Source organism: Erinaceus europaeus, chromosome 4, assembly GCF_950295315.1.
Source record: "Erinaceus europaeus chromosome 4, mEriEur2.1, whole genome shotgun sequence".
In the NCBI taxonomy this organism is placed as follows: domain Eukaryota; kingdom Metazoa; phylum Chordata; class Mammalia; order Eulipotyphla; family Erinaceidae; genus Erinaceus; species Erinaceus europaeus.
The window spans coordinates 104,358,239-104,489,377 of record NC_080165.1 but is presented as its reverse complement, the minus strand read 5'-3'; the positions used below and the strand labels follow the sequence as shown (position 1 = coordinate 104,489,377).

The 131,139-nt window shown below is 48.9% G+C and overlaps 2 protein-coding genes across 8 annotated transcripts in view; both read left to right on the top strand.

Moving 5' to 3' along the window:
- The first annotated feature begins 10,532 nt into the window (after positions 1-10,532).
- TEAD4 (TEA domain transcription factor 4) lies at positions 10,533-71,920 on the top strand. Of its 3 annotated transcripts, XM_060190290.1 has the most exons (12): positions 10,533-10,681; positions 28,395-28,585; positions 43,344-43,408; positions 43,751-43,813; positions 53,703-53,831; positions 54,542-54,585; positions 54,923-54,978; positions 55,923-56,053; positions 58,737-58,910; positions 66,597-66,737; positions 68,538-68,690; positions 68,884-71,920. In XM_060190290.1, the coding sequence occupies exons 5-12, from the start codon at positions 53,736-53,738 to the stop codon at positions 68,995-68,997; spliced, it is 909 nt and encodes a 302-aa protein (XP_060046273.1). In that variant the 5' UTR covers positions 10,533-10,681; positions 28,395-28,585; positions 43,344-43,408; positions 43,751-43,813; positions 53,703-53,735; the 3' UTR covers positions 68,998-71,920. The 3 variants fall into 3 exon arrangements, with proteins under 3 accessions (XP_060046273.1, XP_060046275.1, XP_060046274.1); XM_060190292.1 differs by lacking the exons at positions 10,533-10,681; positions 28,395-28,585; positions 43,344-43,408; positions 43,751-43,813; positions 53,703-53,831 and adding an exon at positions 53,902-54,005 and having other exon boundaries at positions 55,941-56,053; XM_060190291.1 differs by lacking the exons at positions 10,533-10,681; positions 28,395-28,585; positions 43,344-43,408; positions 43,751-43,813; positions 53,703-53,831 and adding an exon at positions 53,902-54,005.
- A 31,511-nt stretch (positions 71,921-103,431) lies between these two features.
- TSPAN9 (tetraspanin 9) overlaps positions 103,432-131,139 on the top strand; it is a 187,786-nt gene continuing 160,078 nt past the window's right edge. For 2 of the 5 annotated variants that reach the window (XM_060190276.1, XM_060190274.1), the window contains exons 1-2: positions 103,452-103,499; positions 108,840-108,906. The gene's annotated coding sequence lies outside the window, so the exon portion shown is untranslated. Of the gene's footprint in view, positions 103,500-108,839; positions 108,907-131,139 lie in introns of all 5 variants that reach the window. The other 3 variants (XM_060190271.1, XM_060190275.1, XM_060190272.1) reach the window with 3 other exon arrangements.

The window sequence follows — 131,139 nt, the reverse complement described above, 5'->3', positions numbered from 1 at the left end:
TTCTCTCTCTCCTATCATTTCTCATGAATCAATAAATAAAATTTTTTAAAAATCTAAAAAAAAAAATCCTGTGGATAACAACTGCAAAGGACCCCATGATACATATGTGGCTGTTTCTGCTCTCATATAACACCATGTGGCTCACCTATATAACCATGTGGTTTGGAAAGTCAGTAAAGGAATGTAGATAGCATAATGGTTATGCAAAGAGACTATCATGCCTTCATGCCTGAGGCTTCAAAGTCTCAGGTTCAACCCCTTGCACCACCATAAACCAGAGCAGTGCTCTAGTAAAAAAAAAAAAAAAAAAAAAAAAAAAAAGAACATGATGATAATGATGCCAAACTAGGTAACAGTGATCAGGAGGCTTGGCCATGGTGCTCCCAGTAGAACACACACATTACCAGGCTCAAGGCCATGGGGCCAGGCTCAAATCTGGGTCATGCATGTGGCAAAGTGGGCCGCTCCCCAGTGAGCTATCTTGTTGGCCTCTCACCATCCAGTGGCCCCCTGCCCCCCCCCCCTTTTTTTCTTTTTTTGCTACCAGGGCTTCACAGGGTTATGCACTTGTGTGATACCACCACTGCCAGGGGCCTCTTCAATTTCTTTCTCCTCCTTCCTCCTCCCCTCTCCCCTCCCTGCTTTTAACAGAACACCAGCTTCCTGACAATCCCCAGCACTGCACTTTCCAGAGAAATGCTCTGCCTCATCTCTCCCCTCATCTTTGCTTTACTTTTACTCTTTGTCACGTATGTAATAAATACAATAAATTAATAAATTTAAAAGAAAAAGAGACACCTGCGACACTGCTCCACTCCCTATGGAGCTCCCCCCATGCCGAGGTGGGGGCTGAGGGCTTGAACTCGAGTCCTCACACATGGTGATGTGTGTGCTCAACCAGGTGTGCCATTGCCCGGCCCTGACGCTTCCCCTTGTGTGTGGTGCTTCTTTGTGGTTCTGTAGGCTTGAATCCCAGTCCTCACATTTGATCAAGTATGCACTCTCCCATTGAGCTTTCTTGCCCCATGAGTTGTCTTTCTTTGGTGGAGGGGATGGGGATTGCAGTTGGGTCCTTGCTCATGCCCAGCCACACCAGAAGAGAGACATGGCTGCGTCATAGCTTCCTCCACTCCAGTGCACATTCCCCACCCCAACACACACACTAGGCACCAGGACTCGAACCCTGGCCACATGCTCAACAGATATGGTGTACCCTACCAGGTGAGTCATCTCTTAGCCTAGTCCTCCATGCCCAGGGCCTTTCCCTCCTCCAGAGGGACCTTAGCAGTCTGAGAGTGCGGCTCCTGAGAAGCCTAGAAACTTCCAGAAGCCAAAGCTAACAGGCTGTGAGGCCAGGGGGGCTTGCACAGCCCAAGAAACAACCAGCCGGCTCAGTTGGCCGGAGGGAGTGAGGGCTCAGGTTGCTGAGGCTCTGCAGTGTCAGCCCCAGGTGTTCCCTCAGCCCCATATCCCACACTCAAGGGTCACTTCCCGTTAGCCTGGGATACTGCCTGCCTCCCTCATCCCTGAGAGAGAGAGAGAGAGAGAGAGAGAGAGAGGAGAAGGAGAGGTGGTGCACCTGGTTGAGCACACACATGCACGTTATAATGTGCAAGGACCAGGGTTCAAGCCCCTGGGCCCTACCTGGAAGGGGAAAGCTTTGCAAGTGGTGAAACAGTGTTGCAAGTGTCTCTCTCCTTCTCAACCACCCCCTTCCCTCTCCATTCTGGCTTTCTCTGTCCAATAAATAAATAGTGATAATAAAAGATTACCAAAAAAGAGAGAGACATCACAGCACTGGAGTTTTCTTCAATATGTTGGGGGCTGGGTTCAAACCTAAGACACATGGCTAAGCAGCAACAATCCAGGAGTGAGCTATTTCCATCCCAGTTCCTGTTGTCCTCTGGGCAAAATTCCAGACCTTTCCCTCCCTACTCAGCCTTGGGGTCTATGTCTGAGCTTAGGGTTCCCTGGTCTCCAGGCCAGGCCCACACTGTGGCAGTTTTTTGTTGATGGAGACACCTCTGTTAAGTCACATCTGTGCCTTCAGGGTCTCTTGTTTATATTATTATTATTGTTTTAATTGCCACCAAAGTTATTGCTGGGGTTTGGGGCCAGCACTATGAATCCACGGCTCCTGGGGGTCTTTTTTTTTCATGCTATTTTATTGGATAAAACAGAGAAATTGAGAGAGGAAGGGGAGGCAGAGGGAAAAAGAAAGACACTGGCAGACCCATTTCACTGCATGTGAAATGACCCCTGCAGATGGGGAGTGGGGGCTCAAACCTAGGTCCTTGTGCATGGTAACATGTGGGCTCAATGGGGTGTACTACCACCCAGTCCCTTATTATTTTTTGACCAGAGCATTGCTAAGCTAATGCTGGGGATTGAACCTGGGGTCTCTGAACCTCAGGCATGAGAATCTTTTGTGTCATTATTGTGCTGTCTCCCAGCTCCCTGCTGCCCCTTCTCCCACCACACAGAGCTTTGAAGGCATACTCTTCAGCATGGCTCAATAGGCACTGCCTGGCACTCTGGGCTTCATTCCTCTCCCTTTCTCTGCCCTGCTTGGAGGAGGGTAGCCATGCCTCTCTGTTGGGCTCTCATCTACCCTTCTAGAACAAGAGTAAGAATGACTTGATTTCACTGCTGCTTCCTTCAAATTCCCACAGGGCCCGGTGACTGCCACCTTGCTCACCATGGTTGTGAATCTCTTTCTCTCTCTCTTTCTTCATTTTTTTGATATCTTTATTGAGGGATTAATGTTTTACAGTTGATAGTAAATACAATAGCTTGTACATGCATAACATTTATCAGTTTTCTACACAACAATACAACCCCCTCTAGGTCCTCTGCCATCCTGTTCCAGGACCTAAACTCTCCTTCCCCACCCACCAACCCACCCCAGAGTCTTTTACTTTGGTGCAATACACCAACTCCAGTCCAAGCTCTGCTTAGTGTTTTATCTTCTGGTCTTGTGTTTCACTTAATGTGATTTCTTTAAGCTCCATCAAAGATGGGCTGAAAACAGTGAAATCACTATTTTTACTCTGAAAATGTCCAATAGTTCTAGTTTATCTATCTTTTCACTTAGCTGCCTTGTTTCTTTATTGATTTTCTGCCTGGATGATCTGTCAAGTTGAGAGAGTGGGGTGTTTAAGTCTCATACTATTACTGTGTTTCTGTTAATATATTGCTGTAGCTCTTTCAGTAAATGCTTGATGTATTTAGATGGCTTTTCATTGGGTGCATAGATGTTAATAATCGTTAAGACCTCTTGATTGATCCTCTGAGCACTAAGTAATGCCCATCCCTATCTTTTCAAATTTTATTTCTTGTGGTCTGGGAGGTGGCGCAGTGGATAAAGCGTTAGATTCTCAAGCATGAGGTCCTGAGTTCAATCCCTGGCAGCACATGTACCAGAGTGATGTCTGGTTCTTTCTCTCTCTCTCCTTCTATCTTCATGAATAAATAAAATCTTTAAAAATTTTTTTATTTCTTTAGGGTCTGTAGTGTCAGATATAAGCATATCTCTTCCTGCCCCCCCTTTTTTTTTGTGGTCCATGGGCTTGTATGGCACTTTTCCATCCTTTCAGTTTGAGTCTGTGTTTTTGAGTTAGGTGGGATTCCTGAAGAGAACATATGGTTGGGTTTTCTTTTTTTAATATATATATATATATTTTTAAAAATATTTATTTTCCCGCAAACCATAACAAAGGGACTTTTCAAAGTTAACCCAATTAACAAATAATGTGATGATAATATTAACTATTGAGTGTCTTTTTGAACCCTAAGACAGCAGGAACCTCACATCTTCACTATAGAGCCCCTACTTCCCCCAGTCCTGGAACCCTTGGATAGGGCCCACTTTCCCGTATGCATCTCCCAATCCAAACCAAATAACATTGCATCTGCCGATCACAACCTAACCAAGGCAACGATTGCTACCTCAACATGCTTCACCTCAGAATGTATCCAGAGACTTCACGTGTGGAATGACAACCCTTCAGCTTCATTACTCAGGTGAGACCTTTCCTTTAATAGTACACTCTAATTTCATCTCAGGTAGCTCACTTTCCAACAAAGTCCCATAACCTAGATATACACCAGTTTCTGTGAGAGAGAGCTTATGTGCACACGTATCCATAAACTACTGCAAAATATATACCTGAAAGCAGGACTACACTAGAGTTTGCAGTGAGTACCTCCCTAACACTTCCTCTCCACTATTCCAAGCTTGGGATCCATGATTGCTCAACAAATTGTTTGGCTTCATATGTTAACTCTGTTTTCAATCACCAGGTTCCAGATGCCACCAGGATGCTGGCTAGGCTTCCCTGGATTGAAGACTCCACCAATGTGTCCTGGAGCTCAGCTTCCCCAGAGTCACACCCTACTAGGGAAAGAGAGAGGCAGACTGGGGGTATGGACCGACCAGTCAACGTCCATGTTCAGCGGGGAAGCAATTACAGAAGCCAGACCTTCTACCTTCTGCATCCCTCAACGACCCTGGGTCCATGCTCCCAGAGGGATAGAGAATGGGAAAGCTATCAGGGGAGGGGGTGGGTTATAGGGATTGGGTGTTGGGAATTGTGTGGAGTTGTACCCCTCCTACCTTATGCTTTTGTTCACTAATCCTTTCTTAAATAAAAAATTAAAAAAATATATTTATTTTCCCTTTTGTTGCCCTTTTTATTGTTGTTGTAATTATTATTGTTGTTGTAATTGATGTCGTCGCTGTTAGATAGGACAGAGAGAAATGGAGAGAAGAAAGGGAAGACAGAGAGGGGGAGAGAAAGATAGACACCTGCAGACCTGCTTCACCACCTGTGAAGCGACTTCTGTGCAGGTGGGGAGCCGGGGGCTCGAACCGGGATCCTTATGCTGGTCCTTGTACTTCGCCACATGCGCTTAACCCACTGCGCTACCACCTGACTCCTGGGTTGTATTTTCTAATCCATCTTCCTACTCTGTGCCTTTTAAAATGTGTTTCAGGCCATTGATATTTATTGATATTATAGATTTAAGATATTTTAATGCCATTATTGTAGATTTTTAAAGTGTCCTGATATATGGCATGTTTATATTGATCTGATTATTTACAGGAGATCTTTCATAACTTCTTTCAGGGCAGGCTTGGTGATAGTTGATTCTTTTAACTGTTGCTTGTCTGAGAAGGTTCTTATGCCTCCATCTAGTCTGAATGACAGTCTAGCAGGATAAGTAGTCTTGGTTGAAAGCCTTTCTCATTGAGCACTTGATAGATATCTTTCCATTCTTTTCTGGCCTGTAGTGTTTGTGTGGAGAAGTCTGCTGCTAATCTTATGGGTTTTCCTCTTAGTTTTTCTCTTGCAGCCTTTCAGGATCCTTTCTTTATCCTTGAAATCTCTTACTTCTTTCTTAGTTTTCTCTAACTCATCCTCAATCTTGCTAATTCTCTTTTCTGCCTCATTTGTTCTATTCTCTCTCCCTTCTGTTGTTTTCTGTAGCTCGGCTCTTTTGTTACCCTGTTCTGATACTGTATTAGCTTGTTCAGCTAGTTGTGCTCTTAGCTATTTCATCTTTCAGCTCTCTAATTACCTCGAGATAATGCTTTCTTTTTTTTTTTAAATATTTATTTTATTTATTCCCTTTTGTTGCCCTTGTTGTTTTATTGTTGTAGTTATTATTGTTGTTGTCGTTGTTGGATAGGACAGAGAGAAATGGAGAGAGGAGGGGAAGACAGAGAGGAGGAGAGAAAGATAGACGCCTGCAGACCTGCTTCACCGCCTGTGAAGCGACTCTCCTGCAAGTGGGGAGCCGGGGCTCGAACCGGGATCCTTATGCCGGTCCTTGTGCTTTGTGCCACCTGCGCTTAACCCGCTGCGCTACAGCCCGACTCCCAATGCTTTCTTTTTTTAAAATTTTCTTTTTATTTTATTCATTTTCCCTTTTGTTGCCTTTGTTGTTGTCATAGTTATTATTGTTGTCATCATTGTTAGACAGGACAGAGAGAAATGGAGAGAGGAGGGGAAGACAGAGAGGGGGAGAGAAAGATAAACACCTACAGACCTGCTTCACCACCTGTGAAGTGACTCCCCTGCAGGTGGGGACCCGGGGGCTCGAACTGGGATTCTTATGCCAGTCCTTGTGCTTCACGCCACGTGCACTCAATCCGCTGTGCCACCGCCCAGAGATAGTGCTTTCTTTCAGAGACTCATTTATTGTTTCTGCATTTCTGATGACAATTCTTTCAAACTCTTTCCTCACTCCTGTGACTAATTCCTTAGGTAGTGTTTGGATGTTGATCTCATCCTTTTTCTCTTTTTAACCAGAGCACTAATCAGCTGTGGCTGGTGGTGGTGCTGGGGACTGAACCTAGGACTTCAGAGCCTCAAGTATAAAGGCTTTTTGCAGAACCATTATTCTGTCTCTTCTGTCATGACTGTGAACTTCTTGAGAGCAGAGACCTGCCCCTGTGCTTAGCTTGAGACTCAGTGACAACACAATCCACACATGACTATTCCCTGACCTGGGATGTGACTAGAACATTGTTTAGAACACTGGACTTAACGGTATGAGGTCCTGAGTTCAAATCCAGCACTGCATATGCCAGACTGGAGTTCTCATTCTCTCTCTCTCTCTCTTTTTACCACCAGGGTTATTGCTGGTGCTTGGTGCCTGCTCCCCTTCTCCATTTTTTTCCTTTTTCTTTTTTTTCTTTCTAGTTTTATTTGACAGGACAGAGAGAAATTGAGAGGGGAGACAGAGAGGAGGAGAGAAAGATAGAAACCTGCAGATCTGGTGGTCCGGGAGGTGGTGCAGTGGATAAAGCATTGGATTCTCAAGCATGATATTTTTAGTTCAATCCCCAACAGCACATGTACCAGAGTGATGTCTGGTTTTTTATCTCTCCCCTCCTACCTTTTTATTTATTTATTTATTTATTTATTTTTATTTTACCATAACACTGTTCTGCTATGGCTTATGGTAGTGTGGGGGCTTGAACCTGGGACTTTGGAGCCTCAGGCATGAGAGTCTGTTTGCATAACCATTATGCTACTTACCCTCTGCCCCTACCTTTCTCATTAATAAATAAATTAAATTAAATCTTAAAAAAAAAGAAACCTGCAGATCTGCATCACTGCTCATGAATCATTCCCCCTGCAAGTGGGGAGCGGGGGCTCAAACCCATGTGTTTGGATATGCTGATATGTACGCTTAACTGGGTGCACCACTGTCCACCCCCTCTATTTTTAATAAATTAATAAACCTAACTAGATTTTAAAAATTCAGAACACTGCTGGGGGCTAGGCATCTGGTAGAGTGCACGTCACACTCAGTAAAGATCTAGGTTCAAGCCACCAGTCTCCACTTGAAGGGGGGAAGCTTTGCAGGTGCCTCTCCATTTTCTTTTTTTTTTTTTGCCTCTCCATTTTCTTCTTCTTTCTCAATTTCTTTGTCTCTATCCAACACAACACACACACACACACACACACACACACACACACACACACACACACACACATTTAAAGAACACTGTTCAACTCTGATGACTTATGATGGAGCTGGGGTGGAACTGGGGACATCAGAGTCTTAGGCATGACAGTCTTGTGCTTCACTATTATGCTGTCTCCCTAGCCTTAATAAAGAAACCTAAAAAATTCTGTCATAACATTGAGGGAGCTGGTAGATAACTCACTTGGTAGAACACACAACTTAGCATATGCGAAGACAGAGGTTTGAGTCATCCCATGGGAGCACCAGACAAGGGGGAATCTTTGATCTTTCTCTCTAACCTTCTATCTGGAAGAATAAATAAGTAGTAAAGTGTCTTCTGGGAGCTGGAATTAAGCAGACACTAAGCCCCAATGATGCCCTGGTGTCAATTTTTCAAAGTCATATAGTCCCTACTTGGTGCCCGTGCCGTGCTCTGCATGTAGCCTTCTCAGGTAACTGGTGTGACCCAGCCTTGGTGTGACTCACACTTCCACTCACCGGCCAGAACTTACACATGCACAAGGAGAGCTGCTTCCTGCGGTCTGTCCCAGTGAGCCCGGGCCTGGTCCAGTGATTGCCTAAATGCTTTTAGAGCAGCTCTCTTGGAGATATCTTTGGCATCTACAGCATTTTACTTTCTTTCTTTTTTCTTAATAAGAACTTATTTATTTAAATTTTTTATTATTTTCATTTATTTATTGGATAGAGACAGCCAGAGATCGAGAGGGAAAGGGGCGATAGAGAGGGAGAGAGAGATACCTGCAACACTGCTTCACCTCTCAGAAAGCTTTTCCCTTGTAAGTGGGGACTGGGGCTCGAACCTGGCTCCTTGTGCATTGTAACATGTGTGCTCAGCCAGGTGTGCCACCACCCGGTCCCAATAAGAATAATTATTAATTAATGGTGTGTGAGGGAACAGAGTGTTACTCTGCTGGGCCTTGTGCCTGAGGGTTTATCCATAGTCACCAGCATTTTCTGCTTAATATTCTTGGTGGTGATGGCTTCTTCTCATTTAACATTTACCACTGGGTGCAAGATAAACTCAAGTAGGTGTTTCTTCACCTCCAAGGAAGTTTCTGTTGGGAGGAGAGATTAAGAGTGGACTGGATATCTGGGACACAAAGGTTAAGTGACAGTCTCTCAACAGAAGTCCAGCCCTGAGGCTCCAGCCTCCCAGGGGCCTCCAGTCCCCACCCCAGCAGAGCTGTGACAGAGCCCAGATCTAAATCTTCTGTTCAGTGCCCCTACCCCCAGCTGGCCTGAGCTCATTGGACATGTTGGTAACACCCACTTTTTTTCTTTTTTTTTTATATTTTATTTATTTATTAATGAGATAGGAGGAGAAAGAACCAGACATCACTCTGGCACATGTGCTGCTGGGGATCAAACTTGGGACCTCATGCTTGAGAGTCCAAAACTTTACCACTGCGCCACCTCCCGGACCACAACACCCACTTTTGATGTGTTATTCTCTTCTTCTTCTCCTAATATTTTATTCATTTTATTTATTTATTACTAGAGCCTTATTCAACTCTGGCTGATGGTGGTACTGGGGATTGATCCTAGGACTTGGGAGCCTCAGGCATGGCAGTCTTTTATAGAACCATTCCCAGCCCTATTAATAATAATAATAACTATTATTATTATTATTACTATATTTGCCTCCACGGTTATCGCTGGGGCTCTGTGCCTGCACTAAGAATCCACTGCTCCTGTTGGCTTTTTTTTTTTTTTTCGTTTTACTGAATAGAAAAGAGAGACATTGAGAGGGGTGAGGAGATGGAATGGGGAAGAGAAAGACACCTGCAGACCTGCTTCACCGCTGGTTAGGGACCCCCCTGCAGGTGCAGGTGGGGAGCTGGGGGCTCCAACCGGGATGCTTGAGCGGGTCTTTGCTCTTAACGGGATGCGCTACCGCCCCGGCATCCCATTCATTTTATTATAATGAGAGAGAGGGAGAGGAGGAGGACAAGGGGAGGAGGAGGTGGAGGAGGAGGGAGAGGGAGAGAGGGAGAATTACAGAGCGATCAGACTCAAGTTTGTGAGTCAAACACTTTATCCACTGTTGTCACCTCCCTCCTTGTCCGTCAGTCCTTCCTTCCTTCAGAGATTTACTTAGAGAGGGTGGGGGACCCTAGACCATCATTCTGGGATTCGAAGTCAAGGGTCACGCTCAGGACTCTGTCCCCACAACTGACCCTCTGCACCTCTTTCCAGGACGCCTGCCCCCTCAGCCCTCCTTATTTTATTTTACTTGTCGGGGGGTCGCCCTTCCCCTTCTCTCCTGGAGCTGGGGTCCCGCTTCCCGCCCGCATGACCCGCGCTCCTGGGAGTGGGGAGGACCACTGGAAAGAGCGGAGCGAATCAAAGGGCGGGGGGGAGTCAGCCCCGCCCGCAGGCCCCGCCCCGCCCCGCCCCCGCGCTCAGCTGCACGCCCGCCCAGCCTACCGCGCATTCCCTCCGGCCGGGTCGCCACGCTGCTGCGTCCCAGGTGAGCGCCCCCCCCCACTTCGGGCTCCCCAAGACCGGGAGCTGCCTGCCGGGCTCTCAGCGCTCCAGGCGCCCCAGGCTCCCAGCTCGTGGTCCTGGCACTCCGGACTCCCTGCGCTGGTGCTCTCTGCGCCCCTGTCCTCCCCGCGCCTCCTAGTCCCCGGGCTGTGCGTGCTCCCCGCGCCCCTCGTGCCCCACCTCGCGCTCCCAGTTCTACTCCTCGAGCCGGTTCGTGCTCCTAGTGCTCCCCAGCGCCGTGCTCCCGGTGTCCCCAGCTTCAGTGCTCGTGGAGTCCATGTCCCGAAACACGTCCCGAGCTTGGCGCTTACCTCGCGCCCTCCTCCCCTCACGCCCTCCGAGGCCAGTGCTCCGCTGTCCGGAATACCCCGCTGTGGCCCTGCGAACCCGTGGCTTGGAGTCGGTGCTCCTGGCCGCGCCCTCTGCTCTCCGCAGCCCCATGCTCCCGCCGCAACCCCTCCTCCGGCCCGCCCGCCCCCCGCGGCTCCCTTCCTCCGGCGTTGACTCACCTGCCAGGAATAGGGACCTGGCTTCCCGGCAGCCCCGCCCGGGGCCCTGAGTCTGTGGCCTGGGTCTGCAGGGACCCCGCAGCACTGGGGGGATCCCCCACTGGGAGGCGGCGTAGAGCGCTGGGCTGGGTGACCAAGGGCCAGCACCTCCTTGTGTACCCTACTACCGGGAGCAGGGGTGCGGCGTAAGACTCTTGGGGGTGGGGGATGCCTCTGTGAGGCACATGCACCCCACGATGGGAAGTTGAAGTCCTCAGCCCAGAGCTTCCCCAGGTGGCTCGGGACCTCCTCGCCTGCGCCTGGGTGCCTGTCACTGCAGCCGGATCTGCGGCTTTGGGTTAGATGAGGTGATAGGGAGACTTGTTGGAGGGGACTTGTCCCCATCCGGCAAGAGTGTGGTTAGGAAGCATGTGGAGCTCCTGTGCTTCCAGCAGGCTGGGGGATGGGGGTGGAGGGCGGCCCTGGAGCCTGGGCCCAAGACCCGCAGCTGTCCATACCCAACCCTGATGCAGCTGCCTTTGAGAGCATGGACCCTGCTGCCTGAAGCAGTGCAGGAAATGGGTAGAGATCTTCAGCGGCTATTGAGAGTTGGGGGTGTTTGTGGGGGTGAGGACCTCCACCCCCAAAGAGAACACCATTTTAAATCTTGAACACTTTATTGTATTTATTATTTTTTTTTTTTGCCTGAATCTAGGCTCACACACAATTCCAGGCTCCGGGCTGTGTTTTTCTTTTCTTTTTTAAAAAAAAATATTTTTATTTATTTATTTACCCTTTTGTTGCCCTTGTTTTTTATTGATGTTGTCATTGTTAGATAGGACAGGGAGAAATGGAGAGAGGAGGGGAAGACATAGAGGGGGAGAGAAAGACAGACACCTGCAGACCTGCTTTACCACCTATGAAGGGACTCCCCTGCAGGTGGGGAGCCGGGGGGCTTGAATCGGGAGTCATATGCCGGTCCTTGCACTTTGCGCTATGTGCGCTTAACCCGCTGTGCTACTGCTAGACTTACCCTTGTTGGTTTTTATTGTTTTTTTATTTTTATTTTTTTAGTTATTATTGTTGTTGTTGTCATTGTTAGATAGGACAGAGAGAAATGGAGAGAGGAAAGGAAAACGGTGGGCGGGGGAGAGAAAGACAGACATCTGCAAACTTGCTTCACGGCCTGTGAAGGGACTCTCCCCTGTAGGTGGGGAGCCGGGGGCTCGAACTGGGATTCTTACCTGTCCTTGCGCTTTGGGCCATGTGCACTTAACCCGCTGCGCTACCGCCCGACACCCTTCTTTCTTCTTTTTTAAAAAAGATTTTATTTACTTTATTAATGAGAAAGATAGGAGGAGAGAGAGAAAGAGCCAGACAGCGGGCGGATCCCGGTTTGAGCCCTCCCCCCCACCTGCAGGGGAGTAGCTTCACAAGCGGTGAAGCAGGTCTGTAGGTGTCTGCCTTTCTCCCTCTCTGTCTTCCCCTCCTCTCCATTTCTCTCTCTCCTATCCGACAACAACAATAACTACAATAATAAAACAACAAGGGAAACAAAAGGAAATAAATAAATAAATAATCAAAAATCTTTAAAGAAAAAAAAAAAAAGAAAGAGCCAGACATCACTCTGGTACATGTACTGCCAGGGATTGAACTCAGGACCTCATGCTTGAGAGTCTAGTTCTTTAGCTACTGCGCCACCTCCCAGACCACTGTGTTTTTCATTAAGAGAGACACCACAACACCAGAGCTTCCTCTGTTGCCATGGCACCTCAGTGTGGTGCCAGGGTTGGAACCTAGGTCCAGACATGGCAGTTCAAGGGTCCTACCTGGTGACCTAGCTCTCCCTCCCTGTGGGGTCTCCACTGACTGGTGATTGAGGGCACATGAAGACCTGGCACCAGAGCTCCACAAGGAGATGGTGATGTGAGCTTAGTGTTTGGAACTTTCTGAAAGGAGGGGCAAGGGACTTGTCTGTGAGGAGTAGGGACTCTTGTCCCTGCTCCTCCATCCACCCTGAGAATGTGCACGTTCTGGTGGAAGTCCCTTTCCACTGCTCAAACCAGGTGTGCTATGGGGTTGGCAACCAGGGTGATAAGAGACAGGAAAGCTTAACTCACTTCCTCTCTCTCTCATCTCTCTCTCTCTCTCTCATGTGCAGCACATGTAATGTGAAAAAAACAGCCAGCACATTTATGACATTTATGGATTTTTTTTTGGGGGGTCGCTACAAGAACATCAGACTTTTTCAGATAGAAGCAAAGTGATACTACAGCACTGAAACTTCCTCCTGTGTGGTGGGGGCCTGGCTCAAGTGTGCGTGGTGTACATGGCAAAGCAGCGCACTATCCAAGTGAGCTGTCTCTCTGGCCCCATTTATGACATTCTGATTATTGTATTTTCTTTTGCTTTTGTGTGGTGCAAGGGGACAAACACAGGACTTTACACATACGGGGTGCGCACTCTACCACAGAAATATGCTCACGTTGTTGACTGCCTCCCGCCACCAAGGGCATTCATGGAGTGGAAACAGTGTAGGTTTGGAGTGAGGCATCTTGTGGTACAAGATTTTTAAATATATTTATCTCAGTGAAAGAGAGGTACACTTAGAGAAATCAGAGCACTGCTCAACTCTGGCTTATATTGGTGCTGGGGATTGAACCCGGGACCTTAGAGCCTCAGGCATAAAGTCTTACAGAACCATTATGCTATCTCCCCTGCCCCCTGTACTAGTTCTAACAGCCAATGCTTAGTATTTTTAATGCTCTTGGGCTTAGTTTCCTAATGAGGTAGGTGTGTGTGTGTATTCATCCAGGAAACTTGGTGTGAGAATTCAGTGCAGTGTGGGGCAGACCTGGACTCTTTCCTGTGGCTTTTGCCCCAGCACTGATGTGTGGAACACTGCTTTATGCTCAAACTTGTGTCTCAGGGGACCAGCTGGAGGTGGGGCTTTGCCACCAGTCAGCACTGGGTCTCTACTGTGTTCTTTTTCCCCCCTGTTTATTTGTTTGCTTTACCAGAGCACTGTTCAGGTCTGGTTTATGGTGATTCTGGGACTTTGGAGCCTCAGGCCTGAGACTCTGCTTCCATAAACATTATGCTATCTCCCTGCCCTCCTTTTCCTGTTTTCTTTGCCTTCCCTTTCCTTCTTCCTCCCCGCCCCCCAGCTTTTTTTTTTTTTTCTCCACCAGGTTGTATTGGGGGACTGAACCTGGGACTTTGGAGTCTCAGGGCAGGAAAGTCATTTTCAGAACCATTATGCTGTCTTTCAGCCCTATTTTACTTTTTTTTTTTTTTTAAATTCTTTATTAAGAAGAGAGAGAAAGAGCCTGAGCATCACTCTGGTACAAGGGAATAGAACTCTGGGCCTCATACTTTCAAGTCTGAGACTAGCCACTGTACCACCACCCGGGCTCAATACTGTCTTTTTTTTTTTGTTCAATACTGTCTTTATTATTATTATTATTTTATATTTATTTATTACCTTTTGTTGCCCTTGTTGTTTTATTGTTGTTGTTATTGATGTCATTGCTGGATAGGACAGAGAGAAATGGAGAGAGGAGGGGAATACAAAGAGGGGAGAGAAAGATAGACACCTGCACACCTACTTCACTGCTTGTGAAGTGACTCCCCTGCAGGTGGGGAGCCAGGGGCTGGAACCGGGATCCTTCTGCTGGTCCTTGTGCTTCGTGCCACCTACGCTTAACCTGCTGCACTATCGCCCGACTCCCATTATTATTATTTTTTAATTGTCACTAGGGTTATTGCTGGGGCTTGGTGCCTATATTATGAATCCATTGTTCCTGGTGGCTGTTCCCTTCCCTGCCCTCCCTTCCCCTTGAGTTAAAATAGTGGCTAATTGAGAGGGGAGGGGAAGATAGAGACAGACACCTGCAGACCTGATTCACTGCTCAAGATGCCTTCTCCCGGCAGTTGTGGAGCATGGGCTTGAACCCAGATCCGCTCACTCAGCCGAGTGTGCCACCAGCTGCCCTGGTGTAGTTATGTTTATGACACTCACAGGACACAGACCAGGGCTCCACGGCTTGTGTGTTGCTGGGGATGGAATCCAGGCCTCATGCGTGCCAGGCCTGTGCACTCCTGCTGAGTCCCCAAACCAGGCTTGCTGCACTGTAATGGACACTCTCATGGAGTGCCAGATGCCCTCATGTTAACAGTGGGGAAACTGAGGCCCCAGAGGGACAGTGAGCTGTTGGCATGGCCGAACTGAAACTGAGTCTCCTGTTGCTCTGTACCCCACTCATCGTGCTGCCCAGGCCCCACCTCCTCTCTGGTGGTGGCATTTAGGTAGCCAGGAGCCAAAGATGCACTCCTTTCCAGCGGGCAGGCAGCACAGAGTTTGGATTCTAAGAGTGGGGTTTGGGGGGCAGTGGCTTGGGAGAGCACCAGCTTGTTTGTCTGAGGCCCCAGAGACAGTGACTCCAGCCCTTGCACCACCTTATGGCAGAGCAGTGAGCACTGAACAGTCCTCTCCCTCTCCCTCTCTCTCTCTCTCTCTCTCTCTCTCTCTCTTTCCCATCTTCTTTCTTTTTGGTCAGAGACAGAGAAACTGAGAGGGAAGGAGGAGATAGACAGATACCTGCAGCACTGCTTCACAGCTTGTCAGGCTTCCTTCCTGTAGCTGAGGACCAGGGGCTTGAACTCAGGTCCTTATGCATAGTGACGTGTGTTCTCCACGCTGGGTTTTTTGTTGCCCAGCTGCTGGGAGGGCTCTGCTCACCACCTCGGCTCCTTTGAGCTTGGCTATGGGGGAGGAGAGGGTGACATGGGCAGTATGGGCTGGGCTGGGTGCTGTGCCTGGCCTGTGCTCATCTGCCCCATCTGACCCTTTGCTGGCAGAGTGGGGACAAGGCTCTGAAACCTGAGCTGAGCAGCTGCTCTCCAGCCCCTCCTCCATGGGGGCTTTAACCATTGAGGCCCAGGTGGAGCTGGGGGCAGACTTCCTGGCTGGGAGCCTTCAGATGTCTGTGTTCCAGTGCCACTATTGTATTTATTTATTTACATATGTATTTATTTATAAACAGAGGCAGAGAGGGACTACACATTGAGCTTCCTCCAATGCACTGGAGGCTGGGATTGAATCTGGGTGGTGCACATGGCAAAGCAGCGCTCTACCCAGTTGAGCTATTTCATTCTTCTAATATGGCAATTCTGCCCATGGCTTTTTGATTTTTCCACTTAGATACTGGGAGAGATTCTTTCTTAAATTTTATTTTTTTAATTAATTATTTTTCCCCTTTTTGTTGACCTTGTAGTTTGTCGTTGTTGTTGTTATTATTGTTGTTATTGCTGTCATTTTTGTTGGATAGGGCAGAGAGAAATCAAGAGAGGAGGGGAAGACAGAGAGGGGGAAAGAAAGATAGACACCTGCAGACCTGCTTCACCGCAGGTAGGGAGCTGGGGGCTTGAACCAGGATCCTGCCGCTGGTCTCTGCGCTTTGCGCCACCTTGCACCTAACCTGCTACGCTACCGCCCTTAGATTTTATTTTTAAGATTTTATTTTATTTTTTACCAGAGCACTGCTTGGCTTATGATGGTGCAGGGGACTGAACCTGGGACGTTAGATTCTCAGGCATGAGAGTCTTTGCTTAACCATTATGTTATCTACCCCTGCCTTTTAAAGATTTTGTTTATTAATGAGAGAGGGAGAGAAAACCATAGTGTCACTCTGGCACATGTGATACATGCCTGAGAGTCCCACCTTCTGGGCCACTAAGATTTATTTATTTATTTGGGGTGTGTGTGTGTGTGTGTGTGTGTGTGTGTGTATGTATGGGTGTGTTTTGCCAGAGCCCTCCTCAGCTCTGGTTTATGGTGGTGCTAGAGATTGAACTTGGAGCTCCAGAGCTTGATGCATGAGAGTGTTTGCATAACCATTATGCTATCTTTCCCATGCTAGGATTTATTTATCACCATGAAACAGAGAGAAACAAGAGAGAGAGGGAGATGGAGATGGAGAGGGAGAGGGAGAGGGAGAGGGAGAGGGAGAGAGAGAGAGGACCAGAGCATTACTCTGGCACAGGAGGGATCCAGCTGGAGAGTCAGACGCTCCAGCCCCTGTGCCACCTCCCAGGCCACAGCTGCGGTATAACATGGTCTGCTGGTGGCCACAGGATGGTGGGGGGAGTTTCCAGCAGGACTACAGCCCCTTAGCCCATGCCTAACTCCCTAGTGGCGGGCAGGCAGGCAGACAGCGGTTCACGGGGAAGCTGGAAGATGGGCTCCCTGGCAGCAGGAGTGGGCGGGCCTCCATGGGTGGGGACTCACTTCCTCTGACCCAAACTTCAGGGAACAATGGACTTCAGAGGAGTCACCAGGGGCAGGAAATGGGAGCTGAGCAGAGCTGAGCAGAGGCAGGGGTGACCCTCCTGGGGGCTGGGCTGCACATCCGGCAGGGAGTTGGGGATATCGCAGAGGGCACTAGGGAGGGGTTGAGGATACTGGAAGGAGCAGGAAAAGCTCTCCCCATGGAACTGGTGTCTAGGGGACCCCAGCTGCAGGGAGCCCTTAGGTGGCTGCCCTCCTGGCCGAGGCCCTTTGGCGTGCCAGCCTCCACTGTCAAGTCAGGCCTGCCCCTTACCTAAGGGCCCTGAGATGTCTTGGCTGGTCCCCACCCTGGTGGTAAGCCTCAAGCAATAGTTGGTAGGGAGGTGACGTGTGCCTGGCTCTGGGTGGGGACATACTGGAATGGGGGAAGCTGGGCAGACAGAGATGACATGAAGGGGTCCTTCTGTCTTTAAGCTACAGCCTGTGCGAGAAGACTCCCTTCTCCAAGCAGGTAGTGGAATGTTCTAGGAGGCAGGCTTTTCTCTCTCAGGCCTTTATCTGTGTAGGGCAGACTCTGAGCTGCAGGCATGTGCTTGGAAGCAAGAGCCAGAAAACTGATCCAGCTTTCTTGAGTTCAGGTGCTATCTTTTTCTAACCATATATATATATATATGGTTTTAATGAGAGAGAGAGATACAGAGAGAAATACACAGAGAAAAAAGAGACCAGGTCACTACCCAGATCTGACTTATAGTGGTGCTAGGGATTGAACCTGGCACCTTGGAGTCTCAGGCATGAAAGTTTTTTTGCATCACCATTAAATGCTGTCTCCCTAGCCTGACACTTTCTTTTTAAAGATGATTTGTGGACAGGGGAGATAGCATAATGGCTCTGCAAGACTTTTTTAAAAAAATATTTTTATTTATTTATTAATGAGAAAGATAGGAAGAGAGAGAGAGAGAGAGAGAGAGAGAGAAAGAACCAGACATCACTCTGGTACGTTTGCTGGGGATTGAACTCAAGACCTCATGTTTTATCCACTGCACCATCTCACTGACCCAAAAGACTTTCATTTAATTAAAAAAATTTTTTTAATTATCTTTTTTTTTAAAAGATTTTATTTATTGTTTCATGAAAACTGATAGGATAGAGAGAAAGAACCAGACTTCACTCTGGTACATGTGCTGCTGGGGATTGAATTTAGAACCTCATGCTTGAGAGTCCAATGCCTTATCCACTGCACCACTTCCTGGACCACTTAATTATCTTTTTAAAAATATTTTTATTTACTTATTTTTATTATTGGAGAGAGACAGAGAAATTGAGATAGGAGGGGAGATGGACAAGGAAAGAGAGAGACACCTGCAGCCTTGCTTCACCACTGGTGAAGCTTTCCTCCTACAGGTGGGGGGTAGGGGCTTGAACCTAGGTCATTGTGCACTACAGTGCGTGCACCTAACCAGGTATGCCACCATCTGGCCCCCCTTTTTAATTATATTTATTTATTTATTGGATAGAGACAGCCAGAATCGAGAGGGAATTGGGTGATAGAGAGGGAGAGAGACAGAGAGACACCTACAGCCCTGCTTCACCACTTGCAAAGCTTTCCCCCTGCAGGTGGGGACTGGGGGCTCGAATGCAAAAGACTTTCATATCTGAGCCTCAGGTTCCAGGTTCACTCCCTCAGATTGAACTGAGTAGTCCTCTAGTCTCTCTCTGTCTCATTCAAATACAATTTTTTAAGTTATCTTTATTTATTTATTTGGATAGATAGCCAGAAATCGAGAGGGAAGGGGATGATGGAGAGGGAGAGAGACAAAGAGACATTTACAGCACTGCTTCACCACTTGTGAAGCTTTCCCCCTGCAGGTGGGGCTTGAACTCATGTCCTTGTGCACTGTAACATGTGTGCTCAACCAGGTGAGCTACCACCTGGCCCCTCAATTACAATATTTTAAAATAAAATAAATACACTATTTATTATGGAGAGGGAGAAGCAAAGCATCACTCTGATACATGTGATTTCAGGTTTCAAACTCAGGACCTTATGCTTGTAAGTCTCTCTCTCTCTCATTGATATACTACCTCCTGAGCCATGAGATTGTCATGTTCTTAGAGATCTGGTTTTGGGATCCTGTGAGAAGCTGCAGGAGTGACCTCAGAACCTCTCTAGGGTCTGGGAGGAGTGCTAGCAAGTAGGAGGAGGTACAGGTAGAGAGCCTTGAGTTCTGTCCTGACCTGTTTCTTCCACAGGGCCAGCAGGGTTGGGGTATGGAAATGGTAGGCCAACAAGCTCCTCCCGGACCCCTTGTCAGAGCACAAGCCTGACTTTTGTCATTTGTTTGTTTGTTTTACCAGAGCACTCACTGCTTAGCTCTGGCTGATGGTGGTAAGGAGGAACCTGAGACTTCAAAGCCTCAGGCACCAGTCTTTTGTGGAACCATTATACTGTCTCCTCTCACTCTTTTTTTTTCTTTTCTTTTCTTTTATGCTTGTCATTGGGGTCACAATGCTCCAGGCCTGCATTTTCAGATAGAAAGACAAAGAGAAAGAGACCGTAGCACCAAATCTTCCTCTACTGGGGATTGAGCTTGTACCTGGCAGGGCTCATGGCAAAAAACAGCTCACTATCAAGGTGAGCTATCCTCTGATCACCTCCAGTGTGACATAGCCCTGGAATCTTCCACTGGTGGCCACTGACTGAGAGAATTTGCACTAGGACCCCAGACCCTGGCCCCTAGGCCCACATCCTCTGTCTTTGGAGACACTGAGCAGAGTTGAGCGGAGAAGGTAACCAGCAAAGGCTCACTCTACCAGGTCTTGGAAAGATAACCTAGCTCATGTGGAAGAATGTTCAGTAATGACTGTCTGCATGCAGTGGTTTCCTTGGGTCCTGGAGAAATGAATACAATCTGTTGCCCTTGTTTTTTTTTTATTGTTGTTGTAGTTATTGTAGTTATTGATGTCGTCATTGTTGGATAGGACAGAGAGAAATGGAGAGAGGAGGGGAAGACAGAGAGAGGGAAAGATAAGACACCTGCAAACCTGCTTCACCACCTGTGAAGCGACTCCCCTGCAGGTGGGGAGCCAGGGGCTCGAACTGGGATCCTTAAGCCGGTCCTTGCGCTTTGTGCCACATGCCCTTAACCCACTGCGCTACTGCCCAATTCCCCGAAATGAATACAGTCTGGTCAATATGACAACAAAGTGAATCTATTGCTGTTGAAAGTCTATGTATCTTCTTTACCTCATCTCAGATGGAGCTTGAAGCAATCATGTTAAGTGAGATAAGTCAGAAACAGAAGGATGAATATGGGATGATCTCACTCGTGGACAGAAGTTGAAAAACAAGAACAGAAGGGAAAACAAAGGAGAAGTTGGACTAGAGTTGGTGTATTGCACCAAAGTAAAAGACTGGGGTTGGGGGGAGGGTTCAGGTCCTGCAGCATGATGGCTGAGGAGGACCTAGTGGGGGTTGAATTGTTATGTGGAAAACTGGGAAATGGGGCAGGGGTAGATAGCCTAATGGTTGTGTAAACAAACTTTCATGCCTGAGGCTCCAAAGTCCCAGTTCAGTCCCCCGTACCACCATACACCAGAGCTGAGCAGTGCTCTGGTAAAAGAAAAAAAAAAAGAAAGAAAGAAAACTGGGGAAAAGTTACACATGTACAAACTATTATATTTTACTGTCAACTGTAAACCATTAATCCCCCCCAATTAAAAAAAAATCAATACATGCTTGGGGGGGCAGGCAGTACACCTGGTAGAGTGCATGTGTTACCATGCACAGAGATCTGGGTTCAAGACCCTGCTCCCCACCTGCAGGAGGGGGCAGTTTTATGAGCAATGAAACAATGCTGCAGGTGTCTCTTCCTTTCTATCTCCCTATCTCTTCTTTAATTTCTCTTTTTCCTACCGAAAATCAATCAATCAACCAACCAACCAAATCAACTCATGCTCATTATAGAAAAGCTTTATTTTTTAAAGAATATTCTTTAAATTTTGTAATTGTATTATTTGTTTATTGGATAAAAAACAGCCATAAATTGAGAGGAAAGGAAAGATGGAGAGGGAGGGAGACAGAGAGACACCTGCTTCGTGAAGCTTCTCCCCTTACAGGAGGGGACCAGGGGCTTGGGCCTGGGTCCTTGCACACTGTAATGTGTGTGATTAACCAGGTGCGCAACTCCCTGCCCCAATAAATACATCTTTAAATAAAAGAAGTGGGGGCTGGTGAGATAGTTCGCTCGGACAGTGCGCTGCTTTGACATGTGATCCAAATTCAAGCCTGGCTCCATCACATTGGAGGAATCTTCAGTACTGAGGTCTCTTTCATTCTATCTGCATTTTATTTTATTTTATGTATTATTATTGCTTTTTACCAGAACACTGTTCAGCTCTGGTTTATGGTGGTGCCGGGGATTGAACCTGGGACTTTGGAGCCTCAGACATGAGAGTCTCTTTGCATAATCACTATGCTATCTGCCCTGCCCCTTTTATTTAATTTTTTCTATTTTATTATTATTATTGTTTATTATTTTATTTTATTGTTGTTGTTATTATTGTTATTACTTACCAGAGTCCTGCTCAGCTCTGGCTTGTGTTGGAAGCAGCCTCTGCTGGAGAAGGCCCTCTTTATTGCTTTGGCAGATCTGCATGCTGCCTGGGGGTGTCTTCACTGTACAGACCTGCCTAGGGGCTTGAGGCTCTGAGTGGGTCTCTGCGGGGATGGAGATTGAGCTGAGTGCCCCCTGGACCTCGACTTCCTCCCTATGCCCAAGAGCCTCAGTCTTAATCACATAGAGAAGATGGGGTCCCAGTGGGAGCCCAGAGATATCTTTTCTATTGGGACAGCCTGGGGTTTCTGTAGGAGCTGTTCCTGGACTGGACTGGACTGGGCTGGGAAGGAGAGCATTCATCAGCCAGGGAGGCGGGGGTGGGGGGTGGGGGGGATGGGAGGATGGAGGTGGGGGTGGTTGGGAGGGGTGTCTGGCTTTCCTCATCTCTGCCTGAGCATGGAGGTGGGGATAGGTTGTCCCTTGTTTGTTTGTATGTTTATTTTCTCCCTGAATTACTTTAAAAAAAAAAAAAGATTTACTTGTTTTATTTCATGAGCTACAGAGGGAGAGAGAGAGAGATTGATTTGGAATACCAGAGTATCATTGGCACATGAGATGCCAGGGATCAAACTCAGGACCTCATGTTTGAGAGACAGACCAGTGCTTTATGTACTGCACCACCTCCTCAGTAAGATATTTTTGCCATCAGGGTTCTTGTTGGGGCTCAGTGGCTTAAAGACTCCACTGCTCCTGGTGAACCCCCTTCCCTGCCCCTCCCTCCCCCCTTCCTCCCTTCTGTCTCTCCTCTCCCCTCCCCTCCTTCCCCCAGCAGGTGGTGTTGTGTCTAGTGTTGACCTGTTGAATAGGAGGCTCATCGCTGGCATCACATGTACCAGAGTGATGCTCTGGTTCTCTTTTTCTCTGTTCACTTCTCTCCCATGTTAACAAGTAAATTTAGAAGCAGAAAATAAAAACAAACTAGTGAAATGAATTTTAAAATGTAAATTCTTTAATTTTTTTTTTTAATTTGACAGGGCAAAGAGAAATTGAGAGGGATGGGGATATATATATATAGAGAGAGAGAGAGAGAGGGAGAGGAGATATATATATATAATATATATAGAGAGAATATATATATATATATATAGAGAGAGAGAGAGAGAGAGAGAGGGAAAGGGAGAGGTAGAGGGAGAGAGAGAGGGGGGCAGGTGGGTACTAGGGGCTTGAACCTGGGTCCTTGTACTCAATGAGGTATGCATTCAACTGATGCCTCACTTCCCAGCTCCTTAATAATAATATAAGTCACCAAGCTACTGTTCCTAAAATATTATTGTTTAAGCATGTAACAAATAGAAGAAAAATTAATGAGATAATTAGCTTTCTTTTTCATATTTTTCAAAAATATTATTGTTTAAGCATGTAACAAATAGAAGAAAAATTAATGAGATAATTAGCTTTCTTTTTCTTTCTTTTTCGTATTGTATCTTGAGGGTCTAGATATGGTGCATCTGGTTAAGTGGACATACTAGCATGCACAGGACCTAGGTTTGAGCCCTGGCTCCCCACCTGCAGGGGGAAGCTTCATGAGCTATAAAGCAGGTCTGCAGGTATCTCTCTCCCTCTCCCTCTCCCCCTTCCCTCTCTCACTTTTTCTCTGACGTGTCAAGTAAAACAAGAAAGGAAACATACACACACACACACACACACACACACACACACACACACACTCACTCACACTGGAAGAAACAGCTACTGGAAGGGTAGATTTGTCCCAGCAATAACCTTGGTGGCAATGAAACAACAACAAAAAACCCAAAGTATTGGAACTCCAGCATTATTTATAGATTTATGTATTTATGAAAGAGAGAGAGAAAGGCAGACCATCACTCTCGCACATGTGATGCTGGAGATTGAACTTAAGACCTCATGTTGGAGAGTCCAACACTTTATTCTATGCACCACCTCTCAGGCTGTGCATTCTTTACACTTAACAGAGCATTTCAGTTTGAATTAGCCACTGGTTAGGTGTTGGGTGGTCACACAGCAAATGTCTGCATTAGCTCTAAACAGAGCCAGCCTGCCTGGGTTTGAATCTCTGTCCTGCCACACTGAGCAGTGTGTTTCCCCGCCAGGGCTCTTAGCTCCCCTTGAGGACTGGAGACATGGTAATGCCTTGCAGTGCTCACTCTTCACATGACACATGATAAGCGGGAGAGGCTGGGGTGAGCTTGGGGTAACTCGGGGGTAGAGTGGCCCTCTGCTGCTGCTGGAAGGTTCTACCTGCACCAAGAGCTTCTGCTTCCTTATGTTGTCTTTAGCTCAGATGCTGCAAAGTATACCTGCCTCCTGGAAGTGAGAAACAATCTGCTCTGCCCGATGACAGAACTGTTCCAGTCCTGTGACAGGTGTGCTCTGGCTTTCTGGCCGGTCTGCCTGGACTTGGAAGTATGCTGGCCAGTGTGGGGGAAGCACAGGCTGCTCAGATCTGCTCCAGCGAGAACCATGAATCTTCATGTGGAGACAGGAGGGGAAGCCACTCCCGGCCTGTGGGCTTTAAGCAGCAGTTATGCTGCCTGTGTGAGAGAAATGGTGACGCTGTGTCTGAGCTCTGGCAGCTTGGGGTCCCAGCACCTGTGTGCTGCAGGAAGTGTGGCGTGGATGTGGGGTGGCTTCTGTGCTCAGGGAGTTTGCACAGCCCAGGGGTGACACAGTAGATAAAGTGTTGGAGTCTCAAGCATGAGGTCCTAAGTTCCATCTCTGGCAGAATGATGCTCTCATTCTTCACTCTCATTAGTAAATAATTTTGTAAAAGATTTCATTTATTAATGAGAAAGGAGAGAGAGAACCAGACATCACTGTGGTATATGTGCTGCTGGGGATTGAACTCGGGACCTCATGTTTGAGAATCCAATGCTTTATCAGCTGCACCACCTCCCGGACCACAATAAATAATAATTTTTGTTAAAGTTAAGTCTTTTTATTTATTTATTCCTTTATGTTGCCCTTGTTTTATTGTTGTAGTTATTATTGATGTTGTTGTTGTTGGATAGGACGGAGAGAAATGGAGAGAGAAGGGGAAGACATAGAAGGGGAGAGAAAGATAGGCACCTGCAAACCTGCTTCACTGCCTGTGAAGTGACTTCCCTGCAGGTGGGGAGCCAGGGCTTGAACCGCGATCCTTAAACCGGTTGTTGCTCTTTGCGCCACGTGTGCTTAACCCGCTGTGCTACTGCCCGACTCCCCCAATAAATAATTTTTTTTAGGGAGTTTGTTTTCCTGTCGGGGAGAAGCCAATGAATGGCCTATAAGAGGTAAGAAGGAGTACAGACAAGCATGGGTGGGTTGGTCTAGAGGGGGTTCATACTGATTGGGAGGGGCTGGGACAACTTCACAGAGGAGGAGGCTTCCAGCTGTCTTTGAAGGGTGGTGTGTGTGTAAGAGAGGGACAGATGGAGGGGAGTGGGAGGCAACAAGAAAGGGAGAAATATTTTTTAATGTTTTATTTATTATTTTTCAGTGAAGGACAGATATAGAGAGAAGGAGCATGGGAGAATATGTACCACAGCCCTGCTCAACTCTGGCTTCTGATGGTGCTGGGGGTTGAACCTGCCACCTCAGAGCCTCAGGCAGGAGAGTGTTGTATAAATTATTCTAGCTCCCTGGTCTGCCATTTTGTTTCTTCCAACATAGAGGTCCCAGCATCTTCGTCCATGCTTGGGATTGTTTTTGCCATTCTGATTAGGGGTATTTCACCTGCCTTTCCGAGTAACCGTGGTATGGAGGAGGGTCTTTGCATGGGTTTATTTGCCCAGGAAGAGCTCCTTTGTGAGGTGCCTGTCCTCATCTTCTGCCTGTGATTTCCTGATTATTTAGTTAAGAGAGTTCTTTAGGGGAGCTGGGCAGTAGTGTAGTGATTTAAGTGCACATGGTGCAAAGTGCAAGAACTGGCAAAGCACAAGAACCGGTGTAAGGATCCTGGTTCAAGCCCCCAGCTCCCCACCTGCAGGTGGGGGGGTGGGGGTCACTTTGTAATCGGTGAAGCAGGTCTGCAGGTGTCTATCTTTTTCTTCTCCATTTTCCCCATCTCTCTCGATTTCTTTCTGTCCTATCCAACAACAATAGCTATGACAACAATAACAACTACAACAAAGGCAACAAAATGGGAAAAATGGCCTCCAGGAGCAGTGGAATCGTAGTGCAGGCACTGAGCCCCAATGATAACCCTGGAGGCAAAAAAAAAAAAAGTTCTTTAGATTTCTAGCTTCCAGCTGTGTGGTTCATTTGGGGGTGGGGGGAGAAAAATCAGATTGGAAAACTCCCTGTGAAAGAACTTGGAAGCAGGCTGGGAGGTGGCACACCTGGTCAAGCGCATAGAATACTACGCAAAAGGATACGCATAAGGACCCAGGCTCCAGCCCTCACTCCCCACCCGCGGGGCCACATTTCATGAGTGGAGAAGCAGGCCTGCAGGAATCTATCTTTCTCTTTTTTAATTTTATTTTAATGAGAGAGAGATATATAGAGAAACACAGATACCAGAGCACTGCTCAGCTCTGGCTTACGGTGGTAGTGGGGACTGAACCTTGGAGCCTCAGGCATAAAAGTCTTGCTGAGCCATTATGCTGTCTCCTTAGCCTTGAGTCTTTCTTTCTCTTTCCCTCTCTATCTCCCCTGCCTCTCTCAATCTCTCTGTCCTATCAAATGGAAAAACAACAACAACAAAGGCCAGCAGAAGTGGTGGATTTGTAGTGCCAGCACCAAGCCCCAGTGACTGGAGAGAAAAAGAAAAAGGAGTTGGTAATTATGAGGACATTGAGTGCTAGGCTAGAGCCTGCTGTCTGAACCTTGTCCTTTATCTTCAGGCAAGTGGGAGGAGTGGGGGCAGGCCCCTGCACAAAGTTCTGACCAGGTGTATGGCCTAGCACCTGCTACAGAGAGGGCTTCAGAATGGGGGCATCGGGCTGCTCAGGCCTGGCTGACTGCTCCCAGCCGCCCAGGCCTGGCCAGTCCCTTCCAGAACAACAGATGTTCCTTCCTGCCCGACCTGGCTTCCCACCTCCACCTCCTTGGCCTGGTTTCTAAACCTTATGATGGTGTACTCTGGAATGGGGGGTGGGTGGGTGGGGCCACTGGCAGGTGTGGGGGCAGGTGCTGTGGGTGTAGGGCTGGGGCACAAGGGCTAGCTTTCTGGGTCAGGGTGGGTCCATTGTGTTAGGAACCTCCCCCAGCCTGGGGTCTGGGGTTTGAGGCCATCACTAGGCTTCCTTTTTAAAGTTTCACTAGAGCACTGCTTACCTCTGGCTGGTGATGGTGCTGGGGATTGAACTTGAGACCTCAGAGCCTCAGGTAGGAGGGTCTCTTTGCATGACTCCAGAATGCTGTCTCCCCAAACCCATCCATTAGACTTTCTAGAGTATCCTCATCTGTGTCTCTGTTCCTATCCTGTTAGACTGGCTCTGAGGCAGATGGGTCTCTCTCCCTCTCCCTCCCTCCCTCTCTTTCACTCTCTCAACCAGAGAGAGAACCAAAGCACTTCTCTGGCACATGCAATACTGGATTGAGCTTGGGACCTCCTGCTTGAGAGTCCAGCACTTTATTCACTGTGCCCTCTCCTGGGCCTCGGTAGCTAGTTTTCTTTTGTCACTGCCTTGTATCCACTTTTCCTCTCTTTTATTTATTATTTTATTTATTTATTATTATTATTATTTGCCTCCAGGATTAATGCTGGGGCTTGATGCTGGCATTACGAATCCACTGCTTCTGGTGGCCATTTTTCCCCGTTTTATTGGGAAGGACAGAGAATTGAGAGAGTAAGGGAAGATAGAGAGGGGAGAGGCCTGCTTCACTGCTTGTGAAGTGACCCCCCTGCAGGTGGGGAGCCAGGGGTTCAAACCAGAATCCTTGCACGGGTCCTTGCATTTCGTTCTATGTGCCCTTAACTCAGAGAAACACTGCCCGGACCCACTGCCTTTTATTTTTGTAGGAGACACAGACCTGTGGCTGCCCTCCCCTCATCTCAGGCCCCTCATACCGGGGTCCCAGTTTCCTGCCCTCCTTGCTCAGAGGCACTGCAGTGCTGGACTGCTTCCTCACAGCTTCTTGGGCCCATGGTTCTGAAGCCCATGTGGGCTGGGGTGGGAGCCTGTGGTGACCCACTTTCTGGATGTGTCAGGGCCTGGCCCACATTCCCATACACCAGGCTGCTAGGGAGACTGTCCCATCTCCCAAGGGGGTGAGGGGCCGGGGGAGGGCTTGGAATAGCTCATTAACCTCATTGCCCCTAAGGCTGAGGCCTGGGGGCTAGGTGGGGCCCTACTAGCTTGTCCAGCCCTGGGTCCTAAATCACTTTAGAATTTTATCTCCCACCTGCTGCCCCTCCCTGCTGGCCCTCCTCTCTCCTACTGGCCTGCTTCCTGCCTCTTTGGTCTCTTCCTTGTTCCTCCATCTTGACTTCTTCCTCATCTTTCAGTGGAACTCTCTCTCCATCCTCCCTCTCCTTTATTCCTCCTGTCTTCCATCCAACAACTGTTGTAGTCTAGGAGATGAGAGACAGAGAGGGGCGGGAGGGGGAGAGGGAGAGGGGGAGAGAAAGAGGGAGAGGGAGAGGGAGAGGGGGAGAAAGAGGGAGAGGGAGAGAGAAGGAGAGGGGAGGGGAGGGGAGGGGAGGGAGAGGCTGATACCAGAGCACCATTCTGGCACATGTGATACTGGGGACGGAACTCAAGACCTCATGCTTAAGACTCCAACGCTTTTCCCACTGTACTCCCTCTCAGGTCTTTCATGTTATCCTCATCTCTTTGCAAAGCACCTCACCTTTCCCTGTCTGAGACTGAGGAAGTAAATGCTTTAGGGAAAGTAACAGAATGTCTCATCAGCCCCATATCTGATAAGGAGGCAGATTTTACTTATCAACTAATTTTTGCAGAGTTGGGTCTGCTTTTTCATTCCACTAGAAAGACAGAGGAGGAGCTCCCACAGCTACAATGATGCTTTCCATGTGCTGCCAGGGCTTAAACCTGCGCCATGTGTGAGCTACCTCTCCAAACTCAGATTTTTTTTTTTTTCCAACAGGGAATTTAGGCCCCAGACTCTGAGCTGGGCCTCTGCGCAGTATCCACCCAGCCCCCTGGCTGCAGCCCCAGGGGACAGTGAGCTAAGTGAAGAAAAGGTTTCCCCTCCTGCAGCTGCCTTACCTCCTCCCACCCCCCAGAAGTTGGGGCTTGAACCCAGGGCTTCATACAGCAAGGGATATTCTCTACCAGGTGAGCTATCTCCCATCCTAGAGACAGACGTTTGTCCCAGTCACAGTGGAGTGAGCTTCATGGTCTGCCCCACCTGGGGGTGGGGTGGTGGTGGTGGTGGTCCTGGCCTGTGAGGCTGGTCTGGTAGTTTCTGAGGCCCAGGTCTGGCTTCACCCCACCCCAGGGCCTGGTTTTTCCTGCTGGGTGCTGGTCCAAACCAGCCCAATCCAGTTCTCAACTCTGCTGGGTTGTTTTCTTCTCCATTCCTTTCATCCCACCCGGCCTGGGGCCCAGGGAAGGCTCGTTGCCATTGTGCTTCACCACACAGCACTGAAGCTGCCCCCATGTGGTGGGGGCCAGGTTTGAACCTGAGTCACCCGCATGGCAGAGCAGGCACACTATCCAGGTGAGCTATCTTGCCTGCCCTCTCTCCATTTCTTTCTTTCTCTCACCCTTTCATTCCTTTATTTTTACTAGCACCCTGCTCAGCTCTGGCTGATGGTGCTATTGGGGATTGAAGCAGGGACCTTAGAGCTTCAGGCATGAGAGTCTTTTTGCATAACCATTATGCTGTCTCCCCACCCTCTATCTTATATTTCTACTGAATTAGTAAGCCTTCCCTTTATCTCCTCAATCTTCTTACCCCTCTCTCCCCTTTCTCAGTGCACATCTTTCCCCCTTAGTTTTTAGTTGAGGAAAAATAAAATATTTATTTAAAGTGGGGAGAGAGAGAGGGAAAAAAAACCCCACCAGCGTCACTCAGGCACATGCAATGCTGGTAATAAATTCAGGCCAATGCTTTATCCACTGCACTACCTCCTGGGATGTGGTAATTTTTTAAAATATATATTTTATTTATTTTGTGAGATTTAGAGAAGGGAGGGCTGGGAATTGAACTCAGGACCTTATGCTTACATATCCAGTGGTCTGCCCACTGTGCCTCCTCTGCCTGCTGAGGAAATGTCTTTACAAGACTGTGGTTGTCACAGGGGTGTAGTGTCACCCTCCACCAGAGGATACTGGAACCTAGTCCCTTTCCATATTCCGCTTCTCCTCCTCCTCTTGAGTCTTTGCATTTCCCCCTTCTGTTTCCCTGTGTTCTTCTTATATATTTGGTAAAATACAGATAACAAAATTTAGGGGGCCAGGCGGTGATACGCCTGGTTAAGTGCGCACACTACAGTGCACAAAGACCCAGGTTCAAGCCCCTGGTCCCCACATGCAGGGGGAAGGCTTCATGAGTGGTGAAGCAGGGCTGCAGGTGTCTCTCTGTCTCTCTCCATCTCCATCCTCCCTCCCCTCTCAAATTCTGTCTCTAATAATAAATAAAATTTAAAAAATTTTCAGAATTTAACAGCTGAACCTATTTTTTAAATTGCCACCAGGGTTTTGTAAATTGCCACTGGGGCTTGGTGCTAGCACTATGAATCCACTGTTCCTCGTGGCCATTTCCCCCCCCCCCCCACAACCAATCTTATTTGATTAAGACAGAGAAATTTTAATAGGAGGGGAGATAGAGAAGGAGAAAGACAGAGAGATACCTGCAGACTTGATTTACCCCTTGTGAAGCTTCCCTCCTGCAGGTGGGGAGCAGGAGATATAACCTGAGTCCTTGTGCCAGGTAATATGTGCATTTGACTGGGTGCACCACCACTTGCCCCCCTCCTTTATTATTATTTTAAATTATTTATTTGTTGCCAACCCTCATTTTTTTTTTTTTAGGGTGAGAGATACACACACACAGAGTGAATAGACACTTTGTAGCGCTATTCCACTGCTTGAAAAACTTCCCCCCTGCTGGTGGGGACTGGGGTCTTGAACCTGGGTCCTTGCACGTGGTAACTAATGTGTGTGCTTAACCAAGTAAGCTACCACTCATCCCATTATTAATGAATTAACACAAGAGCAAGAGGAGAGAGAATCAAGAGCATCACTCTGACACATGTGTTTCCAGGCTTTAATCTCTACACCTCATGCTTGAATGTCCAGCACTTTATCCACTGCACCACCTCCTTGGCTGCTGTTAGGTTTGAGTCAAAGCTTTGCCAAAGTGCAGAGTCTTCTGCACATCTCCTGAATAACCACATCTGCAGCCCTTGGCATGGAACTAAGAGCTGTTTTTTTCTAGCTGGGAGTTTGCACTGCTGGGCTCTGGGGCTGGGGGAAGGCGGGACAGGAGGCAGGGAACCAAGTCCAGGATTATTTTTACTCCTGGGTTTGTGGCATATGGCCCGGGGCCACTGATCCCATCTGCCACCCCCCACTACAGCCAGGGGTTGGGTGGGATGCCTGGGGCCCTACTCTGTGTGCCCCCCTCCTGCCAGCCACAAGAGACAGTCGTGCAGGTGAATATGGGTGCACAGATGACTCTGTGACACTTAGGCACTGTATTCCCAGGTATTTTATTGCTAGATCATTTGATAGTTTTAAGTAAAAAAGTTGTTTTCTGAGGATCCTTCCTACACACGCAGCTTTCTCTGGTGGTTGTACCAGTTTACATTCCTCCCAGCAGTGTACAGCATTTTGTATCCTTTAGGTCCACTGTTGACTTAAGGCCAGAATATCCTCATGGCCCTGGGTCCTTGTCTCCTGCTCCTGGAGTGTCTGGGTTCTCAGGGCCAGTGTGCTCATGGACAGGGTGGAACGTTGAGGCCTGTGGAGGGGTGCTGAACAGCTTTGGGGATGGGCTTTCCTGGACCCCACAGGGTTTCTTCTCTCCCCTTCCTTCCCCTCCCCTCCTCTCTTCTTCTTTCCCCTCCTTTCCCCTTCCCTCCCCTCTTTTCTTCTTTCTTTTTTTTTTTTTTTCCCTCCAGGGTTATTGCTGGGCTCGGTGCCTGCACCATGAATCCACCGCTCCTGGAGGCCATTTTTCCCCCTTTTTGTTGCCCTGGTTGTTGCAGCCTCGTTGCGGTCATTATTGCCATTGTTGATGTTGCTTTGTTGTTGGATAGGACAGAGAGAAATGGAGAGAGGAGGGGAAGACAGAGAGAGAGGGGAGAGAAAGACAGACACCTGCAGACCTGCTTCACCGCCCGTGAAGCGACTCTCCTGCAGGTGGGGAGCCGGAGGCTCGAACCGGGATCCTTACGCCGGTCCCTGCGCTTTGCGCCACGTACGCTTAACCCACTGCGCCACCGCCCGACTCCCTCTTTTCTTCTTTCATAACTAGGGTTATTGCTGGGGCATTATGAGTCCACCACTCCTGGTTAAGGTTGGGATTAGGGTTAAGTTTTTTCTTTCTTTCTTTCTTTCTTTCTTTCTTTCTTTCTTTCTATTTATATTTTATTTTATTTTACCAGAGCACTGCTCATCTCTGGTTTATGGTGGTACAGGGAATTGAACCTGGGACTTTGGAGCCTCAGGTGTGAGAGTCTCTTTGCATAACCATTATGCTATGTACCCCCACCCTTAGGGTTATTTCTTTTCTTTTTTCTTTTATTTTATTTGATAAGACAGAGAAAAATTAAGTGTAGAGAGGGAGATAGAAAGGGAGAGAAAGAGAGAGACCTGCAGAACTATTTCAGTGCTCATGAAGCTTCCAGTCTGCAGGTGGAGAGAAGGGCTTGAACCCTGGTCCTTGAGTATGGTAATGTGTTCGTTCAACTGGGTGCACCACCATCCAATCCCCCCACCTCAACCTTTAGCCACTGACTGTTCTGTGCTGACTGTGGACAGGCAATGAGAAGTGGGTGGTTTGGGGAATGTCCTCCACTGTGGCCCCCCACAAATCCTTGCCCCAAAGCCCGGTCTCCGCCTGCACAGGTCGAACGGGCGCTCCTCCAAGCGGAGCCTTGGAGGGCACGGCCGGCACCATTACCTCCAACGAGTGGGGTTCTCCCAACTCCCCCGAGGGGAGCAGCGTGTCTGGGGGTAGCCAAACCTTGGACAAGCCCATCGACAATGATGCAGAGGGAGTATGGAGCCCGGACATCGAGCAGAGCTTTCAGGAGGCTCTGGCCATCTACCCGCCCTGCGGCCGCCGCAAAATCATCCTCTCAGAGGAGGGCAAGATGTACGGTAAGGAGCTCCCAGGACACTGACCCAGGGGAGAGTGGGGGCCACAGGATCTCCGGGGGCTGGAGGGGAGGGGGTGTGCTTTCTTGTGTCCTGGCTTCTTCAGGAGGGAGTCCCCTGAGGAGGAGCCTTTGGGGGATACAGCATCTGTTAAGGGGTTGGGGAAGTGTACAGCTGGCTCTCTGCAGGCTCTGCCGTGGGGGGGTGGGGGTGGTGAATGCCAGCAGAGACCTTTGTGTGCTGTCGAAATAGCTCACTTGGATAGTGAGCTGCCTTGCCAGGTGCAGAACTCAGATTCGAAGCTGGCCCTTACAACATTGGAGGAAACTTTGCTGCTGTGGTCTCTTTCACTCTCTCTGCCTTCTCTGTCTCTTTCTTCCTTCCTCTCTTCCTTCCTTCCTTCCTTCCTTCCTTCCTTCCTTTCTTTCTTTCTTTTCTTCCTTTTTTTATATTTTACTTATTCCCTTTTGTTGCCCTTGTTTTATTGTTGTAGTTATTATTGTTGTTGTTATTGATGTTGTTGGATATGACAGAGAGAAATGGAGAGAGGAGGGGAAGACAGAGAGGGTGAGAGAAAGATAGACACCTGCAGACCTGCTTCACTGCTTGTGAAGTGACTCCCCTACAGGTGGGGAGCCAGGGGCTCGAACCGGGATCCTTATGCCGGTCATTGCACTTTGCACCACATGCGCTTAACCTGCTTCGCTACCGCCCAACTCCCTCTCTGTCTCTTTCTAACCAAGCAGAGACCCACTGAGCTTTCTGAGGGTCCTCTCTGGCTAAGAGTGGCCAGGGGAGACCCGGTTTGCCGAGAGACTGTGGATGTAAATTCCACACATAGTGGTGTAAGAAGGGCCGAGCAGGGTGGCTGGACCCCGTAGACTTTGGAAGAGAGAGCATCTGGGGAAGTATGACAAAAACTGCATGGCTGTGGCCAGGAGGTGACACAGTGGGTAAGGCATTGTTGGACTCTTGTTGGGCATGAGGTTCTGAGTTAGATCCCTGACAGCACATGTACCAGAGTGATGCTCTGGGTCTCTTTCCCTAATTGAAACATACACCTAAAAAAGCTGCTGGTCTCCCTTCCCAACCCCACCTCTGTGAACTTACCCTGTGCCCAGACTTCCCTCTGGTCTCTGTAGATACCCTATTCCAGGCTCCACACCCCACACCCTTGTTCTAAAGGCCTCCTCGCCTGGCCCCTGTGGAGCCGGAAGTGAGGTCCAGTTGGTGCCTCTGTCCTCCCCCCGGGGGGGGAGGTTTCCACTGCTTTGGGGACAGGTGGACGGCCTTCTGCTCTGGAGCTGGCATGTGACGGTCAGGTGTGTGATAGGAACTGTGTTGGGGTGTCACAGTGTAGTCCAGCACCATGGACAGGACACAGCTGTGCTTGAGTATTACTATAACAGAGCACTGCTAAGCTCTGGCGTCTGAATTTAAAATTTTTTATTCCATTTAATTTTTTATTTTGACTGGACAGAAAAATTGAGAGGGTTATGAAGGCAGAGATAGAGAGAAAGAGACACCTACAGCCTTGCTTCATCACTCATGAAGCTTCCCCCGTGCAAGTGGGGAGTGGGAGCTTAAACCTAGGTCCTTGTATTTAGCAATGTGTATGTTCAACCAGGTGTGGCACAGCCTGGCCCTCTTCACCTCTGGTGGGTGGTGGTGCTGGGGATCGAATCTGGGACTTCAGAACCTCTGGCATGAAAGTCTTTTTGCAGAACCATGACTGTCTCGACTGCCCCAGCTGTGTGCTTTACTCCTTTGTGGTTGCTGTCTGTGTTCACATTGCCAGGGATCAAACTCAGGGACTGGCACACAGAGCATGAGCTCCATTGCTGACTATGTCCCTGGCCCCATAGCCGTGTGGATAGAGACAGAGAGAAATCAATAAATCAATAGGGAAGGGGGAGATAGGGAGAGAAAGAGGGAGACACTCCACTGCTCCTGAAGCTTCCCCCCTGCAGGTGGGGACTGTGCTTGAACCTGGTCCTTGCACACTAACTTTACCAAGTGCATCACTACTCAGCCCGCTCAACTTTTCTTTTTTTCCTTCTTTCTTTTTAAAATATTTATTTATGAGAAATGGAGAGAGTGAGTTGCATGGATGCTGAGGATTGAACCCAGGATCTCCAGCTTGTGATTCCAGCACTTTATCACAGCCTCTGCAGATGTAGAAGAAGGAACTTAGATGCCTGAGAGTCTGGGGCTCACAGGTGACCCTGTCTGCCCTCTCCTCCCCATCCCCCACCCCCGCCTTCTCCTGGGCCTTGGCTGCAAGTGGGTCAGGCTCTGGGTAAGGGGGGTGTGGGGTGGGGACTGCCGATGACTCCCCTGCCCCCAAGACACCTGTCATCTCAGTGTACAGATGCTGGCCTGGCCCGTCTCTCCTTACCAGGCCCAGCGCACCAAGGCAGGGCTCCTTCAGAACAAGTGGCCAGCTGGGAGTATTTATAGCTCTGAGCTCAGGGCATGAGGGGGTGGGCCCTGGGGACCGGGGAGGGGGGGGGCGGGAGATGAGGAGGAGGAAGGCTCAAGCTGATTCAGGCTCCTGCTTTACTCTTCTCTCCCCCTGGGGGAACACTGTTGTCATTGGGCCCTGGACCCCACAGCCTGCAGGGGCGAGGAGGGGTGAGGCAGCTATGGGCACTGAGCGCTGGCAGGTGGAGGTTGAGTCTGTAGCCTTAGGTCGGGGGGGGGGGGGTAAGGCCCAATACCAGGCAGGATGTGAGGGGCCAGGCAGACGTACAGATGGCAGCCGGCGGGGCAGATTATCGCCTGTTATTTCTGAGCCTCATGGGGACCGGTCCCTCCTGTGTCAGTTTTGCCCTGTCACTGTGTGACCTGGGCTTGGCACTGCCATGCTAGTCACTCTGACCTCCTCAAGTATCCCTGCCCAGCTTCTCCTCGCTACTCTCACACTGCCAGGCCTCCCTGTGGGCCTGTGCCTTGGGTCCCCATTCTCAGGGGCTGGATAAAGGCTCATTTCACCATTCATGAGTACCTGGGTTCAAGCCCCCAAACCTTTATATGGAAGCAGCATGCAGAGGGGGAGTTTCCTGAGCATTACATTCCTGAGCTGTACAGTAGTGTCTCTCCTTCTCTCTCCATATCTCTCTCCTTCTTTGTCTCTATTAAAAAAAGGAAGGGGGACGGGTCAGGCGGTAGCGCAGTGGGTTAAGTGCACATGGTGCAAAGTGCAAGGACCGGCATAAAGTTCCTGGTTCGAGCCCCTGGCTCCCCACCTGCAGGGGGGTCCCTTTACAGGCGGTGAAGCAGGTCTGCAGGTGTCTGTCTTTCTCTCCCCTTCTCTGTCTCCCTTCCTCTCTTGATTTCTCTCTATCTTATCCAGCAACAACAACAGCAATGACAACAATAATAATGACAGCAATAAGGGTAACAACAAGGGCAACAAAATGGGAAAAATAGCCTCCAGGAGCAGTGGATTCATAGTGCAGGCACCAAGCCCCAGCAATAACCTTGGAGGCAAAATAAATAAATAAATAAATAAATTAATTAATTAATTAAAGGAAGGAAGGGAGGGGCTGGGTGACATGCACCTGATTAAGTGCACATAGTAGTATGTGCAAGGACCTAGTTTCGAGCCCCACTTCCCACCTTTAGGGGAGAAGCTTCACAAGCAGTGAAACAGGTGTGCAGGTGTCTCTCTGTCTCTCTTCCTATCTCTCCTTCCCTTCTTAATTTCTCTCTGTCCTATCGAATAAAATGGAAAAAAAAGGGGGGAAAAATGGCCAGTGGGAGTGGTGGATTCGTAATGCTGATGCTGATTCCCAGTAATAACCCTGGTGGTAATAATGATGATGAGGGGAGGGGGGAAGGAGGAAGAAAGGGGCCGCTGGGTGGTGGCATACCTGCACTTGTTATTGTTTCCACTGCTGCTGCTGTTGTTGAATGGGACAGAGAGAAGTGGAGAGAGGAGAAAACAGAGAAGGGGAGAGAAAGACAGACACCTGCAGACTTGCTTCCCTGCAGACTTGCTTCCCTGCTTGTGAAGTGACTCCCCTGCAGGTGGGGAGCTGGGGGCTCAGACCCAGATCTCTACACTGGTCCTTGTACTTTGTATCACATGCGCTTAACCCGGTGCACTACGGCCTGCCTGCCCCCATATGTCTTTTTAAAGAGAGGTCCACTAGGAGTGGTAGAATAATGCAGACATGGAGTCCCAGTGACCACCCCAGAAGCACAAAGAAAAGAAAGAAAAGGAAAGAAGTGAGCTGGAGCTAGAGCTGAGTGGCAGAAGGTGGGGCCCAAGGCCAGGGGAGAGGCTCAGTGCTGGCTTCAAGGTGGGTCTTTGCATACTGGGTTTGGTGAGCCCTTCTGGGGAGCCTGGGTAGAGCACTATGTAACACGATGCCCATGGAACATTGGGACCCTTGATTTGGGATAGTCACGGAGCTAACTAGAAGCAGAGCCAGGGACAGGGGACAGTCATGGCTCTTGTCACGGGGGGGGGGGGGGGGGGGGCGGGGAGGGGGGAGCAGTGCTCAGAGTGCCTCTTCCTAGCTATTTCCTCCCAGTTCTGCTGCCCAGCCAAATGCTTTTTTTTTTTTTTTTTTTAAAGATTTTATTTATTTATTCATGAGAAATGATAGGAGAGAGAGAAAGAACCAGACATCACTCTGGTATATGTGCTACCGGGGATTGAACTCAGGACCTCATGCTTGAGAGTCCAATGCTTTTATCCACTGCGCCACCCCCCGGACCACAGCCAAATTCTGTAGTACAGAAATGCTAGGTCCCTGTATCTTGACTTCCTGAGCTGAATCCTTGGCATGGAATGAGTGAGCCGAATGCTCTGCTTCTCCCCTTCTCAATTTGATGTTCTCTTCCTCTCTGTGTGTCCCTCACTAATTATTAAATGACTTTTTCATGAAATGCAATAAAACTCATAAAGGAGATAATCATGTCCTGTTGGATCTGTAAATATTCCCAGAACTCAAAAAAGGGTACATAAGTACAAATTCTCCCCCTGCCCTCCAACTGCCCCATAGCTACTCCTTTCCTTTTTTTTTTTTATTAATTTTTTTAAATATTTATTTATTTTCCCTTTTGTTGCCCTTGTTGTATAACATTGTTGTGGTTATTGATGTCGTTGTTGGTGGATAGGACAGAGGGAAATGGAGAGAGGAGGGGAAGACAGAGAGGGGGAGAGAAAGATAGGACACCTGCAGACCTGCTTCACCGCCTCTGAAATGACTCCCCTGCAGGTGGGGAGCCGGGGGCTCAAACTGGGATCCTTACGCCGGTCTTTGGGCTTTGCGCCACGTGTGCTTAACCCGCTGCGCTACCGCCTGACTCCCTTTAAATTTTTTTTTTTTATATATATTTATTTTCTCCTCTCCTTTCTGTCTCTTGCCTGTTTCAGTCCCCTTAGGGCAATGCAATCACTTAGTGTCCTCACTCTGTATCTCTAGTACTTAGCACAACACTTCGCATGGTGATATGTGTCAGCCTCATTCTGACTGTCTTGCTGTCAGTAACGCTCTGTTGTTTTGATAGACAGTATTGTGTTCGTCAGGCAGCCATGGTGGACACCGTGGTGCCACTGTCTTTTAGCTCATGCGCATAGTGCTGTTAGGAATAAGAGTGACAAGGGCTTCTTTGAGAGACAGTGGAGCTTCCCGTTCATCTGGCTCCATGCCTGGAGGTGGGTGGGTGGGGGCATTAGGCATTCTGTGTGTCAGTGTTCAGAGATCTCCACTAGGACTCTTCTGCTACACTGGGGCCTTTTCATGTCTTGCTGGCAATGCACAAAGGTCCCAGTTTCTACACCCACCTCTCTCTCCCTCTCCCCCATCTTCCCTTCCCTACCTCCCTTCCTTTCCTATCTTTTTCTTTTTTCTTCCTTCCTTCCTTTCTCTTCCTTCCTTCCTCCCTCTCGTTCTTCCTTTTTCACCCCCCCACACAGAGGTGTGTGTGTGTGTGTGTGTGTGTGTGTGTGTGTGAGAGAGAGAGAGAGAGAGAGAGAGAGAGAGAGAGAAAGAGGTCAAAGTACCAAAGTTCATTGCCAGCCAGGCTTGAACCTGGGTCTCACACACAGCAGAGAAGCACAAGCTTCCTGTCCTTTTCCATCCCTGCCATCACTTGCTAGTTTACATTTAAAAGTGACAGTTTCCCTTGGGCACAGCGTGGTAGCACCTGGCTTCTGTGTGTATTTCCTTCCAGTAGTGATGCTGAGCATCTTCTATAAGAGATTTATTTGGGGTTGGGGGGCCCACACCCAGTTGACCGTACACATTACCATATTCAAGGACTCTGGTTTGAGCCCCACTCTCTACCTGCTTCTTCAGTGAGGAGTAAAGCAGTCTGCTGGTGTCTCTCCTCTTTCTGCCTCCCCTTCCCCTCTGTCTTATCAAATAAAAGAGGGGAAAAACGATAAAAGGAAAAATGATTATCAGGAGTGGTGGATTCATAGTGCTGGCACTGACCCCAGTGTGACAAAAAGATATATATATGGCAGGGAGAGTATCAGGACATCACTCTGACACATGCAATGGCGGGAATTGAGCCAGGGTATGAAGGTATGACACTCTGTCCTCTGTGCCATATCCCAGGCCTCAGTGTTGAGCTTCTTCTGAGCTTACTGGGAGAAGCTACTGACTCTAATGCTGCTGCAGAGATGGCAGATGTCCTGTGTCCCTCATCCCGGGGCCACAGAGCTGAGTGATGTGGCCCCTGCTGGCAGGAGTTCAAGTAGTCAAGGCCCCAGGTGACATCAGAGGCAGGCACAGCCCATCTTCCCTGTCAACACACACACACACACACACACACACACACACACACACACACACACACACACACACACACACCAGGCAGGAGTAGCACACCGCTTGGGTGGAGGCCAGGGACTTGTAAGGAGTAACTGTGGCTGGGTAGGGTTTCACCAGAAGCTTGGAGTCTCCAGGGACAAATGGCTTGTATGTCAGACCCTGCCACTGGTTCTCCACAAATAGCCTCCGCCCCCAGACACAGGTGTTTATAGCCACAGCTGATTCCAGATCCCAGAGAGGCCTGAGGCCACTGGGGGGGTGGGTGGTGGTGCTCAGAGGCCCTTACTCACAGGGTGAAGGGAGAGCCTCATTCCTTTGGCATCTGATCAGCCAAAGGGCTCCTCCCTGCAGACTCCACTCTCTCTGTTCTAGAGGCTTAAGCCCTGGGAGGGCAGGCAGGCAGGCATGCACGGGCACACACACATACACATACACCCCACCCCTTTTTTTCTTTAAGAGACCTAGTACCCAAGCTTTCTTCCCTGCAGTGGGGGCTGGGCTAGAACTTGGGTTGTACTCATGGCAAAGGAGCACACTGTTAAGTGAACTGTTTCATTTAACAGACTGTCAAAAAAGTCCTGGGCTGTCAAAAAAGTCCTGCCACATTTTTGCATAGAAAGACAGAAAAATATGCCATAACTTTTCGGACAACCTAGTACTTCCCAAATGTAAATATAAAGTGTTTGTGTGTGTCTGTGTGTGGGGGGTATAGATAACTCACCCACTAGGGAGCAAACATGTTGCCATGCATGAGATCCTGGGTTCTAGTCCCTGGTTGCCACGTGGGAGTCTCATGCAAAGGAGAAGCTTCATGAGTGGTGGAGTGGTGCTATAGTGTCTCTCCTCTCTCTGACTCTGCCTTTCTCTTTGTCTCTTACCCTCTATTTAAAATAAAAGAACTGGGAGGCCAGGCAGTAGCATGCCCCATTAAACACACACATTACAGTGCTCAAAGACCCAGGTTTGAGTTCTTGCTCCCCACCTGCAGGGGGGAAGCTTCACAGGTGGTGAAGCAGGCCTACAGATGTCTATCTTTCTCTCCCCCTCCTCTCTCAATTTCTCTTTGTCCTATCTAACAACAACAAAAATGGGAAAAAATGACCTCCAAGAGCAGTGAATTCATGGTATAGGCACTGAGCCCCAGTGATAACCTTGGATGCAAAAAAATGAGAGAAAAGCAGAGTATCACTCTGGCACATGTAATGCCAGGGATGGAACCCAGGACCTCACACTTGAGAGTCCAGTGCTTTATTCAGTGTGCCACCTCCCAGGTATGAAAAATGACTCCTAGCTGCATCCTGAGGGTCTCACTTTCGAGGGGGACTGACTCAGTGGACCACAGAGCAGCCTGTGGGAAGCCTTTGCTGGTCATCTCTGAGGAGAGACATCTTGCTGGCTTATGGATGTTGGTGGTAGTCGGCCACAGGTGCTGTCTCCACAGTCTGGCCCTCCCTTTGTCTCCCCATTGAGTGGCCTGAGCTCCCCAGCAGGCACGTCTTTCTGGCCCAGACCCTCAGCCTGGCCTCTTAATCTAGCCTTGGCAGTGGGCAAAGGTCAGCAGGGGGACCAGTTCAGTCCTGGCCAGGCTCTTTGGTCTGAAGCCAGTGGCGGGCAGCCCATTCACCTCACCTACCCCTGCCCCAGTGGAGCATCTCCTGGCCCAGCAGGAAGTGGCAGGTCTGCTCAGGCCTCTGGCCCTGCTCACTGCCCATCCTGCTGTTTTAAGCTCCCTCTGTCAGGGGGCTAAAGGTTCCCTGGCCAGCCTGCCTCAATCTTGGCCTCTGGACATTGTGTCCTCGTGTGTGGCCTCAGCAGTGACCATTGGTGACACAGAGCTCTCCTCTCCTCAGCTGGTGGGCTCTTTATTTATTCATGAGAGAGAGGGAGGAAGAGACAGAGAGAAAGAACCACTTGTGATGCTGGTAATGGAGCTTGGGACCTTAGGCTTGAGAACCCAGTGTGTCAGCTATTGTGCCACCTACTGGACCACTAAAGATTCTGTCCTTTTAATTTTGAAAGATTTTATTTATTTATTTTGGATACAGAGAGAAGTTGAGATGGAAGGGGGAGATAGATAGGGGGAGAGAGACACTTGCATCATTGTTTCACTGCTCACGAATTTCCTCCTGCACAGGGGACCCAGGGGCCTGAACCTGGATCTTTGTGCTTGGTAATTTGTGTGCTCCACCAGGTGCACCACTGCCCAGCCCCCTAATTTAAAATTTTTTTTATTGCCTCCAGGGTTATTTCTGGGACTCAGTACCTGCATAATGACTCCATCACTCCTGGTGGCTTTTGTTTTATTTTTTTAAATATTTATTTATTTATTTATTTTGCCTTCAGGGTTATTGCTGGGGCTCTGTGCCTGTACTATGAATCCACTGCTCCTGGAGGCCATTTTTCCCATTTTGTTGCCCTTGTTGCCATTGCTGTTGTTGTTGGACAGGACAGGGAAAAAACTGAGAGAGGAGGCATTGCTGTTGTTGTTGGATAGGACAGAGAAAAATCAAGAGAGGAGGGGAAGACAGGGAGTAGAGAAAGATAGACACCTGCAAATCTGCTTCACCGCTTGTGAAGTGACCCCGCTGCAGGTGGTGAGCCAGGGGCTTGAACCAGGATCCTTATGCTGGTCCTTGCGCTTCACGCCATGTGTGCTTAACCCGCTGTGTTACCACCTGGCCCCTTTTATTATTTTATTTTATTTTATTTTATTTTATTTTATTTTATTTTATTTTATTTTATTTTATTTTATTTGATAGGACAGAGAGAAATTGAAAAGGTGGGGGGAGACAGAGAGATACCTGCAAATCTGCTTGTGAGTCCTCCCCCCTGCAAGTGGGGCCTTAGAGTTTGAACCAGGATCCTTACACTTGGTAACATGTGTGCTCAGCTGGCTGTGCCTCTGCCTGGCCTCGATGATTGTTTTTTAACGCTTTATTAATGGAAGCGAGAGAAAGTGTGTGCGTACATGTGCATGTGATAGAGTGAGAAACAGAGCATCCTTCTGGCACATGCTGGAGATGGAACTCAGGACCTTGGGCTTGAGAGTCCAGTGCTTTATCCACAGTATCACTACCTGGGCCACATAGTGGACTCCTTGAATCAAACAGGGTTTGGTTTCATGACTTCACTCGAAATAGTAGCCACAGCTCTGCAGACACCTTAAAGCTCCCTGTGAGCTGGCCACTGGAGGACTATGTTGTCTGGGGTAGGGAGGGAGTGGCCCTCAGAGTTGGGCATGTGGTCACAGATTTCCCATCTCAGGGAAGGGTCTCTAGGGATGTTCAGTGTCTGCCTTCTACTCTCAGCCCACAGACATTCACTTTCACAGTAGCTGGGAACTATAGGGTGTCAGGGTCCTCTGGGGGTGTGCAGAAGGCCCCAAATGAAGGTGGGAATAGGGTGACTCTCCAGCTGCAGTAGCTCCAGGAGCACCTCCCTAAGCTGTGCAGTGGCCAGAAGTGGCCTTGTCACCTCCTGTCCAATGGACACTCACCCCAGCTAGACCACAGTCTCTTTTGTTTTTGTTTTTGTTTTACCAGAGCATTGATCAGCTCTGGCTTGTGGTGGTGCTGGGGATTGAACCTGGGACCTCGGAGCCTCAGGCAGGAGAATCTTTTGTAGAACCATTATTCTGTCTCTCCCTCACCTTACTTTGTTTTTAAAAGAGCTATTTATTTATGGCAGAGAAGAGGAGATAAGAGAGAGAAAAGCAGAGCGTCACTCTAGTACATGTGCTGTCAAGAATTGAACTCAGGACCTCTCAGGGTTGAGAGTCCAGCACTTTATCCATTGTGCCCCTTCCTGGGCCACTCAGCTTCTTCTTGATGCTAGTGGCTGGAGGGAACTTGCAAATCCTCACAAGACCCACTGCAGGGGGTGTGAAGCCTCCTGTGCCCCTGTCCTTTCCCATGTCTGTCACCTGCCTTTTGTCCTGCTGCAGCTCAGAGTCTGGGGTCCCTTCCTCATAGGTCGCAATGAGCTGATCGCCCGATACATCAAGCTGCGGACAGGGAAGACCCGCACTCGGAAGCAGGTGGGTGTGGATGGAGGTGGGGCTGGTCCCCAAAAAGGGCCAAGGCCACTCACGCTAAGTGCCTGGATGACTGTAGCCCCTGCTGTGCCACAGAGGGCCTGGTCTCCCTCATTCTTGTCACAGGGGTGGGGCCGGGGGGCCTTGTCCTTATGGGTGGGATGACCAGTCCTCCCCTCAATTCTCCAGGACATCAGGGCAGAGAGACCCCAGCTCCAGGCCACTGACCAGCCTTCATCTATTCATGCATTTCTCCCTGATCCCTCAAGGGTGGGCACAGGGCTGAGGGTGGGGCACACAGCACTTTGGGGTTGCAGGCACAGCCTTCTGCTCTCTCTGCCACAGGTGTCCAGCCATATTCAGGTGCTGGCCCGACGCAAGGCCCGTGAGATTCAGGCCAAGTTGAAGGTAAGGCAGTGATGGAGTGGGGCGGGGGGGTGGGGCACACCCAAGGGGTGAGTGCTTGGGAACTGCACCCCCTAATCTGCAGGAACCTTGTCTGGGAGCCAGCAAGCTTCTTGGTGGTGGAGGAGTGGGGGTTCAGCTCATGCCCTCTCCTTCGTCTCACAGAGGGACACTGGAGCCACTGTGTGTGTGTATATATATCTGTGTGTCTCTGTCTCTCTGTATGCATGTGTGAGTGTGTCTCCGTGTCTGTCTGTATCTCTCTCTCTGTGTATCTCAGTATGTATCTGTGTGTGTGACCACCAGGTGTCACAGCTACTTGGAAGCTTCCTGCTTTGCTTCCTTCACCCCTGCATTTCAGGAGGACCAGGTACCCCCAGACCACATGGCTGAGAGAAGGTGTCTCCTCATAGGTCCCACATAGTATGACCTCCTTAAGGGACACCTGAGTGCCATCAGTGGACCCCGAGGGTGGCAGGAATGGAGGCCCTACAGTGGGGTGGGGATTTGGGTGCCATTGTAGGGGTTTGGAGCTCCCCTGCCTCCCCCCATCTGCCCCACACTGGTCTGACACTGCCAGCTCCTCCCCAGATAGTTCAGTCTTGCAGGGCTGCTCTGTGGAGGACAGGTTGCCCCAAGACTCAGGGTCCTTAGTGATAGGGCACTCTTCAGGGTGACCCCGTAAGGACCTGAGCCTGCTTTCACTAGAGTGCTAACCACAGAGCCACCCAGCTCAGCCATGGGAAGAGCTCGTGTTTGGGGCATGAAGTGAGATGGTCATTTACACACACACACATACACACACACACACACACACACACACACACACACACACACACACAAGAATATTGACTATGAGCCTTGAATATGGTGCTCAAGTTGGAAGCATTGAGGTCCCAAATTCAGTCCCTTGCATATGAGAGTATGCCAGAGTGATAAAGCTCTGATTCTATGTATCTACCCCCCTAATGGTAATAAATACAATGTTTACAAAAAGATTTATGAGGCCCTGTGGTGCATCTGGTAGAGCACACACATCACATCTCCATATGCAAGGACCCAGGTTTGAGCCCCTAGTCCCACCCTGCATGGGGGAAGCTTCATGAATGGTAAAGCAGGTCTGCAGATATCTTTTTCTCTCCCTCTCTATCTCCCCTTTCTTCTCAATTCTCTCTTTCTTTATCCAAAACAAATAAAATATTTAAATAATAATAATAATTTTAAAAGGACTTATTTATTTCCACTAAGGTTGTCACTATTATTTGATACCTGCATGATATTCTAATGCTCCAGGTGGCCTTCCCCCTTTTTTATTTGATAGAGGGTGAGAAAGAGATTGAGAGAGAGAAAGAAGGGGAGATGCCGCAGTACCACTCCACCTCTAATGAAGTCTCCCCACTGCTGGCTTGATGTGGTGGTCTAGGGCTTGGACCCAGGTCCTTGCACATGGGCGTGTGTGTTCTACAGGATGAGCCATGTACAGGCCTCAGTTCATCATCATTTTAAAATGATTTATGGGGAGTCGGGCGGTAGCACAGTGGGTTAATTAAGCGCACATGGTACCAAATACAAGGACCGGCGTAAGGCACCCGGTTCGAGCCCCTGGTTCTCCACCTGCAGGGGAGTCGCTTCACAAACAGGTCTATCTTTCTCTCCCGCTCTCTGTCTTCCCCTCCTCTTTCCATTATCAATCTGTCCTATCCAACAATGATAACATAAACAACAACAATACTAACTACAACAACAATAAAACCACCAGGGCAACAAAAGGGGAAATAATTATATAAATATAAAAAAATGATTTATGATATTTAGCCAGGTGAAGAACATAATGGTTACACCAAAAGACTTTTCCATACTAGTGCTTTGGTGAAGGAAGGAAAGAATAAAGAGAAAGAAAGAAAGAGGCAAAATATTTATGAGAGAGAAGCAGCGCATCACTCTGGCTAATGAGATGACAGGGATTGAGCTTGGGACCTCATGCTGGAGAGACCAGTGCTTTACACACTGCATCCCCTCTCTCATCAGCTACATATTTTATTTTTTCAAGGACGGTCCTTTTGTTCTTGTCCCAGACAGATATGTTACTCCAGTATGCTCCCACAGTGCTGCTCTGCCCTGGTCTTGTGGGGAGGACACAGAACCCCTTCTGCTGCTTCTTGTCAGGGCTTGGAGCTCTTAAAGTTCTGTAGACTCTGCTGTGAAAGCTCCATCAAAGGCCTTGGAGCCCAGTCCCTCTGGCCTAGCAGCCTGGGATCCTGACTAAGGAGTGAGGGGTAGGGGAAGCCTAGATGCCATGCCCTGGGCTGCTCAGCCCCCTCCCTCCTGCCACCAACCCAGCTGTCCCCTGACCCTCAGTTGTCCCCTGTGCCTCGCCCTTTGTCATGGGACAGCTGGCCTAGCCATAGCTGTTGGCCCACCCGTAGACTGCCACATGTACCCAACACCCCTGGGTCCTGGGCCTAGTGTTTCCCTTCTCCCTGCCCCTTCTGTCCAACCTCATTCAGCCCAATTAGGCGACCAGATGCAGAGAGTCTCCCAGTGTTCCTCTCAGAGCCACAGAGAAGCTTCTAAGTATTTGTTTCAAGATTCACTTGTTTATTTTTATGAAAGAGGGAGAGATCAGAATCCCTCTCAGCTCTGGCATAGGTGGTGCTGGGAATCAAACCCAAGACCAGGAATAATGTGCTCTGAGTACCTCCCATTTCCTTAGTGAACAGTTTTAAAACCATCCTCCTCCTCTTCCTCCTTCCATTTACTTTTAGCTAGAGACAGAAAACCAGATAGAGAGGCCACAGCACCAAAGCTTCTTTAACTGAGGAAGGGGCCAGGCTCGAACCTGGGTCATGCACACAGTAGAGGAGCACATGAACACAAGTGGGCTATTTTGGCAGCTCTGTGTGGTACAGTTTTGCTTGAAGGATTTGTAACTGTTCTTTTTATTATTATTATTCTTATTTTATTGTTGTCATTATTGTTGTTCTTGTTATTGTTGTCATTGTTGTTGATAAGACAGAGAGAAATGGAGAGAGGAGGGGAAGGCAGAGAGGAGGAGAGAAAGATAGACACCTGCAGACCTGCCTCACCACCTGTGAAGCGACTCCACTGCAGGTGGGGAGCTGGGGGCTCGAACCGGGATCCTTATGCCAGTCCTTGAGCTTTGTGCCATGTGCGTTTAACCCACTGCACTACCGCCCGGCTCCCCCCTTTTTAATAAAGGTTGTTTTATATTTATTTATTATTTTTTATTTATAAAAAGGAAACACTGACAAAAACCATAGGATAAGAGGGGTACAACTCTACACAATTCCCACCACCAGATCTCCATATCCCATTCCCTCCCCTGATAGTTTTCCTGTTCTTTATCCCTCTGGGAGTATGGACCCAGGGTCATTGTGGGTTGCAGAAGGTGGAAGATCTGGCTTCTGTAATTGCTTCCCCGCTGAACATGGGTGTTTACAGGTGAATCCATACCTCCAGCCTGTCTCTCTTGTTCCCTAGTGGGGTGGGGTTCTGGGGAAGTGAGGCTCCAGGACATATTTGTGGGGTCGTCTGCCCAGGGAAGTCCAGTTGGCATTATGTTAGCATCTGGAACCTGGTTCTGAAAAAAAGAATAAAAATAATACTCAGAGCACATTATTCATCTGAAAAAAAGAGTTAACATATAAAGCCAAACAAATTGTTGACTAATTATGAGCCTAAAGGCTGGAATAGTTCAGATGAAGAGTTGGGGGTCTCCGTTTTGTAGATAGTTAGTAGGCCTATTTTAGGAATATTCTAAAGGGCCCACGACTATACTAGTTTTTGTTTTGTTTTGTTTTCTGAGCCTGACATCTGATATCTAAGTTATTGTCTGGAGAGAGGATTTGTACCTATTCTTGTCCACATGCTCTAACTTGGGGCCCGGGGCAACTTTCATCAAGGGGTGCCATGAACCCCAGAAGTAATACCCAGGTGTTTGTGTATAAAATTCATATTTTGTTTGTTTACTTATTTGGTCATCACTGGGGCGTCACTGCTCTGGGCCAGCATTTTCAGAGAAAGACCAAGACCCCAGGTTTGAGCCCAGCCCCCCTCCTCTTTGGAGGAAGCTTCTGTGCTGTGTCTTTCTCTCCTTCTGTCTCTGTCTCTTCCTATGTGGAAAAAAAAAAAAAAGCTAACCAGGGCTGGGCAGTGGTGCACCTGGTTGAGCACACAGGTTACAAATGTGCAAGGACCCGGGTTCAAGCTCCTGGTCCCCACCTGCAAGGGGAAAGATTTGCAAGTGGTGAAGCACTGTTTTAGGTGTCTCTCAGTCTCTCTCCCTAACTCCCTTTCCCTCTCAATTTCTGGCTGTCTCTATCCAATAAATCAAGATAAATAATTAAAAATAATTAAAACAAAAGCCAACCCAGAACTGTGATGCCCTGGCGATAATAACAAAAAAGAAACAAGAAGAGAGGGAAACACTGTAGCAGTGAGCTTCCTCCAGTACATGGGGCCTGTCCCAGGGTCCCATGCATGGTTTTTATGTTTTCCGAGGCAGCTGGGACCCACAGCCACTGGTTCCATGGTAAGTGGTGAGCTCAGCTAGAACTCTTCCCAACAGCTGGGGGGACCGCTCTCGCCTGGCTCTGCTTTTGTGTTTTTGGAGCTTGATGAGTCATTGACCCTTGGGGACCCCCACTCTGCTTCCTCTCTGTCCAGGTCCAATGATGGTGGTGCAGTGGTGTCTGAGGCCAGCTGCTCCACAGTCCTGCTCATGATTTCACTCCTCTGGTTTCCTCTTCTCCCTGCTGTCTGCCCTCCTGAACCCCTGCCCTTTGGATTTTTTATTTTTTGTAGACATGGAGAGAAATTAAGAGAGAGAAGGAGGGCATGGGGAGACAGCATAATGGTTCTGCAGAGATTTTCATGCCTGAGGCTCCATAGTCCCAGGTTCAGTCCTCAGCACCATCATCAGCCAGAGCTGAGCAGGGCTCTGATAAATTGAAAAGAGAGATGGGGTGAGGGACGGGACAAGAGACAGAAAGACACCTGCAGACCTACTTTACTACTTGTGAAGCTTCCCCCTGCAGGTGTGGAGTCAGGGCTTAAACTGGTGATGTGTATGCTTAACTGGGTGAGCCCCTACCTGGGCTCCTAGACACATTCTCTCTCTCTGTATTTTATTTATTTATTTATTTATTTATTTATTTATTTAATTTATTGGGTAGAGACAGAAACCAAGAGGGAAGGGTGAGAGATAGACACCCGTATCATTGCTTCATGGCTCATAAAGCTTCCCCCTGCAGGTGTGGGCTGGGGGCTTGAACCAAGACACTTGTACACTGTGACATGTGTGTTCAACTGGGTGTTCCCTGCTCAGCCCCTAGCCCCTAGATTCTCCTTTGAGCCTTGCTGACGCTAGGGTCCAAAGCTCTGTTTTCCTCACATGCAGGCTTCCTGGGGGACAGTCTGGTCATTTGTGTATCCCCCTCCACCACCTCCCCCAGGAAGAGAGCCCAGATAACTGCCTGGGCAGAGGCAGCTTTTGAGAGCAAGCCCTCAAAGAACTTGGCTTTTAGGGCTGGTGAAATAGCTCACCTGGTTAGTGTGCTGCTTTGCCATGTGTGTGATCTGGGTTTGAGCACAGCCCCCACTGCATCAAAGGAAGCTTTGGGGCTGTGGTCTTTCTTGGTGGCCTTTTTGTCTCTCTCCTCCTGTCTGAAGAGGAGTAAGCCCAGGAGATGGCCACAAACAGAACTCAGGCTCAAAGGATGGTGGGTTGATTGAGCCTCTTTGTTTCCTTCTTGATCTGGGGCCCCTGATGGTCAGCCTCGAGGTGGATCTGTGATGCTGAAACCAAAGTGAGGCCATGGCCTTTGTCTTCCTAGGGCCACTTCTGCCACATCACGGTTCTGAGGTATCCAGAGGCTGAGTGGTTGGGGGTTGCTGGAGAGCTACATGGCATCCCTGTGCTATCAGCCTCGAACACTCCGTCATGGTTCAGTGAACCTTGACTTGGGGCAGATCCAGGCCACCAAGTTGATTTTGGTTTTGCTTTAGCTAGACCCAGTGCAGATGTGATTCCACTGTCCTAGGCTGACTTTTTCATTCAGTGACCACACATTAGAGCTTCCCCCAGCACCATAGCATTGCCATGTGTTACCAGCTCTCTCTACACATGGCAAGGCACATACCCTACTTGCTCAGATATCACTTGCCTTTCCCCCAAAGGTTTTTTTAAAAATTATTATTGGATTTATTTATTTATTTAGGATAGAGACTGAGAAATTGAGAGGGATGGAAGAGATGTGTGGGGGGGAGGGGAGACCTGCATCCCTGCTTCACCACTTGTGAAGCTTTCCCGCCTGCAGCTGGGAAGCAGAGGCTTGAACTAGAGTCCTTGAATGTGGTAACATGTGCACTCTACCAGGTATGACACCACCCAGCCCCTTCCAAAATGTATCACTAACTAGCAGTTAAGTAATGTTCTCCACTAGAAAGTGTCATTATGTGGGGGATAGAGGGCAGGAGATAATTCACTCAATAGAGTGACCCAGGTTTGAGCTCTGGTACCACATGGGAACACCATGTATAGCATCAGAGGAAGCTCTAAGGATGATGGAGTGATGCTGTGGTTTGTCTCTTCTCTCTGTCTCTCTCCCTCTCCCTATCTTTCTCTTTGTCAGAAATTAAAAAAAAAAAAAGTTAGCCAAGGGGCTAGAGTTATGAATTATGTAAATGCCTCAGCGCATCAAACATTTCTTTTATTATAAAGATAGTTTCTTGAGTTGACATAACCCAGTAAAGGGAGACACAGTTCCCACTAGACTTTTTGAACTAGAGACTGTCTCCCTTGCTAGGGGTGGGGGAGCTCCAGGTGGGACCAGCAAGTATCATTACGTGTTGTGCTGGTGTGGTGCTGCGGATATGGGGGGACCTGTTTGTTGTGATCTTTGGCCCCTGGAGGATAGGCGGGGTATTCACCTTCTGAGGTGGAAGGACAGGGAGGGGTGTGTGTAACTCAGGTAGCCACATTAGAGAGGAGACCTACAGGGAGGCCCCCCCGGAGACCATCCCTTGCCTGCTTGTAGTCTGTGTGACCAAGGTTGCGTGTGTTTCCCCCCCCCCCCCCCCCACTTAGGAAGTGTCCAGAGACATTTGTGTATCACCTCCACTTACCAGCTACCATGTGGAAGTGAGCCAGACTGTCAGACCTTCGAGGGCCCTGTTCTCAGGAGTCCATGCAGCTTGGGTTCCAGCATTGATGCCACCTGACTAATGGCTCTGAGACAGTCTTGCCTTAAAAGAGCAAATATTTGGGGCCTAGGATAGAGATTCCTTGGTTGAATGTGTTATTATTATTACTATTATTTATTTTGTCAGAGCGTTGCTCAGCTCTGGCTTATGGTGGTGCTGGGGATTGAACTTGGGACTTTGGAGCCTCAGGCAGGAGAGTCTTATTATATAACCATTATGCTGTCTCCCATACCCTAGAACTTGCATCTTTTTTTTTTTTTTTTTCCTCCAGGGTTATTGCTGGGGTTCAGTGCCTGTACCATGAATCCACTGCTCCTGGAGGCCATTTTTTTTCTTCCCCTTTTGTTGCCCTTGTTGTTGTAGCCTTGTTGTGGTTATTGCTGTTGTTGTTGATGTCATTCGTTGTTGGATAGGACAGAGAGAAATGGAGAGAGGAGGGGAAGACAGGGGAAGAAAAAGATAGACACCTGCAGACCTGTTTCACCGCCCGTGAAGTGACTTCCCTGCAGGTGGGAAGCTGGGGGCTTGAACTGGGATCCTTACGCCTGGTCCTTGCGCTTTGTGCTACGTGCGCTTAACCCGCTGTGCTATCGCCTGACCCCCAGAACTTGCATCTTAAAATGCAAGGAGCCCTGGCTATCAGCCCCAGCACCACAAGGGAGTACCATGGATAGTGGTGCAGTGGTGCGGTCTCTCTCCTACTTCCCTCCACCTCCCTGCTCTAAAATAGATGGAAGAGATTCACCTGGGGAGGTCACTCAGCAGTATTGTACGCTCAAGGAGCACTTTCCATTCATTCTCCTGTACCAACATTAAAAAGAGAGCCGAGGGGAGCCGGGTGGTAGTGCAGCAGGTTAAGCACACATGACAGTGAAGCGCAAGGACCAGCATAAGGATACGGTTCGAGCCCCCAGCTCCCCACCTCCAGGGGGATCACTTCATAAGCATTGAAGCAGGTCTGCAGGTGTCTATCTTTCTCTCCCTCTCTCTGTCTTCCCCTCCTCTCTCCATTTCTCTCTGTCCTATCCAACAACAATGACAGTAATAACAACAACAACAATAATAACAACAATGATAAACAACAAGGGCAAAAAAGGGAAAAAATAGCCTCCAGGAGCAGTGGATTCGTAGTGCAGACACCGAGCCCCAGTGATAACCCTGGAGGCAAAAGAGAAAGAGATGAAGAGGGGGGGTCTGGTGGGGTAGTGCTGTGGGTTAAACCCACATAGCTCAAAGCGCAAGGATCTGCATAAGGATCCTGGTTGGAGCCCCACCTGCAGGGGGTGGGTTGCTTCACAAGCAGTGAAGAAGGTCTTCAAGAGTCTGTCTTTCTCTCCTCTCTGTCTTCCCCTCCTCTCTCCATTTCTCTCTGTCCTCCTGTCCAACAACAACAATGGAAAAAAGATGGCCACCAGGAACAGTGGATTCATAGTGCAGGCACTGAGCCCCAGTGATAACCATGGAGGCAAAAAAAAAAAAAAAACCTACAGAAAACCAAAGTTAACCAATTGACAGTTTGGTTTCATTAATGAAATAAGAAAACATAACTAAAAAAAAAAAAATCATAACTCGTGAGAGAGAGAGGGGGGGTAAATAGCATAATGGTTTTGCAAAGAAACTCTCATGCCTGAGGCTCCAAAGTCCCAGGTTCAGTTTCTGCACCACCATAAGCCAAAGCTGAGTAGTGCTCTGGTGAAAAAGAAAAGAAAATAACTCTATGGCCAGGGAGACAGCATAATGGTTCTGTAAAAGACTTTCCTGCCTGAGGCTCTGAGGTCCCAAGTTCAAACCCCAGCTCCACCAGCAGCCAGAGATGAACACTGTATTGGTAAAATAAACAAACAAGCAATCAAACTCTTTTGGAGTGAATGTGCTTACACTTCCTATATAGTATGTAATCTGACACTACATCCTCAGATTTCACATTTGCAAATTATTTTGACCTTACGTAAAAAAAAAATTTTTTTTTTTTGAGATATAGTACTAAGAAAGAAAGACTGAAAGAGGGAGCTAGGTGATGGTGCACCTGGTTGAACCATGTGCAAGGATCCCACTTTGAGCCCTTAACTATGGGGGGGGGGAGCTTCACAAGTGATGAAGCAGGTCTGCAGGTACCTCTCTGTTTCTCTCCCTATCTCTCTTTTCCCTCTCAATTTCTCTCTGTCCTGTCAGATAAAATAGAAATAAATAAAAAGGGGTAGGGTGGGGTGGACACCGGGAGTGATGGATTTGTTGTGCAGGCACTGAGCCCCAGTGGAAAAAAGAGAGAGACAGAGACACTGACTGGGCACAATCTACAGAAGAACATGAACTCTTGGTTGTTAGTTTCTGAAGCTTGTTAAATGTTCCTCCAGCCTAAAAGCCAAATTAGCTGAGTGGTGGCTGTGCCCACAGGATGGTTCTGTTCAAAGTGTCCTATTGTCTGGAAAGTGACTCTAGCCAGTGGTCCCCTCTGGCAAATGGTCTCCAAAGCCACCATTAGCTGGAGTAGGAGAAGAGGTCTAGAGAAGCCCTGTGGCTGCCCAGAGTCACAGAGCAGGCCCACAGCCCTATAGGAGCTGGGTCCCTGGGGCCCGTCCAGGCCTCTGGCCTCAGGCTGTGGGGCAGCCTCCCTGACCTGGCTTGTCTGGGGCCTTGGCTGAGGCCCCCCTTCCCGATGTCTCCCCAGGATCAGACAGCTAAGGACAAGGTCCTACAGAGCATGGCAGTCCTGTCATCCACTCAGATCATCTCGACCCCTGCCTTCCACACTAAAATGGCCCTGGCCCAGGCCCCTGGCCACCCAGCTGTCTCTGGGGTAAGTGGGGTGGCTGCCCATAGCCAGGTCCAGCGACCGCCCCCCCCCCCTCATGTCTCTCCTCAGAGTTGAAGCCCAGCCAGAGCAGACTCTCAGCCTCAAGCCAGGGCCAGGAGAGCTGGGGAAGGAGGACCAAGGCCAGGCCAGGCCGGGCCAGGCCAGTCCAGCAGCTCTGTGAGTTGACCAGGTGACAGATGAGTGAGCTGTTATGGGCACAGTGCCAGTACCCCCTGGGCAGCCCCCCCCCACCCCCCATGCTGGAGGTTCAGTCAACGTCCAGAGCAAACTCTTGATCCAATTGGAGGTCTCTGGGCCCAGGAAGCAGCCATGGCTAGGCTGCCCACACACTTGGAAGGTTCCACAAAGGCCTCTCAGGGCTGTGCCCTCGGGGCTTTCCCTGATGGTGGGGATCAAGGGGTCTTCAGGGCAGGGATGATGGCAGCAGCTGCTCTTTCAAAGTGTGTTATGTTATGTGTGAGGACCCGCGTGTTCAGGGCTAAGTGGGGGTGGTGGTGGTTTCGGGGCACTGGGTTCCTGTGCTTGGCAGGTTCTCTGCAGGGCCCCTAGTGTCCCTACCTGTCCGCCAACTGCAAGGGCTACTCCATTGTCTGCTCGCAGGCCCAGGTTCAAGGCCCTGCTCTGTTCACCCACCCAGTGCTCCTAGGGGGTAGGGGGTGGCTGCACTGACTCTGTGGTTTTTCTTTCCCTAGTTTTGGCAAGGAGCACTGCCAGGCCAAGCTGGAACATCCCATGAGTGAGTATGGGGGCCTCATTGACTCCTGGGGCTCTGGGAACAGAACTTGAACCTGAGCCTGGCCGTAGGCTGGGAAGGGGCCATGGGGTGTGGGGTCAGCTTGTTAGGGAACCTCAAGGATCAGGCTCCTGCTTGGGATATCAGCTGAAAGTCTGGTCTGACAAGGGTGGCAGGACCAGAGCCTGGGGTCCCTGGGAAGGAGGGACACCCTCACTCTGGGCTGTGGGGACAGGGAGGGAGTCTGACTGGCTAGGTCAGAGTCTCTAGGAGGCAGAGCCTCAGCCCTGTTGGGCCCAGGCTGTACCCACACTTGGCTCAGCTTCTCCTGTCTCCACAGTATGAAGCCTTTCTCCCAGCACACCTGTCCGCTCCAGCCACCACTGCCTCTGCCAGGTAGGTGGCTTGTGCCCTGCCTGGCCTCACAGAGGCCACCCTCATGTCCCCTCTGTTTAGCCTACTCCCTTGACCCCTGTGTGTCCTGGGCTGCTTGTCCCCACTGGGGCTCTGGGTCCGAGGGGGTAGCTCTCACCTGCCTCCCTCTGCTGTATGTGGGCCTCAGGGTGGCTCTCCCCTTGGTGAGCCCCCATTCTCCTTTAGATTTGGGAGGTAAGGGGCAAGAGGGAACATACCTGGGAGAGTGCACATGTTAGTATATGCAAGGACCTGGGTTCAAGCCTCTGGTCCCCACCTACAGGGTGAAAACTTCATGAGTGGTTAAGCAGGTCTACAGTCCCCCTCCCTGCTCTTCCCCCACCCCATCCCCCATTTCTCTTTCTCTCTCTGTCTGTCGCTCACCTCTGTCAAAGAAAAAATGTCCCCACCTGCAGGAGAGAAGCAAGGCTGCATGCAAGTCTCTCTCCTCTGTTTCTTTTTCCCTCTTAATTTCTCCCTGTCCTACTAAAAATATAAATAAACATTAAAAAAGAAAAAAGAAAAGAAATAGCTTCTAGGAATGGTTAAATTGTGCAGACATTGAGCCCTAGTGATAACCCTGGTGGAGAAAAACCCAATTGGTGGGTCTGAGGAGACCACTAGGTTTCTAGTCCAGAGCTCCTAGTTCTAGAAGGAACCTTTTGGAAGGAGACCTGGAGGCAGGTGTGCAGAGACCTGACTCAGCCCAGGATCCCCCAGCCCCCATTACTTAGCTAATAATTACTTATTAGCTCTGTCCTTATCCCTTACACACACACACACACACACACACACACACACACACACACACACACACACACACACACCCACACACACACACACACCCACACACCCATGTTCTAGGCTGTTTTTCCCACTGGGCTGGGCTCCCTAGGGGTGGCTCCCATAGCCTTTTCTCTGTGTAGTGTCTGAGTCTCCTGCAGGCGCTGTGCCGTCACCCCCCGCACCCCCCTGGCAGGGCCGCAGCGTGGCCAGCTCCAAGCTCTGGATGCTAGAGTTTTCAGCCTTCTTGGAGCAGCAGCGGGACCCTGACACGGTAGGCCCCCACACCCCCTACCCTTCCTCTGCTGACCCTTCTCCTCTTCTTCCTCCTTGTCCTGCTGGCTTCATTCTCCCAGCCCTCCCTACTCTGGGCCTTCCCTGCAGCCCCCACCCCAACCCCACTGCTCCTCTGCTCCCATGAGCCCTTCTGTCCCTTTCCTGGGAGCTGAGACCCTCCTGTGCCTGCCCCACCCTCCTGGTCTGGCCATGGGGAGGAACAGCTGTGCCTGGCCTGCTCCCCCTGTCCCCTTACCCTGGAGGAGGCTGGCTGGCACTGAACCTGGAGTCTGGGGGTGCCACCTGACAGTTGTGAAGGGTTTTATTGTGGAACTGCTCCCAAGCTATTCCATTCAGAGAGAAAGAGAGAGAGAAGGAAAGAGAGACTGACTTCATAGCACCCCCGCTCCCCACCACTGCTGTGATCAGAACTGTACCCCTCACACAGCAAGGCTCACACTCTACCTGGTGAGCTGTTACTCTGGCCCCCATGCTGTTGCTCTGTTTGAAGATTCATTTGCTTAGCTACCTTTCGTATTTATTTATCATTGGATAGAGACAGTGAAATTGGGAGAGGAGGCGGGAGATAGAGAGGGAGAGAGACACCTGCAGACCTGCTTCACCACTTGGGATGCTTTCTTCCTGCAGGTGCGGACCAGGGGCTCGAACCCGGGTCCTTGCACACTGTAATGTATGTACTGAACCAGGTGCACCACTGCCTGTCCTCTGGTTTACTTATTTTTTTATTCACATTTTTGTTTTAATTATTGCAGAGAAAGAGAGAGAACCAGAATATCACTCTGGCACATATGATACAAGGGATGGAACTTGGGACCTTGTGCTGCAGAGTCCAACACTGTAGCTACCTCAACACCTCCCCGGCCATTAAGATGGATTTACCTGGGCCCGGGCAGTTGCTGGCCCAATTGAGCGCATACTTTTTTTTTTTTTTTTTTTTTGCCTCCAGGGTTATTGCTGGGGCTCAGTACCTGCACCATGAATCCACTGCTCCTGGAGACCATTTTTTCCCCCTTTTGTTGCCCTTGTTGTTGTAGCCTTGTTGTGGTTATTGTTGTTGTTGTTGATATCATTCATTGTTGGAAAGGACAGAGAGAAATGGTGAGAGGAGGGGAAGACAGAGAGGGAGAGAAAGATAGACACCTGCAGACCTGCTTTACCACCTGTGAAGTGACTCCCCTGCAGGTGGGAAGCTGGGGGCTCAAACCGGGATCCTTACGCCGGTCCCTGCGCTTCGTGCCACGTGTGCTTAACCCGCTGCACTACCACCCGATCCCCTACTATATATATGTATGTATGCATTTTCTCTTTTGTTGCCCATGTTGTTTTTCATTGTTGTTGTAGTTACTGATATTGTCATTGTTGGATAGGACAGAGAGAAATGGAGAGAGGAGGAGAAGGCAGAGAGGGGGAGAGAAAGATAGACACCTGCAGACCTGCTTCACCGCCTGTGAAGCGACTCCCCTGCAGGTGGGGAGCTGGGGGCTCAAACTGGGGTCCTTATGCCAGTCCTGGCACTTTGTGCCACGTGTGCTTAACCCGCTGCGCTACCGCCTTACTCCCTGAGCTTATATTTACTTTACCATGGACCTGGATTCAAGCCCCTGGTTTCCACTTGCAGTTGGGGAAGCTTTACAAGTGGTGAAGAAGGGCTGCAGGAGTCTCTTTGTCCCTTTTTATCCCTTACTTTCCTCTCAACTTCTTTCTGCCCTATCAAATAAAATAAACAAACAGAAAGAAAGAAAGAAAGAAGGAAGGAAGGAAAGAAAGGAAAGGAAAAGCTAAAAGGAAAAAAATAAAACAGAAGGTGGGTTTTTTCATGGAGAGTCAGAGCAGCACCAACTTGGAATGTGAAGTCACTGCATGCAGGCCTTACACCTTGACACCTAGCTGCCTCCCTGGAGCCCAGGTGGAGCTTGTTAACCAAACAGGCTTTGACCCTCTAACAGAGACTGACACTGAGTGGGACGGGGCTAAACCTGGTTGGAAACACACATTACCATGTGAGAGGATCCTAGTTCAAGCCCCCAGTCCCCACCTGCCAGGGAGAAATCTTCACAGGTGATGGAGCAGGGCTGCAGGTGGCTCTCTCTGTCCCTCTCTCCCCTCTCAGCTGCTTTCTGTCCTATTAAATAAAAAAGAAAGAACAGCAACAGCAAAGTAAAGTGTGCTGGGAACAGTAGATCTGTTATGCAGACACTAAGCCCCAGCAATATCCCTAGTGGCAAATAGGAAAATACAGCAAAATAACAAAGTGAGTGGCAGGCTTGTGAGGTGGCTCACCAGAGGGTGTGTCTGCTCTGCTAGGCACATGGCCCAGGTTTGAGCCCAGCCTGCTCTGCACTGGGAGAAGCTTTGGTGCTGTGGTCTCTTCCCTCCTTCCTCTGTCTCTCTGTCTCTGTCTCCATCTGAAAAAGTTGGCGCAAAGCAGTGAAACCCCAGTGATCACAACAAAGAAAAGAAAACAAACAAACAAACAAAAATGATTGAACACCTACGAGGATCTAGCCACTGAGTGTGCTTCCTGCCTGTGCCTGGGCCTGGGCTTTTCCTCCCCTCCTTTGGCCCTTTGGCCCTGTTGCCAGTGGGGAAACTGAGGCCTGTGGCTCTGAGCCTGGCCCTCTGCCCCTGCTGGCCTCAGCAGCACTGCCCTCTCTCCACAGTACAACAAACACCTGTTTGTCCATATTGGCCAGCCGTGCCCCGGCTACAGTGACTCCTGCCTGGAAGCCGTGGACATCCGCCAGATCTACGACAAGTTTCCTGAGAAGAAGGGTGGCCTCAAGGAGCTCTTTGAGCATGGTCCCGCCAACGCCTTCTTCCTAGTCAAGTTCTGGGTGAGTCTGTAGGCGAGCACCCTCTCCCTGCCCAGCTCACAGGGATGTGGAGGAGGGAGGAGGACATGGGGGGACTGGGGCTGGGATGGCTGGGCTGATGCAGGAGGGAGGGTCAGGGCCAGTATCATCCCCAAAAGGAAAGGAATGGTAAGTCCTGGGCTGCAGAAGTGGATTATGGAGCCAGGAGAAGTCGGCCCATAAATAAATAAATAAATAAATAAATAAATAAATAAATGGGCCGGGTAGTGGCACACCTGGTTAAGCACACACATTACAGTGTGCAAGGACCCGGGTTCGAGCCCCCAATCCCCACCTGCAGGGAGAAAGCTTTGCAAGTGGTGAAGCAGGGCTGCAGGTGTCTTATCTGTCTCTCTTCCTCTCTGTAGCTCCCTTCCCTCTTGGTTTCTGGCTTTCTCTATCCAATAAAGATAATAAAAATTAAAAACAATGAAAGAAAAAACTGGGGTGGGGGATAAATAGTATCATGGATATGCAAATAGATTCATGCCTGAGGGTCTGAGGCTCCAAAGCCCCAGGTTCAACCCCCTGCACCACCATAAATCAGAGCTGATAAGTGCCCTGGTAAAGAGGGGGAAAAAAAGTCTGGAGCTAGCTCAGCCTGGTAAAGCACAGAGCTCAGATGCCTGAGGCCCCAGAGGCAGTGGGCTCCGTCTCTGGCTCCACCTGAGGCCAGTGGAACAGGGCTCTGTCCTCTCCTATTGTCTTTTCTCAGTTTCTCCCTCATAATTAATAATATTTGTTGTTGTCTCTGGTGTTTCCCCATTCCAAGTTGACCTTTTCAGATAGAGACAGGACGAGAGAGGGGAAGTCACCATAGCACCAAAACCCCCCTCTGCCCATAGGCAAAGGTTGGGCGCTTGGCAAAGCAGGTGTGCTGTTGAGGTAAGCTAGCTTGCCAGCCCAATATATATGTATTTTTAAAATTCATTTATTTGAAAGAACAGAGAGAAACTGAGAGGAGGTAGCAGACATAGGGAGAGAGAGATACCTGCAGCCCTGCTTCATCACTTATGAAGCTTTCCCCCTGCAGGTGGGGAGTAGGGGGTTGAATTTGGGTCCTTGCACACTGTAACATGTGTGTCCAACCAGATACACCACTGCCTGGCCCCTACATTTTTTTTTTTTTTTTAAATTGTTGCCACCAGGGTTATGGCTGGGGCTCTGTGCCAGAACTCAAATCCACTGTTCCCAGGAGCTACTTTCTCCTTCTCCCCCATGCCCCCTGTTTTTCTTTCTTCCTTTCTCCTTCCTTTCTTCCTTTCTCCTTCCTTTCTTTCTCTCTCTCTCTCTCCTTCCTTCCTTCCTTCCTTCTTCTCCTCCTCCTTATCCTTCTTTCATTTGATAGGACAGAGAACTTGAAAGAGGAGGAGGTAGAGAGGGAGAGATACCTGCATCCCTGCTTCACTGCTGTGAAGCTTCCCCCTTGCAGGTGGAGACTGGGGGCTTGAGCCTGGATCCTTGCGCTTGGTAACGTGCGTGCTCAGCCAGGTGCGCCACCATCTGCCCAGTCCCTTCATAATTTTTTTGAAAAAGAAATTAAGGACCAGGAGATAGCTTTTGCCATATTTGAGGACCTGGGTTCAAGCCCCTGGCATCATATGGGAGCACTGTGCCCGACACCTGGGGAGAGGGTGAGTGGAGGAGTGGTGCTGTGGGGTCTCCCCTCTCTCATCTCTTTCTGCCCGAGGTTTTAAAAGAACAAAGTCTTCTGGGAGCAGAGGACACAAAGGAAGGAGGAGTTCCAGTAGCTGGTGTGACCTGGCCACCCCTGGTCAGGAAGGGCAGCCGTGGGGAGCAGGGAGTGGCAGTGCCCCACACCTGCCATGCCTGCCTGGATGGTTGACCACGGGGGACTGGCCAGAGCTGGGCTGGTAGGCCACTTGCCTCCTAGCACCCCAACCCTTGCTGGCAGGCCACTCTTCTTCAGGTGGAGGGATGCTGGTGGGTGTCCAGAGAGGCAAGAAGCTGTAGCCCCAAGTCCTTCAAAGTTGGAGGAGGGGGCTGCAGAGGTGCCCCTCTTCTTGGGTGGGTGGGGGCCCAGGGGGCTCAGACACTGTTGGTGTGTATCCTGCATATGAGAGTGCTGGGCTGCCTACCCCCAGGCTGGCCCTCCCTTCACCCTGACATTTCCCCAGCCAGCACAGGACAGTGAGTTGTGTGTCACCCCCACCCCCACCCCTCCTGCCTGCCTGCCGAGGCGGCTTCTCTGATTGTCCCCACTCATCTGTCACCAGATCCCCCGCACCTGCTCCAGCAGCTGGAGCTGCTTGCCTCACCCCATCCCACCCTGCCCGGCTTTGAATAGGGCAAAGGGAGGGGGTGCAGGGGTGAGTGTGGCAGAGTAGGGGGGGCTGAAGGGCAAAGTGGAGGGCAGCTCTGCTCCCAGGGTGGGGAAGCAGAGTGGTGAGGGGTTTCTTTGTTTTGTTTTGTTTTGTTTTGGTGTTGGGGCCTATGGGGCAGTGGTGGCAGGAAAGGCTTGAAGCTTACTTGCAGGAGGATAGGAGTTGTGGTAAAATGGGGCACCTCCTCATGCCCAAAGCCTCAGAATTGAACCCAGGCATCACATGGGAGCACCCTGGCACTGGGGGAAGCTCATGAGTGGTGGGAAGGTGCCAGGGTGCATCTCATTCTCTCTGTCTCAATGTTGGAAATAGAATGAAAGAAGTTGGAGCAATGGAATTGCACATGTGAAGGAGGAGCCAAGGGGAGGAGGCTGCTCTGGGTGCACAGAGAGAATCTCTGGGCGGCTTCAGTCTCTGAGGCTTCTCTCCCCCACACACTGAGGCTGGCTCCTCTTGTCCACCCACAGGCTGTACATTCCTGAGAGCAGGGACAATGTCGCCCTCTTGGCCTCCCCAGCAGAGCCAGGCCCAGGCAGGGAGCCCGGGTGGATGCAACCCTTCCTTGAGGCCAGTGGTGCGCCATTGTCCTCCCGCGCCACCTAGAGGCGAGAGGCTGAACAGCAGGGTCTTAACCTCCCGGAAGGAGGTCGTGGGGGCGTGGGCTCGCTGGTAGAGGGGTGCCATACCTCCCCCAGCAGGGAGAGCGCTGTTCTTTCAGGTTGATGTGCACGACATTTTTTTTCTTTCTCCCATCATTTTTCCTTCCCCTTCCTTCTCCCCTTCCTCTTCCATCTTCTCCTCTGCCTCCTCCTTCTCCATCTTCTCCTTCTCCACCTTTTCCTTCTTCTCTTCTCTTCCCTTTTATTCTTCTTCCTCTCCATCTCCTCCATCTCCTCCATCTCATTTTCCTTTTCCTTCTTCACCAGCACTCTGCTCAGCTCTGGCTGATGGTGGTTCTGGGAATTGAACCTGGGATCTTGGAGCCTCAGGCATGAGAACTTGTTTGCATCGCCACTATGCTATCTCCTCCATCTCGTGCATAAATAATTTAAATATTGGGTTATTGGAAAAGTTATGAAGAGAAAAAAAAACATAGAAAATACTCAGGTGCATAGCCCAGGTTTGAGTCCTGGCACCACATGGGAGTGCCACTGCACCTGAAGAAGCTCTGGTGTTATAGTGGCCTCCTCCCCCACCCCTGCCCCCTGAAGGAAATCGACCCAGGAGCAATAAAATAGCAGAAACACGAGGCTTTAGTTTCTTTTTAAAAAACTGGGAAACCATTTTCATATGTATTCCAACAGTACTCCATCTCCATAGATATATTCCTTAGAATAGAGTTAAGGAGAACAAAATGAGTTGGTTTGTTTATTATTACTGTATTTATTTATTTTAGACAGAGAGACAGACAGACACACACACCACAGCACTGAAACTGTCATCAGTGTGGTGGAGGCTGGGCTCAAACTTAGATCTCACATATGGCAAAGCTGTGCACTGTCCAGGTGAGCTATGTCACTGGCTCATCACTGCTCTTTTTTTTTTTTTTTAGTGGCTGAGCATGAACTTGATTGCAGCCATACTTCATTCCCTAATGGCTACGTTAAAGCTACTGTCAGGCACATTAGAACATGTGGGGGTAGATAGAATAATGGTTATGCAGGGAGTCAGGTGGTAGCGCAGTGAGTTAAGCACGCGTGGCGCAAAGCGCAAGGACCGGCGTAAGGATCCTGGTTCGAGCCCCCGGCTCCCCACCCACAGGGGAGTCGCTTCACAAGTGGTGAAGCAGGTCCGTAGGTGTCTGTCTTTCTCTCCCCCTCTCTGTCTTCTCCTCCTCTTTCCATTTCTCTCTGTTCTATCCAACAACGACATCAATAATAACTACAACAATAAAATAACAAGGGCAACAAAAGGGAATAAATAAATATTAAAAAGAATAATGGTTATGCAGAGACTCTCATGTCTGAGGCTCCAGAGTCCCAGGTTCAATCTCTTGTACCACCACAAGCCAGAGCTGAGTAGTACTCTGGTGAAAAAAAAAAATCCTTCAATTTCAGCCTTTTTATGGACTGGGTGGTTGAGTGCACATGCACAAAGACCTCAGGTTCAAGTCCCTGGTCCCCCTCTGCAGGGAGGGAAGCTTTGCAATTATGTTGGTGGCAAAAGAGAAAGAAAGGAAGCAGCCTTCTTTCCTCCACAACTAGCAGGTCCTCCTCCATGATCTGCCTTTCTGTTAACACTCAAGCACATATTTTAGTCAGTCGGCAATAGTAAGTACAGGTCCTTCTTGGCACTTTTTTGTTGCTGCATAATATTTTCATTGAGTCTTAAACCATTTGCACACAAACACACATGCCCACAACTGGGAGGGACCTTTCCTGCTCTCGGAAAACTCCTTTCTGAAAGGAGAGAAAAGCTGTGATTGAGCGCCTCTTAGTGGGAAACAGAGGAACTGCGGGAAACCCTCCTCTGCATGGTGTCAGAAGTTTCCTGGGGTTCTGGGGCTCCCCTTAACAACTTAGTGCTGAAGGGTCCCTTGTGTTGTCTCAGCCTCTTTGAGGTCCCGAGCTACCGAGCTACCGCTCGTTCGTCACAAGACTCTCCAATCCAGCTCAGCTGGGAGTATGGCTGGAGAGTGGGAGTGGGAGCAGAGGCTTTACTCTAAGGTTCAAATGTTTGCAGGCTACCCGTGTTCTCTAAGCCTGAAGTCACTGTGAGCACCCCGTTGTCACTTGGGGTGTGTGGCAGGGAGCCTGCGTTCTTTGAGGAAGACACCCCCCTCCACCACAGGTGTGCTGGGGAGTGGCTAGAAGCTGTGCTGGTGGATGGGCTGGGGAAAGGGCTTTGAGCCTAATGCTTGAGGTACCTGGGTGTAATCAGGGAGGAAGGAAAGGGAACCAGGTCCGTGCTGGGTTCACCTGGAGGCCAGAAAAGGATGTGACAGGCCAGGTGGATGGAGTCAGCAGAGCCTAGAGATGGGCAGGAGGCATCTCTGAGAAGGTCCACTGACCAGCCAGACCAGAGGGAAGCCCCAGCACCCCCTGCTTGTCTCCCCACTCTCTTCCCTAACTGCCAGCCTCCCTTTCTGACTGTCGTTACTCCCACTGTGAGGAGGACGCTTTCATACTTTAGTAGAAATGACTGATAGCAGAGGCCGGGCTATGGCGCACCTGGTTAAGCACACATATTATTATTATATGCAAGGACTCAGGTTCAAGCCCCCAGTCCCCATCTGCAGGGGAAAGCTTTGAGAGTGGTGAAGCAGTGTTGCAGGTGTCTCTCTGTCTCTCCCTCTCTGTCATCCCCTTCCCTCTCAATTTCTGATTGTCTCTAGCCAGCAAATAAAGATTTAAAAAGATCTCTTAAGACCAGGTGGTGGTGCACCTGGTTGAGTACACATGTTACAAAATACTTTCCAGACTGAGGCTCTGGGGTCCCAGGTTCAGTCCCCAGCACCACCAGAACTGAGTAGTGTTCTGGCTTTTCTTTGTATCTCTCCATTTAAAAAAAAACAACTTTTTTAAAATCCAGAGGCCAGGCAGTGGCACACTTGGTTGAGCACACATACTACCATGTGCAAGGACTGAGGTTCAAGCCCTTAGTCCCCACTTTCAGAGGAAAAGCTTCACAAATGGTCGAGCAGTGCTGCAGGCCTCTCTCTTCCTCTCTCTCTCTTTCTCTCCCACTATCTACTCCCCTCTCAAGTTCTCTAACCTATCAATTATTTAAAAAATTATTTATTTTTGTCTCCAGTGTTATCTCTGGGACTTGGTGCCAGCACCACGAATTCTGTGCTCCTAGTGGCCATTTTATTTCCCCGTTTTATTGGATAAGACAGAAACTGAGAAGGGAGAGGGAGAGAGAGAGGAGGAGAGAAAGATAGACACCTTCAGACCTGCTTCACCTCTTGTGAAGTGACCCTCCACACGGGGGGAGCTGGGGGATTGAACCGGGATCCTTGCATGGGTCCCTGCGGTCATACTATGTGCGTGACTTGGTGTGCCACAGCCCGGCCCTTGAAAAATGAATTTTTTTATTCCCTTTTTGTTGCCCTTGTTTTATTGTTGTAGTTATTATTGTTGTTACTGATGTCATTATTGTTGGATAGGACAGAGAGAAATGGGGAGAGGAGGGGAAAGACAGGGGGAGAGAAAGATAGACACCTGCAGACCTGCTTCATCGCCTGTGAAGTGACTCCCCTGCAGGTGGGGAGCCAGGGGTTGGAACCGTGATCCTTATGTCAGTCCTTGCGCTTTGCGCCACCTGCGATTAACCCGCTGCACTACTGCCCAACTCCCGAAAAATGAAATTTTTAAAAAGAAAAAATGTGTTTCTTTTTTTTAGTCTAGAGAAGGGGAGAGACCATAGAAAAGCTCCCATCACCGATGAAGCTTCCTCTTCCTCTTGCAGACTCCCCGGTGGTGGCCTAGGGCTGTACCTGGGTCCTTGCACAGGGCAATGTGTGTGCTCTACCATGGGAGCCCCGGCAGCTGCAGCACAGCTCGATTTCACACCAGACCGGATGTGAACAGGGTGGAGGCTTTCCATGAGCTGGCTTTCCCTGTCCTTTTTCAGTCCTGCCAGGCTAGCATGGGGGTGCCTCTTCCAGGGAACATACTCTGTGGGTTGGAGAGAACATGACTGGAGCCAGCCTGGGCTGCTACTCACTCAGTGACGTGAGGCAGATGACTCATGAACAGAGCTCGTGGTGGCAAGGCAATTCAATTTATTGATCAGGGAGCCCAGGCTTTTAAAGGTCGGACCCGGAAGTGGCAAGTCGAAATGGAAGTGGCAAGTCAAAACGGAAATGGCTTGACATGGTTTGGAAAGGGCCGGAGAAAGGCAAAAGGGGGCTGGGAAAGGTAACTTCCTTAGCAACTGTTGGTTTTAACTGGTAGGATAAATAATAATACCCTGCAGGCAGGGAGGGTCTTGAGGGTAGAAAGAAGATAGATCAAAGGAATGGAATGGGAATCTTTCAGGCAAAACAATGATTATGTAGATAGTAAGGGAGCAGGGCATAGTATCAGGAATGCAGGGTGCTTTGTGAGGCAGGGAGTCTGATAAGAGAAGGTAAACCTTTGGGGTTACTCCTGTCCCTCCTTGCTCAACCTTTCAGTAGAGAGAGAGACTGACAGGATAGAGGCACTCCTCAGGTCAAGCCCTGCCAGGCTCTTATCTACCACATCCTCACAATTTCCGGACACAGCCCCTCTGCTTCCTGGCCCTAGGACCCAACTGTGGCCCCAGAGGTGCCCAAGCCCCCACCCCACAGGAACTCCTCAGCTCCCCCATCATTTCTTGGCTCTCCTTGTCCCTCTAGGCAGACCTCAACATCAACCTTGGGGAGGAAGGCAGCTCCTTCTACGGGGTCTCCAGCCAGTATGAAAGTCGCGAGAACATGATCATCACCTGCTCCACCAAGGTCTGCTCCTTCGGCAAACAGGTGGTGGAGAAAGTGGAGGTAAGTGACCTCCTATTGTTCCCCGCTGCGCTCAGCCTTGTTCTCAGCAGCTCCCAGAGCAGTCTCAGCCAAGCCTTCAGAAGTATCTGACTTGTTACTATTATTATTATTGCCACTAGAATTATCTCTTGGGCTCAGTCCTTGCAAGCCTCCACTATTCCCAGTAGATTTTTTTTTTCTGCCCCAGTCATGAGTACTTACTCAACTTTTAAAAGAATATTTAATTTATTTATTATTGGATAGAAATACAGAGAAATTGGTGGGGGCTGGGGAGAAAGAAGGGAGGAGACAGACACCTGCAGCCCTGCGTCACCACTTGTGAAGCTTCCCCCCTGCAGGTAGGGAGCAGGGGCTTGAACCTGAATCCTTGCACACTGTAATGTGTGTGCTTAACCAGATGCTCCACCTTCTGGCCCCTTTGCCATTCAACTTTCATGATTGTGGATGGATGCACGATTGGCATCCCCATTCCCCTTCGCCCAGTCTCCGGTCAGTAATCGTATCACTAGAGGCGATATTGGCGGCTGGGGAGTTGTCCTTGTTGCAGCTGGCTGCATGATGTGACCCAGACCTCACTGGTTTACATGCATATGTGAGGGCTCAGACGACAGCACGGTGCTGATACACAAAGGCTTTCATACCTGGAGATTGAGGTCCCGAGTTCAGTTCCCGGCAACACCATCAGCCAGAACTAAGCAGTGCTCTGGGTGGATGGGGGAGGGAGGGAAGAAGGTGTAGCAGCCTAGGAGGTGACGCAGTGGGGAAACATTGGATTCTCAGGCACAAGGTCTTGAGTTTGACGTCCAGCATCACATGTGCCACAGTGATGCTCTTGTTCTTCTCAGAAAAGAAGGAAGGAAGGAAGGAAGGATGGGTGGATGGCATAGAGAAAAGAAGGAAGGAAGGAAGGGAGAGAAGGAAGGGAGAAAGGGACAAAGCCAGAAGGGCCTCAGTGGTAGAGCACTGTCCTTTCACGCATAAGGCCCTGGGTGCAATTTCTGCCTCCACACAAGAGCAGCAGAGGCAGTCTCCAAACTCCTTCATACTTTCTCTGCTCCTCATGGTCAGGAGAGAGTTGTTTCACAGCCAGTGAGATGACTCACCGGGACAGTGTGCTGCTTTGCCGTGTGTGAGACCCAGGTTCAAGCCCAACCCCCACTGCATGGAAGGAAGCTTTGGTGCCTGGTCTGTCTATCTCTCTCTACGTCTGTCTCTATCAGAAAGAAAAAGAGAAAGACCCTAGGTTTGACCCCCAGCCTCACACATGCTTGAGAGTCCAAAGTCTTATCACTGCGCCACCTCCCGGATCACAGCCAGCCTCACACATGTTGGAGTGATGATCTGGTCCGCTCCCCATCAGTCAACTTTTTAATATTATATTTTTATTTATTATTAGACAGAGACAGAAATTGAGAAGGGAGGAGGAGGTAGAAAGGAGGGAAAGAGACAAAGAGACACCTGCAGCCCTGCTTCCCCCCTGCAGCTGAGAAGCAGGGGCTTGAACCTGGGTCCTTACACACTGTAATGTGTGTGCTTAATCCAGATGGCACCACCGCCTGGTCTCCCATCAGTAAATTTAAAAAGAACCTCAAGAGGAGATAGCATAATGGTTATGCAAAGTGACTCTTGCCTGAGGCTCCAAGGCCTCTCAGGTTCAACCCCCCACACCATCATAAACCAGAGAGCTGAGCTGTGCTCTGATAAAAACAAAAACAAACAAAAAGAATCTCAGAGCCATTGCTGTTCAGGATGAGGGGGTGGAGACCCCTGGGTCATCCTGAGCCCACCACCCTTCTGCAGACCGAGTTCGCCCGCTACGAGAATGGCCGCTACTTGTACCGCATCCACCGCTCCCCGCTGTGCGAGTACATGATCAACTTCATCCACAAGCTCAAGCACTTGCCTGAGAAGTACATGATGAACAGCGTGCTGGAGAACTTCACCATCCTGCAGGTGTGCAGGATGGGGGAGCGGGGCTGCCCTGCACCCCCAGGCCCAGGCCCTGACCCTGCACTCAGGAGTTGACCCTGAACACGCCCCCAGAGCTGACCTTGACCCCCACCCCCAGGCCTTGGACCCCACCCCTAGGAGCTGGACCTGACCCCGCCCCCGTGACCTGACCCCTGCCCCATGCCTCTTCCCGCAGGTGGTCATCAACAGGGACACTGAGGAGACCTTGCTGTGCTTGGCCTTCGTCTTCGAGGTGTCAGCCAGTGAGCATGGCGCCCAGCACCACATCTACCGGCTAGTGAAGGAATAAGAGACGGGGCGGGTGGGGGACGCACATGGGGACCTTGTGGGGCCCCGAGGCTCCTAGGACACTGAGGCTCCCGCAGGGACAGGTGAGCCTGGACCCGAGGCACCCAGCCCCCAATAAACCCAGCGTTTGTGTTTCAGGGACTTTGGCTGGGTGAGCTGGGGGAACCCTACCAGAAGAGGGGGTCAGCGTGGGGAGTAGGCTGGGAGCAGTGCCAGCCAGGCAGCCTAGGTTAACTGGGAGCCCCCATTCTGGCACTCTCACAGGAGTGCCTGGAGGGGCCTCTGTATAGCTGAGCCCCCTGGGGTGGGAGGGGGCAGGACTTTGGGGGGTATGGTCACAGCTCTTAGGTGGGGTGCACCCACTGTGGCCTGGCTGCTGGGGGACTTTTTCCAGACCTAGGGAGCTGCAGAGCAAGCCAGCAGATGGAGGTGACCTGCTGGAGTTGCCAGGTGGTTTTGCTCTGAGGTTGTGACAGAACCACAAAATGCCAGGAAGACGACATAGGCCTGTGGAGGCCGTGGCTGGAGAGCCCAGCACACTCCCCTCCCCCCCCCTGCCAGGATACACGCTGGGTGGGGTCCTCCCTCCCAAGGGTATGTCTCCTGCTTCCCCCCCCCCCCCAAGGAGGAAGGGAGTGAAGCCACTCTGAGCCAGCTGGAGGTTGGGTGGCCTTCTGGGAACTTCCATGGGCTTTAGGTCCTCGTGGGTTCCACTTAGTAAGGAGATAACATCCCCAAAGTGCCTGCTGCCTGATGCATTAAAGAAACATCATGGTGGCAAATTTTGTATCTTTTTTTCCTTATTTTTTTAAGTGAGATAAAGTGAAAGAGACCACAACACCAAAGCAGTGGGGACCAGGCTCAAACATGGGTCATGCACATAACAAAGCAGCACACTATCCAAGTGAGCTATTCTCCCCCCGCCCCCAATTATTTATGAAGTCAGAGGGGTCTGGCTCTTAGCTGCCACCTAATAGCCTTGCAGTGTGACTGTCCTTGCAGAGGAAGCAGTTTCAGGAATGGAGTGGAAGGGGTGCCAGCCGTGCGCTCCGTCTCTCAGATCCCCAACTGGGACTGGAATCAAGGTGCTTGATTGCCAGCTAGCTGTGAGACAGGCTACCTAAGCTCAGTGCACCTCAGCTTCCTCATTTGTAAAAGGGGTCTAATATAGTATCTACCTCATATATGTGGGTGCCTAGCCTCACACCCAGAGGTGGGTGTGCTCAGTGGACACATACTGTCATTATAGGGAGGCTCCCAGCCTGGAGGAAGTTGGGGGCCTAGTCCTCAGAGTGGAGGGCCAGGGCTGCAGTTGGAAACCCCCCTTCTAACCTGCAAGGGGCAGAGTGGCCAGGGTTCCAGTGGGTACGGCCAGCTCCCCCAGCCTCCCTGCCCACCCCTGGCCAGCACCTCTCTGCCAACACCCACCCAGCCAGACCTCCTGTCCAGGTATACAGCCACACTGTGTAGTGGGGCAGTGGGGGCCGGGGGTGGGGTCACACACCCAGGCACATGTGTGGCTTGTCTGAGGCCCTCCAGTTCCTCCCCAGTCACTGTCACAGCCCCTGTCCTCCCACTTTGGGGAGCATGTGCATCTGGATGTGCCTATGGGAGCTGCCCCACTCAGGCCTTGGTGTCTGAACCCCGAGTGGCCAGCTGTGGATGCATTCACTCACTCACTTACTTACACACCCATTTGGGGTGTGTTTGCTGGACTTTGCTTTGAGTCCAGTGCTGAGATTGCCTATTACAGGTGAGGCTGCAGGAAGCTTGCATTTTACTGAGGGAGAGACATAGGGAGCAAGTGGGCCAGACTCAGGCTGTGGACGAGGGGGCACTGAGGCTGTGACCCCTGGGAACTCTTGGGGCCAGGGGAGGGCGAGGAAGGACTTTCTGAGAAGGTTGTGCAGGACTGAGGGACACGGTATGTGGGCTGTGGCTGTGAGTGTGGGTTCATGGGACTTTTATTTACCCTGAGTGAAGAGAGACTGTCTCTAGTCTCTGCTCAGAGGCTGGCGCCCACAGGAAACAAACACTGATTCTGGAATGTGGCAGATGCTTGTGAAGATTTGGGGGAATGTGAGTGCAGCTGTGGGGACCCCACACCTCTGGAACATCTCTCCGCACTTCTGAGGCCACTTGGCACTCTCATATGATGTCCTCGCGGTGGGGACATGGAAGCAGGTCATTGCTCTGGCCTCATGGCCTTGTTTTCCTTGGTCATGTGACCTTCCCAGAAGGCTGGAAGCTTATGGGGGTCGGCACAGTTGGGGGGTGGCTGTAGGTAGAAGGACATAGTCCCTATAATTGGGGTGGCATGGGATCTGGGGCTCCTATGGGAAGGGGGGAGGTAGCAGGAACTGCAGGTCTCTGACTTGGCCTTAGAGGCAGCTGTGCCCAGCCTGCACTATCTGACCCCCCTCTTGCTCCCCTGCCCCCTGCTGTTCCAGCTTCTTTCCCCCCCCCCCCAAGGGCAAAGATCTCTGAGAGTTGTTGCCAAGTGGCTTGTAACTGGGGTAGTTTTGGCCAGCCATCTGTCCCCAGAGCAACCTTTGGGATGTGATGTGGGGAGCAATGGGTGATGGTTTCCTTCAGCCTGTCCTGGGGGGGGGGGGGGGCTAGTGGGAGTGGGGACTGCAGGAGCAACTCTGTACTGACTTTGGAGAGTGTCAGTGCTTGAGATGTAGCTAGCCACTGCCCTGGAGGTTACAGCCTGAATCCAGGGCTCTGTGCTATGGCCTCACACAGTGGACTCCTGTGCCCAGCCCAGGGGAAGGAGGGGGATCCCTGGGCAGTGGCCCAGGGGGAAGGAAAGCCTGAGGGTGCTGTGAGCTGGAGAGGCCCCCTGGGCTCAGTGTCTTGTACATCTGCTCTGTGACACCTCCTTGTCACCTGGTCTTAAATAAAATCTGCACAACACGGCCTCTGTGTGAGTAATTTTTTCCTGAGGAGTGAGGGCCCACACCTGGGGCCAGCAAGGAGAGGGGGCAGAACACCAGCACACACAGCCACCAATGTCCCTGGAGAATTCGCAGGGCCAGGCTCAAGCCAGCTGTGGGGCCATCACCCCACCCACCTCCTGGTGAGGCCCCAGGCTCTGTGAGCAGCCCCACTGGGGGAACAGGGCTCAGAGTGGCCACAGGAGGAGACTCATTTGGCAGGTGGGAGAAGTGCCCTAGCTGCGCACCTCAAGAGCAAGGTGACTGGCTTTTTTTTTTTTCCTTTTTTGTTTCTTCTCTGTGCGGAGTGGGGACCTCATCTGATGAGATTCCACTGCTCCCAAATTGCTTTCTCATTCAACACAACTCTGGATCTTCCCTTGGACCCATTGTACGTTGCATGTGGTTCCAGGATTTGAACCTAGACTGCATGCGCAGCAAGACAGGAGCCCTACCCAGTGAGCCATCTTCCCAGTCCCTTGATATGAAACTTTAAAAAGCATTTGAGGCAGGGTGGTAGCTCATCTCGTTAAGCACATGTTACCACTTGCAAGGACCTGAGTTTGAGCCCCGGTTCCCAGCTGCAGGAGAGAACCTTCATGAACCACAAAGCAGGTCTGCAGGTGTCTCTCTCCCTCTGTTTCCCCTTTAATCTTTTCTCTGTCCTATCTAATAAAAGAAAAAGAAAGAAAGAAATGGCCTCTGGGAGTGGTGGATTCAGTTTTCAGGCACCGAGCCCCAGCGATAGCCATGTGGCAATTAAAAAAAAAGGTTGATTTTGTGGATGGGTGGTTGTGCACCTGGTTGATCACACACATTACTATTGTCAAGGATCCAGGTTCAAGCCCCTAGTCCCTGCTTGCAGGAGGGGAGGCTTCATAAATGGTGAAGCAGGTCTTCAAGTGTCATATCTTTCTCCCTCTCTGTCTACCCCTCTTTGTCCTAATAGAAGAAATGAGGTGGGAGGGGTGGCCACTGTGAGCATAGATCTGTAGTGTCAGCAACAGTCTTGCAGGGGGTGTTACTTTATTACTTGAGAGAAGAGAGAAACAGCGTCACCCTGGTATAAGCAATACTGGGGATCAAACTCAGGACCTCATGTTTTCCGTGTTCAATGCCTTATCACCACTTCCTGGGCAGTGAAGCTCTCCCTCCCTAGCCCTCTCTTCTCTCTCTAAAGATTGATTTATTTATCCTGGAGGTCCTGGAGGTGGTGCAGTAAGCAAGGCATTGAACTTAGAAACATGGGACTCTGAGTTTGATCCTCAGCAACCTATGTGCCAAAATGATGCTCAGATTCTCCCTCTCTCCTCCCCCCCTTCCCCTTTCCATGTTGTGTTTATAAATAACAGGGTGGTTGTACACCCAGTTGAGCTCACACATCACCATGTGCAAGGACCCTAGTTTGCATCCCCAGTCCAAGCTTCACAAGCAGTGAAAAAGGTCTGCAGGTGTCTCTCTCTCTCCCTCCCCTCTTAATTTCTCTTTGCCCTATTTAATAAAGGGGGGGGAGGGCATTAAGAGTGGTGGATTTATTGTACAGGCACTGAGCTCCAGTAATAACCCTGGTGGCAGTAAAAGAAAGAAAAATAAATAAGATACTTTTAAAAGATTGATTTATTAGTTGTGTGTGTGTGTGTGTGTGTGTGAGAGAGAGAGAGAGAGGTGGTAGCCCTCTGGGACCACAGGTCCTTTTGTACTGGAAGTCCTGAGGCAAGGTCCTGTTGCCAGTGTTTCCCCATCACTGAGGAACAGCTGAGATGCCTGCTGGGTGAATCCACTCTTAGTGGGTTCAGGGTTTAGGGGCTGACTTCCTGCAGCTCCCCCTGCTCCTCTGAACATGGGCCTGTAGCCGTGGCCTCCAGGGTGTGCTGCGCAATCCTCTGGATCTTGTCTTAGCACTGCCAGCAGCCTGAGGGTTGTGGGTGGCCCAGCTGTCATCCTGTCACTAGGGAAACATCTAGTGAGCACCCACTGGGTACCCAGTCCAAGTCTGGGTGCTGAGGGTGCTGGGGAGGAGAACTCAAGGGCTTTTCTGTCATGGGACTTCCATTCCAGGAGGGAGACTGACCAAAGAGCCATCCAGAGAGCCCAGCCAGCAAGGCAGTAGCAATACATGCTTTGAGGGGTGTGTTAGAGCTTTGCAGAGCTGAGAGCAACAAGCCTGTGCCTTCCAGTGATTGAGGAAAGAGCAGGCTGGGGAAAGACAGCATAATGGTTCTGCAAAGCACTCTTCTGCCTGAAGCTCTGAGGTTACAGATTCAATCCCCTGCACCACCATTAGCCAGCCAGAGCTGAGCAGTGCTCTGGTAAAATAAATTTAAATATCAGAATGAGAGGAAGGACTGTGACTGAAGACGCTGTGCAGTTCAAGTTCCTGCATCAGACCAGACTGGCTGGAGCCGGGACTGAAGTGCCATGTCACTGCCACCGTGCCTGAGTGTGGAGGACCCCCTGGCCCCAGGCCAGCAGCACGGCCCCCTTGCACACCGTCCTGCCAGACCAATAGTCCAAGCTGCCTTAGTGTTTCACAAAGGTGCTCATTTTCCAGTAGGGAGACTTGGAGTACAGGAAACTGTGGGGAGGGTAGAGAGGGGGCTGGTGGTGTCACACTCCACAGAAGAGCACCCCCCTAGGGGTCGGGCTAAGTACATATGGCGCAAAGTGCAAGGACCAACAGAAGGATCTGGGTTCGAGCCCCCAACTCCCCACCTGCAGGTGTCTATCTTTCTCTTCCCCTCTCTGTCTTCCTCTCCTCTCTCAATTTCTCTCTGTCCTATCCAACAACAATAACAGCAATGACAACAATAACAATCACAACAAGGATAAACAAGGGCAACAAAAGGGAAAAAATAGCCTCCAGGAGCAGTGGATTCCTGGTGCATGCACTGAAAACCCCAATGATAACCCTGAGGCCAAAAAAAGAAAAGAACCCCCCCCCACACACACATACATGCAAGCTCCCCCCAGTCCCTACCTGCAGGGGGGGGAGGCTTCACGAGCGGTGGAGCAGAGCTGCTGGTGGTCTTTCTCCCTCTCGAACTTTGCCTCTTCTCAGTTTCTTTCTCTATCAAATGTCTTCAAATGTCTTTTTTTTTTTTTTTAACCCCCTAGAGCACTGCTCAACTCTGATTGATGGTGGTGTTAGAGATTAAACCTGGGATTTTGGAGCCTCAGGCATGAAAGTCCTTTGGAGAACCATTGTGCTGTCTCCCCAGCTCTGTCTCTATCAAAGGAAGAAAAGAAACAAAGGAAAGAAGGAAGGAAGGAGAAAATAAAAGGCTTCCAGGGATGGTGGGTTCATGGAATAGACACTGAGATTCAGCAATAACCCTGGTGTCAATAATAAAAATAAAAGGGAGGGAGAAATGAGAGCCCCCCCAGCCTGGAGGAAGCTTAAGTTAGCCTGCAGGATGGCACGGCACCACCACGCACACCTTCTGGGGATGATCAAGACTATTGGGATGTTCAGAGAGGGGTACTTGTGTGCCCCCCCCCCTCCAAATGCAAGCATCATTGTTCCTCTCTCTGCCCCTCCACAGGGGGCTCTAAGCATTTGAAGTTGCCTCTGCTTCCCCTCTCCAGTGCCTGCTCTGCCCACAATCCCAACTCTAACCCCCAGGGCCCCATGTGGACTCTTTGTGGTGGACCTTCACCAAACAGTGCTTTGACGCTCTTGGGATATGGGTGTCAGGCTGATGATGTGTCTGTCTGTACTGGCTCCCTAGCTCTGTGTGGACAAGAATGAATACTGGCTTCTCTTCTCTCTGTTTCATGTGAAACTCTCTCCTTATATATTATGTAGTAAATAAATCTTAAAAAGGAGAAGGAAGGGGGCCAGGCAATAGTGCACCAAGTTACGTGCACATAGTGAGAAGTGCAAGGACTGACATAAGGATCCTGGTTCGGGATGTGAGGGTGATCTGGCTGTGACATCTGTCACCCCATTGATAGCCAGGGTTGATTTGGCTGACCGACTGGCTAGGCGGGTGGCCCCTTCCTCCCTCACCACTCCATGTGCGTCCCTCCCGGAACTGCGTGCTCAGTCGAAGAGGATGGCCTTCCCTGAATACGGCCCACTCTTTGGTCAAGGGTCTAAGAGTAGCTGCGCTCTCCTGACCTCCGAACAACTCTATTTGGTCTATTTATAGGAGAACGTAGGGTAGCCAAGCTTCCAAGACTCCAGACACATCCAAATGAGGCGCTGCATGTGGCAGTCTGCCTTTAAAAAAAAAGGTGGGGTTTGGGGGGTTGAGCAGTAGCGCATCGGGTTAAGCACACGTGGCGTGAAGCACAAGGACCCCTAAGGGTCCGGTTCCAGTTTGAGCCCTGGATCCCCACCTGCAGGGGAGTCGCTTCACAGGTGTTGAAGCAGGTCTGCAGGTGTCTTTCTCTCCCCTTTTCTGTCTTCCCCTCCTCTCTTTATTTCTCTGTCCTATCCAACAACGACGACATCAACAACAACGACAATACTAACTACAACAACAATAAAGCAACAAGGGGAATAAAAGGGGAGAAAAAGCAAATTAAAAAAATTAATGAATAAGAAACACATGCTTAAAAAAAAAGGATCCCCGTTTGAGAGAGACAGGAGAGATACCTGCAGTAGAGGACCAGCAGCTTGAACCTGGGTCCTCACACATGGTGACATGTGCACTCAACTGGATGAGTCTATTGACTTTAACCCTAGGAAGCTAGTTTCCCGGGAGCTGCCATCAGTGCAGTCCACCCAGGACTCCTGACCTCCACCCTGGCCCTCTCCTGGAGGCACATGAAAGCAAGCCTTGCATGCCTGTCCCTGCGCATGACTGGCCCTGCCCTCAGGCTCAGCCCACTTGCTCCTTCCCTTCATCTCCTGCTTCTTGGATTCCTGGCCACAGTCCCTGACTTTGCTATCTGCTTCTGCTTGCTCTGCTCTGGTGACTCATCACATTCCCTGTGTAGCTTTGGGGTGTGTGTGTGTGTATGTGTGTGTGTGTGTGTGTGTTTCTTCACTGCTGTGCTTCAGATCTCTGTTCTCCTTCTGCCTTGTGCAGAAAGTGTCTCTTCTCCCTCTGGCTTGGGCTCTGCAGGACTGGGGCTGGGCCAGAGATGCCAGTGGCATAAAGGTGGCATTTATGACAAGGTGAAGAAAGAGACCCAAACCCTGCCCTTGGTCACACGTTCACACTTAGATTTAGTAGGGCACTTATTGTCTGTATCAGTTAAGATTTGGTCCCCTGGGGGGTGGGTGATAGCTCACCTGGTAGAGTGCATGCTTTACCGCATGCCAGGACCCAGGTTCAAGACCCAGGTACCACATGAGAACACCACACCAAAAGGGTAGCCTCACAAGTAAAAACTTGTGCTGTGATGTTTCTTTTCCCTTTTTTTTTGTTCTCTCTCTCTCCCCTATTATTTTTATCAAGTGAGTTTAAAATGTCTGTTTAGTAAAGAGGCCTAGGCAGTGAGTGGTGCACCCAGTTGAGTGCAAAGACTGGGGTTCAAGTCCATAGTTCCCACCTGTAGGAAGGATGCCTCACAAACGGTGAAACAGGACTGCAGGTGTCTCTCTTTTTCTCCTCTATCTCCCTTTCCCTCTCAATTTCTCTCTGTCCTATCAAGTTAAAATTATTAATGGGAGTCAGGCGGTAGCCCAGCGGGTTAAGTGCAAGTGGTGCAAAGCACAAGGACAGGCGTAAGGATCCTGGTTCGAGTCCCTGGCTCCCCACCTGCAGGGGAGTCGCTTCACAGGCAGTGAAGCAGGTCTGCAGGTGTCTGTCTTTCTCTCCCCCTCTCTGTCTTCCCCTCCTCTCTCCATTTTTTTCTGTCCTATCCAATAATGACAACATCAATAACAACAACAACAATAACTACAACAATAAAACAAGGGTAACAAAAGGGAATAAATATTAAAAATAAATAAACAAGAAAGAAAAAAAATCCTGTTGAGGATAGTAGAATCCTGCAGGCAAGGAACCTAAACAAATCCCTGATGAAAAAAAAAAAAGAAAAAAGAAAGAAAGAAGACTTGGAGCCAAAAACTGAACAGTTTTTTTTCTTTTCTTTCCTTTAAAAATATGTATTATTAATTAATTAATTAATTAATTTTTACCAGAGCACTGGTCAGCTCTGGTTTATGGTGGTGCAGGGGACTAAACCTGGAACTTTGGAGCCCCAGGCATGAGAATCTCTTTGCATAATCATTATGCTATCTACCTCCACCTTGAACAGACAGTTTTCTAAAGAAGAGATACATATAGCCACAGAAACATGAAGTTATGCTTGCATGCTCCACTTCACTTGTCATTAAAAATACAAAGGTCCAGAAGGTGACGCAGTGGATAAGGCTTTGGACCCTCAAGCATGAGGTCCCAAGTTCAATCCCCAGCAGCACATGTACCAGAGTGATATCTGGTTCTTTCTCTCCTATCATAGCTCATGAATAAATAAAATATTTAAAAATATACCAATTAAAGTCACACTGAAACATCATCTCACACCTGAGAGAATGGCTTTCGTCAATAAACCAGGAAATGACAGGTGTTGGAGAGGTTGTGGAGAAAAGGGAACTCTGCTTCTTTGCTGGTGGGAATGCATACTGGTACAGCCCCTTTGGAAGACTGTATGGAGAGTTCTTAAAGAAAAAAAAAAAAGAATTACATTATGACCCAGTGATACTACTCAGGCATTTATCTGTTAACACTCACTCATTTGAAGGCTACTTCCAAAGAGTGGAAGCAGCCTAAATGCCCATCAACAGATGACTGGCTAACAAAGCTATGGGATCCTCACTCTATGGAATATTAATTACTCTGTGATCAAAAAAGATAATATTGTGTCATTTGGGACAAAATGGATGGAACTGGAAGTGATTATATTTAGCAAAACAAGTAATTTCTTTCTTTCTTTCTTTCTTTCTTTCTTCCTTTCTTTCTTTCTTTCTTTTCTGTCTCCAGGGTTACTGCTGGGGGACTTGGTGTCTGCATTATGAATGCACTGTTCCTGGAGGCCATTTTTTCCCTTTTGTTGCCCTTGCTGTTTATCATTGTTGTTATTATTGCTGTTGTTGTTAGACAGGACAGAGAGAAATAGAGAGAGGAAGAGAAGACAGAGGGGGAGAGAAAGATAGACACATGCAGACTTGCTTCATGCCCTGTGAAGCAACCCCCCTGCAGGTGGGGTGCCGAGGGCTCGAATTAGGATCCTTATGCTGGTCGGTGTGCTTTGAGCCATGTGCACTTAACTCACTACCTACTGACTGGCCCCCAGCAAAACAAATAAAGAGATGAAAGACAACTACTTGCTAATCTGATTCACATGGACTTACCAAAAAAAAAAAAGTAGAAGCAAACTGTTTTAAGACTGAGAACTATAGTGGTTGCTTTTGGGAGGTGAGAGAGAGAGGGTGGGGACACAAAGCCCTGGTGGTGGGTGGGTGTGGAACTATACACTATAATCTTACAATTTTGTAGCCTACTATTAATAATTAAAAAAAGAAAAAATATTTGGGCCACATGTTGAATTCTAGATGGGTCAGCATGAATACCTGGAGCCAAAGCGGGGTTTGTACACCCCTGAGTGCAGACTGAGCACCTAGGGTGTGCCTGGCACTGGGATGGCTCCTGGGGGTGCAGGTGTGAATCAACCTGGAGGCCAGGCCCTCAGAGAGCTCGCGTGTTGACAGCAGGAACACATAGGAAATGAAGTGATGCCAGGCCTATTCTGTTCAGGCCCTGCACACACTTCCCCCCCCCCCCAGCCAGGCCGTGTGCCTAAGTCCTGGATTGGTCTCCAAGCTGAGCCGCAAGTCCACGTCCAGACCACAGATGGCCAGAGGGGAGGGGGGCTGGCACAAGGGAGGCAGGGCCTTGGGTGCCACCCCAGCTGAGGAGCACCCCACCCTACCCTGGGACCCAGCCGGACCTTTGACCCACTCCCCCTCCGCACCCCTCAGAAAGCATGGGGTCACCGAAAGGCTGTCTTGGCTCAGAGAGCCCAGCACTGGCCAGGTGACCTGGGGGAAAAAAACAGCCCCGGGCGCTGCGCCACCACCAGGAATTCAGTGGAATTGCAGGCCCTACTCGCCTCTCAGTTGAGCTGGTAAAACGTGGAGGTGATTCCTGATCTATGTGTATTTGTTTTGTTCCTGGAGTTTCACTGCTCTGGGCCAACTTTTTCAGATAGAAATACAGAGGGAGACATAGGGAGAAAGACAACACAGCCTCAAAGCTCCCTCCAGTGCTGCAGGGACCGAACTTGAGCCTGGGTTTTGTGCATGGCAAAATAGATGCACTCTCCAGATGAGCTATTTGGTAGGTCCTAAAGGAGTATATATTTTTTCCTTGCTACCAGTAACCACTGGGAGTTGGTGCCTGCACTGTGAATCCACTGCTCCTGGCAGTCTTTTAAATTTTATTATTTTTTTCTTTTCTTATTAGATAGAACAAGAAGAAATTAAAAGGGAAGGAGAAAGAGAGAGAGAGAGGGAGGGAGAGAGACCCTCTTTATCTTCCCCTCCACTCTTAATTTCTCTCTGTCCTATCCAATAAAATGGGGAAAAAGGTCGCCAGGAGCAGTGGATTTGTAGTGCCAGCACTGAGCCCCAGTGGCAATCCTGGAGGAAAAAAAAAAAAGGAGAGAGAAAGACACCTGCAGACCTGTGTCACCACTTGGGAAACTCCCTTCCCTTGTAGGTAAGGATCAGGGGCTATAACCCCCTGGCCCTTCTGCATGTTAACTATGCATTCAACAGGCTGTACCACAGCCTTCAATGTCTTAAAGCCTACTAGTATTTCCTTAGGTTCAGTTACTGCAGCCTGGGAGGTGATGCTATGGGCAGAGTGCTGGACTCTTAAGCGTGAGGTGCAGACTTCAGTTTCTGATATCATCTGTGCCAGAGTGATGCTTTCTAATAAATAAATAAGTGTATTTATTTTATCCTTTATTTTGTTATTATAATTTTTACCAGACCATTGCTCAGTTCTGGCTTATGGTGGTGCTGGGGATTGAACCTGTGTCCTTGAAACTTCAGGAATGAGATTCTCTTTGCATAACCATTATACTATCTCCCCCACCCAATACATATTTTTGGAAGTTTAACTTACCCCAAGACCCCCACAGGGACACAGGTGGGAAGCTTCATGAGTAGTGAAGCAGTGCTGCAGGTGTCTCTCCTCTTTCTCTCACCTCTATAAAAAAAAAAAGAGAGAGGGGAGAAAATGACTGCTAGGAATGGTGGAGTCATAGCTCTGGTGACAAAAAAAACCCATATAAATGCTATACACATGTCATATTCAATATCATTATGGACTTAGGCTTTTCACAATCTTTTTGTTTCCTTGCTGACACTCATCTAGTCACAGCTTTGCATCATTTATCTGTCCTCTCTTTTGCTGAGTTCCTTTTCCTTCTAACTCCATATCAAGCACCTGTTGAAACCAGTGTCATCTTGCACTGGGTCAAGCCTGCTGTCAACTTGCTTTCATCTTGTACCAAGCTATGGAGTCAGCTGCTCTCCAAGCAGCCCTGGCTTCACTAAGTAGGGATGTTACTAGGCAGCAAGACCTGGGTCCCCTGTCCTTGTCAAACCACACACAGGAGAGCCAAGGTTTACCAGAAGGGGGCGCAGTGGACAAGCCATAGGAACCTCAAGCGCGAGGTTCTGAGTTTGATCCCCAGCATTACAGGTGCCAGAGAGATGCTCTGGTTCTCTCTTTCCCTCACTAATAAGTAATTTATTTTTTATTTATTTTTTTAATATTTATTTTATTCATTTATTCCCTTTTGTTGCCCTTGTTGTTTTATTGTTGTAGTTATTATTGTTGTTGTCGTTGTTGGATAGGACAGAGAGAAATGGAGAAAGAAGGGGAAGACAGAGAGGAGGAGAGAAAGATAGACACCTGCAGACCTGCTCTACCGCCTGTGAAGTGACTCCCCTGCAGGTGGGGAGCCAGGGTTCGAACCGGGATCCTTGTGCTTTGCGCCACTTGTACTTAACCCGCTGCGCTACAGCCCGACTCCCATTAATAAGTAATTTAAAAAAAGAAATGAAAAAGTAAAAATGAAATATACAGTATATAAAAAACAAAACTCTTGCTGGTAGCCTCCCTCTAGAGATGCTGCCGGCCATTGCAGGTGACAGGACTAAGAGCTGAAGGCAGGTGCTTCCTGACATCCTACAGGCACAGGGGAGTGATTCCAGTGCTCCAAGTGAGAGTGGACCTTGATTCTGCCCCAGCAGAGCCTCCAGAGGACAGTCTGATCGTGATTGTCTGAGATCTGAGCAGAGTACTCCACCAAGCTGTGCTGGCCAATGCCCAGGGAGGGACCAGGAGACCACAGCACTATGGTTCTGAGCAGCTAAGTGCATGTTCATTTGTCATGTGGCAATGGGGAGAATTCACCTACAGAGGCCCAGAAGTTGGTGGTGCTGTGGATAAGACATCAGGCTTTCAGACATGAGGTCCTGAATTTGATCCCTGGCATTACATGTGCCAGAGTGATGCTCTGGTTCTCTGTCTCCTCTTTCTAAATAATTTTATTTATTTATTTGTTGATTCATTTACTTATGAGAAAGATAGGAGAGAAAGAACCAGACATCACTCTGGTACATGTGCTGCTGGGGATTGAACTCAGGATCCCATGCTGGAAAGTCCAATGCTTTATCCACTGTGCCACCTTCTGGACCACTTAATAAATAAATCTTAAAACAAAGCTAAACAAAACACTCTATCTGCAGACCCTGCCTCTTCTTTTTTTAAAAAAATTTTTTATTTAAGAAAGCATTAATGAACAAAAACATAAGGTAGGAGGGGTACAACTCCACACAATTCCCACCACCCAATCTCCATAACCCACCCCCTCCCGTGATAGCTTTCCCATTCTCTAGCCCTCTAGGAGCATGGACCCAGGGTCGTTGAGGGTTGCAGAAGGTAGAAGGTCTGGCTTCTGTAATTGCTTCCCCGCTGAACATGGGCGTTGACTGGTCAGTCCATACTCCCAGTCTGCCTCTCTCTTTCCCTAGTAAGGTGTGTCTCTGGGGAAGCTGAGCTCCAGGACACATTGGTGGGGTCTTCAATCCAGGGAAGCCTGGCCAGCATCCTGGTGGCATCTGGAACCTGGTGATTGAAAAGAGAGTTAACATACGAAGCCAAACAATTTGTTGAGTAATCATGGATCCCAAGCTTGGAATAGTGGAGAGGAAGTGTTAGGGAGGTACTCACTGCAAACTCTAGTGTACGTCTGCTTTCAGGTATATATTTTGCAGTAGTTTATGGATACGTGTGAACATAAGCTCTCTCTCACAGAAACTGGTGTATATCTAGGTTATGGGACTTTGTTAGAAAGTGAACTACCTGAGATGAAATTAGAGTGTACTATAAAAGGAAAGGTCTCACCTGAGTAATGAAGCTGAAGGGTTGTCATTCCACACGTGAAGTCTCTGGACACAGTCTGAGGTGAAGCATGTTGAGGTGGCAATCGTTGCGTTGGTTAGGTTGTGATTGGCGGATGCAATATTATTTGGTTTGGATTGGGAGATGCATACGGGAAAGTGGGCCCTATCCAAGGGTTCCAGGACTGGGGGAAGTAGGGGCTCTATAGTGGAGATGTGAGGTTCCTGCTGTCTTAGGGTTCAAAAAGACAATCGATAGTTAATGTTATCATCACATTATTTGTTAATTGGGTTAACTTTGAAAAGTCCTTTTGTTATGGTTTGCTGTACAGTATCCAGTATCTTGTATATAGCTGTGCTATTGGATGCTTCTAATCTACTTGGTCTAGGCTTTTGAGAGAGTCCGCATATCAAATACACAGCCTATATATTAAAAAGATTCAGTTAGTGTTTTGAGAAACTTTGAGACATACAATTGATTTTCCCCCTCTCATATTAATTAACTACTGATTTATATGTCTACATTTTGCTTAGGAGTGTACATAAACACCATTCCCACCACCAAAGGAGACCCTGCCTCTTCTTAGTTCTCCCACCTGCGCCTGCCCACGCCACAGCTTGAGGGCTAGACGGTAGAGTTACTGTCCCCTTACTCCTCCTGTCCCTGCAGCCATTGTTCTGAGCCAGGGCTGTGCAGTTATGTTGCCATCTTCCCCTCCTGAGAGCCTCTGCCAGTCACTGACCTGGTCCCATGTTCTCCAAAGATCTCAGCATCTGTCTGAAGCCTCTTTGCACCCTAAGTGAGCTCAGGTCAAGTTTTTAACAGCTTAAGCAATTCTTTATGTCTCTATATATTTTATTTTATTTCTCACAGAGCTGGAGCTTTGCATGCAATTGTTTTATTCAGGAGGGAAAGACACCAACCACAACCACCAGAGCTTCCCTTGGTGTGAGAGCACCTCCTATGTGGTACTGGACTTCAGCACTGGACCACGTGCATAGCAAAGCACGTGCCATAACTGTGAGCTGCATCTCTGGACCGACATTTGATTTCCTGATTACCTTCTGCCTATAGCTTGTTTCTGAACCGCCCACATCCTCAGTCACACTCTGGGCTCTGGCGTCATTGGGAGGCTATCCCATTCCAGCACCACTGAGTCACTCTCCCCTCCCTTCTTCCTCCTCCTATCCTTCAGCTGTTGTTCAAGCTGCAATCATCAGTACCATTTTTTATTTTAGTTATATTTATTTATTTATTTACTTTATTACCACAGGAGTTATCACTGTGATTTGGTGCCAGCACTACAAATCCACTGCTCCGAGTAGCCATTCCCCCCTTCCTTCCTTTCTTTCTTTCTTTCTTTCTTTCTTTCTTTCTTTCTTTCTTTCTTTCTTTCTTTCTTTCTTTCCTTTTTAAATTTTATTTATTTATTTATTATTGGTTAGAGGCAGAGAGAAATTGAGGGGAGGGGGAGCTAGAGATGGAGAAAGACAGAGAGACACCTGCAGCCCTGCTTCACCACTTGTGAAGCTTTGCCCCTGCAGATGGGACCAGGGGCTTGAACCCCGGTCCTTGCACACTGTAGTGTGAGTGCTTAACCAGGTGCACCACCACCTGGCCCCTCTTTCTTCCTTCCTTTCTTCCTACCTACCTTCCTTCCTTCCTTCCTCCCTCCCTCCCTTCCTTTCTCTTTCTCTCTTTATTTCTTTCTTTCTACTTTATTTGATAGGACAGAAAAGTATTGAGAAGGGAGAGAGAGACAGGGAGAGAAAAAGACAGCTGCAGATATTCTTCACTCATGAAGCATCCCCCCTGCAGGTGATGAGTGGGGGCTTGAACCCAGGTTCTTGGAACATGCTAACGTGTGCACTCAATCAGATGTGCTACTGCCTGGCCTCCCGAGTGCTATTTTTATTATTATTATTTATTTTCCCTTTTATTGCCCTTGTTTTATTTTTGTTGTTGTTTATGTCATCATTGTTGGATAGGACAGAGAGAAATGGAGAGAGGAGGGGAAGACAGAGAGGGGGAGAGAAAGAGAGACACCTGCAGACCTGCTTCACCGCTTGTGAAGCGACTCCCCTACAGGTGAAGAGCCAGGGCTTGAACTGGGATCCTCACGACAGTCCTTGTGCTTCGTGCTACATGTGCTTAACCCACTGCGCTACCACCTGACCCCTTGAGTGCTATTTTTAAATAAGGTTTTATTTATTTATTAATGTAAGCTATAGAAGGGGGGAGGGAGGGGGTCGGGCGGTGGCGCAGTGGGTTGAGCGCATGTGGCGCAAAGCGCAAGGACCGGCGTGAGGATCCCGGTTCGAGCCCCCGGCTCCCCATCTGCAGGGGAGTCGCTTCACAGGCAGTGAAGCAGGTCTGCAGGTGTCAATCTTTCTCTCCCCCTCTCTGTCTTCCCCTCCTCTCTCCATTTCTCTCTGTCCTATCCAACAACGAACAACATCAACAATGGCAATAATAATAACCACAACGAGGCTACAACAAGGGCAACAAAAAGGGGGAAAAAATGGCCTCCAGGAGCGGTGGATTCATGGTGCAGGCACCGAGCCCAGCAATAACCCTGGAGGAAAAAAAAAAAAAAAACAAGGGGGGAGAGAGACAGACAGACAGACAAGCAAAATGTGAGTGAAAGAGAGAACCAGAGCATGACTCTGGCACATAGAATAACAGGGATTGAATTTGGGACCCTCAGACCTCTGAGCTCAGCACCCTACTAACTGTGACTGTGCCGCCTCCTGGACCTCATCATCAGTATTTCTGCCCTGGTCACTGTGGGGAGCTCTTCAGTCACCTCCATACCTCCAGCCCACTCACTGCTGTTCTTTCCAGGTCTGTCTACAAGGTTCTGTCCAGCCTGTCCCCGTCAAGTCTACCAGATGTTCTGCAAATGACTTGTGATTCTCTCTCCTGTCCCTGTGCAGAGCACTCTGGACAACGAGTCATTTTACAGTTGTAGATAATGCTTTTCTTTTGCTTTTATTGGTTGGCTGGTTGGTTGATTGATAGATTGAGATAGAGACAGAGAGGCAGGGAAAGAGAGGAAAAGAGATTGTAACACCAAAGCTTCCTTCCATGTGGTAGGGGCTGGGCTTTGGCAAGTGTTGCGCACATGGCAAAGCAGTGCACTATCCCAGATACTGTTTCTCAGCCCAACAAAAGAGCTCACTTGGAGAGTGCACTGCTCTGCAGGTGAGGGACCCAGGTTCAAGTCAGGCTTCCCCCACACTTAAGGAAGCTTTAGTGTTGTTGCTTCTATCTCTCTGTTTCTCTCTGTCTCTATCTTTAAAAAAAATCCTAAAGTACTGCTCCTATCTTTTGTCATTAAGAATGTTAGAAATAGTCTCTTTCAATTAACTGAACATATTAGAATTGAACTAGATGTCTTCTTTCCTAAACAACAATTATGCACTTTTTGTGTTCACACGTGTAAGGCATGCCTCCAGTTGACATGTTTTTCTTCAGTGCACATATATGTAGACTGGGAACAGGCCTATGGTGGCGGCTGGTCGTGCAGAGAAGTCTGTCTGAACCTCCCACCCCCTAATTCAGGTCTAGGTCTTCAGTGTGGCTCTGAACAGCGCTGTCAGCAAGCCTCTCTTTTAAACTCTGAATTTTGCTTACAATTGTGATTATTTCAGTTGACGGGCTGGAGACTTTTTGCAGGCTGAGCTGCTGCTTTTCTTGGCTTATACTTTTTCAGACCTAAAAGATATTTTATTTCACAGGACAAAGAGAAATTGAAAGGGGAGGGGAGATAGAGAAGGAGATGGCTGGGAAAACAGCATAGTGGTTCTGCAAAAGACACTCAGGCCTGAAGCTCTGAGGTCTCAGGTTCAATCTCCAGCTCCACCATCACCCAGAGCTGAGCAGTGCTTCCTCTCTCCCCCACCCCCCAAATAAAATAAAGGTATTTTTAAAAGATTAAAAAGGGAGAGTGAGAGAGAGGCACCTGTATCCCTGCCCCACTACTTGAAAAGTGGGGAGTGGGAGCTTGAACCTGGGTATTTGTGCATGGGAATGTGTGCACTCAACTGGGTGTGCCACTGCCCAGCTCCTCACTCTGACTCCTTAAATATATGCATTTATTTTTTTGTGTGTGAGAAAGGTGAGAAAGAGAACCAGAGCACCATTACTGACACATTAGATGCTGGGGGCTGAACTTGGGACCTTATGCTGAAGATTACAATATTCTATCCACTACACCACCTCCCAGGACACTTTTGCTATGATTTTGTGATGTTTCCTGTACATTTCTGTCTTGACAGCAAGTCAGCCATCCCCCTGGAATTCTAGACAACATGCTTTGCATTTCTTCAGTCAGAGTCTGGCCAAGACTTTGTAATACACACATAGGTAGCTCCAAACCAGCTCTGCTACAGAAATGCAGGCGGCCTGCTGGCCCTGGTTGTCTTTGGTGTCTTCTCTATCTCCTTTGCAAACACACACACACACACACACACACACACAGAGACTCACTCACTCAAGAATCACTGGTCTCTTCATGCCTGATGACCTTCACCAGTCTCTCTCTCTCTTCCACAATGAGACTTTTGTGTTCAGCCCACTCTCACACCCACAGCATGCCTGGGGGTAGCCAGGAGCTGTCAAAATAGGGCCCCATGCTTGCTTTTTAAATAAAGGGTTTTTGTTATTGTTTGTTTTGCCACCAGAATTTTGATGGGACTTGTTGCCTGCATGATTCCTCCATTCTTGGTAGCTTTACTTTTTCTTTCTTTTTGGTAAAGAGTAAAAAACAGGAGGTGGGGGGGAGATAGCATAATGGTTATGCAAAGATACTCTCCTGCCTGAGGCTCTGAAGCCCAGGTTCAGTCCCATGCCCCACCATAAGCGAGAGCTGAACAGTGCTCTGGTAAAAAAAAAAAATAAAGGGGGGGGGGTCGGGAGGTAGCGCAGTAGTTTAAGTGCAAGTGGCGCAAAGCACGAAGGCCAGCATAAGTTTCCTGGTTCAAGCCCCTGGCTCCCCACCTGCAGGGGAGTCACTTCACAGGTGGTGAAGCAGGTCTGCAGGTGTCTATCTTTCTTTCCCCCTCTCTGTATTCCCCTCCTCTCCCCATTTCTCTCTGTCCTATCCAACAATGAACAGCATCAACAATAACAATAATAATAATAACCACAATGAGGCTACAACAACAAGGGCAACAAAAAAAGGGAAAAAAATGACCTCCAGGAGTGGTGGATTCATGGTGCAGGCACTGAGTGAGCCCAGCAATAACCCTGAAGGCAAAAACAAACAAACAAACAAACAGAGAGAGATGGAGACAGAAAGAAAGGTGACCATGCTTATCTTCTCTGTATCATTCCAGTTTTAGTCTATGTGCTGCCAAAGTTGTATTGTTGTGTAGAAAACTGGGAAATGTTATGTATGTACAAACTATTGTGTTTGCTTTCGAGTGTAAAACATTAACCCCCCAATTAAAAAAAAAGAAAATTAAAAATAAAAAGAAAGGTGGAGCAATGCTGCTCCCTCACCCACTGCACCGCACAAGTTGGGACTGGGGGCTTGACCCTCAGTGCACTACCACACAGCCTCCCTCCCATAAATTAAGCTTTTTAAAAAAAATATTTTATTTATTTATCAATGAGAGGGATAGGAAGAGAGAAAGAACCAGACATCACTCTGTTACATGTGCTGCTGGGAATTGAACTCAGGACCTCATGCCTGAGAGTCCAATGTCTTATCCACTATGACACCTCCCGGACCACCTATAAATTGTTTTATTGCAACACAATCTTGGCTGCTTTCATGCTACATGATGAGTTCTGACAACAACCATATAGGCTACAAAGTCTGCAATACTTAGTACCTGGTCCAAAAAGATGTTCTGCTTGTTTATTGGCTAGAGACAGAGAGAAACTGAGATGGAAAGGGGTGAGAGAGAGGGACAGGGACACTGGTAGCACTGCTTCACCACTTGTGAAGCTTTCCCCCAGCAGGTGGGGACCGAGGACTTGAATCCAGTTGTTTGCACATGGTAACGTGCATTCAACCAGATGTGCCACCACCCGACCCCCCCAGTGAACGTTCATTTCTCCCCCAACTGCTTCGGCAACAATAGATAACAAAATAGAATTGTCAGACTGATGAGTGAAAGCTACAGACACTCAGATAAACAATGGATTTCAGATAAATAACAATAAATTATTTATTAAAACCAGAATACTGCTAACTCTGGTTTATGGTTGTGCTGAGGGTTGAACCTGGGACATTAAAGGTTTTTTTGCATAACCATTATGCTGTCTTCCAGCCCAAGTAACCTTTCTTTCTTCCTTTCTTTTTTGCATCCAGGTTGTTGCTGAAGCTTAGTGCCAGCAGTATGAATCCACTGCTCCTAGCGGCTATTTTTTCGATTTTTTAGATAGCACAGAGAGAGGAGGGGAAAACAGAGAGGGGGAGAGAAAGATAGACACCTGCGGACCTGCTTCACCACTTGTGAAGTGACCCCACTGCTGTTGGGGCTCAAACCTGGATCCTGGCTTACCCTCCCTCCTTCCTCCCTCCCTCCTTCCTCCCTCCCTTCCTCCCTCCCTTCCTCCCTCCCTCCTTCCTCTCTCCCTTCTTCCCTCCCTCCCTCCCTTCCTCCCTCCCTCCCTTCCTTCCTTCCTTCCTTCCTGAATAAGTATGGTCCAAATATAGTAAACACACACCTACACACACACCCCCACACTGAGAGATCTCCTCATGAAGACTTGTAACTCTCTCTCTCTCTCTCTCTCTCTCTCTATATATATATATATATATATATATATATATATATATAAAACTTTGCTAATGCTACTCTTGCTACAATATTAATTTCTTATTTTTTAAAATTTATCCTATTTGATAGGACAGAAAGAAATTAAAAGGGAGAAGGGATGGAGAGGGAGTGAGAGAGAGAACAACACTGCTTCACCATTTGTGAAACTTTTGAGGACCAGAGGCTTGAACCTGGGTCCTTGTGTGATAACATAATGCATTTAACCAGGTAAACCATAACCTGGTCCCGACTTGAACTTTTTTCTTTTTTTAAAATTTTTAAAAAAACTTATTTTATTTTATTTATTTGTTCCTTTTTGTTGTCCTTGTGGTTTTACTGTTGTAGTTATTGTTGTTGTTGTCATTGTTGGATAGGACAGAGAGAAATGGAGAGAGGAGGGGAAGATAGAGTGGGGGAGAGAAAGGTAGACACCTGCAGACCTGCTTCACTGCCTGTGAAGCAACTCTCCTGCAGGTGGGGAGCCAGGGTTTGAATGGAGATCCTTACGCCTGTCCTTGCTTTGCACCATCCACTTAACTCACTGCACTACTGCCTGACTCCCCTGACTTGAACTTTCTAACAGAGACTACCTAGATGTAAATGGTTGGTTCAGCCCTATCATGTTTCTCTGACTCTGGGAGATGCAGAACAAAGTGGAAAGAGAAGTGTTGGGATGCTTTGCATTCTTCAGGGGCTGGAGAGAAAGCCGACACATCTTTGGTCACTTCTGCCAGCCCATCTGAGAACTGGGAGTATGGGCTGGCTTAGGCTGGAAGCCTTCAGCCCCCATCAGCTTATTGTGGGAGAGGGAGGGCTGAGAGGGAGTTTCTTCTGGGAGAGTCAGAGCTGCCCTGGCTACAGCTCCTGGGCACTCAGCTTCTGGTTTCCAGGTCTTCTCCCTTGAATACTCTGGCTTTATTATTTTATTTTATTTTTATTTTTTAATATTATATATTTATTTATTGTTGGATAGAGACAGAGAAATTGAGAGGGGAGGGGGAGATAGAGGGAGAGAGATACCTGCAGACCTGTTTCACCATCATGAAGATTTCCCCTTGCAGGTGGGGGCCAGGGGTTTGAACCCAGGTCCTTGTGCACTGTAATGTATGCGCTTAACTAGGTGTGCCACCACCTGTCCCCTTTTAATTTTATTTTTAAAGATATACCTATTTATTAATGAAAAAGAGGGAGAGGGTAAGAACCAGAGCATTACTCTGGCACATATGATGATGGGGATCAAACCTGAGACTTCATGCTTGAGAGTCCAACACTCTGTTCTCTATACCACCTCCCATGTTGCACATTTAAAATATTATTATTATAGTTTTCGGACTTCCGGAGGCAGAGCTACGAGCAGCAGATCGCTTTCTCTCCTCTCCTCTCCTCTCCCGGATCAACTAGGAATACCAGAGGAGACCACCCGGACCGAAACAAGACAGGACTAGAATGACCACAGAAACCCAGTAAATCACCCGTGAGTACAAACACGTGTGGCTGGTGACAGAGAGGAGAGAGGGGCCTAAGGAGAGATTAAGTGACTGCTAACAGTTCCACAGTTTGTCAGTGGAGACACCACCTCCAGTCTGCTCCACCAACAAGGGGACAGCTGAAGGGAGGAAAGGACTCCCCAGAGACTCTCCAAGTGCAACTCTGAGTCTCCATTGCTACTACCCTCAGAATCTGGAGCAGCAACAGGGAGGGACACCAGGGTACAGAGATCTAACCGGGAAACTCAGGAGAAGACCTATACCTCGGTGGCATAGCTGAGGGGCTGTGAAAGTCTCTTTGCATAACCACTGGATTATCTCTGCCACACCCTGCTTTATCTCTTGGTCAGGAGTCAGTGATTAAGCTAAGAAGCCTATTGATAGTTTAAAAGCCCTCGGGCTCCCATAGCCTACAGGGGAAAAGAAAAAAAAAAGGCTTTTACACCACTGAACTCCAACTCAGGGATTGAAAAAACTGTTAACTTATATAAAATGGTTAAAACAACAAGAAAAAATATTGGAGACTCGAACCAGGACAAGAGTCCAGCTAAAAGTCCTCCAGAGGGTGAAGCACAAAACAACGAGTTCAACATCCAAACATTAGCTAAGGAAATAATAACAGGAGTGAGTAAAGAATTTGAAAAAATTGTAATCAGAAATGCAGGAACAACAAATGAGAATATGGAAGAAAATTCTAATTATCTCATGGTTATTAGAGAGCTGAAAGCTGAAATCGCTGAGCTAAGAAGGCAACTAGCTGAACAAGCTAAAACAGTATCAGAGCAGGGCAACAAAATAGATGAACTCCAGAAAGCAGTAGAGGGCAGAGAGAATAGAATCAATGAGGCTGAAGACAGAATTAGCAAGATTGAGGATGAATTAGAGACAACTAAAAAAGAAGTAAGAGATCTCAAAAAGAGATTAAGAGATGCTGAAAACAACAACAGAGTCCTATGGGATGACTTCAAAAGAAACAATATACACATTATTGGCTTACCAGAGGAAGAAAGAGAAGGGGAGGAAGAAAGCGTTCTCCAGGCCATAATAGCTGAAAATTTCTCTAGTCTAGACAACACCAAAGACATAAAGATTCAAGAAGCCCAGAGGGTCCCAAACAGAATTAACCCAGACCTAAAGACACCAAGACATGTCATACTTAGATTGGAAAGGAATAAGGATAAAGAAAGGATCCTCAAGGCTGCAAGAGAAAAACAAAGAATCACCTACAAAGGAAAACCCATAAGGTTAGCAGCAGACTTCTCCATACAAACACTACAAGCCAGAAGAGAATGGCAAGATATCTATCGAGTGCTCAATGAGAAAGGCTTTCAGCCAAGAATACTATATCCTGCTAGATTGTCATTCAGACTAGATGGAAGCATCAAAACCTTCTCAGACAAGCAACAGTTGAAGGAAGCAACCATCACCAAGCCTGCACTGAAAGAAGTTCTGAAAGGTCTCCTATAAACAACCAGACCACCACAAATAGGACATATATCAAAACACTCTAAAACTCTACAAGAATGGCATTAAAATATCTTCAATCTTTGATATCAATAAATGTCAATGGCCTGAATTCACCTATTAAAAGACACAGAGTAGGAAGATGGATCAGAAAACACAACCCAACAATATGTTGTCTACAGTAAACTCACCTAACGCAACAAGACAAACACAGACTTAAAGTGAAAGGATGGGAAACTATCATTCAAGCCAATGGCCCACAAAAAAGGGCAGGAACAGCTATTCTCATATCTGACATGATAGACTTTAAAATAGATAAGATTAAAAAAGATAGGAATGGACACTACTTAATGCTCAGAGGATCAGTCAATCAAGAGGACTTAACAATTATTAATATCTATACACCCAATGAGAAGCCATCTAAATACATCAAACTTCTACTGAAAGAGCTACAGCAATATATTAACAGTAACACAATCATAGTAGGGGACTTCAACACCCCACTCTCTCAACTTGACAGATCATCCAGGAAGAAAATCAGTAAAGACATAAGGGAGCTAAATGAAGAGATAGATAAACTAGAACTATTGGACATTTTCAGAGTCATTCATCCCAAGAAACTGGAATACACATTTTACTCAAATCCACATGGATCATTCTCAAGGACAGACCATATGTTAGGCCACAAAGACAGCATCAGCCTATTCAAGAGCACTGAAATCATCCCAAGCATCTTCTCAGACCACAGTGGAATTAAACTAACACTTAACAATCAACAAAAGATTAGTAACAGTGCCAAAATGTGGAAGCTAAACAGTACACTTCTTAACAACTTCTGGGTCAAAGAGGAAATCAAGGAAGAAATCAAAATGTTTCGAGAGTTCAATGAAAATGAAGACACAAGCTATCAAAATATTTGGGACACAGCTAAAGCAGTCCTAAGAGGGAAGTTCATAGCTATACAAGCACACATTAGGAAACAAGAAAAGGCACAAATAAACAGCCTGATTGCACATCTTAAAGACCTAGAAGAAGAACAACGAAGGAATCCTAAAGCAACCAGAAGGACAGAAATTACTAAAGTTAGGGCAGAAATAAATAACATTGAGAATAGGAAAACCATACAAAAGATCAATGAAAGTAAATGTTGGTTCTTCGAAAGAGTAAACAAAATCGACAAACCTTTAGCCAGACTCACAAAACAAAAAAGGGAGAAGACCCAAATAAATCGGATAGTAAATGAAAGAGGAGAAATCACAACAGACACTGCAGAAATTCAACATATCATGCGAGGCTTCTATGAACAACTATATGCCACCAAGCTAGAGAACCTGGAAGAAATGAATGATTTCCTAGATACCTATCAACTTCCAAAACTAAGTAAAGAGGAAGTGGATAACATGAACAGGCCCATCACAGCTAATGAAATTGAAACAGTTATCAAAAATCTTCCCAAAAATAAAAGTCCTGGACCAGATGGTTTTACAAATGAATTCTACAAAACTTTCAAAGAAGAACTAATACCTCTACTTTTAAAAGTCTTCCAGAAGATTGAAGACACTGGAATACTCCCTGCCAGCTTCTATGAAGCCAACATCACCCTGATACCAAAAGCAGACAGGGACACAACCAAAAAAGAAAACTACAGACCAATATCTCTGATGAACATAGATGCGAAAATATTGAACAAAATTCTAGCCAACCGGATACAGCAGTATATCAAAAAAATTGTTCATCATGACCAAGTGGGGTTTATCCCAGGCATGCAAGGTTGGTTTAATATACGTAAATCAATCAATGTGATCCACCACATCAACAAAAGCAAGACCAAAAACCACATGGTCATATCAATAGATGCAGAGAAAGCCTTTGACAAAATACAACATCCCTTTATGATCAAAACACTACAAAAAATAGGAATAGATGGAAAATTCCTGAAGATAGTGGAGTCTATATATAGCAAACCTACAGCCAACATCATACTCAATGGTGAAAAACTGGAAGCATTTCCCCTCAGATCAGGTACTAGACAGGGATGCCCACTATCACCATTACTATTCAACATAGTGTTGGAAGTTCTTGCCATAGCAATCAGGCAGGAGCAAGGAATTAAAGGGATAAAGATTGGAAGAGAAGAAGTCAAACTCTCCTTATTTGCAGATGACATGATAGTATACATGGAAAAACCTAAGGAATCCAGCAAGAAGCTTTTGGAAATCATCAGGCAATACAGTAATGTGTCAGGCTATAAAATTAACATTCAAAAGTCAGTGGCATTCCTCTATGCAAACACTAAGTTAGAAGAAATTGAAATCCAGAAATCAGTTCCTTTTTCTATAGCAACAAAAACAATAAAATATCTAGGAATAAACCTAACCAAAGAAGTGAAAGACTTGTATGCTGAAGATTATGAGTCACTACTCAAGGAGATTGAAAAAGACACAAAGAGGTGGAGAGATGTTCCATGTTCATGGGTTGGAAGAATTAACATCATCAAAATGAATATACTACCCAGAGCCATCTACAAATTTAATGCTATCCCCATCAAGATCCCAAGCACATTTTTTAGGAGAATAGAAAAAATGCTACAAATGTTTATCTGGAACCAGAAAAGACCTAGAATTGCCAAAACAATCTTGAGAGAAAAGAACAGAACCGGAGGCATCACACTCCCAGATCTCAAACTGTATTATAGGGCCATTGTCATCAAAACTGCTTGGTACTGGAACATGAACAGACACACTGACCAGTGGAATAGAATTGAGAGCCCAGAAATGAGGCCCCACACGTATGGACATCTAATCTTTGACAAAGGGGCCCAGACTATTATATGGGGGAAGCAGAGTCTCTTCAACAAATGGTGTTGGAAACAATGGGTTGAAACATGCAGAAGAATGAAACTGAATCACTGTATTTCACCAAATACAAAAGTAAATTCCAAGTGGATCAAGGACTTGGATGTTAGACCGGAAACTATCAGATACTTAGAGGAAAATATTGGAATAACTTTTTTCCGCATAAATTTTAAAGACATTTTCAATGAAACGAATCCAATTACAAGGAAGACTAAGGCAGGTGTAGACCTATGGGACTACATCAAATTAAAAAGCTTCTTCACAGCAAAAGAAACCACTACCCAAATCAAGAGACCCCTCACAGAATGGGATAAGATCTTTACATGCCATACATCAGATAAGAGTTTAATAACCAACATATATAAAAAGCTTGCCAGACTCAACAACAAGACAACAAATAACCCCATCCAAAAATGGGGGGAGGACTTGGACAGAATATTCACCACAGAAGAGATCCAAAAGGCCGAGAAACACATGAAAAAATGCTCCAAGTCTCTGATTGTCAGAGAAATGCAAATCAAGACAACGATGAGATATCACTTCACTCCTGTGAGAATGTCACACATCAGAAAAGGTAACAGCAGCAAATGCTGGAGAGGGTGTGGGGTCAAGGGAACCCTCCTGCACTGCTGGTGGGAATGTCAATTGGTCCAACCTCTGTGGAGAACAGTCTGGAGAACTCTCAGAGGGTTAGAAATGGACCTACCCTATGACCCTGCAATTCCCCTCCTGGGGATATATCCTGGGGAACCCAACACATCCATCCAAGAAGATCTGTGTACACATATGTTCTTGGCAGCACAATTTGTAATGGCCAAAACCTGGAAGCAACCCAGGTGTCCAACAACAGATGAGTGGCTGAGCAAGTTGTGGTATATATACACAATGGAATACTACTCAGCTGTAAAAATTGGTGACTTCACCGTTTTCAGCCGATCTTGGATGGACCTTGAAAAAATCATGTTGGGTGAAATAAGTCAGAAACAGAAGGATGAATGTGGGATGATCTCACTCTCAGGCCGAAGTTGAAAAACAAGATTAGAAAAGAAAACACAAGTCGAACCTGAAATGGAATTGGAGTATTACACCAAAGTGAAAGACTCTGGGGTGGGTGGGTGGGGAGAATACAGGTCCATGAAAAATGATGAATGAAATAGTGGGAGTTGTATTGTTAAATGGGAATCTGGGGAATGTTATGCATGTAAAAAAAAAAAAAAGAAGTAGAAACGCAAAGCAGAAATTGACTGAGTTTGGAGTATGGCACCAAAGTAAGAAAACAGAAGTATACTAGAGTTTGCAGTGAGTACCTCCCTAATACTTCCTCTCCACTTTTCCAAGCTTTGGGTCCATGATTGCTCAACAATTTGTTTGGCTTTGTATGTTAACTCTCTTTTCAGTCACCAGGTTCCAGGTGTCATCAGGATGCCGGCCAGATTTCCCTGGATTGAAGACCCCACCAATGTGTCCTGGAGCTCAGCTTCCCCAGAGACCCACCCTACTAGGGAAAGAGAGAGGCAGGCTGGGAGTATGGACCGACCAGTCAACGCCCATGTTCAGCGGGGAAGCAATTACAGAAGCCAGACCTTCTACCTTCTGCAACCCACAATGACCCTGGGTCCATGCTCCCAGAGGGATAGAGAATGGGAAAGCTATCGGGGGAGGGGTGGGATATGGGGATTGGGTGGTGGGAATTGTGTGGAGTTGTACCCCTCCTACCCTATGGTTTTGTTAATTAATCCTTTCTTAAAAAAATAAATAAAATAAAATAAAATATTATTATTATAATAATTATTATTGAAGAGGTGGGGTTTTGGGCATGCACCTTTTCTTTCAGATTGAGGAATGGAGAGAGGGGGACCAGGCAGTGGTGTACCTGGTTGAGTGCACATATTAAAATGTGCAAGGGTCTGGGTTCAAGCCCCCGCTCCCACCTGTAGGGGGAAGCTTTATGAGTAGTGAAGCAGGTCTGTAGGTGTCTCTATCTGTCTTCCTCTGTATCTCACCTTCCCTTTCAATTTCTTTCTGTCTCTATACAAAGAGAGAGAGAGAAGGAGGGAGAGCTAGCACAACACCTGAACTTCCCCCAGTGCTGTGGCACTCCTACATGGCACCTGGGCTTGGACCTGGGCCACATATAACAAAGCACATGCCCTCCCTGGTGAGCTGTCTTTTAAAACCCAGTGACTTGATTTTAATCCCACATCAGCAGGATGAGAGAAGGTGTGTGTGTGTGTGTGTGTGTGTGTGTGTGTGTGTGTGTGTGTTCGCTCAAGCACATGCCAGGAATCTGAACCCAAAATACCTCATATGTGCAAAGCATGGGCTGTACCACTGAGCCACACATATCCTGGTCAATGGAGAAGTCGTCTTACTGATTTAAAGATTAAGTTAAGGGGCCAGGAAGACAACATAGAGGTTCTGCAAAAGACTTTCATGCATGAGGTTCTGAGGTTCCAGGTTCAATTCCCAGCACCATCATAAACCAGAGCTGGGCAGTGCTCTGGTAATAGTGATATTAATAATAATAATGGCTATTATTACTATTTATTTGGGTGTAGGAGACAATGCTAGTTATAGCACATCAGGCTCAGAGGCCCCAGGTTCAGTTCCCACCCTCAGCAGAGCTGGAGCTGAGCAGTGCTCTGGTCTCTTGTGCGCTCTCCCAGATTAATCAATATTAAAACAGACCAACCTAGGGTTCTACCTTACTCTGTCATTTCCTGCGAAACAGCTCGGGGAAAGTCAACTAACCCTTCTGAGCCTAAGCTTGGAGGGTGATGGGGGTTGCTACCTCATGGAGTCGCTGCGAGGACCAAGGCGATCAAAACATGCTAAGTTTCAGCACAGTGCTGGACACTTGAGTTAAGTGCTGGGGAATGTTGACTGTTCTCTGCTTTGAACTTGGACTGAGGTGCCTCGGGCGATGTGAATTCTCTCCACTGGGTGGCGCAATTCAACAGGCCCTGGCCTCTCGCCTGACTGGGTGGCTGGCTGGAAACTTCATTTTCACTTATTAACATTTTTGATTTGATGTGGTGATTTCAAGGGGGATAAAAGGGAGTCTCTGGGGATCCAGGAACCCCAGCTGCATCAGACAAGAAGAGTTGGCAGGAGCTGCCTCTTCTCGCCATTAAAGTGACAAACCAAGAGATTTTGAGAGTGAGAGTGGAGCTATTGGGGCCCATGAAGTGGCGCAGTGGCTAGAGCACTGGACTCACAGCATGAGGTCCTGAGTTCAATCCCTGACATCACATATGCCAGAGTGATGGCTGTTCTCACTCAAATAAATAAACTTTCAAAAAAGCAAGCAAACAAAAAGGAACAAGGAGAGGGGCCAGGTGGTGGCACACCTGGTTGAGAGCATATGTTATAATGCCTGAGGACCCAGATTCGAGCCCCCAGTTCCCACCTGCAAGTGGTGAAGCAGTGTTGCAGGTGTCTCCTTTTCTCTCCTTCTCTATCACCCCCTTCCATCTTGATTTCTGGCTGTCGCTACCCAATAAATAAATAAATAACAATTAAAACAAACAAACAAACAAACAGGAACAAGGAGTGAACAGGGGTGAGCCCTGAAGACAGGGACACAACCTGCGGTTCTGAGGTTGAAGGCCTGGAGGGGGCTTCTTCAGCTTTTCCAGAAATTCCTGGACAGAAACACCCACATTCTTCAGAGGCTCGGTACTGTGGTCCTGTGACCTCTTTGTAGGTGCCGAGTCATCGATGTCTGAATGAGATGAAGGTGGCTGTGCACTGAAGCCACTTTCTGGAGCGTCATTGAGGAAGTTTCCTCTGGGGTCACTTCCTTGGTAGGGGCCCTCCCTAGGATTCTTCATTTCAAATGTACTTGTTCTGATTTGTTTATTTTTGTTACCAGTGTTATGGTTGGGGCTCAGTGTGTGCATGGCTCTACTATTCCTGAGGCCATTTTCTCCCCATTTCTTCTAGATAATGGGTGAGAAGCAGAGAGAGACAGGTAGGGAGATGAAGGATCACTAGTATCTGTACCCAGAAGCAGTTCTCTCCACCAGGGAGTCCATTAAAGGATCCCTGTCAGTCCTGCTTGATGACCTGCAGGGTCTGAGTGAAGCCATTTTCAGAGGAAGCTATTTCTCAAGGAGACAACCAGAATTCTCCTGCTCCCATCTACCGCTGAGCAGACAACAACCTTGAGTTCTGTTCTAGGTGCTGCCTACAGCCTGATCTCTTTCTCTCATAAAATAAACGAACTCACTTAAAAAATAGTCTCAATAGACATATGCAGACTGTCCCACTGCTCTTAGTTTTCCCCTGTAGGTGGGGACCAGGGGCTTGAACCCAGGTCCTTGCTCATGGTAATATGTATGCTTTCTTGGGTGAGCTACTTCTCAGGCCTAAAATAGACCTTTAAACCTTTAAACCAATCATTCTGCTGTTTTCTGGTTGGTGCTGATGAGTTATTTATTTATTTTTGGCTCCACTGCTTGTAGGTGAGGATCTGGGGCTTGAACCTGGGTCTTTGCTCATGGTAATGTGTGTGTTTGACAGAGTATGCTACCTCCAAGCCCCAAGTTTGTCTGTTTTTAGATTTATTTATTTATTTATTTAAAATTATTTTATTTATTCATGAGAAAGATAGGAGGAGAGAAGGAACCAGACATCACTCTGGTACATGTGTGGCCAGGGATCGAACTTGGGAACTCATGGTTGAGAATCCAAAGCTTTATCTACTGCACCACCTCCTGGACCACGATTTATTTATTTTTCATCAGAATGCTAGCGATCAAAACACTGCTCAGTTCTGGGTTATGGTGGTGGTGAGGATTGAACTTGGGGCCACTGGGCTTTTAGTAAGTCTAGTTGCTTCCACAGTGCTATCTCCTTAGCCCCCACTCTTTAAAGGAGAAGCAGATTACCATACATTGAATTCCTGTCGTGCTCTAAATAAGGCAGTTTTCCCTCTGGCTTCATCGTCCCATCAGCCTGTGAGATCAGCATGTGGGCCCGTTTTACAGGTGATGAAATGGAAGCCTTGAGAGGCCCCAGCCTATTTGAGGCCACACCAGGACTCAACCCTGGGTCTACCTGACTCTGAAGCCCTAGGGCTGCTGCCACTTCAGGCAGCCTTTCACTGCAGAAAGACTGTTTAGCTAGCAGACATGACTGCAAGTCCCTCTGTCACTTGAGACTCAGTTTCCCCATCTGGAAGCCAGGCAGAAGTAGCAACATGTGCCAAGGGCTTTTGCCACAGTGATTGGGGAGATGGGGAGGATTGGGGGTAGGGGAGTGTCACTGAACAAGCTCTTAAAGGCAAAGGCACTCACTCAAAGGATATCATACAGGGTGAAGTCAGGCAAAATGGTGTGTGTGTGTGTGTGTGTGTGTGTGTGTGTGTATGGGGCAGGAGTCTGCTCAAGAGAACTTTGAAAGTGTACTTAGACTTTAAGGTTTTGTTTTCATGGCTGGAAAGGTGGTTTAAGGATTAAACCTTGAGTTGTATCCTGGGTGTTGTCTACAGCCTGATCTCTTTCTCTCATAAAATAAATGAACCCACTTAAAAAATAGTCTCAAATCCCCCTCACAGAATGGGAGAAGATCTTTACATGCCATACATCAGACAAGAGATCAATAACCAGAATATATAAAGAACTTGCAAATCTCAACAACAAGAAAGCAAATAACCCCATACAAAAATGGGGGGAGGACATAGGCAGAATATTCACCACAGAAGAGATCCAAAAGGCCGAGAAACACATGAAAAAATGCTCCAAGTCTCTGTCAGAGAAATGCAAATAAAGACAACAATGAGATACCACTTCACACCTGTGAGAGTGTCATACATCAGAAAAGGTAACAGCAGCAAATGCTGGAGAGGTTGTGGGGTCAAAGGAACCTTCCTGCACTGCTGGTGGGAATGTCAATTGGTCCAACCTCTGTGGAGAACAGTCTGGAGAACTCTCAGAAGGCTAGAAATTGACCTACCCTATGATCCTGCAATTCCTCTCCTGGGGATATATCCTAAGGAACCCAACACAACCATCTAAAAAGACCTGTGTACACATATGCTCTTGGCAGCACAATTTGTAATAGCCAAAACCTGGAAGCAACCCAGGTGTCCAACAACAGATGAGTGGCTGAGCAAGTTGTGGTATATATATATATATATACATATATATATGAATACTACTCAGCTACAAAAAATGGTGACTTCACTGTTTTCAGCCGATCTTGTATGGACCTTGAAAAATTCATGTTTAAGTGAAATAACACAGAAACAGAAGCATGAATATGGGATGATCTCACTCTCAGGCAGAAGTTGAAAAACAAGATCAGAAAAGAAAACACAAGTAGAACCTGAACTGGAATTGGTGCATTGTGCCAAAGTAAAAGACTCTGGGGCGGGTGGGTGGGGAGAATACAGATCCAAGAAGGATGACAGAGGACCTAGTGGGGGTTGTATTGTTATATGGAAAACTGTGAAATGTTATGCATGTACAAACTATTGTATTTTCTGTTGAATGTAAAACACTAATTCCCCAATAAAGAAATTTAAAAAAAGATAAAATGCTCAAAAAAATAAGTCTCAAATCATACTCAGCACACACCGTTGCACACAGGAAGCACAGTGATGAGAAGGTGGAGGCAAGATAGTTCACCTGGATGGTGCACCTGCTGTGCCCTGTACACAACCCAGGCTCGCCCCCCCACCCCCTTCCTGGAGGAAGCCTGGGTGCTGTGGTCTTTCTCCCTCTCTCCCTCTGTTTGTCTTTGTCTCTCTGCATCTGAAAGCGTCCACCTGGAGCGAGGGTCCACTTGTCACTGGAAGCAGAGTCCAGGCTCTGACTTCAGGAATGGGGATTCCAGGGGAATCTGGGAAGTCAGTCTCTCCTCCAGCTGGGCCCCCGCCTCCCTCCTGGAGAGACCGATTCCCGAGTTAACTGGCATTGTCTAGTGCTGGTGCGCCCCGAATTTCAGAGGGGGCACTTTCTAGGGCCAGGGGTAGAGGACCTTTCCTCCACCCTCCAGGCTCAGGGTCCAGGATCCTAGAGGCAGGGGGAAGGAGTCCCTCCCACCCTTGGGGGTGAGCAGCTGAACCCCGGCTGAGAGAGGGGAGCAAAACTTCCTGAACCCCGAAAGTGGAGGCGCTGGTCGGAGACTGGTTGTGCCCAGCATGGCCGGAGCTCCCTAATCCTTTATGTTGAGGTGAGGATGCAGCCGAGATTTGTGGGGCCCTAGACCTGGCCCAGTGTTCCCCACGTCCCTCAGCCCGGGCCCCTGGGCCTGCCCCAGATCCGGCCTCCAGCCTTGCACCCCGCTCCCCCAACTCCGGCTGCGGCCCCGCCCATAGGCCCCGCCTCTGCCCTACCCTCACCACGCCCAGCGCCAGAAGACCACGCCCCCAACACCACCACGCCCACTGCGTCTGGCCCCGCTCACAAGCCCCACCACTCTCCGGGGTGGCCGCGTTTCATGGTGGGTCCGCCCCCAGTCAATGCTCCGCCCAATGAGGGTGGCCCCACCCCCCGCCCCCCGCCATTCCCGGGCAGGCCCCGCCCCCCGTTTCCGCTGGAGGCTGCAGTGGCGGTGGCTGTGCGGGCGCTGGACAAGCGGGGGTCCCACGTTTCTGCGGCGCGGTGAGCGCGGTGGGGCTGGCGGGCGGGGCGCGGAGGCTGCGGGCTGCGGCTCAGCAGTCTGTGGGCGGGCGCGGGGACCCCCACCCTTCCACGCCCGGTGTGAGTAGGCGGGGGGGCGGCCCGGCCGGGCTCGGGGTGCACGGGGGCCCAGTGACGCAGCGGCGGGTCTGCAGCTGGGGGGCGTGGGGAGCACCTCTCTGGAGCGGGGCTCAAGCCGAACCAGGCTGTGGGGGTGCGGGGGCCCGCAGCTGTCACGGGGTTCTGGCCACCCGGGGGGGCGGATAGGGGGGAGCTGGGGCTCGGCAGGGCTGGGGTGGGCCTGCGGCCTCGAGCTCCTGGCCACTCCTGGGCCACCGCAGGCTACCGGCAGGCGGAGTGACTGGGCTCTGGCAAGCCCCGGGGGCTGAGATGCAGGCCATCTGTGCATCCAAGTTTGGGACTTTAAACAAACTTTCCTGTTAGGGAAAAAAAAAGCCCCCAAAGCAGCCTGACTTGTGGGAGCAATGTCTGTTTGTGCATGTGGAAACCCAAGATTGGCTTTGAGAGAGAGCCCTGGTCTCTTCACCTCTTCTCCACATGCCTGAATGGTTTGGGCAAGTCAGAAGCTTTTGGGGTCGCATGGGGGTCCTCTGTGCTCTGTGAACTTTTCTTCCCCATCCCCACATAAGAAGGCAGAAGGGACCCACTTCCCTTTGGTCTAGAGAACGCAATTTTGGACTAAAGGGAAGTTGTGGGAGGGTGCCCTTCTGACCCACAATTGCCCCCTTTCTCTGGGGTGGCTCAAGAAGCTAGTGGAAAAAAAAACTGAGGACCCCATGCTCTGATTCCTGTGTACCAGCCAGTGTTCCATTCTGCTAAAAATAGCCATGGAGAACGTTTTGTGTGTATGTTGTGCTGTAAAGATGTGTAGTTGGCTTGTCGCTTTGAGGAATGGGGAGGGGAGTTATCATGCATAATTTCAAACAATGGGCTGGGGATCATTTATATTTAGCCAAGGAATGCAGCCCGGGTGGCCAGTGTCCACACCGGCTTCCTCTCCTGCCTCGGGTCCCTGCATGGCTGTTACAACTTAGCTGTGGAATGGGGTTGGGGTGGGGGGAAGAGGATCTGGGTGGCTGAAACTTGAAAAGTGAGGTGTCTGACTTAACTAGCTTTTAGTCTTTAAGTCGATGTGTAGATCTAATGTGAGCACCAGTAACAGGCATTTGTGAAGCCGTTCTTGACATTGACCAGATGCTGTCTCTGGACCTTCCCTACCTGTCATTTATTGGATTCATACATTTTCTTGTAACATGTGAACTCTTTTTGACTGTCCTCTGATGGGTTAGGTGTATGATGTTCAGAGAGGATAAATGACTTTTGCGAAGTCACAGGATGTGTTTAGTGGAAGAAGCGAAACTTGAGTCTGACCCTTCATGCCCTAGGTTAACTTGTGTGCTGCTCAGTTCTGCTATGCCCCAGTCTCAAGCCTCAGATGTGGCCTTCATCCAATTTGTGCAACTCAGGACAAGCTACCATTCTTTCTGCTTTCTGGTTTGGGGGATTACGGAATTGAAATGTTTCTAGCATCTCTTCTAGTCTCACTTAGATACAATATTTGTAGCCACTTCATAAGTACACTTTATTTTCTTTAAACAATGGTAAAGACCTTAGAGGCAGATTTTCAATCTTACCCACTTTGCTTTATTTATTTATTTTTAAATATTTTATTTACAGGGCCAGGTGGTGGTACACCTGGTTAAGTACACACATTACAGTGTGCAAGGACCCAGGTTCAAACCTCTGGTCTTCACATACATGGGAGAAGGTTCACAAGTGGTGAAGCAGAGCTGCATGTGTCTCTCTGTCTCTCTCCCTCTCTATTTTCTCCTCCCCTCTCAATTTCTCTCTGTCTCTATCCAATAATAAGTAAATAAAATATTTAAAATTATTCACTTATTTAAAAAACAGTTTGATTATTTATTTTAATGCGAGAAAGCTATGGTCAGAGACCAGAGTACTATTCAGTTCTGGCTAATGGTGGTGCTGTAGACCTGGGGCCTCAGAACTTCAGGCCTGAAAGTCTTTTTTTTTTTTTTTTGCATAGTCTTTATGCTGTCTTCCTGGCCCTTTTTCTTTGCTTCTCTCTCCTTCCTTCCTTCTTTTCTCTTCCTCCCTCTCTCTATCCATCCATCCATCCACCCATTTATAGAGACAGAGAAGGCAGAGAGACAGAGAGAGTATGTGAAAAAGATCATATGAAAGAGATCATAGCACTAAAAGTCTCTTGAATATAGTGGGTGTCTGACTCGAGCCTGGGTGGTGTACAGAGCAAAGCAGTGCATTATGCAGGTGAGTCATTTTGCCAGCCAGCCCCCAACTTAGCTATTTCAAACATCAATTTAGTTGTAATAAGCACGTTAACAGATTTTTTTTTGTGAGATAAGGGAAGAGAGAGGGAGAGACAGAGAGATACCACGGCACTGCTCCACTATCCTTGGAGCTCCTCTGGTGCTATCCATGATGCTCCTTTGTGGTACTGAGGCTCAAACCCTCATGTGCGCTAAGGTGTGCAGTTCTCCCAGGAGAGCTGGTTCTGTACATTCACATGATTGTGTTGTTGATATTTAAAGCTTTCTCACTGTGCAAAACTGAAGCTTTACTGTGAAATTCCCCACTCTCCCCTCCCTCCAGCCTCTGGCAGCCTATGGCCTACTTGGTGTGTTTCATCTTTTTGCTTGGTGCTTGAGAAATGCTGCCCATGCGCAGTTAGAGAGGAGGGCTGAGGAGAAGCAGCCTCACTGAACTGGGAATGCCTGGGACCTGGGGTGGCTGGCTGACTGGTATGCAGTCCTGTCCCTGAGACATGAACTTCAGGGGGCACTGTTAGGTGAGACCATGGGCAGGTGCCATCACCTCTTTTGGTGTTAGCTTCCCTCTTGCAAAACGAGGATGGCCACTCCAAGTTATCAGGCGGTTGCAGAGTGTCGAGATCATATATGTGAGGCTCATAGCTGGGGCCCCATGAATAGCAGGTGGGCTGCCAATGGAGGCTGTTATTTATAACCTAGCCAGAGGCTAGACTAAGGCGCTCAGAACAAGAGAAGAAGGCAAGAGTTCCCAGGCCTGCTGTGCCTGGCATGCCCCTGAATAAGAGGGCCTGGGTCGATCCTGGCCCCCTGACCTGGCACTCAGCATCCTTCCTCTCTCTGTTTTCTGGCCAGACTTGTGTGTTCCTCCTTTGTCATTTAGCTGTTCCCTTGCTCTTCCCATTTCTTTTCTCTCCTGACCCAGCTTCGTCATGAACTTTCTTTGGTCTTCCATCTCCATAGAACCTCTTGATTCCTTAGAACTGTTGTTCCTGGTTCTTGGACACTTGTAGTGAGTAATTCTTGAATGAATTCACTAGTGCTTGGCATCTGTGTCAGTGTGAGCACACACACACAAAAAAAAAAAAAAGAAAAGAAAAGAAAGAAAGAAAGAAAGTCCAAGTCCTTGTCCTCAGGGGTTTCTAGTGCAGGAAAGGGTTAAGAACAGGGCTCCCCAAACCGCAGTCCCAACTAGAACATGGGTGCATACCAGGGAAGACTGTCCTATGAATTCAGGTGGTGACAGATGCAGCAGGCAGGGCTTGATGCAAACTTCATTTAGCTTTCTTTTTTTTTTTCAAGACTGATTTATTTCTCTTTATGAGGGAGAGGAGAGGAAAAAAAAGAGGGAGAGGAGAGTCCAGAGCACTGCTCAGCTGAGGACTGACACCTGGAGCCTCTGCATGTGAGCCTTGTGCTCCAGCACTGTGAGCTATCAGCACTATGAGCTATCTCCCTGACCTTTGATGCTAACTTTGTTCTATTTTTCTTTCTTTCTTTTCTTTTCTTTTCTTTTTTTAAAGATTTTACTTATTTATTCATGAGAAAGATAGGAGAGAGAGAAAGAACCAGACATCACTCTGGTACATGTGCTACCAGGGATCGAACTCAGGACCTTGTGCTTGAGAGTCCAATGCTTTAGTCACTGCGCCACCTCCTGGACCACCTATTTTTCTTTAAGATTTATTTGTTTCTCAGAGAGAGAAGCAGAGCATCACTCTGGTAACATGCAATGGCAGGGGATTGAACTCAGGTCCTTATGCTTGAGTACTAGATATAAACTGTAAAGGAGGCTAGCATTGCAAAAGAAGAGCGAGGGGGTCAGCTCAAGGAAAACATTTGAAGAGTTCAGCTGGGCCACCGAGTGGATTGTGTGGATGGGACGAGAGACAAAACTGGACATGGAAGCAGTGACCATATTGTGGGGGACTTCAGTATCTGGTCAAGGAATCTCATTTATCCATTTAGGAGAAGCCAAGAGCCCAGCCTGTGATGGGACAAATGGGTGTGGTGGCACCCTTGTGAGGTGTGGGAGTGGGGATTGCAGAAGAGGCCTCAGAGAGTGAATCTAGGGTCACGGAAGTAGGGTGAGGTATGGAGAGCAGCCGGGTAGTGCGAGAGAGAGAGAGAGCCGAGATATTCACGGTTGAGAGGTTCTATGAGCTGCTTGGGTGGGGCAGTGAGAGGGCTGAGGGGGTCTCTGAGCTGGAGGAGGGGGACACAGTGCTGGCCAGCCTTCCCGGGCACATAGTCAGCAAGCGTTGTCCAACTAGATCGTAAGCCCTCCAGGGTGCAGGTTCAACTATGTTCTCCCTGCCCATCAGAGGCACATTCTCTAGCAGTGAATCTTGTACCTTCTAGAATCCCAAATGTGCACTCACAGCAATATTTGTACATGGGCCTGGCTTTCTCTGGAGTCATGTTTCCACTGAGAGCCAAATGTTTCCTGTATTTATCTTCACACCCCAAAGTTAACTGCCCTTTCAACTTCTGCTACTATTTTATCGCTCACTTGATAGCCATTTTCCACTAAGTTTTTCTGGCTCCACAAGAGGAACTCTGGATTGGTAAAGGTGAAAATAACCAGTGTCTGTTCCATTATTGTAATTTCATAGCGGTAGGTGAATCAAAGTGGGCCTCAGTAAAGTTGCACTTCTTTATAGGAGGGATGGCTAACATTTATTTGGCACAGATTGCACTTACCTCTATTCCTGCTCATCGCAGACATCACTAGTCAACCAGACATCACAAGTCAATCACCACAGTCTTTCCTGCTGATCCAGGACTTGGGTTTTGCTCATACTGCCACAGACAGACACTCACTACTAGCTGTGTGGAGTTGGCACAGCTGTTGGGATAGTGTGGCACTGCTAGCCATTGAGCAGATTGGCTACTGATGGGAGACTGTTGCTTCAAAGAGCGATCAATACTTGTCAGAAATCACCCGCACAACTTCAGCATAGTGACACTTCAATGTTCTGTTTTCCTGCAGGAATTTCCTGGGATCATCTCTCACCTGTGAGCAGCCAAATTATTTGCAGGGAATCCAGAGGAAAGAGGTCAGTGGTGGTGGGTTCTCTTGGGTGGTGGTGCCTTAGAATGGCTCTGTGTTACAAGTTGTCTGAAGTCAAAGTCTCTGAGCCCTTTCACTACATATTGCAATGGAGGTGGGAGGTGCTTGCTGGTGTTTCTGGAAGTCTTCTGCCCTGGCTTTGGACTTTGAATTGGTGAAGTGTTTAGGCATAACTTGGGGAGCCAACCAAGTATTGTCTCCCCACCCCCATCAGGCTGATGGCTGGTGGTATTTGTCGTTGTCCCTTGGTCACCTCAAACTGTACAGAGGAAGCCGAGGGAAGCAGGAGGGGCTAGAACTTCCTGTTTCCTGTCCCCTTCCTGTAGGTTTGGGAGCCAGGGCAGAGGCCAGAGAAGAATTTGTGGGAATTCTGGTTGGCCCTTTGTGACTCCTTTCCTTTCTACTTGCTGTGGCAGGAATGCCCCACCTTACAAGCATTCAGCTGGGTGCTGGCTCATTTTTTTTAAATTAAAAAAAAATTATTTATTCCTTTTCTGTTGCCCTTGTTGTTTTATTGTTGTAGTTATTATTGTTATTGATGTCATCATTGTTGGATAGGACAGAAAGAAATGGAGAGAGGAGGGGAAGACAGAGAGGGAGAGAAAGCTAGACACCTGCAGACCTGCCTCACTGCTTGTGAAGTGACTTCTCTGCAGGTGGGGAGCTAGGGGCTCAAACCAGGATCCTTATGCCGGTCCTTGCGCTTTGTGCATGGTGGCTCACTTTGCCAAAGGGATACTTTCTCTGTGGATCTTGTGTTTGCTGGATGTCCCAGGAGGGGCCTCAGACCTTTCATAGCCCTGCCATGCTCAGCACATTGTCCTTAGGCTGTCAGTATTCATGTTTGTCACCACCATCATCAGCCAGTATGAGAATTCTTTTTTATTTTATTTTATTTTATTTATTTATTCCCTTTTGTTGCCCTTGTTGTTTTATTGTTGTAGTTATTATTGTTGTTGTCATTGTTGGATAGGACAGAGAGAAATGGAGAGAGGAGGGGAAGACAGAGAGGAGGAGAGAAAGATAGACACCTGCAGACCTGCTTCACCGTTTGTGAAGCGACTCCCCTGCAGGTGGGGAGCCGGGGTTCGAACCGGGATCCTTATGCCGGTCCTTGTGCTTTGCGCCACCTGCGCTTAACCCGCTACACTACAGCCCGACTCCCAGTATGAGAATTCTTTATGTGTGTCTGTATTCAGCTTGTGTTGTTTCCTGACTTAAATCACATTGACATTTTACAAGAAGGGGACAGGCAGTGGCGTACCCCATTGAGCACACACTTTACCATGTGTAAGGACTTGGGTTTGAACCCCTGCTCTCCACCTGCAGGGGGGAAGCTTCACAAGTGGTGAAGCAGGTCTGCAAGTGTCTCTTTCTCTGTCCCTCTCTATCTCCCTCTCCCTTCTCAATTTCACTCTACCCTATCAAAGTAGAAAGGGGAAAAGTAGCTGCCAAGAGCAGTGAATTGATAGTGCCAGTACCAAGAGCTGTCCCTGGCCCCATCCCCAGTGATGACTGCAGATGCCTGAAATCTGCCTGGGTGGAGTAGGACCTGGTGCTCTGACCCATAGTGTCTGGCCTGTGACCTGCTGCTGCCTAGCAGCAGGAATGTGGGAGCCCTCATGGTCAGCTTCCTCACTCCTCCCTGTGGTGGCAGCTTTCCTTTCAGCTGGGATTTGGGGCCTCAGCCATGGTCAGGTAGCCAGGTGTGTGGGCCATCGGGGTGCACAGGCTGGTGGGGTCTGGTTGTGGAGTTGGAGCTGTATGGGAGCCTGAGGCGGCCGGGAAGGTCAAGGTGGATATTCGCCCCAGTCAGCAAAGTGGAAGGCCAGGGAAGGAGGACGCAGGGACCGGGCTGTGGGGACACCTCCCTGGACTGAGATGAGAGGGTGAATGACCCCAGAGGCCAGAGTAATTGTTGAAATACCGCTATGTGGCATAGACAGCCAAGGTCACAGGCCAGCGAGAGGGAGGGGGAGGCGACACCCCACCAGCCAAGTGGATATGGCTGCCATCCCTGACCAGGAGACAGAAGACCTGGGAGTGGCTGCCAAGTCCTCAGCACCCCAGCCTTGGTGTCACTGTGCTGTTCTTTCTGGGGACCCTCCCTTTGATGACCGGAGGGTGGTGTCTTCTGTTCATCTGGCATGGAATTGTTGGGGACATGGCTGGAACACTGAGGGAATGGGCAGCTGCTATCTATGGGGTAGAAAGATGCAGGACAGCAGTTCCTAGGAAACCTTTGGTCAGCTTGTAGAATTCAGACCCCTTGGAGGCTCATGTGGTAGAACACACGAGCTATCTTGCATGAGGACCAGGGTTCAAGCCCCTGGCTCCCACCTATGGGGGAAAATGTGTCATGAGTGGTGTGGCAGGTGTCTCTCCTGTTCTTGTCTCATCTGATATCAAAAGAAAAATGAAAATAAAATGGCTGCCAGCTTGGTGCAGGCACTGAGCCCCAAACAAAGAAACAAACAAGAAATAAAACAAACAAACAAACAAAAACAAAAAGATAGAAAAAAGAAAATTCAGACTCCTTGTTGGAGGTGCCTGCTCACTCAGAGAGACTGGAATTGGGTCCTCGAGGGAGAGGATTCATCCCTGGCTACTTCCCTCTCTGCTAACCTGGCCAGGGCTGGCACCCCTTGGGTTCTAAAGAGTAATGTATGCATTTATGAGAGTGAGGGGAGAACCAGAGCAGTGGTGTGATGTATGTGACGAGGAGCTCAGGACCTCAGACTTTGAGAGTCCATTGCTGTATCCACTGTGCCACCCCCTTTTTATTTTTATGCTTAGCTCTAGTATTTTATGCAGGGGATTGAACCTGGGTCTTCAGAGCCTCAGGTATGGAAGACTTTTTGCCCTCCTATTATGCTGTCTCCACGCCCCCATGCATATTTTTAATCCTATCCACAGACCATTCCAAGAACCTTTGAAAAGTCTTCTTTTCAGGTAAACACTACAAACTGTTGTCCTGGTCCCTCAGTCCCCTGACCAAACCTGGTGTACAAATTCACTTTGCTTATTTGCCAGAGATTAAAGTCGACATTAATGTAAAAAAAAAAAAAAATCAGGCCCTGGAGAGGGATGGACTTGAGGATGACTGGGTGATAGTTAATGTGGCTCATCCTGGGAGCTCGGGTTTGACTGTCCCTGCCACAGAGGTACCTTGGGGTCAACTTAGGTGGGTCCTCCCTGCTAGGCAGACCTAGTGGGGGATACCACGCCCCTGTCACCCACCACAGGTGACTGCTGTGCATGTGTGCTGAGGTCAGAGCCAGGAAGACCCATGTGAAGAACCTTCCAGACAGGGAGTGACTTTGGCCTCCAGGGGTTTGGATGCTGCCAGTTCTCTTCATGCTCCCAGGCCCCTGGAATGCTGGCCAGCCCCGGGTAGCTGCTCACAGCTCCGTGCCCTCACCTGTCCTCACCTGCCCTCACCTGTGAGGATCAATTGTGAGGTCCCTTCCATCCTTTAAACAATGTGGTTTCTGTGCTGAGGCAGGGGGCTCACCTGGGCTGGGGATCGCTGTCCAGACACCTCTTCCTTTCCCACCTGCTTTCCCTCCTCCTGTTTCTGGCCTGGGGGGTGGGAGAGGTAGAGGGGTGCAGATCATTGTTAAGCTGAGGACCCTTGTGTGCTGGTGAAATGAGCCTTCCAGACCATTCCCCTCAGCTTGACCCAGAAGCTCAGGCTGGACAGGTGGGGGAGCCTGAGGTGGCTCTGTGCTGGCTGTGACTGTCACAGCCTGGGTGCTTCTGCCTGCTTATGGGGACCAGACACAGGTAACTTCCAGTCACCCATGGCTTCCCCTCATCTGTGCTTCAGAGACTACTGCTCCCTTCCCACTCTCTGCAGCCTCCCCACTGGCCTATGGGGCTGGGTTAATTGTACTATTACTCTTCTTTTTCATTTTTGATATTTATTTTATTGAGGGAGATACAGAAAGAAAAGATACAGAGAGAGACCAGAGTCCTGCTCAGATCCTGCTTATGGTGGTGCTGGGGATTGAACCCAGGATCTTGGAGCCTTAGGCGTGAGAGTCATTTGCAGAACCATTATGCTGTGTCCCCAGCCCGAGTTGAATTGTTTCTTTCTTTTCTTTAAATATTTTATTTATTTATTAATGAAAGGGATAGGAGGAGAGAGAGAGAGAGAGAGAGAAAGAAAGAGTGAGCCAGACATCATTCTGATATATGTGCTTCTGGTGATCGAACTCAAGACCTCATGCTTGAGACTTCAGGGCTTTATCCACTGCACCACCTCCCAGACCACCTGAGTTGAATTGCTTCTACTTGGAATCCTTGCTCCCTTTCTGGGAGTCTTGGGATGTTTTCTGTGTCCACTGTCAGCATGTGTTTGCACATCTGACCTTACAGAGAGAATGGATTAGAGAGCCATGTGGGGAGTCAGAAGCGGTAGCTCGGTGACCCCCACTTCTGGGGGTGACTTGACTGTCATGCAGAGAAGCCCATGCCCTGTCCCCCTGGTGCTGATCCTGGGGGGCTCTCTGCCATGGCTTCAGGAGCTACTCAGCCTCCCAGCAGCTTTGTGCCAATGTGAAGACTCTCCTCTGCTGGGGAGGAGATGAGAGGGAGTGTTTTTCTCAAGCTGAGCAATGCTCCACCTTTTCTGGGCCAGTAGCCTTTTTAGAGCCCTGGCGAGTGATACCCCCAGGCTGTGCTCCCCCTGCCTACAGGCAGGAGGCACTTCAGGTGGCAGCTGGGGTTGGGGTTTGGGAAGGGTCTGGGGTGGGAGCTGGCCTCTGAGCATAGGGTCAGGTGAGGACAGTGACTTGGGGGTGTGGCCCCCAGTGCTTACCAGGTGTGTGTATGGGGAGCACAGAGGCTGACTGTGCTCTAGGACCCCATGAGGAGCCACTGAAGCCCCTCAGTTTGGCACTGGAGCCCCTCAGCATGACCTTGAACTTGGCTCCCTCACTGCCCCTCACCTGGCCCCAGACCTCAGTGCCAAGTCTGAGGACCTGTCCCCCGAAGGCTGCCTAAGGCCGCTGAAGGCCATGTGGCACAGATGGAGGGCACAGAGGCGGCTCAGCAGGGCATCAGCCCCCTGCCCAGCCAACTCTCCCAGTGAAGGACTCTGTGGGGGGAGGGCGGCTGGGGAGGCTGGGTGGGGGGCATGAATATGAAGAAGGACATGCTCTGTTTTGAGGAAGTGAGCTGGAGTTCTGGGCTTGCTGTTTTCCACTTGTCTTAATCCTGGGAGACTCCAAACAACTTTGTTTAAAAGTGGACTAGCAGAATGCAGAGACAGAGTGATGGGGGTGGGGTTGGGGGCTGGGAGCCCCAGGAAGGCAATCAGGTCTGAAGCCAGCTTTTGGCTTTGCAGTGAGACGGATCCCAGACTACATGGAGAGTGTCCTTAAGGTGTGAGTCACTGTACAAAATGCCTCCCTCCTGCTTGTAGGGACATGGAGTAGGGCCCAGGGGCTGATCCTGACCCCTCAGTGCCCACCTGGATGCTGGCAGCAGAGAGGAGAGAGGGCTCCCCCACAATCTGGGGGCCACTCCTTCCACTGTGGAGAGAGAAGCAGAACTGCTGGTAGACTCCTGGCCTGTGTCTGTCCAGTGGGTACAGGGTGAAGACAGAAAACCCTCATCCTCTATTCCAGAAGGTTCTTGGAAACTCCCTTCAAGCATCGAGGTCTGTTAAGAAAAGGCTGCTTTCTGGAAGACTTGCTGGGTGGTCTTTTCCACCTTGAACACTACCTGAGGAGACTGATTTTAACAGCCAGACAGTGAGGGAGAGCCAGGGAGAAGATGGGGTGGAAAGGGATGTTAGGAAAAATTGGCTTGGAGCAGAATTCAAGGTAAATTAAAAAACTCCCCCCACCCCTGACACCAGGACCTCGTGCATGTGGGATTCCACTGCTCCTGGGCTGATCTTCATGTGCCGTTTATCTCAGAGAGTGAGAGTGAGAGTGAGAGGGGAGGAGAGACACCACAGCACTGCTTCACTGCTGTGAAGCCTCCTCTTTGCATGATGTTCCCATGTGATGCTGGGAGCTCGAACCTGGGTTCTCTTGCTTGGTGAGATATTTTTTGTTCAAGTTTTATTTTGTTTTTAAAAGCAGTACAACCTTGGGCTAATGAAATAGCTCACTGTCATGATAGTGCACTGTCATGTCATGTGCATGACCCAGGTTCGAGCCCAGTCCCCACCCTGAAGGAAGTTTTGGTGCTGTGGGCTCTCTTACTCTGTGTCTCTGCCTCCTTTTCTATCTTAGAAAGCAAAAACCAATTTGTCCAGATATTACCTACTTTATGGGGAAGGACTGCTGCCTGTGGGATGACCCCTCCATCCCCTGGCGTCTATTCTCCCCAGGTGTTTTCTTTCTGCTTCTTTTTAAAAAAATATTTATTTATTCTTTTTTAAATCCCTTTTTTATTTTCCCTTTTGTTGCCCTTGTTGTCTTATTATTGTTGATAGGACAGAGAGAAATGGAGAGAGATGGGGAAGATAGAGAGAGGGAGAGAAAGATAGACACCTGCAGACCTACTTCACCACCTGTGAATCAACTCCTCTGCAGGTGGGGAGCCGGGGGCTCAAACAGGGATCCTTCTGCCTGTCCTTGCGCTTTGCGCCACGTGCACTTAATCCACTGCGCTACCGCCCGACTCCCTATTTACTCCTTTTTGTTGCCCTTGTTTTATTGTTGTAGCTATTATTGTTGTTGTCATTGTTGGATAGGACAGAGAGAAATGGAGAGAGGAGGGGAAAACAGAGAGGAGGAGAGAAAGATAGACACCTGCAGACCTGCTTCACCACCTGTGAAGCGAATTCCCTGCAGGTGGGGAGCCGGGGGCTTGAACCTGGATCCTTATGCCAGTCCTTGCACTTTGAACCATGTGCTCTTAACCCACTGCGCTACTGCCCGACTCCCTCCCCAGGCATTTTCTGCCTGTCCACCCACTGCCCACCTGGAACCAGTCTCTGCACAGAAGTGCTGTGCTTACTGCGGGTCAGCTTCCTTGCCGCCTCCCAGCCCGAATGTTTCAAGGGACCTGGGGACTTGCTGTGTGAGCTCCATGTCAGTGTCTGTTGCTATGAGGGCAGTTCAGCCCGAGTCTCCAGACCCCTTGCTCACCTTCTGGCCTGAGCAGGCACACCAGCTGGGGGCCTGCGGGCCTGGTGTCTGATGGCCAGTCTCACTCCTGTGAGCTACGCCGGTCAGGGACACCCTGACCATATGGGTGAGGGCAGATTTGCTAGGCCCCTTCCAGGCCAGCCTCTGGCATGTCTGAGTACCGTGCACCTGCTGCCTGGGCAGTGCCTGTTATGGTGGAGGGGGGAGCTGGGATTCCAGGGCTGAGGGAAGCCTGGTTCCGCCACATCAAAGGTGTGTGTGTGTGTGTGTGTGTGTGTGTGTGTGTGTGTGTGTGTGCAGGGGAGACCTTTAGATCTTGGGAGGCCATGTAGGGAACCCCTCAACCCCCAGCTGCTTTCTGCCCCAGATGGATCATCCAGGGAAACTGGCCAGGGAAGCACACCTAACCTCGCTGTTTACTCAGAAGTGGTATTTCCAGTGTACGCTGTGCATTCATGTGCACTTGTGGGCTGGTGCTGGCAGGGGGCCAGGGACGGCCTGGACTCTGGGCTCTGTGGGAGAGAGCTTCTGCCCTGGGGCTATGGGCCTTCTGTAAGTTGCCAAGAGCCTCACTGCTCTGTCCCCTCTGCTGGGTTTTCTGAGTCCCTCTCAAGAATATGAGTCAGTGTGTGGCAAGTCTTCATGAAAGCCAGCTGGAGGGCCTAGGAGGTAGCACTGTGGCTTAAGCTACAGACTCTTGTGCCTGAGGCACCAAGGTTCCAGACTCAGTCTCAGGTCAGATTGAGCAGTGCTCTGGTACACACACACACACACACACACACACACACACACACACACACACGTTTCTACTAGGGAGTCACTCACTCACTCACTCACTCACTCACTCACTCACTCATTGTAGCTGACCTCAGCAATGTTTCCTGCCCTCTTGTAACTTCAGATGTGGAGACAGAAGACTGATTTACAAACACTTTTCTTCCCTTCTCAGGAGCTCACAGCAGAAGCCACCCTTTTGCTTCCCACTGAGTGAACATTAGTTTTGATGATCTTCTCTTGTCACCTGCCTTAGTGGCTCTTCTTTCCTTGAATGTCATAGCTGACAAGTAGGCAGGAGGAGACAGGCAGTTTTGAGTCTGCTGCTTGAGTCATACTCCCCTCCCCCAAACCTGAGACCCAGTGCTCCCTGGAGGTCAGAGCTATATTGGAGGAAGTAGGCTTTCTGGGTCTTTTGTCATGCTTAGAAGGCTGCTCAGCACATAGTAAGCCTTGGAAAATGTCTATGGAGGGCCAGGGAGACCACATAGCGGTGATGCAAAAGATTCTCATGCCTAAGGCTCTTAGGTCCTAGGTTTGATATCCAGCATGACCACAAACCAGAGCTGAACAGGAGTACCCTGGTAAAAAAAAATGTGGATGGGGAGTCGGGCGGTAGTGCAGTGGTTAAGCACACGTGATGCAAAGCACAATCAGAGTAAGGACCCCGGTTCGAGCCCCCGGTTCCCCACCTGCAGGGGAGTTGCTTCACAGGCGGTGAAGCAGGTCAGCAGGTGTCTAGCTTTCTCTCCCCCTCTCTGTTTTCCCCTCCCCTCTCCATTTCTCTTTGTCCTATCCAACAACGACACCAACAACAATAAAAACAACAAGGGCAACAAAAGGGAAAATAAATAAATGTAATAAGAAAATAAAAAAAAAGTGGATGAAGACTGGTATGGTAAGATTATGTTAAAATATGGAGAGAAACATGGATCTGGGCCAGCACAGCTTAAAGAATGGGTGGGGGGAGAGGGGTCGCCTGGGCCAGCAGGTGGCTTCTTTGGTAGCACACATGTCACCATGGAACCTGGGTTTGAACACTATTTAGGAAGACATGAAGGGGAAGTGCTGTGAATGCTAGAGCAAGGCTGCAGTGTCTGTCTTCTTTCTGTATCCCACTCTCTGTCTCTCACACTCAGTGTAGAAGAAAGAAAAGAAAAATAGTCCTTGGGAGTAATGGAGTTGTGCAGGCACTGATACTCAGCAAGGGCCCCAGTGAGGGCTGGGGGGTAGGGGAGTAGGAAATAGAATCAGTGGGAATTCTTGTCCCACCTTAAAACCACAAAATCCTCTTAGAAGCCAGCTCAGCGGCCTGGAATTCTGCTGTGAAGTATTTCTTCTTTTGGATTCTGGTCCCCAAGAATCTTCTCTGAGGATGTCATTGCCTGTCACCTGCTCTCCAGCTGTGGTGGAGGCTAAGCACACTGTGGTTTAGGGGTGAGGTCTGGAAAGCCTCACAGGCAGCCTCCAGTCCTTTTCTCGCTCTCTTTAATATTTTTATTTCTTTATTATTGGATAGAGACAGAGAGAAATTGAGAAGGGAGGGGGAAATAGAGAGGGAGAGAGACAGAGAAGCACCTGCAGCCCTGCTTCACTACTTGTGAAATTTTCCTCCTGCAGGTGGGGACCAGGGGCTTGAACTAGGGCCCTTGCACACTTTAGTGTGTGTACTTAACCAAGTGTGCCACTGCCTGAGCCAGTTCCTTCTTCACAACATGTTGGCAAAGCAGAGGACTCCAAGAGCCCCCCCATCCACAACCCAGACCAGCCAGCCAGGGCCAAGACACCTTGCACTGATGGTGGGTGGCTCAGGCTTACAGAGACGCCTGAGGCAGTGACCATTCTTGTGGTGGTGGTGTTTTTAAATCAGATCTCTCAGGGCCGGGGGGTATATAGCTCAGTGCTAAAGCACATGCCTTACATGTGGGTGGTCCTGGGTTCAAGCCCTGATACCACATTAAAAGAGCCAGGTATCTTTTAAAAAAGGATTTACTTGGGGGTCGGCGGTAGCACAGCGGGTTAAGCGCACGTGGCGCAAAGCCCAAGGACCAGCGTAAGGATCCCTGTTTGAGCCCCCCGGCTCCCCACCTGCAGAGGAGTCGATTCACAGGCGGTGAAACAGGTCTGCAGGTGTCTATCTTTCTCTCCCCCCTCTGTCTTCCCCATCTCTCTCCATTTCTCTCTGTCCTATCCAACAACGAATGACATCAACAATAACAGTAATAACCACAAAAAGGCTACAACAACAAGGGCAACAAAAGGAGAACAAAAAAATGGCCTCCAGGAGCAGTGGATTCATGGTGCAGGCACTGAGCCCAGCAATAACCCTGGAGGCAAAAAAAAAAAAAGGATTTACTTAGGAGTTGGGTGGTAGCGCAGTGTGTTAAGTGTATGTGGGGCAAAGTGCAAGGACCAGTGTGAGGATCCCAGTTCAAGCCCTCGGCTCCCCACCTGCAGGGGTGTTGCTTCACAGGTGGTGAAGCAGGTCTGCAGGTGTCTATCTTTCTCTCCCTCTCTCTGTCTTCCCCTCCTCTCTCCATTTCTCTCTGTCCTATCCAACAATGATGACATCAGTAACAATAACAGTAACTACAACAATAAAACTACAAAGGCAACAAAAGGGAAAATAAATAAATATTTAAAAAAATAAAAGAGAGAAGCAGTAATCAAACCATCTCTAAGCCTTTGTGAGAATCATGGTGGCTATACTTGTGGGGAGGGGAGACCAAAGAACATTGGTGGTGGATGCTGTGTGGAACTATACCCCTATAATCTTATAAACCATTATAATATCACTAATAAAATAAAAAAGACTAAGACCCCTGCAAGGATCACGGTTCCAGCCCCTGGCTCCCCACCTGCAGGGAAGTCGCTTCACAGGCGGTGAATCAGGTCTGCAGGTGTCTGTCTTTCTTTCCCTTTCTCTGTCTTCCCCTCCTCTCTCCATTTCTCTCTGTCCTATCCAATAACAACGATAATAACTACAACAACAATAAAAAACAACAAGGGTGGGAGTCGGGCGGTAGCGCAGCGGGTTAAGCGCAGGTGGTGCCAAACTCAAGGACTGGCAAAAGGATCCAAGTTTGAGCCCCTGGCTCCCCACCTGTAGGGGAGTCGCTTCACAGGCGGTGAAGCAGGTCTGCAGGTGTCTGTCTTTCTCTCCTCCTCTCTGTCTTCCCCTCCTCTCTCCATTTCTCTCTGTCCTATCCAACAACAACGACATCGATAATAACTACAACAATAAAACAACAAGGGCAACAAAAGGGGAATAAATAAATAAATAAATAAAATAAAAAAAAAACAAGGGTAACAAAAGGGAAAATAAATATAAAAAATAATAAAAAAGAAGCGAGATAAAAAGGATTTATTTATTTATGTATGGGGGGGGAGAGAAACAGAAACCAGTGTATTGCTCTGGCACATGCACTGCTGGAGATTGAATTTGGGACCTGATGCCTAAAAGCCCAAAAGTTTATACACTGTGCCACCTCACCTCTCAGGTTATTTATTTATTTGTTTGTTTGTTTCTACTAGGGTTATCACTCGGACTCCGTGCCTGCATGTTGAATCCACTTCTCCGGCAGTCTTTTTTTCTTTTTCCTTCTTTCCTTCCTTCCTCCTTTTCTCCTTTTTTTTATTTAATAGAACAGAGAGAAACTGAGAAGGGAGGGGGAGATAGAGAGAGAAAGACACCTGCAGTTCTGCTTCACTGCTTATGAGCACCCCTCCATTCTTCCATACAGTGACGTGTGTCCTCAGCAGTGCCCACTGCCTGGCCCTTTCTAGTATCTATAACACTTTGGCTCATGTCGGGGAGTAAAGCATGGGGCTGCCATGCCAGGCTTCAGTGGTTTGGGGGTGCTGGGCTATGGTCTGGGTGCTCCTGAGCCACCCCTATCCCCTGGATGACAGCAGTGGCCATTCTAGGGGGTCAGGGGACCCTGTGAGAGTCAGGGGTGTTCTGACAGCTCCCTTTAATCTTGGTAATTAAAAAAATATTTATTATTGGATAGAGACAGAGAAAAATTGAGAGGAGGAGGGGAGAGATAGAGAGGGAGAGAGACAGACCTGTATCTGTGCTTTACCACTTGTGAAGCTTTCCCACCTGCAGGTAGGGGAGCAGGGGCTTGAACTCAGGTCCTTGTGCATGGTAATGTGAGCGCTTAACCAGGTGCACCACCGCGTGCTCCCCACTCCCTTCAGTCTTTGCTTCTTTGTTCCTTCTGGAGAGCAGAGGTTTTTCTCTCACTGTCCAGAGCCTGGGGTTTGGTGGGGGTGGCGTGGGAGGTGCCAGGATCTCTTTTGAATGAACCCTGCAACACTTCCCAAAGTGGGGATGCAGGGAACATGCTCGAGGCTTAATGACTGAGGAGACCGAAGCTGGTATCCCCAGGCTAGACTTTTCTAGAATCCACCATGGACTCGATGTCTTCCGTCTGTTTCACACCACGCCTACTCTGCCCTCCTCAGCACATGAGCCTTTGGGCACAGTGACTTTTGCAAGAAAACCTGCCCTCCTAACCCCCCATGGCTAACTCCTGGGGGACTGGAGGGAGCTCTGTGCTGGGCTATTTTGGGCCAAGTGGGCTGGACTCAGAACTCTGGCATCCTTGGCTGTAAACCTCTCAGAATTGACTGGGATGGAAGGATGGACAAAATGGAGGCTCCAGGAATAGCCCAAGAATTTGCTTGTTCTGAAGCCCCAGGAAAGAGGGCACTGGGCTGGGGGTGGTAAGCAGACTGGGGTGTGTGTGTGCAAAGGGTTCGTGGGCCTGGAGCCCAGCTTGTGGCCACACTGAGATCTGGAGACTGAAGGGTTGTTTCTTCCTGTTCCTCCTAGTGGTCACTGTCTGCCCTGGGGGCCTGGAGGTCAGGGTTCCTCATCCAACCTGGGCTATTCCTAGCTCCTCCCCCAACCCCCCTTTTCCTCTTCTCCCTAGGGGCCTTCTGACATCCCCAGATAGCAACAAGGGTTGTGGGCAGGAGGGAGCCTTGGCCTGTCCCCTCTGTTCTCTATCCCACAGGGCGGGGGGGGGGGGGTATGTGTGAACAACTTACCCAGACTCCCCCACCCCACCCCACCCCACCCCACCCTCCATGCAGCAGACTCAGGGTTCAGCTGTCCCAGCTTCCAGCCTCTCTTCTGTGTTCTCTGCACCTTCCTGCTCAGGAAAGCTGCAAAATCCTGGCCAGAGAGATAATTCAGTGGCTGAGCACTGGACTTGCATGTCTCAGGCCCCAGAGAACCTAGGTTCAATCCCCAGTACCACCACAGCCCAGAGCTGAGCAGTGCTCTGTTCTCTTTTCTCTCTCTCTTTCTCTCTCTTTTTTTTTTTTGCCTCCAGGGTTATTGCTGGGGCTCAGTGCCTGCACTATGAATCCACTGCTCCTGGAGACCATTTTTCCCATTTTGTTGCCTTTGTTGTTGCGGTTGTTGTAGTTTTTTTGTTGTCATAGCTGTGGCTTTTGTTGGATAAGACAGAGAAATGGAGAGAGGAGGGGAAGACAGAGAGGAGGAGAGAAAGATAGACACCTGCAGACCTGCTTCACCGCTTGTGAAGCGATCCCCCTATAGGTGGGGAGTTGGAGGCTCGAACCTGGATCCTTACTCTGGCCCTTGCAATTTGCTCCATGTGCGCTTAACCCGCTGCACTACTGCCCAGCTCCCCCTTCTCTCTCTTTCTTACATTAACAAATTAAAAGAACTTGGGCAGCCCAGGGAGTGGTGTTGTGGTTAGCACTTTGAATTTAAAATCACGGGGTCCTGAATTCAGTCCCAGGCATTGCATATGCCAGAGGACATGTTCTGGTTCTCTCACTTAGGCTAATAAATAAGTAAATAAGTGACTAAGTAAGTAAGTAAGTGAGTAAGTAAGTAATTGGCAAAACTGCCAAGCCTAACTGGAGTTCCATAATGTGAGTTGCCCATCCTCATGAGTGCTGGTCACCTGAGACTGGAGGCCCTGGCCCAGGCAGTTCTGAGGGATAGTGGGAGAGCCCTGCCTTCCCTGGAGAGCACCCCCACCACTCAGAACCCCTAAAGCCTTTTCCTGAACCCCCAAACCGCCAAAGCACTACCTTCCTCTCCCACCACACTGGTGTGCTCTATCCTTGCTGTGACCCATCTTGAAATGCTCTGTTATGCTTTCAGTGTTTTTTCTTCTCTTTGTGCTTCCTTACAATTCCTGTTGTCTCCCTGTGTGCGCCGTGACCTTTCCCTCTGCAGTGTTTACTGAGGCGGTCAGTCCTGGCCCTGGCCTTTGGTCATCTGTCGTTAATGTTCGGGGGCGCCAGCAGGCCAGGCTAGCTTCGCGGCGGTAGACAGAGACTTGGGGACACACGGCTGGGCAGGCAAGCTGTATTTCTTTATTCACGAACAACGATTTATAAACTAACCCAAACTAATCACCACACAGATCTGTCCCCCATCTCCTCACCCCACCGCGCCAAGAACTCTGGCACTACTTAGCATAGGGGGGCAGGGAGAAAGAGGGCCCGCGAAACTAGCAAGGGCCAAACCAATTCTCTCAGAGGTGGGGGGGGAAGGAGAGCAAACCAATATGAAACATACCAACAATTCCCCCTTTTCTTTTTAACTAAATGACCACAGTATCAGGGGTGTGGGTGAACTTCTTATATCGTACAGGCATTTTCAAAAAAGAAACTGGCACAAACAGGGAGGAACATGTAAGACAAGAACCAGTGTGCTGCCAAGGGAAGGCCTGAGGGGGGCGTTTTTGCCTCTGTGGGCAAAACTTTATCAGCTAAAAAAAACATTTAGTTTTTTGAAGTCTTAGGGGTGCAAGAGGCACAGCTATACTCTTGCAGTGTTGCAGGGCCTGCATGGACAGGGAAGCCTGAGTACTCCTTCCAACTCCAGAGCTCTAAATTGGAGGCCCATGGTGAGGTGGGGGTGCAGGGAGATTACCTTGGGGCTCAGTTCCAACCTGGCTTCCTGACAGCTGGGGTCGTCCAGTGGGGTTCCTGACTTCCCTGCTGCGGCCTGGGGGCTGCACAGAAGCTGATACTTATTGGCTGGGGATTTGTGTCTGGGATTGTAAGATCTGACACGCAAGTGCAGGAGGCAAGCTCCCTCCCTTTCCAGTAGCTTCTGAGTCTGAGCCCTCCCTTTGGGGCCTGTGATTCATCCTTCCCTGCTAGTCCGCAGCTCCAGCCTGTACACAGACATGCCTGGGTGTGCTCCCTGCTGCTGTTTTGAGAAAGCATTTGCACCTCTTTATCCCTTTGTGGGATAAATAAAATTTCCATTTTATTTGACTTATCTATTTTTGGATAGAGACAAAGAAATTGAGAGGGAGAGAGAAAGAGAGATACCTGTAGTACTTGCTTCACTGCTCATGAAGCTTCCCCTCTGCAGGTGGGAACTGGGGGACTTGAACCCTGGTCCTTACATATAGTAACATGTGTACTCTACTGCATGTACCACTGCCCAGCCCCCTAGAGTTCATTTCTTTTTTTTTTTTTTTTTTTTGACTCCAGGGTTATTGCTGGGGCTTGGTGCCTGCTCCACGAATCCACTGCTTCTGGAGACCATTTTTCCCCTTTGTTGCCTTTGTTGTTTTTATCATTGTTGTGGTTATTATTATTTGTTGTTGCTGCTGTCATTCATTGGATAGGACAGAGAGAAATTGAAAGGGGGGAGAGATAGACACCTGCAGACCTGCTTCACCACCTGTGAAGTGACTCCCCTGTAGGTGGGGAGCTGGGGGCTCAAACCGGGATCCTCACACCAGTCCTTGCACTTCACGCCATGTGCACTTGACCCCACATGCGCTTAGCCCTTTGTGCTACCACCCAACTCCCTGGAGTTTATTTCTTTAAGATTTCTGTAGTTATTAACATGACAGAGGGGAAGAGAAAGTGAAAGAGAACTGGAGCAGCCCTCTGGCTCACATAATGCTGGGGGATTGAACTCAGAACCTCATGCTTTTAAAAAAAATATTCTATTTATTTCTTTATTAGATAGAGACTGAGAGAAATCTAGAGGGGAGGAGGAGATAGGAAGGGAGAAAGACAGAGAGACACCTGCAGACCTGCTTCACCTTTTGCAAAGCTTATCTTCTACAAGTGCAGAGCAGGGACTTGAACCCAGGTCCTGAGTATGGTAATGTGTCTGCTCTACCAAGTATGCTACCACCCTGCCCCAGGATCTCATGCTTTAGTGTCGAATGCTCTAGCCCTGTGCAGTTTCCCAGCTGCTGGGTTGCACTGCTTCCTGGCACCTCTCAGGCCAGCCCCCCAACCCCGGTTGTGTTTGTCCTTGTCTCTACCCCTCTACCCCACAGTTCCCTTTTCCCCACTAATGGTCTGGCCTCTGGTGTCACTGCTTTGTTCCGTTGTCTCCTGTGTCTGGGACACGCTGCCCTGGGACCGGTGGCTCTGCTGGCTCATTATTCTCCCTCTGCCCAGCCTGCCCGCTCTGGCAGCCCGTCTGGGTCCTCTGAGCACTGAGCCTCTCTCTCGGGTCTCTCTCCCTGGACTTGGAGGCTGCCAAGGAGTTGTCACCTGCTGGGTCTAGGTCAGTGTGTCACATCCTGTGGAGGCCCATTTAGTAATGGCTCCGGAATATTCCTTGAGAGGCTGACTGAACCCCTGCTTTCTTCCATTTTTTTTTGCGCCTCCATGGTTATTACTGGGGCTTATTGCCTGCACTACGAATCCACTGCTCATGGAGGCCATTTTCCCCCATTTTTTGCCCTTGTTGTTGCTATTATTGTTACTGTTGTTGGACAGGATAGAGAGAAATCAAGAGACTAGGGGAAGACAGAGAGAGCGAGAGAAAGTTAGACACCAGCTTCACTGCTTGTGAAGCAAACTCCCCACCTCCCCACCTCCCACCTGGGAGCCAGCCCGGGGCTCAAACCAGGATCCCTACGCCAGTCTGTGTCCCATGTGCACTTAACCCGCTGTGCTACTGCCTGACCCCTGCTTTTTTTCCATTTTATTTTATTTTAATTTTTTATATTTATTAACTTATTCCCTTTTGTTACCCTTGTTGTTTTATTGTTGTTGTAGTTATTATTGTTGTTATTGATGTCATTGTTGTTGGATAGGACAGAGAGAAATGGAGAGAGGAGGGGAAGACAGAGAGGGGGAGAGAAAGATAGACACCACCTGTGAAGTGACTCCCCCTGCAGGTGGGGAGCCGGGGGCTTGAACCAGGATTGTTATACCCGTCTTTGTGCTTCGCACCACCTGTGCTTAATCTTCTGTGCTACCGCTCAACAACCCTTTCATCCATCTTTAAGGTGGCTTCCAGTAACTCCAGTTAAGATTCAACCCCAGGGTGGCTGGGTGGTGGCGTATCCCATTGAGCCCCCAGTCCCTACCTGTAGAGGAGAGGCTGAAGCAAGTACTGTAGGGACCTGTCTCCCTCTCTTATTTCCCCCCTTCCCTCTTGACTTCTCTTTTCTCTATCCAATATATGAAAATAAAGAAGGAAAAATGGCTGCCAGGAGCAGTGGATTCATTGTGTAGGTGCCAAGCCCCAGTGATAACCCTGGTGGCAAAAAATAATAACACTAATAAATAATAAAATAATTTAACCCCAGGAAGGCTGGGCAGGTCTGCAGGGCAGTGGCCAGGGGAGAGTGGTGGACTCAGAGAGGTGACAGCCAAGGGCCCCCTGATGTGCTTCTGGAAGGCGTTGTGTTGCCCCTCTGGGGAGCCTCTGGTCAGGGCTGCATGTCCTAGATTTATCTGCTAGGAGTGGAGCCACCTGATGCCTCAGAGGGGGCCTGCAGAGCAGGCAAGAGGATGGCCATAGTGGTGACTATAGGGGCCACTCACTGGGCTTATGCACACCCCCGGCTGCAGCTCTGGCCCCCTTTCCAAAGTTTGGATACCCCAGAAGGTCCCAGCTCTTGGGGATGGTCAGCCAGTGGGCACTTTGCACAGCTGTGCTTCCAGGGCATAGAGGCAGGCTGCCCACTCAGGGGCAGAAGTGTGTGTGGCTGTGTGACGGTCAGCCTGATCCCAGGCCCAGCTCCGGCTGCTCTCACTGCCCCCAGCCCCCCAAGGAGAGAGTGTGCAGGGCAGGCTCTGGCCTTTGGCTCATTCTGTGTTGAGGGCAGATGATTGATTCCAGATGGTGAGGGCAGCCTGTACCCCACCAGCAGCCCTGAGGGACCCCATGTCTGTTTTGGGTGGATTATGTGAGCCCCATGTCCTGGAACCTTCCTCTCTGCACGGACCAGGCATCCTCCCTGTCTGGGTTTGTCTCCCCTCCTCTCCCCCCAGTAGCTCACTACCCTCCTGGGTTGTCCTGTCCAGCAGTCTCATATTTATTCCTCCCCAAAGAATAAGGAGAATTTGCCTTTTTGGAGTACTGGAGGAGAAAACTGACTGGGACTGAGGCAGGCTGTTTCCCTCTCTCTCTCTCTCTCTCTCTCTCTCTCTCTCTCTCTCTCTGTGTGTATACAAAGCAGTGCTTAATTTCCTTTTAAGTTCCTCATAGTTGTTGTAGGATCTAAAGCTATCTGATTTTAATCCCTTGTAGGTAAAACTGTTTTACTTTTGGGAGTCTAGTGTCCTGTGTGACGTTCCCTCACCCCAGTGTTAAGCAGCCTCACGTGCATTGTGCTCTTGGATGGATATGCCTGCATCTATATAGTGTGGAGACTTACTCAGTTCTGGGGAATTTTTTGGAATTCCCTCCTGGCTGCTTTGTCCCTCCATTTCCTGTGGATTCCCCCCCCCTGCAGTTCTTGGAAACTGGGGATCCGTGCTCTGAGGCTTGAGTGAGCTTCCTTTCTGTTGGGCATACATTACGTGCTTGTGCTTCTCCTGTCTTCCAGTCACTGGGTTCCAGAACCCAGAGATCCTAAGAGTCAGAGTTGGTTTACAGTTCTGCAGACACTTGAGCTGGGGTTGGGGTGGGGGTGGGGGGAGAGGAAGGAGTAGGGAGGGGGAAGAGAGAGAGAGAGAGAGAGAGAGAGAGAGAGAGAGAGAGAGAGAGAGACAGGCTGTTCTCTGGGCCTCATGTTGGGTGACCCAGTTGGTTTATTTCATTTAGGAACCTGGCAAATCAAGCCCCTTCTGTATTTGTTTTTCTTAAGCTGTTAGGATTTATTGGAAAAGTCTCCTAATTTGCCAGGGGCTTGGGGGAGAAGGCAGGATTGCAGACTCCACGATTACATTTCAGACTCTCTTCACCCCAATTGCAGACTTCTCCCCAACCACAGAACCCCACCCCCCGGGGGGGCAGGAGAATGGGGAGACTCCCTCAAGGTGGAGCTCTCTTTAAAGCACACCTGTGGGCAGGCTTCTGAAGCAGCCCCTCCTGACCACTGAGATTTCTGGGGAGCTTGGTTTCTGGGGTGCTGGTGGTTTCTATTTTCTTAAACATTTATTTTATTTGATAGGATAGATAGAATTTGAGAGGGGACAGGGAGATTGAAAGGGAGCAAGAAAGAGAAACCTGCAGCACTGCTTGACCACTTGTACAGGTGGAGATCAGGGATTGAACCTGGGTCCTTGTGCATGGTAACGTGCACTCTGTAGGGTGTGCCAGTACTTGGCCCTCTTCCTTCTTTCCTTTCTCTAGTCCTTCCTTTATTATTTTTTTCCCTTTCTTTGCCAGCAAAGTCATCACTACAGTTTGATGCCTGCATGGCTTCACCACTTCCAACAACCTTTGTTCTTTTTTTTTTTTTTTAATTTTTTTTATTTAAGAAAGGATTAACAAAACCATAGGGTAGGAGGGGTACAACTCCACAATCTCCATATCCCACCCCCTCCCCTGATAGCTTTCCCACTCTCTATCCCTCTGGGAACATGGACCCAGGGTCATTGAGGGTTGCAGAAGGTAGAAGGTCTGGCTTCTGTAATTGCTTCCCCACTGAACATGGGCGTTGACTGGTCGGTCCATACTCCCAGTCTGCCTCTCTCTTTCCCTAGTAGGGTGTGTCTCTGGGGAAGCTGAGCTCCAGGACACATTGGTGGGGTCTTCAATCCAGGGAAGCCTGGCTAGCATCCTGGTGGCATCTGGAACCTGGTGATTGAAAAGAGAGTTAACATACAAAGCCAAACAAATTGTTGAGCAGTCATGGACCCAAAGCTTGGAATAGTGGAGAGGAAGTGTTAGGGGGGTACTCACTGCAAACTCTAGTGTACTTCTGCTTTCAGGTATATATTTTGCAGTAGTTTACGGATGAACATAAGCTCTCTCTCACAGAAACTGGTGTATATCTAGGTTTTGGGACTTTGTTAGAAAGTGAACCACCTGAGATGAAATTAGAGTGTACTATAAAAGGAAAGGTCTCACCCGAGTAATGAAGCTGAAGGGTTGTCATTCCACACGTGAAGTCTCTGGACACAGTCTGAGGTGAAGCATGTTGAGGTGGCAATCGTTGCATTGGTTAGGTTGTGATCGGCGGATGCACTATTATTTGATATGGATTGGGAGATGCATACAGGAAAGTGGGCCCTATCCAAGGGTTCCAGGACTGGGGGAAGTAGGGGCTCTATAGTGGAGATGTGAGGTTCCTGCTGTCTTAGGGTTCAAAAAGACAATCGATAGTTAATGTTATCATCACATTATTTGGTAATTGGGTTAACTTTGAAAAGTCCTTTTGTTATGGTTTGCTGTACAGTACCCAGTATCTTGTATATAGCTGTGCTATTGGATGCTTCTAATCTACTTGGTCTAGGCTTTTGAGAGAGTCTGCATATCAAATACACAGCCTATATATTAAAAAGATTCAGTTTGTGTTTTGAAAAACTTTTGAGACATACAATTGATTTTCCCCCTCTCATATTAATTAACTACTGATTTATATGCCTACATTTTGCTAGGAGTGTACATAAACACCATTCCCACCATTCCCACTGTGACCCATCCCTCCCACCCATTCCCACCCCCCACTGGCCCAGGAAGCTGCATGTCTACCCCTCACCACAGGGCTTTTACTTTGGTGCCCTACTTACAATTTGGTCAGGTCCTGCTTTTAGTTTCCCTTTTAGATCTTCTTTCTCAACTTCTGTTGATGAGTGGGATCATCCCATACTCATCTTTATCTTTCTGACTTAGCTCACGTAACATAATTCCTTCTAGCTCTGTCCAAAATGGGTCAGAGAAGGTGGGTTCATTGTTCTTGATAGCTGCATAGTATTCCATTGTGTATATATACCACAGCTTTCTCAGCCACTCATCTGTTGTTGGGCACCTGGGTTGCTTCCAGGTTTTAGCTATTATGAATTGTGCTGCTATGAACATAGGAGTACACACCTCTTTTTGGTTGGGTGTTATGGAGTCCTTGGGGTATAACCCCAGGAGAGGAATTACTAGATCATATGGAAGGTCCATGTCTAGCCTTCTGAGAGTTTTCCAGACTGCTCTCCACAGAGGCTGTACCAATTTACATTCCCACCAGCAATGTAAAAGGGTTCCTCTGTCCCCACATCCTCTCCAGCATTTGTTGCTGCTGTCCTTTTTGATGTATGCCATTCTTACAGGAGTGAGGTGGTATCTTAGTGTTGTCTTAATTTGCATTTCTCTGACAATCAGTGACCTGGAGCAGTTTTTCATGTGTTTGTTAGCCTTTTGGATCTCCTCTGAGGTGAATGTTTTGTTCATATCCTCTGCCCCTTTTGTTCTTTTTTGACAGAGAGTGAGAGACAGAAAGAGGAAGAGTGAGAGATCAACAGAAAGAGAGACATCTGCAGCCCTGCTCCACTGCTCATGAAGCTCCCCCCACCCCCGTAGGTGGGGACTGGTGTCTTGAACCAGGCTCTTGAACATGGTAACATGTTTGCTCTAGTGGGTACACCACTGCCTGGACCCCACCTTCTTAAGCTTCTTAAGTCAGTCCTTCTCCCCTCCCCTCCTCTCTAAACCTGTGGTATCATTGCCCCCCCATCTCCCTGGAGAAGTCTTTGTGCCTTAGGTTGGCTGAGGGTCTGTGGAAGAGGTCTGAGCTTGGCTTCCCCCTCCCTTATTTGTGCTTTGGAGCAGTCAGTGGGGGTGGTGGCAGTGGTGGCTGGGCGATGGCAGTGTGTAATTGAGCACACATGTCACCGTACATAGGGATCTGGGTTCAAGCCTCCGATTGCAGGGAGAAGCTTTATAAGCAGTGAAGGAATGCTGCAGGTGTCTCTTGTTTTCTTTCCCTCTGTCTCTCTGTTTTTAATTACTTATTTTTTCATTATCTTTATTTAGTTATCGGATAGAGACATCCAGAAATTGAGAGGGAGGAGGTGATAGAGAGGGAGAGAAACAGACACCTGCAGTATTGCTTCACCACTCGCAAAGCTTTCCCCCTGCAGGTGTGGACCAGGGGGGCTTGAACCCAGGTCCTTGTGTATTATAACATGTG

Excerpts from the sequence above, each read along its gene's own strand:
- TEAD4 (XM_060190290.1), top strand. The coding sequence starts at position 53,736 with ATGGCAGTCCTGTCATCCACTCAGATCATCTCGACCCCTGCCTTCCAC. Across the intron at positions 53,832-54,541 it reads GCCACCCAGCTGTCTCTGGG|TTTTGGCAAGGAGCACTGCC; the intron begins GTAAGTGGGGTG and ends TTCTTTCCCTAG. Across the intron at positions 56,054-58,736 it reads AGCAGCGGGACCCTGACACG|TACAACAAACACCTGTTTGT; the intron begins GTAGGCCCCCAC and ends CTCTCTCCACAG.